The following is a 144,179-nucleotide window of genomic DNA, read 5'->3' as shown; positions in this document are numbered from 1 at the left end:
GACAGTTCCTTCAAATAAGTAAAAGTATTGTAAAAATCCACAGAAAACAGATATAGAAGCTAAACAGGACAACCCCATTTCATCCCTTTTTAGGTCCCTGCACCCAGTACTAATTCTATATGTTTCTACAGAATAAAAATAGGCTATGGGAAGAGCTTAATTCCCTTCCAAAACCAGCAGAAACAGAGTAATTCAAGAAATATATTTGTCATTTTCTAGGGCTGAGATAAGATTGGTCCTGAGTACTTAATTCAAGAAACATCAAATTAACTCCTATTCAAATTTTTATAATTTCATTAATTTTCTCTTACAGCAATTTTGGTATCTTTTGGAATGGACAGATTTTTGTCTCCATAAGATTAATTTATTTCTATGATAACACTAATTAAAATATTAATTAATATTGGAGTTCTGCACTTCATATTAGAGACTCCTTTACTTTTGATGGCAAGCTGTTTGTGACTACTTGGGTATCTGACAGAGTTTGCACTTTCAGAAGTTTGAAATTCATTCTTTGACATGAGTCTTATACATATTTTTTTCAACTCAGTCTTACTCATCTCTTATCTGGTTTATGGTGATGATAGAAATTGGAAAGACATACCATAAACAGTAAAAAATTACATCCCATGGTTAAGATTCAGGAACAATAAGTAAATTGTGGTCGAATAATTAAGAAGTAAGAAAAAAATGTAGCCTCTACACCAAAATTTCTATCCTTCCAGTATTGCTTTTAGCATTGATTCTGCACATAGTACCTCAGAAGATGGAGATAGGTTTTCCTTCTAATTTACCTCAGAATATATTCCCATATTAAAGAAAAATGTGCAAAGGAAGATTTGGGGCTTCATTGGCTTTACAGTGGTGCAAAACTTTCTAAACCTGCAGCAGAAGTTCCCAGCACCAGTTAATGTTAGTCAGGGTGGCCTCCTGGCAAGTAAAATGCCAGATGGACTCCTTTTGCAACTGCACAGCAAACAAATCCTGACCTTTGGTTCACTCACACATTCCGTATAAGCTTTTTCCTTCAAAATACCATGTAGCTTTTCCCCCTGTTCTTGATCAATGTTATGGCTTAAAGTATAAAGATACTAAAATAAGCTGGTGATCCCATTATACCAATATTTAAATGCTGCTCTTTGAATCACAGTCTGAACTCCTCTGGTTGATTTCCACACCTTTGGTCCCAAGAGGCATTGTTGTAACAAAACCTTTTCAACTTCTCTCTCAGTGGGGGCTGCTGGAAACAGATTTCTTTTTGTAAGGAATCACCTCCTTTGTGCTGCAGCTGAAGAACAGTGCTGAACTAGGGACAGACAGGAAAACAGATAACAAAGAGCAGCACACCTGAAGAAGCTAAAAACCATCTCCTCCCTTACCAGGGCAGAGAATTGCACTCAGTCAAGAGGGAATGGACACAGTTCCACGGTAGTCTAACTCTCACTTTGACACAGGGTTGTTTCTGTATGCGAAGTTAACAGCCCTTAAGTAACACCTGATCAATATTGAGAAGGTCAGCAGTGTCTGAGGAATGCTTTCTAGATCGTAGACCAAAGACTCAGAATCTCTATCCATAGGAAGTCAAGACTGCTTTGTTCTTCACTACTTCATCACATTATGTTTTTAATGGTCCAAAAATCTAGCTCCTATCTGCTCCTTCAGAAAATTATTCCAAGGATATCATTCCCAGGAATGATGTCCACCAGGCTGAAGGGCTTCTGTGATCTCTCTATCATTTTTGTCCTTGCTGACATTTTTCTTTCAGTTTAAAGATGAAGAGCAATGGCTGAATTACTTTACCATCCCATGTATGCATTCATTTGTAGCTCATTTCTACTGCCATGAAGAAGGGTTTTGACCCCCTTAAGCAGTAGGAAAGAAAATATTTGCAGCCATTAACAAATGCAGCATTTAATGATATTATAAGCCTGCCTGATCAGAGACCTTTACTGGATATTGGATTGCTTGTAGTAAGTCGATTTTACAACAAAATAAACACCGGCATGACATAAATTTCACCAGTTTAGTTTTCAGATGTAGTTATATGCCATATTACTCCTCAGGGGTGAAAAACATTATGTGTGCAAATGAATTTAGATACACAGCAACTGATTTTCCAGTGACGATATAATTAAGGCCATAAAAGACAGCCTATATGTAACAGCTACTGTGGGAGCCCCTCTCGTGCTCATATATACAAAACAACTGTATGTTTTTTTCTTATTTTGCTATAACACTTGTCTTTTTGTAAGACAAGAAAATTACACAGTGTCTAAAAAATTCTAAAAGACTGAGAAGCACAATAATTAGACCACTGACTAAAATTTTTCATTAGAGAAAAATAAACATTGCTAAATCAAAATACATCCTCTTTGTTTAGTACTTATATCCAAATACTTGTTTTCAATACAGAGACATGTACGTCATGGGAACAAAGTGAGTAGTTTTAGCACTTTAGTTTTCAGGTTTTCTTCAAGATGATCACCTGTTTTCCTAAACAAGTGACTATTAGAGTCCCTCTGGTTCCTGAACAAAATGTTCATCCACTGTGGCTTCACTTGGGATTAAGACAGTATCAAGGCAGCAAAATGCATTATTTTCTTTTGTATCAAGGGAGGCCTCACTGAGTTGCTTTTTTTTACTGCAACCAGAGGAATTGACTAAATCTTGCAATTACAGGCACCACTCAACTTTTTGTTCTCCTTGTTCACCTGAGAAAGTAGAAGAAAAGTGATGGTGGCTTTATATCAGGCCAGAGCTAGAGGAGTGCTGAGGAGTTATAAGCATGAAAGTGGAAGGGAAGGGGATAGAGACACCCAAGCACCAGGAGCTAAGCTCCATCACTGAAAAAAAAGCTGAGCTATTTTAAAACACATTTTGGAATCCATGAATAAGAATGTTTAAACCAGTAATTTAAACAGGAACAGTAGATAAATATTAATAAATTGAGCTTTCCTCTGCAGTGTTAAGTGGAGAACTATTCAAGAAGATATTTGGAGCTGCTTTTTAATCCAGTTTTATGTGTAAAATTTTATAGATTTCTCTGAGAATTTTGATTCTTAAAAAACAAGGACAAAAAGTTCTTGAACAAAATGAGCATAATGAGAATGTGACACAATGGTGAATAATCATTTTCCAGAAATTAAACCCAGGAACAGGAATGAACAGAGAATGCAGGTTAGACTTAAAGTCAAAAAAAAAAAGGCACAATTCTGAATATATTTTCTCTCTTTGCTTCCATGAGAAAACCAAATAGAAAATTCTTTACACTAGAAGAAGTTTAGAATGATAAATATAAGGTTATCACTTACCTAGTGACAAGCGACCCCCCTTTGTCTTCATTATTGCTTTCATATACATCTAAAAGTTATTTACTATATAGCATAATATAAAATAAAAACATCATGATGAAGGCTAAACCTGCAAAGGCTAGATTCATTTAACTATTCTCCCTAAAAGAAGCAACATACTTGGACCACCAGTTTATTTTCTACCTGAAATTTTTCTTCAAGCTATTACATTGTGGTATTGTATTTGGGTATTTGGGGGTTTCTTCTGTTTATTTGTTTCTTTGGAAGACAAATTGCTGCTATTCCGTGAGGGTTAGGCCTTGACTGCTCACATGGCTCAGCACTGACTGATTATTCTGGGTTTAGATGATACAGCTGTCCACAGAAAAAGTGAACTGCTCAGCTGCCCAGGAAGGCAAAGGCTGTAGCCCTGTTTTTAACTTACAGAATAGACTCTGTTTATTATATTTTGACAAAAATAGATATATTAAATACTCTTGGCTAGTCATAGTGCTGATCATTGGCTCCTAAATATAATGACACAAACAATTACTACACAGTTATATATAAGGTTACTAAGCAATACAACCATAGTAGAGAGCAAATCAAAGACCTCAAACAATGAGCAAATATAATATTAAATAATGACAATAGAGGTCAGAAAGTGCACTCCATCTGTTCAAACACATCTTCATTGATTCATTATCACAATGGTGTGATCATACATAGTACCTCAGATTGATCAATACCAGAAGTTACAGATGAAGTCCTGAAGTGCTATTGGTTGCATCTAATATGTTGCTTTACCAGACAGACACCAGATTCACAGCTGCAGTGAGTTCTTTACTTGCAGTTAACAAGATGCTTTCCTGTCCTGTTATATCCTCCCTCCCTATTTTTAGAAGTGTTTCACACTTACTCATGCAGTGCTCATCAATGTGTAAAATTAAATTATGAACTGATCAGTATGTGAAAGTGAGGTTCATAGAGTTAATTTATGAATAAATTATGCCAGGGATCCTGAATATATTTAACGAAGGCTGTGCCACCTGCTAAAATGAGCTGTTACTACTACACAGATGTCTGAAATCAGAATGGTTGCAAGCAAACCCAGTCTGGAATCTACTGTGGTGGGACAAATATCCTCAAGTATTAAATATAGAAAGTTGCTTGTGTTTTGCTGGGATGCCAAATATAAAATCATGTCTTAAACATGATAGGCAGAATTGCAAAAACTCAGCTTCTCTTCTGTAAGATATACTACTTAAAGCTAATGTTTCAAGCTATAGATATGGTTTGCAAATAAACTGTATTTTTCTGCTTAAGTTATTGAAATGAAAAGTTCCATGTGTATTTCTGATGCCTGTGTGTAAGCAATGAAAGTGCTTTACCTGTTCAAAAGAAGCTATTTTGGAATACATAAAAAGTAGATATTACCTGGTAAATTAGTTTCATGCTCCAAAATAAAGTGGGTCAATTTCTTGCTGTTTGGGCTCAAAGAGACTGTGAACAACACACAGAGTTAGGAGTTAAATCAAATTAAGAATAATAATAGCATGGAAGAATGTACTAAAGATAAATGCTCTGTCAGACCTGCAATTCCCTGGAAACTCAAAGCATCCAAGAAAGATTTAATCCATATACAGGGCACTCATAGGAAAGCAAATGGAAGTTAGCCTTATTTCTGATAATGGAAGGTTCTGGTAACATTCAATGCATCTAGACAGATAATTGTGTATGTCAAACCAATTTTGCAGGCGATGGGATATGCAGCATACTAATGTCTGATGTGACTGATAGTATATCTACTCTCTACTTTCAAACAGAGTGGTGGTGGGTTTTGATAGCATATTTTACAGCACCACTCTGTTTGAAAGTATTATGTGTACACACTGATGAAAAAAATAAGATGAGCTTGGTCTTTTCATCCTCAAAATTCTTCTAAAATGTGCTCTTGCTTTCTCTTCTGAGCTGTTCCATGAGTATTTCATAAGCAGAGCATGTTAAGGAGTAAAAATGTGAGAAAAGGGAAAATTTATATGTAGATATTTTCCTAGAAAATTATACTCTAAAATTATGATATATTTAAAACCATAACAATTTTTTAAATGGTCCCAAAACTTTGGAACTGTGGTTCTAAGCCTACAATAAACAATATGAAGATGGAGCTATGTGCCTCCATAAAAACTGCCAGGAAGCTGGGAGACACACTCAAGCTCAGTACCTTCTGAAAATGATGGAAACTATTTCAGAGGTTTAGGACTATTGAATAGAAACATTACCCCACAGTTTTGTAGGCCACAACAGTTGTGTTACTCCACTAAGACTGATTTGGGATTAATTCATCTAACAGAAAAATAAAGCAGTTATTTCTCAAGTTAGACTAAGGAAGTTCATTTAATCTCATTATGAGTTTCAAATATTTTTCATTCTCAAAAAAAATGCAGATTTTCTCAAACATTTGAATAACTGTAAGAATAAACTACATTTCCTTATTCAACTGTAAAAATTTCTTAGCTTTTTCATATTTTTTCAGGGTAATGTTTTAAAGATTAAATTAAATTCAAATAGTTTCCACAGCTCCCTTTCAGCAATTTTTTTTCCAAATAATACTACATGGTATTATTCTGAGTTTTTTGAATATAAGATTTATTTTTGTTCTTTCTAAATGAAGCAAAATATTTGTCTCCAAGTACATAAATGATGGAAATTATAATGTTAAGTATAAATACACAGTTGTTTATTTGTCACCATTTTAATTGATTAGACAATGATTTAATGTTCCAATGTCGAATGGAAATTTTTATTAAATGTGTGAAGTTATGTGCAAAAAAAAAGTTTTTATTTCAACAAGGTAGTAATTTATTATTAACTTATTATTAACTTAGTAACTTATTTATTACCTTTCCACATGGTGGAGAGGTAATAAATAAGTTTCAAACCTCTTCAAAAATGCTGGCATTTTTCAGGGGTGAAAAATATATGGAATATGGTTCCAAGAAGTGCAACTAGAAAAGGATGAAATTAAAGAAATCTTGTGAAAAAAAAATGGAGGGTGGGAAAGAAAAGAAGCATGAGATGGTGCTTTGTAGCAGAGCTGCAAATTGTGATTAATGAAGCTTGGTACATTAGTGCACTAAAAAAAGACTTCCACTTTATGTCAGCTTGTCTGATCTGGTAAATTTGGAGACTGATTTTTAACATGTCTGATAGTTCTCTTTAATTTTTCTAATCCAGTGGTTAGCTGTGCTTTGGCTGGAAGCAGGCGTGTCAGTTGAAAGGACACAGACACATTTGCCTCTGCTGAGATTACATTTACAATACCTTGTACCATTGAAAGGAAATTAAATGCTTTAAGTTTATTTAAAAGCAGGCAGGTGTCTATAAATAGAAATGGAAATGTGATCAGCTCTATTTGCATAAGTTGTACATATTTTACATTTAAAAACCATTGTAATCCTCTGTGTACTATTGTTGTTCCATGTATAAAGGTACAACCTAGTGCACAATTAAATCATACAAAAATGCATTAAAAGGTCTAATGCTGCCTTGTGTGGCTTGTGAAATAATGAACATTTTCAGCTCACAGTCTCAGTCATTATAATGTTATTACACAGTCATTAAATTGAAGTTGTTATTCCACTGCTAGAACAACTGATCAATATCCATTACCATTCAGTGATGGTGGGAGCCAAAATGAGATTATATTGCAAATGAGCCACAGACAAGGTAATGATCCCTCCATTTTGATATATTTAAAGGCACTCCCTAAAGCAGATAATTTCCTTAAGGGAGAGTACAACTTTTCCATCAAGTCACCAATCTAGGAAAATAAAAATGTTCTTTAATTACAAAAAGTCTTACATATTATGATTTATAATGAAACAATAGTGTTCTCAGCAAAGATAACGACTGTTGGATCAATGAAATTGTTTCTAGTTTCTGCCCACTGCGTTTTACTTGTTATAAGTACTGTGTTGTACAGACTCTGTGCCTTACCAAAGAAAAAAACCAAATTATGTTTCTTTAAAGTCAGGACTTATCTCAGTGTAGTATGTTTTGAAGCTTGTCAAAAAAATAAATAAATAAAGATGGTAAATACTTCCTTAGAGGGATTTTAGTGTCTTATTCCCATAAGACCCACAATAGTTTTGCCCTTTCTTATCACTTACAAAGTCTGGCCAATTTTCCAGTCTGGACTTGAGTGGTTCCTTCAAGGCCCTGTCAGTCACTAACTTGAGGGATCCATCTTTAGTTATCATCTCTGTTATCTCTGGATCATTAGTATACCTGGTTGTTTATAAGTTATTATTCTTAATTATTTCTATGTATTCATATATCTAAATTATAATTATAATTATGTACAATATGTAATTATTCTTAATATGTATATTAATATGTATTATTAATGTGTATATTAATATAATTAATATGTGTTATAATTATAATTACGTATAATATACAATATTATTTTAATGTGGAGTTTTTCCTTTTATGTCAACAGTTTATTCTCACAAGACACGTCCTTACATCCAGCTATCCATACCTCCTTTACATTGCACATATCATTACAATATGCAGAACAGAGGAGGTGTTCCAGTCTCTCCATCTTGCACCTCGATTTTCAGCTGGTCCTGAAGTTTCCCCACTGAAGCAAAAGACTTCTCAAGTTGTTAAACAGATTTGAACAATTTACTAATATTTAGTACAATATAGTAACAAAACATATCATATTACTTTACCTAAAGATCTTCTTCCCTTTCCTGCTCAGTTTTTGGCTTTTTTTCTGTATTAGACAGATTTCCTTCATTTTGGTTTTCAAAGTGGATATCCATGGATACATGGACAAAACGCTCAGTTTGTTTCAAATAGACCTTTTAGAACTAGATGTTCTGTCTCTATTTAATTCGGTCTTCTGCTATTTTGAATATATTTATAGAATATTAAAAGCACTTTAGTCCTCTTCAAGGAAAATCAGCTCAAAAATAAAGCTTTACTTTTGCTACTACAATGATACTTGGAAGGAAAAACTACCAGTAACTATGATAGGTTTACGTATGTATTTATGTACTAAATATAAATACTTCCTATGGCAGAAATAATTTTCCCAATATGAAGATAAAAATATTGGAAGTCAAATACTTCATTTTTACTTGCCTATATATATTTGATATTCCTGTGAATATTACTGTCTGCAGCAAGGCTCTGAGGGAATTCTGGCTTGTCCAAAGGTTAGTGTCTCTGCAAATGTACAGAATGATAGAGGCAGATAAGTTTAGCTCTTTCATGGATAAAAATTAGTCTATCCTCTTTACAGTCCTTCATAACCCTAAAACAAAGGCTGTGACTTAATTTTCCATAAACCAGACACATTATCCACTTAAAATATTCAGTAGAAAAAAAACATTTTAAAAATAGGCTGAGTTCCAATGGTCACTTTTGTCATTGCTCTCTTCTTTCTTATGTAAAATTACTGCGGTTTTTGTAAAACTCATATTCCTGGCCCATTTCTTTGGATACATCATTTATAGCTTCTCACCTCACTGGATTTTCTTCCAGTCTTCTCAAAAACTTTTCCCTCTTACTGTCCAACTTGGTATCTACATTTAGTGAGTACAATTTGATTTTCTTGACTGCAACTCTGCAAGCATAATTACTATGCAAGATCTCCTCATTTTCCCATGAAAGCTCAAATGAAAGCATAACTAGATAGTCAGCTGGTGTCCTGTGACCACTGTGCATGTCACACTGGGACTCACTGCTTTCTCCTGCCTGCCTGCCCATCTCACTTTCACTTTGTCCTGTACCTCTGTCATTTTGCTGTGCAATCATCAAGCTGCCTGTCTTGGCCCCCACTTTTATCACTCTTGTACCACGGCTTGCAGTGGGAGCAGCATAAGACCAGAAAGGAATAAGATGCTACATTCCCACAGGGAATGGACTGAGGCAGGCACAGAGCACACTGTGGAGGTTTCACTGCTCCTGGCACCCACTAGAGAGTGAGTGAAGCTTGCTGCTGTCCCACCTCTGATGGCTCTCTAAACATCCTCTCAGTGCTAAGTTCCTTGGCAGAACAGTGTGTGGCAGAAAGAACAACTGGATCACAGTCCATGGCTACTCCAAGGCATGATGGCAATACCAGCAATAAATAATAATAACCAGCAGTAACTTTGCATCATCTGACAACACAAATGCATATGTAAAGAAAAAATAAATAAATAATTGTTGTGAAGAGACCCTTACAGAGCCTTCTATACTACTATATTCTACTTCATTTAGTGTAAAGTACATAACCCAGCCTGACAGCTCTGACAGCAGACCTGTCAGAAGATTTAGTGGAATCATATGATTTTCTCTCTCTGATCAAACTGAGAACTGACTTATTTTTGCAAAATTGTAACAAGGTTTTGAATATTGACAGAAGGAGGGCATGTGGGGAGAAGCACATAGGTAATGAAAACTGTCTAATCTAATAAGTACTATAATTGTTAATGGGTTTTATCTTGGTGATTTTTATTTTCTCCTTACACTGTTGTTTCCTGGCAGTTTCCTACTCTCACTTTATGTTTTCTATATGAATACATTAATTGCATCTCAGCTTTCAGAGATCTGAGGGCTGGTGCTGGTAGCAGAACTCGCTGCTCCTATTTATACCAAGTGTTTGATCAATAATGTATTTATTGCAGATGTGCAGCCCCCAGTACGTTGCTGCAAACACCCAGATGGAATGCCTTTCTCCTACACACACTCCACAGCAGCTCAGCTGAGCAGTGCCCAGCACTGCTCCACTCAGAAGCCAATTAAAACCTCAAGGTTTAATTTCAAATCCATTATAACCCTGCAAAGGTTAAGTTATTGCAGTTACTGACATTTAAGTTGTAAGTAAACAAGGCCTGAAGAGAAGAAAAGAAGTGGATGCTATTTTTATTGCATGAAAAGAATAATTTTGCTGGAGTTGTAAAGACAATTCTGTTGGTTTCTTCAGAGCTGCTGAAGAAAATTCTCATTGGCTGTGGCTCATTGTAACGAAAACACATTGGAAAAAGTATTTTAAAAGAGTGAAGTGAAAGACCTTAATTTCCTTTTACTTACACCTGCCTCTGAAGGACTAATGTAGGTAAACTGGTTCTGGTGGGTTGATTCCCTTTTATGATAATGAATGCAAACTGAACAGAATGAAATTCTGTCCATATTACCTTATCGAGTTCATTGGGCACAAACGGAATAATTTCCAGAGCAATGCAAGGTAACATAGAATGCAGACCTATTTAGACTTGATGTTATAAGAGAAAATGAAAATTATTACATTCTGTTCAACAAGTTCAACAATAATGATCATCTCTAGTCTTTAAATGCCTCAGCTTATGAGAATGGCTTAACTAGCCCTAAGCTGCATACATATTAATAAGATTTTTTTCTCTTTCATAAAAAAAAAAAGAAAGAAAAATGCTTTTACCTTCCCTAACTAATGAAATTGTTGCAAGGAATAATATGACTTTATCATTATTTGAGTTCTTAAATCAGTATTAAGTCTTTCTGTAGATAATAATATGCAACTTCTTGAGTTCTATGCAAGAACTACTTGATGAAATTCTACAGCACTGGTTACAAAACAAGATGTGTCCATCTCTTCTAGCTTTAATAGCTAATAATATTATGTTTCATGACATTACATTAATAAACAGCACAGTCAACACACTATGTCAAGATAAATAATGTGAAAATAAAAGTGATATGATTTTAATTATTTCAGAACTTAGGCAGAAAACAATTAACACAATGAAGTGAACTTTGCTGTTATTTTTAATTTCTTAAGTGTTATTTTAATTCAGTAAATTTTGTTATGTTTATTATTATACACGATCTTACACGATTTCAATTTTCAGCTTTCTTCAGAACTTCACATAATCTGTACTACTTGACATATGGTGACTGAATGGCCAATGACCATTCTGGTTGCTGAGAATAATTCAGAAAATAATGGTTTTCCAGTGATTTTCAGATATTTTAAAGATGGTTCTTGATTTTAGATATGTCTTATGAATTCAGAAAAATTAGATAACCAAGGCTACTCGCCCTTCTCAAGAAAGTCAATATATTAAGAGGCATTATTAATTATATTCCCTTTAGCATGTTTCTTTTAGACTCTTGAGTCACTCAATTTCTGTTACTAAAAATCCCAAATTATGCAATTAGGTAAATAGAGTTCTTTCAATTTTATATAAGCAAAATTTTATTACTAACATCAGTACATAGTCGGAATATATAAATTAAATTTTAATGCCTGGCTATTAATCATAAGTCTATCATGCTAATTTTTTTTTCTTGTAAGTCTGGTTTCATACATTTTCCTGTACAAATATGTAAATTTTTCCTTTGTTGTTTAGTCTTGCTGTTTTCCTTAAAGGTCATTTTATATGCCTGAGTTTAACAGTAGAGATGATAGCTACATAGTGTTTTATAACGCTGCAGCACTTTAGTTTATAAAGTGAAAAAACCTGACAATCTAACAATTCATCTGGGTCTTCTTGCCTCCTGAGCACTTCATTGATGCATGTAGTGTTGTCTGTGGGATAACACCAAGTGATTGATGGCACTTCTTTTCTACCTAAATGCTGTGTTATAAGTGTTTAAATAAAATTAGTTCTACTAATGGAGTTTACTGGAGTATGAACATCATTGGGGAGTGTACTAACACAGTTTTTTTCATGGTCCAATCCTGATCCAATGAAAGTAATTTGAAAACATACATTAATTTTCAGAGGCAAGTTTTGGCCACAAGAAATTCAGAGAGAAAGTCATGCAGCATAAAGATAAATAGTTCAGAATCCAGTATATTTTATGCAACCTTTTTAAAGATGTAACTGTCAACATCATTGGAGCTGCTCACAATTACACTGATATATAAAAACAGATTGGGCCCACCAAGACTAGGTTAATACTAGGATGTAAAACAGTCACATGGAGCATGATCTGATTCAGAAATTCTCAGTCATCAAAATGAACATTCTAATTTCTGCAGAATTAGTTAGATAGACTAATGGACACAAAACTTAATCCAAAGCAGTAGGAATCTACAAGGGTTTTTTTCTGCATCACTGGTTTAATTGTAGTGGAAGATCACACTATGGTTTTATGCATCCATAGGTACGTTTGACATGTGTCTGAGAAGTTGGATTTTCATTACTTTGACCTTAAGTAAAATGGAAAATATGCCTCCTTTTTTTTAGGAACTTGATCCTCTGTAGCATTGAGCACATTATAGAAATGTCAAGGGCTTTGAATTGCCATTAAAGCTAGAAGTTTGAAAGGTTGAGTCATATAGATATTTATTTTATAGCAATTAATAACCTGAGAAATTAAGTCACTAATATACTATGCATCTTAATTAGAAGCCACATCTTCAATTTAATTACTTTTCTTAAACCTATCTTAAATGAAATTACTTTCCTTTGCAGCTTGCTTAACCAAGGTGCAGATTCTATACAAGATTTACAATGGATTCAATTTCTTGTTTGTTTATGTGAAACTTGCTGAGAAGAAAGACGAACACTAAGTATTTTTACTCTCTAGTTGAGATGCAGAATTGTCACTGATACTGGAAGACTCATTACAGTGAATACACCCCAGTGCTTTTAGAGAAGATTTGAAGCTACCCTTATCTTCTGTGTATTTTGGATGGCTAACTTGTTTTAGTTTATCCCTTTGCACATTTTGCAATAATTTATGTTGTATTTTATATTATTATATGTCCAGTTAAAATTACAGACTAAAAAAAGAAAAAATAAATACATCAAAAAAACCCCAAAAAACCTGAATGGAAAAGGCTTGTTATAAATACAAATTTCAAAGCAAGTAATGAACTAAAACAGACATCTCAACACTTGAAAAAAAAGAAAAAAAAGCAGCCAACCCCCTATTACTGAAGCACCCCTTCCCCCAGTGTACTCTAATGGATTTACAAAATTAATTTACCTTTCTATGCCTTCCATAGATTTGTTTTCTTTTTTCACTAACTCAATGCAGCACATCTAACACTCTCAGTTTAGCACACTTTCATCCATACCTTATATCACCTACCTAATTGTGCCTTTATCTATCTCCTGGGCAGATTACATAAACTGGTTTGCACACAGACATTTTGAGTACAATACTGTAGCAGCTGTGCAAGTGGTCCACCAGAATATATGACCATATTCCTCATGAACCCAATTCTTTGAATTTATTAGAAGTAAGAGACACTGAATCAATCTTTCTCAGATTTTAGACAGAGAAAGATGTGTGCACAGACCTCAGTTCTGCTGTCAAAGAATTCCAGCCCCTCTAGTGCATGTGAATTTTTCCCCAGACTCAGTAAGCCTCTTTCCTGCCCTGCTATTTTGCCTAAATAAAAGCCTTAATCCCCTTAGTGTTGATAATGTCCTCCAATTGCATGTTGTCTCCAATAGTCAAATCTCTGCTTCACAGAATCATAGAATGGTTTGGCCTGGAAGGACTTGAATATCCAACCAACCTTTGATAAGCTGGGACACCTTTCACTAGACCAGGCAGCTCAGAGCGCCTTCCAGCCTGGCCTTGAACATTTCCAGGGATGGGGCATCCACAACTTCTATGGGCAACCTGTTCTGGTGCCTTACTGCACTCACAGTAAAGATTTTTTTCCTAACACCTAATCTAAATCCATTGTTTTTCAGTTTGAACCCATTCTCCCTTGTCCGGTCACTACATGCCCCTGTAAATAGTTCTGTCCATCTTTTGTGTAGGCAAGGCTACAACAGAGTCATCTGTTGGGAGATAGAATATAAAAAAATAAATATAGTGGACAAAGGAATCTCACCCCAAAGGAGTTGCAGCTGGGCCAATTACTAAAGATTAGGAGCAGGCCTGACTTTAACAGGCCCCAGCTGTGACTGATGAGAAGAAGAGTGCTATAAAGGAGTGGGTTGGCTGGTTGAGAAGGGAATTGGAGTTTGTTGGCTACTTTGTGGGGAAGAGTCAGTGCTCTGAAGAGCTGTCCATGAGAAAACACCAAGAAGGTATCAAGCTTTTGTGATAAGGAGAAGGAGTTTGTTGGCTACTTTGTGAGGAAGAAAGAATCAGTGCTCTGAAGAGCCGTCCATGAGAAAACACCAAGAAAGTATCAAGCTTTTGTGATAAGGAGACAACAGTATGGAACTTTTGCAATATGATGACAACGGTCATCCTTGATGCTCCTGTTCTCCAGGCAGAACCATCCCAATTCTGTCAAACTTTCCTGATATGAGAGGAACTCCATCTCTCTAATCATCTTGGTAGCCCTTCTCTGGACTTGTTTCACAGCTTGGGTCTTTCCACACAGCATGGTCTTACTGGATTTTTTTATGATCACAGCATGCCCCCTTTTTTTATAGGCATCTTTCTCCCTCTCCTCATTCCAGATGCCACTGATTTGGTATTAGGCCCCTTCTTGTCTGTTGTAACAGACCTGTCAAGAGACCTCTCATAAACCTGAGAGGATCTTGGCTACCTCCTAACCTAAGGTGTTAGGTGCCTCTCCCTTCCTGTTATACAAAGTCCTCAGGTCTCAGGAGAGGAATTGCAACCTTCCCATTTGACAGAAGGCAAAGACATGCATAGAAATCCTGGATGCAAAAGAGGGCCTATCCTTTAAAATTTTTTTGCATTTTGCAAAAGAGCCAAAGTGCCTAAATCAGGGCCATGGATTCAGCCTCTACATGACAAGTTAAATTATCAGTGTTTGCAAGTGTGGTGCTATTGGATGTTGCAACACCATATATATATATAATATAAATTGTTTAATGGGCCATCTTGGAGAATAGATGTATGAGTGCCTATTAAACATAATAATTCTTCGCTTAGGCCAGGGAATCCCAGAGCTGCCAAGACTCAGTTGTGGGAGGAGGTGTGAGGATGAGGATGAGGATGCTCTGTTTCCTACACTGTTTCCTGAGGCACCTGTTCCTAACCATTTTCCAGCACAGGGCATCAGACTGGATGTGTTCAGTTGTGATACTGTTCAGCTGCTCGTACATAGTTTAGACTAAGATACATCTTGATTTAAGATACTCAAGATGCCAGAATATATTAAAATGAAGTTATAATAATATACTTCTAAAAGGAGAATAGTCAACACTATTTATTGTCATAAATACCTATCCTGAAGTAAAGGGCACAATTAATACCAATTTATTTTTTTTTTTAATAATCAAGTTTCTTCAGGACCTAATATAATCTTTTCCATCTCAGTGAACTGTAAAAGAGCTTAAATTAGTTAGCTTAACAACTAATATAGTTTAGCTTAGATTAGTTGTATCAGAAATCTACAATAAAGGTCATTGAAGTTAAACACATGCATGTTCAACATATACATGTATGTGTTTGTATTTCTGCACATTTCAACTAAAAATATTAAGCCATGTACTGTAAACAGTAAGGATTTACAAAATTTACCAAAAATACTCTGCAAAGGATGGCTTAAATTTTTTTGATAATATTAGGAATTCTGCAAGTACTCTGAGCCATATTTGTCCCATGAATCTTGTTAGAGCTGCTGAATTTTTGTTTCTTCTGATCTGTTGTGTGGAAAACTGATAAAATAAATCTACCCTCACAGCCCTCCAAAGACAGTTAGTTCCTTGACATTTTAATGGTTCTGGTTCACACCAGATTACTGTTGTTATAATGTCAGAGCCATTCCAAAACCGAGGGCATTCCCAGTAGCCATGTATCTCATTGCTCACAAATGCTAGGCTGCTGTTTTTCAAATAACTCTGTTATAGGATAGTGATCAGGAAGTGTTCTTTTGTTTGTTCACCTCTTGAGTCCCAGATTTCTAGATTTGTTCAAGCTAGTAACAGAAATGAAGAAAAAAGCTCCCAGATTCACAAAAGCATGTGTTTCACCTTTCAAAAATCTATGTAGTGGTGAGTCTTCCCCGGGAGGAAATTTTCAAAATTTCAGAACTCTAGGCATAATGAATATTTACTGAAAAATGCAGATTGAAAAAAATTTATTTAATGACCTTGACATGACACCAATCCTAAGGAAAAATAGTAAGTATACAGATAAGACTAGCAAAGGTGTTTATATGCATTTTTTAAATGCCAGATGTAACTGAAAATTGCTAGCTTTGCACTGATTCATGTTAAACTTTCAATAACTTTCTTCCAATATAGCCACTTTTATAGATAATGTAAGAGGTGAGTTCTGTGGTATGTTCTTAACAGGTTTCTGGAATAGAAATTTAAGCTTGCATTTTTATAATCTTTTGGGTTTATTATTTTTTATTTTATTTTTTTATTATTTTTTTACCTTATACTTTTCTACACCCAGAAGTGTCAAGTGAATTGATTGCATAAGAAAGACAAGTTTTTTTCCACAAACCATCTCTATTTTCTTCCAATATTATTGTTGCATTTCTTGATTTCTTTCCTCTTCTTTGGGTAAGAGTTAGGTACTGTATTAGATAGACCAAAGAATTAAATAAAGAAAAATATGCAACTAAATGCTTCACAGAAGATATTTCACAAATAAATCCTTTTATGCTATGATAAAATGTCCATATTAGAAAAATTATACCTGAATAAAAAATATTTTCTAGAATTCACCAGCTATTTAGACTGAGAGCTCTCTACAGGAAAATTAAAGAATAATAATAAAATAATGCAACAGAGTATTATAGACAAGAAAATCTAGAATAAGATCAGGCTTTAAGCAAAGAAGTTGCATCTTGTTTTATATACTTTCATTTTGTCTTCACATTATTTTTCTGTTCCTTAACAGCATTATCTAAAATATGCTATTTTGAAATTTTTTTTCTCTGGATTTAAACTTGAATAGATGAAATTTTTCTTCCGCTGACAGATCATGAAACTGAATTTTTTGCTGTTGGCTTATGATCAGCTCATTTTGCTCACAGATCTGTGCTGAAACCATTATAAACTGGCTTCATAAAACCAGGAACACAGGCAGTTTTTAGCTTTGGCACAAAAACATGCAAGTTTACATCAGAAAAAGTTCAAAGCATTAAGAATGACACATCTAACATCTTTTTTTCCTTTTCCTCCTTTTTTTTTTTTTTTTTGTAATGCTCTCTTAACTCTCTTTCATGTTAAGAGTGGCTTTTACCTGCAGTACTTTCTAAAGATGAATTTTCCTAATGCACTGTAGGCTCCAGATGAGTAAGTATTTTATTGTAGTCTTATATAAGGTGGCTCCCTAGGAAAAAAATAAAACAACTAAAAAAAAAAAAAGAATAGAAAGAACACATGCGGTTTTCAAGCCTTGCAGAAATACTTGAGTTTTAATTGTTCAGTAATGCAATCTAAGCAACTTCCTGACATCCCAGGCAAATGGTTTATGAAAGGCTGGGGAAGGAACTCTTTGGCAAAACACACAACACCCAGGTCTGTAATTATTTTTTCTACAGAATTCCTGCTTGTTTGAGCTGCATTGTTTAGTCAGTAGAATTTATTTTATTGCATCTTAAGATCATTATATTTTTTACTTTCAGTTTAATTATTTTCCAATATTAAAAAACCCTCTTCAGAGCTTTTGCCAGTATTTACCACAAAAAATTACGGTTTTGAATATAAATGTATTTGACTACCTGATGTAGGAAATAGCTGACAATAGAGCAGATGTTCATCATGTGCAGTAGGACACTTGATGTCAAGTTTTTTGTATATCATGGCAGGTAAACATTTTTAGATAAAATTGAGAAGAGCCAGCTGAGGTGAAGTATGTATATTATTGTGCATCTCTCAGAAATAACAGATTCCAATAGGATGCTTCTAATGGAATAACACCGGTCTTAGGACAGGAAAAGAAGGCTTGGACAGAAGATGAAGCATTTCAGAGTTGAAAACAAAGAGACCTCCATTCTTGAATGTGCCCAGTTTCAGCACCTGACTTCTCGAACCCTGAGTAAATGGAGATCAGTAGAGCTAAGGGGACCTTGGGTGCAGTCGTAGCTCTGAAGACCCAGCTCATTTTCCAGCTAATTAGAGCTACCAATAGCAAGCAGACCCACTGATTCCTAATCATTGGAATCTAATCATTAGATTATTTTGATTAATTTTGATTTCAGAGTATTCTGACTCCTGCAGAAAAATGAGTTCAAATACTGTCATATCAAGTCAGGATGCCAGTTTGTATCAGCCTTAGTACAAAGAGATGTAATAGCAAACTCAGCTTTGTGTTGCAAGTTATTTTCAAGGAAGAAGATAGGTCAGTCCCATCTAAAGCTATTTGTTGTTTCACCATTACTTGTTATTTAAGTTGGCAAAGTCTTATTAGAAGGCAAAGATCTGACATAAAACATACTAAGATTACTCTGCTTGTCCCCACTAACTAAAAAAAAAAAAAAAAAAAAAAAAACAAAAAAAAAAACAAAAAAAAACCAAGAAATACTTAGAAAGTATTTGGCTAAATTTGTAATTTGAAAGGAAAGGGACAGATCATTAATCTCGGGATCTCTGAGTCACATGATACCTTAAGGTCAGATTTCTTTCCTAAAAGTCTTAGTTTGAAATTGGTAAACAGCCTTTTTGGGTAAATTGTCTTTACAAAGACTTTTTATATCTCTTGTTCATTTGTTCTATTGGAAGTGACATAGAGTTTGCCTAGTCTCATTACTGAAGCTTGTGCTGTCTTAATAACCTTTCTCCCAGTTCTTCCTCAGTCTTTTCTTTAAAGGACAGAAAACAAATTTGCAAAGACAATGCCTCATTAATCAGATTGATTCTATGTTATTAATGACTGTTAATCACAAAGCAAGAAAAGAGAAATAAATTCCCTCAACCATTTTGCTTCCTTACAGAGACCTTTTGAAAGTTATTTTTAACATAAATATGTTCAAGCTCATAAGAAATATAATTTAATTCTAATTTAATATCATTTTAGATCAAAATTCCTACAAGAAAATAACATTATTTTGCTACAGTAAATGGCTTGTGTTTCTACTACATTCATATTCCATTTATTTTCTTTTTCATTTTTTTAATATGGCACAAGCTAGCTGATTGTTCATTGAAACACAAATTGCTATTCCAGTCAGAGCCTACTTGCCCTATGTATGAAAAAATTGAAACCTTTTAAATACTCTGTGAAAATCGGCATCTTCCTTTCCTCACCACTTCCTGAATGCAATAACAAAAAATCTTTACATCATAGCCGTATTTCATATCACATTATTAGAAACCTGCCAAAGAAATTAGGACATGGAATTCTGATAATGTTAAAGCTGGAAAGTAAGAGCATCACCAAATTCAGATATTATTGCTAAAGAAGGGGAACACAATAACTTTCACACAAATATATTAGATATCTGTCTGCTAGCTATAGTCCCCATGGTATTTAAAACTCAAGAAGACTCACTGCTAAAAGACTTGCTAACTTCAGTGTGTCAGGATGCACTCATAGGAAACTCTTAATCCCCCTTTAAGAAATGAAGGACACAATTTGCATTGGTAGGCTCTTTATAATCCTTCATTCCTATGTCCTCTTATCAAAGATTAGAGCTTTATCATATGGGTATTATTGGAAATGGCCCCCAATCCTCATCAGAACTTTTTGGTTGCATAGTGTTCAATCTTTCCCCATATAGGAATAAGCAAGAAAAAGCAGAAAACTTCTGCCTGCAGGTTACTGCTGTTAATGGAAAAAATATTACCTAACACTATGAAATATGCACGTTTTTAATATTATAGATGTCAAAGAAGTGGATTTTTAATGAGAGAGATGAAGTTTTCTGAAAAGTAAAATAAAAAATGCCACAGGGTTTTGCATCAACAAATATGAAAAATCGTGCATGGATTTAAAAAAGAAGTCTGCCTTTTCATTTAAAATCATAGGAAAGAAAGCTGACAGGACATATGATGTGGGAGTGAAAGCGTTATTGACTGTGAGATGTCACAGAGGGAGAGGGGTAAAAGAGAAAATAAATGGAAGTTTTCCCCTGATAGATTGGCTAGTTGTCTGTATTCTATATATGAATAAGTAAACAGTGTGAAAAGAAGTGTTAGTCTGCATATCCATGTTAGAGCAAAAGTTATCTTAAGCTTTTTCTTTTATGGCTTACCCTTCAGGATATATTTTTAGGATTATTCAATAAAAGTTTAGTTAAAGCATGATGGCAACTGCAAATAGAGGGAAAAAAAAAAAGGAACAGAGAATTATAATTAAAACACTCAGAAAAAAAGGCAAAGTTCCAAGTAAATAATGATAGCCTTAGAGGAGTTGCTTGGGAAATGGAGTGTGTGTGGTGTTTATTTAGCAGAACATAATTGTTGTAAGGACTGATGTGAGCACTAGACAGGAGAGAACTCCAACATTTTGGGGTCAGACAAAGAAGACTCTGCAGGCAACAGGAACTGAATTTAATGGCATGCAGGTAACTGAGATCACACTGATCAACGGCATGTGACAGGAGAGTGGGAAATGGCTCCATAAAAGATGATACCTGCGTATATTGGGCTTTAAAGGGTGAGCCCTACATTTTTCCATGTATTCACATCCCAGTGTAAACTAAAAAGAAGTCAGTATGAAAGAATAGACCACAATTGGCACCAACAAACATTTACAGAGAAAATTATATATATTTGTGTTAAAGCAATCCCCAAGATATATCCTTTCTGGGCAGCATGAAAGAAAACATCTGTTGCAGAGAGCATGAAAGCGCTGCTCTCAGATGGTGTTCAATCTTTTATGCACAGTTTGGTCTTTTATGCATATTACGGGACATCTTTAGTGGTACCTCACATAAACTGTGTCTCCCTTGTGGAATCTCACATTGGGGTAGGTTATTGGAAGCCAACAGCCATTACAGTGGTAATTTCAGTTGGGACAGAGTAATGGCACAACATTATGAACCAATAACGGGATGCTAATGTTTGTAGTATGCTCTTGCAGTGCATAATAATGAAGGGGAAGTAAAAGTTTAGAATCAATCCTTAATTAGGCAGATGACTTTCTGATTCTGACAAACACTGCAACTTGCCCTGAACTTGAGCACAGACTCACAGTGTTTGCAGCATTTCTACCCTAGGATGCCCAGGTCCCTACCAAGCAGTATGGCAGGATCTGTTTGCTTTGGCTTTTACTAAATAAAGCCACCTGAGCCTCTAAGCAGCTTTTCCAATCCCTTAGATTTTCATACAGTTTTATTCCTGTAGTGCCAGTGATCTTATGCCATTTGGCAGCACTCACGGCTGTGGTGAACACGTGTCATGATTTCAGCAGAGTGAGAATGGCAATGAAGAATAAAAATGTTAGCATTTGGGGAGCAGCCCGTTTGCTTTTGATCAGTGTGAGGCAACGGACACTTATGAAGTTTCAGGCGCTACTGAAAATTATTTCAGCATATCATCTAAAGTTTCAGATATCCTCTAAATTGTCACATAGAAAAGGTTGAGCACCATCCTAGAATAGTTCATGACTAGCTACAGGACACCTTGTGTTTGTGGGGCAGGGGAGAGATGGTGACAGGGGAGGCAGTGTTTAAATCAACCTCCTGCATTATATCCAGGGTGAATGTCAGCCACAAGGATGCTATGAATACAGCTCTTCTTGCCTCCTGTAAAGCCTCAGTATTGTGCTTTAGCCATATGTAGGTGAGGAAATGATAAAATAAACAAACATATGGAATGATTAAGCCTGCCACAGTACTTACAGACTGGCCCAAATTCCCTTCTGCTGCCCAGTGGTCTCCATCAGCATTTGTAGCAATGAATGGGGAGTGAAGTTGGGCTCCTCAAAGCTGAGCTGCAGAACACTTTTAAAAAAAATTTCTGTTTGTGGTTCTGTTTTAATAAGCTTTTTTTTTTAATTTGTAAAATTGTTTTTGTTATTAATCTTGCATAAGACTTCTGTCTGTGCTCTCAGGTTCAGCTATACCAGCTTCATAGTCCATTAAACTTAATGTCCCTGCTTTTATAGATATGGTGTAAGGTTAGGGAACTCTAAAAAATATCTAGAAAACATATTAAAATCTGAAGATCAGAAACACTCTACATGGAGCATGTTCATCAGTCCATGTCTTCAAGCACCCATGACAGCTGACTGCCTGCATGCCAGGCCAGCATGCACAGCACAAAAGAGACAGGAGTTAAGTGAAGCAGGAAAGCAGAGCAGCCAAAAGAAAGCTGCCCATTTGGCATTTCCTGACTTGTATGGCTATATTGGGAACTCCTTCATTTAAAATCTTATTTGAAGCTCCCCTGCTGAAGCCCCTGTGTCTTCCTAGAAATTAATGGAAACTGATTTAAAACGGTAATCTTCATTGGCTAGGAATTATTAAATAAATTATTTGTATTTTCTCTAGATAGGCATATTTGTTCAGAACACACATCTATTATCAGTCCTTCTAATTTGTTATTTACTGCCTGCTCACAGGTCAGGTCAACAAATTCAATTTTTTAATGACCAATCCTGATTTTAGGTCATTTAATTTAGGGCGATTAGGAAGTTGCCAGAAATTTCAGCACATTCCAGGTCAATTCATTAAGTTTTATAATTCTTCTGAAGTTTAAATTAACACTTTTCTGCTGAATTACAACTCTAATTAATTATCTTCTATGCTACTCATCAAAAGGACTCCTCCGATCTTAACCTGCTAATAAATGTCAGTGTTTATGAAGAGAAAGGTGCCAGATTCTCATTTGCACTAAGGCTCTTCACAAGGAATGACAGTAGAAGAGGCAAAATAAGTATGTAAGATGCTTTGTCTCCCATTTTAAAAACCTCTCTCTATTGATAGAATGGAAAGCTGTTCTGACAGTGTCCAAAGGTGCAAAGATATAAGATTTTGTGAGTAGAAAAGCAAACAGGCAGTGAATGACAAATGCTGGTTCTAGGATTTGGAACTCATTACTTCTACATACACTATATCTTGTTTGCTAAACTGTTCAGTTATTACAGTAAGAATAAGGTTTTTTTGTCAATAACCCTAGGGACATGCCTAATGCTCTCCCCGTTGATAAGACTTTTTAAGGCCTCTATTTTTTCTTCTACCAGCTCCACTGCTTTTAAAAGTCAGTCTCAGCAGTTACATAAATTGAAGGGGAGATGGGCAGAGAAGTGGTTTTGGGGGTTTTTTGTTTCTCTGACAAACAGGTATTTCCAGGAGCATGCTGACATTTTATCATCCTCTGGACTATTGTATCCTGGAAGAAGGGCTATAATTTGTGGGTGATTGCTTGCAATACGCAGAGTTAGAGCTTCATTGCTGTCCTGTATTAGTTGAAGCACATAACCTATTTGTCCCAAACAAAATTATTATGAGCTGTTTCAAATGCAAGGAAGTAGAAATAAGCAGTAAGCAGAACTGTCTGAGGCAGATATTTGCACAGCTTCTCTTCCTTGTCCTGAAAAATATAGAAAACTTGCAGGAATGAGATTACTTTTAATCTACCACAACTGTAATGACAGAGGCATTGTTGTTGCTGCTGCCTTTTTGTGAATATTTCTTTATCTTTTTTTACTACTTTAGTATTCCAATCTTATTTCTCTCCCTAAGAACATATCTAGTTGAACAGCTGCTGTATGTGTATCCACTTTAGGAATCATGGTGGCTCCCTGGGGAAGAGCAGTGCAGGAACGGGCAGCCAGGACTTGTCCCCCACCTCAGAAGGGCAACCAGGGCACAGGGACAGCCCCAGCCCTGAGCAGTGTGCACCTCCCTGGGGATGGAGATGGACAGAGGCAACTAAGGGGGATTTGTAAAGAGGCAGACTGGCAGCTTTGCTTACAATCCACACATCCTAAATGTCTGTCAAACTGTAACTCACCTGCTGCCCAAACCTTCAGGTATCTGTCCACCCATCATCACTTACCTACCCAAATGCTGCAACCTAAGTACACAACAAACAGCCACACCCCAGATCTTGTAGACAGGAACCATCCACAGGTCATCCAGCAGAACATCTGGACAGTCACATCTGTCACATCCTGGAACTGCTCTGCTGCTCTGGATTTCCCTGAAAGGCTACTTTTTTATTTTTCTTTTTAATGAGGTGAATGACACAGCTATTATGCTGCCAGGGGTGGCTCAGTTAGTGATGCTAGAGCTGAGAAGCTGTTTTCCATCATTAATCTGTGTCCAATTGCAATGCAATTGGTCAAAAGATAGCTGGTGAAGAAAGCACTATGAGCCTCTGGGAAAGGAGGGGAAAGGCAAGGTTTGTGCTGGGATGCAGTTATCAGCTCTGTGAAAAGCTGGATTAATAAGAGAGAAAGTTTTCTGGCCAGGACAAGGCTAGCAGAACTCAGAAATGCCTCTTTTTCTTTCCTTACTATTCAACTTTATTTCCTTTGGAAGGCATATTTATATCCTCCACAGCTTGTAAGGGATGACATCACTGCTTCCCATTCCATCCTCATCATTGCCTTACTGAGCAGCCACTGCTTTTTCTCATGGCCTTGACTCCAGCCTAAGCTCCTTTTTGCAGCCTCTCACAAATGGCACAGAGGTGATTCTGGCCTCCCCACAGTGAATATGCTGATGATCCCTCGCCTCAGCCTAGGAAAATCATGACCTCTGAGCACACTGTTCCTGCTTCTGCTCCCTCCAGGATCCTCCTCAGCCTGTCTCACGCTGGCATTGTGGCAGGCAGGGAGAGCCTGGCCCCAGCTGGTGCAGGGGCTGTAAGCCCTCTCATCCTGCAGCTCTCTTCCTGCAAGTTCAGAAAAAGCCAAGATCAGTTTATTGCCATCACCACCTGGCCTCTGCTTGGCAAGGGGCCACACATCTGCAGGCTCCTGTGTCTGCTTGGATGTTGTTTAAGGCTCCTCCTCTGGGGCAGCATTGCTGCAGCTTGGGGTTTCATTGCATGGTTGACATAAGTTGCTGTGTGATCTTCCGCTGTCCTCTCCACACTTCCCAACAGCTCTGTCTTATTTTTATTCAAGGAGAGACAAAGTTGGCTTCCAGCCCAGATTTGCAGCTGGTGTCTCTAGAAGAAAGCTTACAGAAGGGAAAAAAACTACAAACCAGTAAACAAATAACCCAAATTCCATGCTGAATCTGCAGTCTATGCAGTTGGATTCATTCAGCCTTATAAGAGGTAAAGAGAGAGACTGAGAGGAGGTAAAGGCTATAAGTGCTTTCTCCCACGATGGGAAGAGCAGCAGTAGCTGCTTTCTCTCCTCCAGTGGTGTCCAATACACTGAGGATGCCAGGTGGGATTTTAGCAATGCTGTTCAGTGCACGAAATAGAGTCTGTCAAAGGAGAAAGAAAATAGGAATTTGCTGTGATGGCTTAGAGAAAATACACTCTGCCACTGACAGAAAATATCTCTACTACCAGAAATGGTTCTCTCTTTCAAAAAACTTTCAAAAAAATGTAGCTCAGGTGGGGACCTGACTTGCATACAGAGCAGAACAGCACAGAAGGTACAGATAGGATAATTCTCCAAAGAGGAGAATGCACCTTTTCTACCATGCAGAACTGCACTTTGGTAACATAAATGGACTCACAATGTTAAAAGTTGAAACAATTAATGGCAGTGATGGATCATCAAATTGTTTCAGACAAATGCCTTCTGCACAGTCTGGGCAGCATCTTTTCAGGTTTTCCTTTGAGAAACTTTGGGTGGAACATCTGTTACAAAGAACAGAAAATTGCACCTCCAGCTACCTACCCCAGTACTTCCGCCTGATGAATGGATTTGGAGAATTTCGCTGTGTGGCTTTAAGATGGAGACACTGCCTTGAACCTCTGGAAATGTCTGGATCTCCATTCTTACAGGTAGATGAGCTTTTATGATCCTTTTTACAATAGTTTAACCAGTCCGTCTGAGGAACATGGTGCTCTTCCACCTACCCTTCTTCCACGAGATAAGGTTCCCTCGCTACCAGCTGCATCAGAATATTGCTCTGCACTGCTAGGACTTGAACAGACGGTAAACTCAAGGGCTCAATTTTAAGGCATTAATCTTACAGTTGGATATCCATGGAGAAGAACCCAACTCATATGAACAGAACTTTGACAAATCACATGATCTTACTTAAACATTAGACTGCAGGGCCAAAGCCTGTGAGGAAACACCCTCAGCCATTCAGGAGCTTTCCTGTCTAGTGGCACAAGATAAAATTTCTCAGCTACCACACACCAACCAGAGTCTTCTGAAGGGGAATTGGCTGTACATGAGAACCCTTTTTTCTATTTTGTATTCTCATTATATGATTTCTAAGTTAGTTGATCACACAGTTGATGAGCAAACAATAGAGCAAAATAATTTGATAAATCTTACAAATATGAAGGTGTCAAAAAGGAAGATGGGTAATCAGGAAGATTTGGTGCAAAAACAGCATGCTCCAGACATTACTTGATTTAATTCACAGGGGATTTAATGATTTAATTGATGTAAAAGCAAAAGAATATGAAGAGATTGTGAAATACTCTAATAAATTTAGACAGAAATATTCTAAGGAATACCAGTAGGAATTACCATCTCTTTGCATTTACGGTACATTCATTTCAGTGGTCCCAGATCTTGTTTTGCCATTTTCAATTGTCTTGGGAGAGGAGACAAGTCTTTATGCTTAACTCTACAGCATTAAACATGCAGCTCACGCAAAATAAATATAAGAGTAAATCATGACAGGCATTCTGGGATATTAAGTAAATCAGCACACACCTACTGCATAGTCATTCTTATTGAATGTTCGTGGATGACTGAGGAGCCTGAAGAAAATGACACATCTTCAGACCTGTGAGAAAGCATCAACTGGATAATCCTGTAAGCATGGAACAGCTTAACACCCTGGTATCTTACCAGCTGAAAAGAATCCTTTGATCATTTAATGGTTACAGTAAATACAAGATCTAATTCTGGAAACGAGCCCCACATAATATTGCAGTTTTGCTGAAATTTTCTGCCATCAAGATCATGATAGGATGTAGCACACATCCAAAAAATATATTTTTGGGAGTAATATGGTCCATGAATTTGCAGCTATGCTTCCTAAGGTGGGGCATTGATGCAGTTCTGGAGATGAGGCCCTTGATGGCTGCTATGAATTCAAGCAGGATCTCGGCTCCTGAGCATCAGCTGGGAACAACTCATTGATCTGGGAGCCTCAGTTCCCAGGATGGCCATCAGCAGATCATCAAGGTAATCATGTGGGGATGATGAATTTAAAGCACATAAAGATCACATTGATCCCCAGGTACTTGAAGGTGGGAGGAAACCACTCAAATCGCTTTCAAAGCCATGGAGAACATTTTTTAAAATTCTGTTCTTGACTTAATTTCCCTCTCTTTCCTTCATGACAGTTTCACTTTGTGTGAAGACTTACAGAGGGACACAGAAGACTTTGGAAAACTTCTGTAGCTTTTCAGAAACACTGATGTACAGCTAATTTATCGAAAGCTTGTATGTGTAAGAGTTCTTCTTGCTTCTGTAGCTGACAGAGCAGCATCATTACTTGCCACCTGCTGAGATGCCTATCACAGATTGGCTCAGACAATTGCTGTTTACCACTGTCTGGGATTAAGACAGACTCACAATGAGTATTAAAACATAGCTCTTGTCAGGCAAACTTGATTCATTATTCCTTTCAAATGCACTAAAGAATTAGTGGAAGAAAGGAATGGGACAGCATAATAATTCCTGATTTCAGTGTCAACAAAGCTTACTTGTAAAATTAATTCAAATTGATTTGGAGTAGAAGTAGGAAGCTGTGGTAAAGATGATGATCAGTCTTACTGAGATGAGGGGAAGGGCATAGGGATCACTGCAGAGATAACATGAGTTTTTCAGAAATAAAAGAAGAAAAGAGTTACATGTTCAAGTCTCAGTAAATGCCACAGAGAATTTAAGATTTCTTTGTGCCTTTGAAGATCTATTTCATATGTTTTGCTTGCCATCTTCTCAAAGTTAATGTTCATGAAATTTGATTTTAAAAAAAAAGACTCAAAAATAATTAGAACCTGAGAGAAAAGTAAAATATGACTGAACATTTGAATAAAGCAGCCTGGTTAGAAATAATTGAAAATCTGGGCTGTATATTTTCAGGAAAAAGTGTTGGGGGAAAATAAGTGAAAGAAAAAGGGTAACATGGTTTGGAATATAAAAGCAATTAATAATTCTATATATGGAAACATATTGTAGGAAGGGAATAATCTTTTTTCCTACCTCTGTCCTTCCATTACCGACCAAAACTAGAATATGTGCACCCTCTTTCCCAAAACACTATTGAACAGTTGGAAGAAGATCAAGAAGAGTCATGAGACCCATTTGAAACAACAGTCCTTAATTTGCCACAGAAGCTTCAGGTAACTGTTCACATTAATGTAGTGACTTCAGTGACAAAAATAGAAGTCAAGCCTACATTTTCATCAGAGAGCAAGAAGGTGCTCTTTAATTTTTCCACAGGGACATTCAGGACTGGCATCATAAAACCTGTGGAAGAGCAACTTTTTTCCTGAAAACTGGTCTTGATTCTGCAAGATGGTGAAAACAAGCTTGCCCTTGGCAAAGGAGGCACAAGGGTCCCTCATCCCTCCCACTACAAAGATAAAAGTATCACTTGACATGTCCTGGAGGGGCTGGGGCTTTCAATCCTTTGGGATGCCTCCAAATCCACAGTGGCATGGAGGACTACTCTTACCCCTCTCTTCTTTAAGCTCATTTTCCAACTGTGTGGCAGGTGTTCAATCACTCAGCAGTCACCTAAACTGCAAGTGTCAGAAGCTTACTAATGTAATTTAAATCAGGGGTAGGTATAAATCAGAACAATTCAGGGCCACACTGTCAGTGACTATTTTGTGCTGCATTGAAACAAATGCTACCTTCAACAGAAAAATGACACCACATGAAACACACAATTCACCTAAATAGGAAGAGAAACAGGGAATAAAGCTTTTAAGGGTCATTGATTGATAGTTTTCACAATTCCTCCTAGGACAAACTAGCAATCCAGTAGGGATGAAAAATATTCTATCAGGTGTTTCCTGCTCTCAAAACTTTACATTTACTATGTACAGTAGATATTTATTAAGAAAACAATCTTTCAGCAATATATCAGGAGGAATCTAAGTTTGGAGCACATTATCAATTGATTGGTGTTAAAATAATGAATTGCATGCATGCTAAGCAGATAAGAGGTAAGCGACAGTGTTTCAGAATTAAATGTTGCTTTGGAATCTGGAAAGATTATTTATTGCATATTTATGATTTCCATTCCTTTTATGTAAATTTAATTTACTTCTTGTTACTGGTACTCATCTGTTCTGGGGTGACTGCTTGCTAAAAATTACACTGCAGTATAATTGAAACACTTAACATGCTCACTGCTAGAACTTCATCTAATATGTCTATGAAGGATTATATGAACTAGGGTCCTAGAACAAATTCCATCAAGCTATTTCTACATTTCCTTTTTATGTATATAAAAGAACATAAAGTAACATTAACGTGGTGAAGAAACAGAAATTTTAATAGGCAGTACAACATAGAGACATGGATATTCCCACTATATCCATCTGGTCAATTATTGTTTTTTGTCATTCCTTTTTCTTATTATCTGAGGCAAAGACATGGCCCAGTAAGAACAGGAAGAGTCCCTAGGGGAGGAGAAAACTCTCAAAGACTTTTTCTGTTATATTCATCACTAGCTGTATTGAGTCCAATTGTGCTTTTCCCCGATGTGCCTTACACAACTTAATGCCTGCAGCTGAGGATTGCCAGGGTGCCAGGCTCCAAACAGATGGGAACACAGTCGGTGCTGTTTCTCTTCTGGGCACTATTTGTACTCTCTTTTCTCAGCACCCCATTTCATGCTGTCACAAGCCCAATTTCAAAGAAAGAAGAGTTTGCTAAAGCAGGAGAGATTGCCATCTTCTTCTATGGTTCTACACATAAGAATTCTGGGATTTGGTCCACTGAATGGCTGTTTTCTGTGCTAACAGTAATGATCCACCCAAATTAAACAAGAATCCCACTTCAGAGAGCGATACAAGGTGTTCTAGTATGAAGGCAAGTACCTGCTACAGCAGCCTGCAACAAGCTGTATATCCCCATGAATGGGGGTGTATGGTGTGAGGAAAAGCTCTCCCAGCTTGTGCCTGCACCAGCCTTGTGCAGCCCAGCAGCACCATCTCTGAACTGGGATGTCCAATTTAGCTGCAGTACCAACACACATCAGGTGTAGGTGGCCAACAGGACACTGACAGCAGCAGTGGTTAATTTATCAGTGAATAATGACTTTGTGGCTTGTTTCACTGGAGGACTGGTCTTTGCTAAAGGAATATGGCACCTGACAGTCAGAAACAGAGCACAAGCTGTAGGGCAATGTGACTTTGCCTTCCAGCTTGTACTTTACGCCAGCAGTGCTGAAGTTATTCAAACCAGTAACACTGCCAGTGTGTTCAGCTTTCCCCACCAGTTTCCAGTGTAGTCTAATCTCTTCTGAATTGAATATGTGTCTTCAGGCAAGGAAAAGATAAGCTCTTAAATAAAAGTGTATGGATGTCCATGGTAACAATGAAAAAGAGAGGGGCAGAGTGGAAAACAGGAAGCAGGGTGGAAGCCTCTTCTTGATAACAGATCTTGGAAAATGAGAAACTACTTGCTGGCCTGTAATATATAAGCTGAATAATGTGTGAATGTTATTTTTATGATGAGCCACACCAGTGGTGCAATCCTGCAGAAAACTGAAGATTTCTTGATAATTTCTGAGCATCCTAAAGAGCCTGGTTCAGGACATGAGTCACTTGTAAACATTGCCCTTTCGTTACTAATTTGGGTTTTCCACCTCCAGTAGGAAGTATATTTTTAAATATCATTATTTGAACAAAGACAGCATTAACAAGTCAAACTATATTGCGTAAGCACTATTTTTTTTACAGGAGGCCATAAAATTATGCATCTTATGCAATTTATCATATTGTATTCATTTAAAGGAAATCAAAGTGAATTCTGAAATTCTATTTTAGAATTAATTTCAATTATTCTAACACTTAAACATTTTTGTTAATGCACTAATCCTTCAGTAACAGACTGCTTGAGCATGTCATTCTGAGCTTTGTTCACACATTTTCAAGGGTAAACATCACTGTATGGCAAAACTATCTCTAGTCCCCATCGTTCAGTTAGAAAAATGAAAACTGCTGCATGTAACATCTATGATGAGGGCTGAAAACTGACTTGTCTAGTGAATAAATATGAGCAATATTAACAACATTACTTTAGCATCAGATTCTAATTCATTACTCTCATGAAATATTAGCTTAACTGGGAGATTACTTATAAAGGAAGATTTTATTTTTATCAGTTTCAAATGTTTAATCTAGACTATACTAGATTAGTATATTTAACATGTTAAATATTAATAATTAAACTAATTGGAAAAACATAATGGGATATTATTCCATGCTGAATTCTCAATAAGACCATAATGTAAGGAATTGTGTTGATTTAGAAAGAAAATCTGCAGAAGCAAGAATTCTATTGCTTTCCTTCCAGAAATGTGCTTGCTTAATTTACATGTTAAATTACTTTGTATTTTTTTCTTATTTAAATTTAATAAATTTTATCAAAGCAATTATCACTTAAACCTATCACTAAATTGTTCACTAAAACCTTCCTAGTCTTTAATTACACTGAACCAAATTTGCACCCATCTTTGAAAAGGAAAGAAAGGAGGTCCCTGGGAACTACTGACCTGTCAGCCTCATCTGTGTGTCTGGGAAGAGCATGGAACAGATCTGCTTAGAAGCTGTGCTATGGTAGACAGCCAGCACAGCTTCAACAAGGGGCTACATCTCTATCTACACTCACGTAAGGCCTTTGACACAGTCCCCACAACATCCTCCCCTCTGACCTGGAGAGACACAGATATGACAAGAAGAAAATACAAGATTATACGAAAGATGCGGACAAATGTTTAGTAGGGCCTGTTGTGAAAGGAAAAGGCTTAATGGTTTTAAACTAAGAAGGTAGATTCAGACTAGTTATGAGTAAGGTATTTTTTATGATGAGGGTGGTGAGACTCTGGAAGACATTTCTGAGCAACCTGATTTAGTTGATGATGTCTGTGATCATTGCAGGAGGGTTGGACTAGATGACCTTGGAAGGGTCCCTTCTAACCCAAACTATTCGATGATTATAATTGAGGATTGGGCAATATCAGTATTTGGATTTGTTTTGGGTTCTCTTTTTCAGAAAAACATTATCTTCATGAGCTTCAAATGGAGTGGATATTTAGAGGCTGACTGCCTCTGCTGAAACCCAAGAAAAGGCACAGAGTACCACGGTAGACTATTCCAGTGCATAACAAAGTGAATAGCTGAAAAGAAGAGAAAAAGAAGACTAAAATGAAAGAAGAAAAAAACAGCTATCATGGGAAAATAAGAAGCATGTAAGATAATAGGAAGCAATCAACTCTCCAAGTGCTTCTAATATACAATTGTCTTGTAATACCTGGGAGCTTTCAACCAACCATAGCCATCTCAACACCCACAAGCTCCCCTGTTCCACTGAATGTCTCAGCTTGTGTTCTCCCAAATTTCTGAAAACGGTAGAATAATAACCCACTGAATGTCTCAGCTTGTGTTCTCCCAAATTGTCTGAAAAACTGTAGAATAATAATTACATAGACAGGGTTGGAGCTCTAACTGGGTGAACTGGATGAAAAGTGTGATGGGAATTAGAGAATACAACCAAGGGATTCTCATGACCTGTGGTTCCTCCCCCCTCTCTCTGCCTACAAAACATTGGAATTTTTCACTCTGAAAGAAGGCCAGTATACACTGTCTAATTCCAAAACCAAATCACTTCATCTTAAGATGCTACAGTGGTTACCAAGTATCAGTAATGTCATTCATCCGCCACATCACTCACATGCCTCATGAACACAAGGAAAGTGATTAAGGTTATCAAAAATCTTACAGTACTTATGCATTAAAAACACATATCAACATATCTGTTCGCCTCAAGAATGAATCAATATGTTTTGAGAAATTTTAGGAAGTATAATAAAAGAAAAAAACCAGCTCATAAAAATATTTATATACTGACATACCAAAATCAATAGACAGGTTAAAAAATCACCTAAGGATTCCTCAGGCAGTTACTTCCTGGAATACTGAGAATAACTAGGAAGGCAAAGCAAACCTCCAAATTCAACAACAAGGTTTACTATGAATGCTCAAGATGCTGTCTACATCTAAAATGTATAATACCAGGTGGAAACAAAGCTCTCAGTATTAGTCTTACTTTGGAGTAAGTAAAACTAGAACTGTATCCACCGGAGGATAAATGATGATTAAACAGTTGGAAGTTTCATCAGGTAAAGAAAAGGAATCCAAAGATTAGAAAAGATAGAAAGTAAATTACAACCTTGTCTAAGAAACATTAAACTTTCAAAAGAAAGAATGGAACTTTTGGCCCAGGAAGAAGCAAGCAAGAAACATAAAGGCAAACCTGAGATGCCAAATGGTCTCATACTGGTCTGTATCAGTTCAGACAAGACCCAGATATGGTCCTTCAAGTTATTAAAATGTTGTCAAAATATATTGAAGCCAACTAATTGTCTGAATAGGAGAACAACTAGTTCTATATGGGCTAAGAAAAGAATTGGTGAATGAAGTTGCTTCTAAAAAACTATTAGAAGTTTTTTTTTTAAGTGGCCTTTTAGAGGACTAAAAACTAACACAGGTATCAGGAATAACCCTGGAAATTATAATTCAAGAAGTCCTCTTTACTTTAGCTAAAACCATTTAAAAAACATAAACCATTTTAGCCAAATGATTTAAAATTACCATAAGATGTAAAACATCTATTCTGACACAACTGTGCAGTTAGTGCTATAGAACATGTATGGAGATTAACCCTTCTGAATGGGGATGTGTACATTTGTGTGCTCATAGTAATAATTTGAAATCTGTAAGAACTCAGCAGCTCTTTTGTGAACTTCAGCAGTCCTTACCCATTTCAGCTGTGGCTGTCTGAACCACAGCTGTCTTCTTGGTGTTCCTGTAATGAGAAAGGAATTTATTTTCCCATATCTGGGCTGAGATAACAGGTTTGCCATACAGAGCTGACTATTCACAGAAACTTTTCATTTGTAAATGTAGCACACTCTGCTGTGGTATTCTAAATTTTCTATTTCTAAGCTGATTTTTGTGAACTTGTCAAATTGGAACTGCTTTCCGCTCTGCTAGTAAAACCACTCAGTTTTTTAGTTTATCCTCTTCTGCTTCTTAGCGTAACTCTCTTTCTCTTAGGGTCTGTATGGCAGTTCCAATTAAACTGCCCTACCCTAAATATTTTCTCCCACTCTTGAAATATATTTTTGTTTTGGTTTGGTTTTTTTTTATTTTTTTATTTCCAGCAGAGTAGTTACGAAAATACTGAACAGAAAGTAAAAACTTGCTTGATTCTATTTAAAAAGGAGAGGCAATAACAACAGCCAAGAAAATCTACTAGATGGTTCTTTTAATAAATACATTAAAGTCTCTTTTATTTTTCTCCATTTTTAGTGACTAACATAACAAAAACTTTCAGACCATCAAACCAGTTTTCACAATCTGCCATAAATTCGCATTTCACAGAAATAATCCTGACAAGCACTAATAGATGAACGTTGTTGGTGCAATAATAAAACAATATAAGGCATATTTACACCATCCTTACATACAGAAAGAACACTATACACACAAAAAAATCACAGATCCAGAACAAAGTAAGTTCAATCCCTTAGACATTTTACGTTTATAGGCTTGGTATCAAACAAGTAATTCTCCAAGCAACAGACAACCTCTTGCTCTTGTGTGATTTATTTGTAATATTGTGCTCATGCAAAATAGGTATTTGATTTATTGCATTAACATTGAGAGAATGTTGGGAATTAGTTCCAAAACCAGTTCAATTGAATTTTAAACCCTGTTTGTCTTCATCCTTAGCAAGTCTGAGTCATTTTTAATGGTGACATAAAATGAGGTGTTAACTGATGATTGAGATTTTTATTTGTTATGTTCCAAAATAATAATGAAACTCAACTGACTGTGGTTCAAAAACCATCTTTCTTGACCATGCAATTTTTTTCTTTGCTATTATGAAGTGGTTTAGATGAGACACCTTTTGCATTTTTAAAGTTTCTATCTTTATATATATATATATATGTATATATATTTAAAGAAAAACATGTACTATCCAACATCACTGTTCACAGAAAGAAATAAGCAGCAGGAATAGCTCTGGTGGCAGAGTTGGCCAGGAGGAGGACATCAGTAGGAGGCAATGTAACAAACATCAAATGCCTCAGAGATACGTCAGGAAACAGTTGATTACTATAACCCATATTTCTGTAAGAGTTCAGACTGCCAGGGACGTTTGCGCTCTGGAAAGTAATCTGGAATGTGGATTTTTTTAAAATCTTGAATACATTTTCTCATTTCTTCCTCCACACTCAGCTTCTCACACACCTTCTTTTTGGAAAGGTTTGTTTCTCTGGACTTGCTAATGAGAGTTTGAAAGAGTTCACTGTTCCTGCGTTTGTCTGGTGCTGGCATCCACTGCACCGGGGCCTTCTTAGATGGACGATCCAATGTCAGAGTATTTGGCTGGTGGGCTGTGGATGGCTGAGTGCTGGTGGCATTTTCTTGAGGGGTGCTCGCTTCTGAGTGGCTGTCACAGCTTGAGGTGGACAACTCGTTACAGGAAGTCCCACTTTCACTGCCCTTGTCCAAAACTTTGTCGTGCTTCCTATCTTCATGGTCTTGTTTGGGGGAAACGGTTCGCTGGGGGGGCCCTAATAAAAAGTAGGAGAAAAAAGTATTAAGCAAGTAATGCTTTACCCATAAAACTGATCAGATACCATTTAAAAAAAAACCACGATTTAGGATCTCAGCTGGCAAAAGTTGGTCTCATTTCCTTGTAGGCAACAAAACTATACCCAACTGGTAAACAAATTGAAGGTCTGGTCCTCAAAATTCTCACTCCTAAAAATGTTTACAGCAAGAATAATTTCACTGCCTGCCTCAGGATCCAGGTAACAAAGCATGCATGATGCTCACAAATTAGCTGCACTGGAAATCCTTGCACGCAAGTTTAAATGAACTAGTTTCCTATTACACTGCAAGAAGTTTATTGTGATAAATTACATTTGGTTGTATAAGGGAAATACTACTGTACAATTTGCAAGCTCTTCACTTGAAGAAAAATATTCCAAGGACTTAGATTTTAATTTTTTTGGAAGCTCTTAATTCACCTTCCCTGAACAGTCTACTGAGACTGTGCTCTGCAGATGTCAAGTCTGCAGATGCTCTAGACAGAAAAAGGAGCATTAGACCTAGGATAACAGAGATCGCTCACTGCTGACAGACTGACAGAGTCTTTAGGGTTTGGGTTTTTTAATCCAATAATGATTTCACTGCACTTCTTACTGTCAGTTGTTACCCAGACTTGGTGCAAGCTCAGAATTCAGCTGTACACCTCCTATAGCACAGGTTGGCAGGGAAAAGGAGGTTATGAATTTATGAGAGAGGCACTCTGCCATGGAAGGGGGAGCAGCCAACCAGCCTCTTGGCAGGCACTGCTCAGCAATTCACATGCATGAAAATCAGATCTAGGCTCTTATTCCCTCCATATATCATTTCTGCTTTGAAGTCTTATGCAGAATACGAATGTGAAAAATAAGTGGTAGCCACTAAATCTGTACAAGCATTTTCAGTTTTGAAGACTTATTTGAAAACTCCAGCTGTGAAGTGAAATGATGCTATGCTGACATCATATAAACGTCACAATCTTAATTTAGGACACTATCTAAAGATGACTGAAATATCTATGGAGTTTAAGGAGTGTTGAACTGGACTGAAGGGAAAAATTTCAAAGATGTTTAGGGATCTGAATGAAAACAGTGGGGATTTAGTGGCAATTTTGTGTTTGTTACAAATCCTAAAAGCGTCCAAACATAAACATCTTATGAAAACTAGATTATCCCTACAGTTTATCCAGACACTACCAGCATCAATTTAGTGCCATTGCCAGTACCAAAACTCAGAGTATGACAGTTCTACCTTGGGTCACTGGGACAGAATTGCAAGATTTTTGATTCACTTAGCATTTTGCCATTCAGAATTACAAATAAGAAATGCAATTACAATTACAAAAACTGCAGAAGCAATATGAACACCCAGTGGTCTTTTTGACAGTGCAGTTTTGTGACTCAAAGGAACCTAAGAAGATTGCACTATTTTATATGAGACGGGGAAAAACAAAACAAAGCAACACACAAAGGAAAGGAAAGGAAAAATTAGTCTAAAAGAAAGATTAGTCTAGAAGAAAGATTAGTCTAACAACAGCAGCATTCAACAACCTGCTTTTCTTTTGTTTTAGCCAGCATCCCAGGATGCTGTGTCCCATTTCTGTAGTCCATCTAGAGAAACCCATGAATAATCAAGAGCCAACGAGAGACAAAAATTCTACAGGGCTTGTACTTACATTATGTGGAGTGAAAAACAGAAGCAATTTTCTACTTCATTATATTCAACCCAAATATTTAACACATGGCTGCAGCAATTTCCCTCCTCCTTCTCTTTCAGAAGTTTGATCACCTTCTTAAATAGATTTACATGCCTTCCTTCTATTGTTGTACCTAGCATTTCATTTCATACCTCAAATGATTATATGAATATGCTAAATTGAGAGTCAAGCTGGCATTATGGAACTACTCTGGCTTTGCAGCATGCAATTATCAAACTGAGTCATTAATCAGACAGTGATTTCAGTATTGTTACTCTGATTTTCAGTAACATGATTAACATCAATATCTAATCTAGTTTACAATCTTGGTTTCTTCAAATATAACAACACACTCTATGACTAAGAAACTAAGGCCTTTTGTTTGCAAGACTCAGTAGTCTTCAAATCTCTTTCCTGCCCTTTTCTTTTGCTGCAACTTCATATATCAAGATGTTATTTCTTGTTGGTTGCTTTGTATTTAGTTCTTTATTGGTACTCCCTGCTTCTCATGGGCTCAAACCCGCAATGTACTAAGGATCTATTTCAGAAAAGCACATTGAAATACACCTTCAAGAATATAAAAAGATCCATGTCCTGCTATAAGATTATTCAGGAGCATGACAACAGGCAGGTATTTAAATGCTTTTTTGGATCACAGCCCTGAGGTTCAGTATCTTACAGCACTGAGCTCTGTATGCTCCACTGAATCGCCTAAATTCACAATGACTTGAATCGAAACACAAGTTTCTCCCACATCTCTCCTTTTAAAAATTAACAAATCCTCCCTCACAAAGAATTCTTTATATACCTATGCACTGCTTTCTCAGTAGTGTGTTATTAACAGAAGCAACAGTTCTGCTAGAGGGGAGGTTTTCCTCACAGTACTCACAGTATTTTCTGTCAGCTGAAACCCAATAGAATTTTAAAATATGTACAGAAGGATGTACAAAAGAATGGTTGAATTTTCAACATCAGGGATTATTGGATAATTTTAGCTACATTTCTAATTCAAAAAACATCTCCTTATTGCCCTTTGTGCTGCCACACTATTCACTGTACCTCCTCAGCCATTCCAGGATAACACCAAAGATATTCAAGTAGTTCAGTCTATCTGAAACTACTTATTTTCCAGGAGAGCAGAATAGTTCTTAAAAACTCAGAGAATGTATATCTGCTCCACTGTACACACAGAATCCTAGGATCATTTAGATTGGAAAAAAACTTTAAGATCATCTTATATGGCTGCATCTCTCATAGAAAGTCAGAAAGCGAGCTAGCCCTTTACCTGGGCTTACCCATCACCTCTACTACGGTGGTGTCATGATTTTACCCCAGCCAGCAACCAAGTAGCACACAGCCACTTGTTCACTATCCCACAAGCAGGATCCAGGAGAGAATTAGAAAGGTAAAAGCCAGAGAACTCATGGTATGAGATCCAGACAGTTCAATAGGGAAAGCAAAAGCTGTGCACACAAGAGAAGCAAAACAAGGAATTAATTCTTGCTTCCCATGGGCAAACCCATGTTCAGCCACCTCCAGGAGAGCAGGGCTCCATCACATGTAATGGTGACTTGGGAAGAAAAAAGCCATTGTTTCCAATGCCCCTTGCTTCCTCCTCCTTTCCTCCACTTTATGCAGTGAGCACCATCTCACATGGTCTGGGATATCCCTTTGGTCAGTTTGGGTCACCTGTCCTGGCTGTGTCTCCTCCCAGCCTCCCACACATCCCCAGTCCCCTCAACAGTGTGGCAGGATGAAAAATAGAAAAGGCCTTGGCTCTGTGTAAGCCCTGCTCAGCAATAACAAAAACATCTCTAGGTTGTCAACCGTGTTCAGCACAAATCCAAAACACAGTTCAAGCCACTGAGCGGAAAATTAACTCTACCCCAGCCAAAACCAGCACAGGGGTCCACTAGACTCCAAAGTCTAACAGACTTGAAAAAATATCTCAAAGACATTTCTATGATCAGAAAGACATATTACATTTACTTCGACTGTATTTACTCCTCATCTGTGTTGCTCTCTGCGCAGATTTTAGGATTTTAGCCAACATTTCCTGATAACCAACTAATAAAAGAATCACTCTCAATCACTAGAAAATATGCATGGAAAACATATCTAGAAACTTATAAACTTAATTCTCTGAAGTGAAAACCTGCTTCTATCAGTTATGACAACCAAAACAGAAACCAGAAGAAATTCTCTCAGACTTGGTCAAACAGTAACTGAGCAACAGAGCTCCAGTCAGAGACAGAACAGGCCAAAAACCACAGCAAATCAGCATGGGCAGCGGGGCCAGGGAGGGAATTGTGCTCCTCTGCCCTGCTGAGACCCCACCTGCAGTGCAATGCCCAGCTCTGGGCCCCCAGCACAGGAAGAACATGGACCTACTGGAGCAAGTCTGGAGGAGGTCTCAAGGAAGATCAGAGGGATGAAGCACCTCTCCCAGGCAGTCAGGCTGAGAGAGTTAGGGTCATTCAGCCTAGAGAACTGAAGGCTCTGGGGAGACCTTTTGCAGCCTTCCAGTCCTAAAGGGAAGGACTGGATAAGACTGGACAAGATAGATGAGGAGAGGCTTTTTAGCAAGGCCTGATGCAATTTAACAAGGAATAATGATTTTGAACTAAAGAGGGTAAATTTAGACTAGATATAACAAAGGAAGTTTTTGCAGTGAGGGTGATGAGACACTGGAACAGGCTGCCCAGAGGGATGGTGGATATCCCATCCCTGGAAACATTTAAGGTCAGGCTGGATGGGACTCTGAGCAATTCAATGTAGTTGAAGATGTCCAGCCTTCATTGCAGGGTGGGGTTGGAGTAGATGGCCTTTAAAGGTCCCTTTCAACCCAAATAATTCTTTAAGATTTTCCTTTCTTTGGTCAAATGCCTGGTTTCCTGTAGGCACAGTGTCAGGTGCATGAATTAATTTCCTCACTCAGCTACTTTATTCCTACAGTGTCTCAAAGATAATTTTTGTTTGTTCATAATTCAGTTTATTTTTACTGCAAAATGTAAAAAAGTTGTGAACATATGCACAGACTGCTGCAGTTAGCTATTTTAGTACCTACTGTGTTGAAATGAATAATGGAAAATCTTAGCTCTGGAGTACAATGGTTATAGCTGGATGCAAGACATGCAGATGAGTTGAAGCTGATGTACAAATGGTCATTTGGGAAGAAAACATAACCAACACTTCATATGTGTTCAACATGCACCACCTCAATCAAGAAGGATAAAATCTGCTGAAAATATGCTATCTTCCACTGTTTCGGAAAATATGCATAAAAGAAGTAAACTGATTTGAGTTTTATGAATTTCCTAGCTAGCACTATAAAATAAAGCCTGTTTGCTGATTTAAGTAAAAACCTAAACCAATTTAAAAAATCAAACCAACAAAACCAAAATCTTGAGTCTTTCTGTGATGTAGTTTTAGTAGAAAAAAGTTGTTGAGGGTTTTTTATTTTCATATTTTCCTGTTTCTTCAAATGTACTTAAAAACCCACACTCAGCTCTACTTGATACAGTCTATTGAATTAATTAAATAATCCAATTAATTAAATAAGTTCATTTGAAATGATATAGCCATAAACAAAACTAACTCCTGCATAAGCAATATGTTATTATTTATTTATATTTATTGAGAATTTCAATAAACATCTTTAAGAATATTCTTTCTTTCAAGAATATCTTTAAAAAATTGCAGCAAAATTGTTATCAAAATTCAAAATAACGTAAAATACTGAAACACTAAATAAATTTCAAGTTTCTAGTAGATTTAATAAAGAATTAAAATAGGGGGGCAACAGGGTTTTAGACTAATATTATATTGGATGGTTCAGAAACATAATAGCAATAAGAACAAAAGTTATTTTTATTTATATCTAGAAGAAATTATATCTAATTCAAAAATATTATTTGCAGTTTGATTCATAATTTTTGCAATATGTGAGTTGCATATGACTTTGTTTAAAATCCAATTTTTTCCACATTGTTTCGCATAGTGAAAAGTCCTTATTTTTAGAGGCTACATAGGACCTTTAGTCTGGAGCACAGATATGTTAAACTCCTGAATAAATTTCTGCTCCAACCCTTCTCTCAAAATTACCTTACAGACAGAGCAAATGTAAGATAAAACCTATTGTTTTATTATTTAATCTTTAGAATTTAAATAAAATTAACTATAATTAATACACAATTACAGAAAATAATACTTGTCTACTCTCACACTGATGACTTACTCATCTGATATATCTAGGTTTTTTATTACCTTTCAACATGACTGGAAGTATTACACTAAACTGAAAGCTTAGAGAAGTCACCTGTGAAATCTGATGACAGATTATGGCTACTGTGGGAACACTTTCATTTCCATAAGTTTGAGTACTTAATATCACACTTCAATGGTAAATGATTATCTTTTATGTCTAATTTCACTTTATTTATAAAAAAGATTACTTTTAAGAGCTCTGAAAGGATAGCTCTAAACCCCTGACATTTTCAGTGGCATATTAACAGTATTTCCAGTTTTAGAAGAAAATCCTGTTCTTAAGAGTTCAGTTCAACACATGAATTCACTCTGAGACCTGCACAGGACTCTGCTGGTCTCTTACCACTAGATCTGTAGGTTAAAAGTGTACCTTTATGGCTGGCAAATTTACAAGGTTCTTCCTGACTACTGCACTCTGTCCTATTTATCAAAAATCAAAGCCAAATCCACTCCTTGGACCTGGCAGTAAGAGTTTATGTGGGTTGGTCAAGAAAACTTCACTACTAAGTTTAGTTATCACAATTTACATCTCAGTTCTGGGGGACAAGGGATGAGGGGAGAAGGAAGGCCATGTCCCATTGAATGTCTATTTTAAAGCTAATATGCAGGCCTACACATGAATTAAGTGGTGTGCAGTCCTCGGCTGTCCCTCTGGCCATGGATGAACTTCATCCATTATGAACATACCAAACAAACAATACAAATAACTAACACTACTAATATATAGTTTGAGAAATATCTAATATTTTACCTTGACAAGCTCTGCTCTAGACAGCTTATGGGAAAAATTGAAGAGCTCAGCATAGAAATTTCCATGGACTAAAACTCTGTGTAGGAGTCCTTATGCTGTGTGGCACCAAATTGCTTCAAGTAAAAAAGCATTCCATTTCCAAACTGGGTTTCATCTGGTACAAAATTCCAAACCACTTCTTCAATTAAAGGCTTGATCCAAAGAGTGCGTAGTACATAATAGCAAAATATTTTTGAGAAACGAGGATTGAAATTCAGCCTTTCTTATTTTCTTCCTCCTTTGGGATGAGTGACACATTGCTATGGATAGCCAAATGCTCACCCTTTCATGTTTTTTGAAACAACTGGGTCTTGGCAATAGTCAATGCAAAGTAGAATAGCTTCAAAAAAACTGAAAATAATGTCCCTTTCACCTTCAATTACTTCAGGGTGAACTATTCATTTTGAAGAAGTAAGTTAACTTCCCTCAGGCATAAGGGAGAATTGGTATCTGTGAGGCTCTGACTTATTATGTGCTAAGTTCTGAACTCTTGGGTAAAAGGCCAGTGCTGTTGACGTATCAACTTCAGGACTTTGAGCAGAACCTGAATTTTATGTGATTTAAGAAAGCCAAGTATGTTGACCTGAAAATGAGACTGCCACAGAGAGGCTTGTGAATCTCAGCAGGGCTTCTCTGACATGAAGAATAGCACTTAGGTTACTCATACTTAATCAAAACAGTTTTGTAAACATGCCCTATGTTCTCGCAAAACTTCAAATTCATATCTACAGGACATGTAAATTGGTTTGTCTTCACTAATAAAATGATTCTGAGCTATGAGTCCAAAACTAAAAAAATTTTAAAGAAATTTTTAGACATAACTGTTGATCCCATTTAAAGACAACATAATCTGTGACCTTAAGTTAAACAAAATTTATTGTAAAAAAAAAGGCCTGTTCATTCTACTGTGAATGAAAAAAGACCTTATCAGAAAAACAATTTAATGGAGAAAATAAGGTGAAAAAATACTGCCTCTTCTTGAAGAAAAAAAAAAAGAATGATTTGTATAACTTTTCTGTACTTTGCTCAGAAAGCATATTTTTATTGGCCTCCCTAGACAATTCATCTTTAGATGAAACAATGCAGAATTACTGCAGATAAAACTTTAGTCCAAATGTTTGAGCAAAACCGTATGAATATAATGTTCTAAAGAAAACTTCACCACTGACTTAATTATCAATTTTGATAGAATATAGAACCCATAATAATAAAGTAAAGAAATTATGAGAAAATTACAAATAAATCATGATGACTATAAGAGATGAAGGTAAAATATACTCCTTGATTACTTGAAACTGCTTTACTACATTCAGAATTCAGAATAGGACATGCAAATTATCCCACAATATTTTCTGTCCTCTCCAAGCCCATGATGCATCTCACATGCTTTGATTTCAAAACAGAATTTCAAAGTGTGAACTGTGCACCGAAGTCTTCTTGGTAATGTTTCGGAGTACTAAGATTTTTAGGAGTGTTTATTTTCTATTTCATGGATATTTCAATAGGAAGAATATGTCTGTGATTGCACTCTTGATGAAGCCTCTTATTTAAATCTCCTTACCTGCCATGGAAAGATAAAAAGACACTGTGTAGCGACAGCATCTGTACTGGGCATAGCTCCCACAGGGGAAATTACCCTTTAATAGTGTTAAGCTTGATGGTGTGTGAATGGTTATGTGGTACTTGAAGTGAATGAACCAATTCATCTTTCAGATTAGGGCCACATGCCTGTAAGTGATAAGTGCTTTGTCTCAAAAGAAAAAAAAAAAGAACACAACAACATAAAAATATTTTACTGTCACATTTACTACCACCTGATGTTAAACTAACTTCTAGAAAGGGTGCAGTAGAATAAGTGAAATAAATCAATGAGGAAAATTTCTTTGCTTCTTTCCAGTCAAGCTGTATTTTAAATATTATCATTATTCATGACACAGAAAGACTAATTAATATATAGAGAGGGAACTATTTTTGTTATATGGAATGACAGAATAATAAATAATAAATCCTCTGTGCCCAGCTTGAATTCATTGGATATTTCACCTGAATCTTATTTTGAACAAATAACCAACCCACATTCTTCCATTTGTTACTTTTCCAGCTCGGTTTTGTGCTAGGCCAAGCACTACTTAAATAGGAGAGAGACAGGGAAATTCTGATATAGGCAATTTTTTGCATTCCAGTAAAACCAATGAAGATACCACAGTTTTTATTAAATACATTAATCTGAAAATTCTGAAGTCATTCTGCAAAGTGTCTTTTCTAGACAGATAAGCTAAAGATGACAGGAACGACCACTGGTTTTCATATCCAGCTGCAAACGTTGAAGACAGCATTTTTACTTGTGAAGTTGGCGATGGCTATAACATTAATGCACTGCTGGATATACAAGAAGAATATGAAAAGTTTGGAACAGGAAAGTTTGGAATAGATAAGGCAAGCTGAATCAGTAGCAAATGATTCAAAGTCAGGAAACCCCCAATACTGCCAACTGTATTATTGGCACCCACCCACCAAATATTATGTGTGACAGATTTAGCCATTTCTAGATTCTATCACTAGGTCAATATTTTGCAGCCAAAGATGTCAAACCTTCTGTTTACCCTTGAAGAAAGCACTGTTTAGCAAACATATTGCACAATCTTCTGCAAAATACTAGAAACAAAATTAAAAAGTCTATCCCAGCTAAAGGAATATTGCAAAGTCACCTGCCAATTTCCTAGCAGGCAACACAAACTTCCAGAGCCAAGCAGATGGTTCACATTTTCCATGTTATGTTTTGGGTAAATCATCACATTCTTCAGTGGTGGTCATGTGCTATATCACTCTCCATTAACAGCAGACTAATACCAATAAAATACAAATATTATACTAGCAGCAGTATGACTGAGTGATTTGGCTATTTTAGAATGAAAGTAATTTGATATAAAAGTATTTGACATGTAGAATGGTTGATTTTTTTTTTCTCTCTCCACCTATAAAAAATATTTTTCTTTGCCAAAAATCTGAAAATGTAGGTACTTAAAATAATTTTGATGCTTGAAGGAGAATCTCAGAAATGAATGCATTGGTATACACAACAAATGAGTACAGCTTTTATAAAAAGCATGCTTCTTTCATATCTTTACTTGTTAACAATGAATAGGCCCAATTGCTTTATTTCAGTAACATCTTGGCAACATCTGGCAGATGTGCTTGTCATTCATTTATAAACTGTAGTCGGTTAATGTTCAGCTCTGATCTTGTATTTTTTTGACTTATTGTTTTTGACTGATTTTCAGTTAAGAACTAAAATATTTTGTTCTGACCATGAGCAATGCTTATCAGTTACCTTTTAGATGCAGTATTTTCCCTAAACTAAATAGCTAATTGATATTAAATGCCACCAAATTATAAATTTGGCCTCTGAAAGTCAGTAAGACTTATCTAGTGATACTCTCAATACACCACAAAAAGGAGTTAGGGGAATGATCAAAGGCAGGATATTTGATCATGTTGGTCTTGTAAATTCCCTTAAGATTTTGGTGCTTCTTTCCTTAATGAGTGCTGGGAGTAAGTTTACTTTGCTAATGCTGATCACTGGGAGAGTTCTGTGACACAGACCTGTCTTCCAGCTTCTACTTTAGCCCTTGTAGCTACAAGCAGAGGTACCTTCTTTTATCTTTCAACACCTAGGATGCTGGACAGTACCAGAGAATCTCAGGGGCAAGAATGTTCAGTGTTTTTAAGCTGCTGTTTCTTAACCATTTCCTTCACCTCAGATGCAGGCCTGAGTTACAAAAAGAAAAAAAAATTGATTAAAAGCCTTCAGCATACTTGCAAAAGCTCTAAAAGGGCAGAAGTGACAAAAAGACAATCACTCCACATTACAGAAACACATCCCAAATGCATCTCCCTCCCATGACTCACAGGACAAACTATAAATGACTGCTTAACCTGTGGGTTTAGATTCTCAGTTCTATTTCCTATTCTATTTGGTACACTCAGATAACATTCAGAGAAAGTAGCTGTTGAGCTGGGGAGGGATACTGACTTCTATATCCCTGTTTATCCCTGATGTAGGCCCCCATTCCCTGGAGGTCCCTCTGAGGTTGCCCGCTATTATCATTCCCCTTTCTCACCTTCCCCTTTCTTCTACGAACATATTTATCTGCTGGTCAATCAGGCATTTCAGTCTGTAGTCAACCACATTACTGGCTGCTGCATTCTGCTTTGTAAATATTAATATTGGTTGGGCATCTGCTCAAGTGTGAAATAGTCTTTTAGCCACCAGGTCTGTGTTTGGCAAAGCCCTTATCAGACTTCTAAGCAATGTGAAGCTGAATCTCTTTCCACTCAGATAAGCAACACTCTTCTTTGAGCCACTCACATTTCTTTTTTCCTAAATTCATTTTAAATTCTCAGCTGTCAGATGTGGCTCCCTATGTGGCCATATAAATGTTTGTGCCAGAACAACAGGCACCGGAGGGAGGATGGGAAAGCGCATTGATGGGAAGGACTGTACCTCCCAGTGATGGCTTACAGCAATTTGAAACATGCATGAAGCAATTACTTGCCTTCTTCTCACACACACACACATTAAATACATCGACTTTATAATGCCCCCAACAAATACAGTCTACTTTCAATAAAAGTATACATGGAATGTAAAAAATGCCATCTCAAATAAGGTCTACCAGTCAGAAACATATTTCAGTGGAACTTCAGGGATTCAGTCATGTTCAAAATCACTGCTTCTCTTAAAGGCTACGGCAGGAGTTAAAGCAGAGGGAGAGTGACCAACACAAAGTTTCAGGTATATTTCCTTTGAGAGTTTCTTTGAAGGAAAGTTTATTCGTAACTTATTGGTACAAACTGTCCTCTTTGGGGATTGTCAGTGGCCTCAAATACTTTGTTCTAGCAGTATGAGCAAGAGATTAAAAAACAATAAAAAAGACAGGATCAACCATCATATTTGTGATATGTTTTCCCATTCAATTTCAGATACTACACTAGCCGTTTTCCCTGATAATTTTTATTTCTATTTTTCTGAGTATCATCTCACGTAACTTTTCTGTGTCAATTATACCGTCAGTTGCTTTAAAAAATAGGAAATCTTCATTTCTTCCTTCCAGCTCTTTCAATTTTCTTTTTTTTGTGTTTCCTACCAGCATGCAAAATAAATTAATGTGACTGTAGAGAATGTGTATAAGACACGACAGTAGGAAGTTGTCAAAACACCATGCACTGGCTTTGGCCTTAGAAAAAGTCTTATGTTAGAGAAATATTTCAGACATCAGCCACCTTGGTGGCTGATATAGAATGATAACAGGCAATAAGCCAGTGCAAAACAATGGGAAATGCACACTCAGTAAAGTTTGGTTACCAAGCTCTAGCAGTGAATATATGAACTGGGCACGAGTCCATAGTAAATTACCATAAGGGTTGAAGCAGTAAGACCAAAGCAATGCATAATATGCTCAAGATCATATTTGTATAGTTTGTGCCCTTCCTTGCTGGTCCCTGGGATAACAGAGAGTTCTCAACCTGCAAGAATTCTGTGAAAAGACCAGAAATGTTTGCTGAAAGCTTTCCTTATGCAACAGTGCTGGTTATCAGTGAGATCCTTCTCACTTCAGTGTATGCAGCATGAAGCATACATGACTTACATTTCAACTATAGCAGTGCCATTCACCTATTTTATTGTTCAGGTCTGGTACATGAAAAATAAAATAACACAAAAGTATATGTGTGGGGCATTCCATCCTAAACCATGTAAACACATCCCAGTAATAACAACTCACTATTTTAGATCCAAATTCCTAGATCACCCTAATGGAATAATTCAAAGCATTTGTTCAAAGCTACAGAAAATATGAATATACATGCAGAAAACAAAAATTATTTATATGGTATATATTTAAGTTAAAAAAATACACAATAGGTAAGGGATAATGAATTCACTTAGCACAGAACACCACATTTTTCCTCTATAAAAAGCAAAAGAGTTTGTAAATAATTTGTATGTTAAAGTATTATATATGCATATGAACAAAGTATTATGACTATATAACATAAGCCTAGAAACAGATAAAAAGCCCTAGAGGCTGAATTCTTCTTGGGAAGTAGTGAAACAACACAGCCAAGCAAACTGAAATCTGTTTGTGATGACAGCTGAGGTGGTACTCCTTTCCTGTCACCAGCCAGAGGTGACAAAAAAAGACCAGTGTATGTGCCTTAGGACTGGCAGGGGAGAACAACTTCAGTGTAACTGAGATTTCCAAGTGCAATCTGTACAGTGATATATCAGAGAAAGGGATATATGTGCCCTGCTCATTTTTAGTATTCCCCAGAAAGGAACCCAAGATAAAAATACTCCTCTCTTGCTATATTCACTGGCCTCAGTCTTCCAATAGTGTAATATTTTGCTTCCTACAGACTTGTTTTTCCTCTATTTTGGTTCCCTTATAAGCTAAAACAATTTAACCAAGCTTCACCAAAGGTAGTGTATCTTTTCTATTCAGCTGTACATTGAGCTTTCAAATTCAATGTAGTTACCCTGAACAAATTGGTTTTCTTGCCTGAAATTGTAATTTTCTTTTGCTTTTCAATGTCAATATTAAAGTCAGGGTTCTTCTGTCTCACTTTCCAAGTTTCTCCACCTGTAAAATGTAAGTCATCCTTTCTGTAAAAAGCTTCAAGACTTGCTGCTGAAAATATTAAATGACAACTGGATACTAATAATTTATTAGATTAAATTGTGCTGCTTTCTTACAAAATGAATTCCAAATTTATTTTGGGGTTATAACCTACAGCTGGACCAAGAGAAATTAAAATCCAAACCATAAACTAGGTAACAGTTTTATCTCATGTGACTGTAGAAGATGTCCCCTTTTTATATTCATACTACTATTTCTGGTCTGCTAATGTGTGTGGTATGTCACAGTACTACTCTGTATTGAAAAATCTAGGAGACCAAAGGAAGTCAAAATCCTTAGTAGAAAAGATTAATGGAAGGCCAGGGAGTTTGGCTCTCCAGGATGTTTCTGATTGACTTTGTCTAATTTTCACTCTATAGTCAAAAGTTGATTAAATTCTTCCAATTTTTTTTAATTAGACTTAAGAAGTGTAAACAAATGTTGATAAAAGGAAGAAAAATATGCTGATATAGAGTCCTTCATTCTTCTCACAAGATACTGTAACTTGCACATTTCAGATCTACCTTTTGTGTCATGCTTAGTGTGCACAAGGGGCAGAGCTTTAGAGCTGCCTGTATTCCAGGCAAGGTCACAGATGGGAGATTTGCACTGGCAGGGACTTTTAGTGATGGAAGAAAAACTTTGATATGTCCTTTTATCTCCCCACAACCAAGCTTCAGAGATCCACAAGTGGGAATGGTGCCTGCACTATGGTGGTATTCCATTGCTCTAGCTGGGTATGGTTCTGCTAATTACACTAACATGAATTAAGAGGCACAATCTTGGCTGCAAGTTCTATTTCTTTAGTGAAAGACTTTAAACTGGATTTTATGAACCAGTCGTGAAGTGCTTTCTGACACAAATACCACCAACTGTTCCTTGGATCAGAACATAGACCATTCTTCACAGAAAATACATTTTTGACTGTACTTTTTAACCTACTGCCAGTGATGGTTTATATTTTCCACTTCTCTGTAGAAGTTCATAATAAGAAAACAGAAAACACAGGGGTTTTTTTATTTATCCAATCATAGTTGATATACTGAATTTTTAAAAATATATTAGGGTCTAGAGGACAATTGTTTCTTCTCTTGCTCAGGGTGGGGTTTGACTTCTGTATTTTGTTTTAAGGTATGTTTTTTTCTTTCCAGTGAGTGAAATGCTTGTATTTTTTAAAAATAATGTAAAATAAATGGGAAAATCCATGTAAGTTAAAAGAAAAAAAAAGAACTGAAGTTATTAAATAACTTTCAACACTTTTGGAAATCACCTGTTTTTCTTCTTAAACCTACCTTTCTTTTTCTAGGAAAGAAATTAATTTAAATCTATGTACTTAATGTACTTTAACTTTTGATGAAACATATTTTTCACCAAAAAAATATTACAGTGGCTTTTTGGTTTTTTAACTACATTTTCCACATCTTACATCACTTTACAGTGGTCTGTGACACAACTGAAACAATAACTCCACAGATCACTTTTATGATATTTGTCTGAAGCTCTCTCAATGGCTTTATATGAAAGAATAGAAGACAGAAAGGGACAAAAATTGCAGCAATTTTAATGTGTATGATAAGGTAGTTAGAATAAGGGTATCTCTTGTTTATGCAGCATCTATGGTTAATACAGATGCAGTACTACAAGTATAGATGCAGAAATACATTTGTACTAATGGCAAAATATTATCTAATATATCCATATAATAAAAAATGACACTTATTTCCTCAGCAGGTAGAGGCAGCCAATATTTCACAATCATCACCTCCTTTGCTTCCCACTGCTATTGGTGCACTCAGTAATGAGATTTTCAGTTCATATGGTTACCTTTCTTATAGAATGGCTGGGATCCTGAACACAGTTACACTTCTGTGAATCCAGCTTCACTCCAGCAGTGCTGATGAAGGTGCTCTGGTCCTCACCATGCTCACACATAAGAAGACAAGTTAGGTTCTGCTGTCTCTTTTATTCCTAAACATTAACCTGAATATGTGCAAGACAGATATGCTCCTATATTCAGCAATGCTACAGCTGGAGCTAATGGTTCTCAGCTCCTTTTAGCATCTGCTAAAACCTCTTGGTTTCCAAAAACTTGGAAATGTTTTCACGGTCATCATCAAAAAACTCTGTTAGCATTATATTCTGTACTGGAACTATTGTGATGCCCTTGCAGTTTATTTTTTATAGTTTGTTGGTTTTTTTTTTTAATTTAGATATGTTTTTTAAAACATAGCTGTTAGAAAAGGATTCATCATTTTTAGATTATGAATTATTTTCTGTCTTTTGGAACAAACTCAGTAGGCAGTCCAGGCACATACATATGGACAGCTAAAAGCCTTGAAACAGGGAAAATCTGCTAGAGATTGCAAGCGTTTCCAGAGTGAAGTGATAGCTGAGTTGAGTTTCTTAGGATGACATGCTGCACTTAGCTATCTAAGTTCAACCACATATGCCTAAATCTTCTCTTTTTGATGTGGATTTCAGTTTTACCTTAGCTGGAATACAGCTTAGAGATATTTGCCACTCTCCTGTCATGTAAGCAATGAAAAATTTCAAGCTTTATCCTCCTCATGTTTCTTTGATAAAGACTTTACTAAGCACATCAAGCATTTCAGTTTAATGATAAAGCACAGGCGAAAGCTTACAGCTGGAAGTGAATGGGTGAAAGATGTTTGGAAATGGTATATGCAGTACCTGATCAGAGACAAAGCTAACAAAAATAGCACTGGATGAAATCCACACAAAAATCCTTCTTTAAGCAGTACATAAGTATCCACAAGAGTGTGCCATGCTCCTTTTCTGCCCTGCCTGTCACTGGGGGGTGCCTGTCCAACCCTGCTTTGATGAACATCCATGTAGGAGAACGGGCACCTGCGTCCTGCAGAGAGGTCCACTGCAGTGCTGACCTTGAGGGTGGTGGGGCCAGACATCCTGCTCACGTTTCACACATGGCTCAGTGTGTCAGCACACAGCATCACCCAAGGCAAGAGCCCTCAGGGAAGGGATGGGAGGTAACGCTCTCTAAGGAGAAGCATCCATGCTGACCTTCAAGACATGCTGCAAACCTGCTTCCCACTCCCTTCTGCTCAGGGACACAGGCCAGACAACCATGTCAGTTATACTTATTGTTTTTACTTGAGTGTTTTTTCAGAAATAAATGAAATTCTTGCTCGTATCAAGGACACCCTGAGAATGGGCTCAATTTATAGAGAAGCAAGTATTGTCTGATGTGCACGACTTCAAATGAAAGAAACAGTGATAGTCACTGAATGGCAGTCTGCAGCATTAAACTTACCCCCTCTGTGAGCAGCATGTCTTTTCAGGATTAACAATTTATGAAGTTAATGCACATGTAAGTATGCAGCTGTCCTTTTCTATTTTTAATAACCAAAAAGAAAATGTCACCAAGTAAAGGAGAAAAAAGCTGTTTCTCAGTTGGGACTGTACAGAAAACAGTGGCAGTTATTCTCTGTGCTGTAAAATGGTACTAACCAATTTTGTCATGGAGCTTAAAAATAGCAGATAGACCAAAAAAATTTAAACACTCTTCATTTTGCTTTTATGTTATTGTTGAAGTGTTCTTTGAAAGAACTTATTTTAACTTCCATTGTAGGATGATTCCTTCTCTATGTGCATAGCTTTGTATAAACAAGCATTAAACAAAGCTACCTGAGATATTTCACTGTTTAGTTGCATTTTCTTTCTGTTTTACACAAGACAATACAAACAATCCCTTACTTTTCTGGCATTTATATATGAAGAATCTGGAAGTGCTTTGGAAAACTACATACATGAAGGAAAAACTGTCAGCGTTTAAATGCAGTAGCCCTCTGAGGAGGTTTATATGTAAATGAGTATTTTTCTGCTTGCCACCAGTTTCTGGATGTGCTATAAATGCTTTGATAGGAATAGAATCTGCAGCTGCATGAAAAGATGAATTTTGAGTAATAAATATTTTGCTAGGAAATCAGTACAATTTCTCACTCATTTGAAAAGTATTGTGAAGCTTGTGCAGTAATGATCTGCAGAAAACCAGACAAGAAGAGGACTTATACAGGAATACAAGGGTGGCCACAGACTTGACTACATGGGAAGTGAAGATGAAAATTGAATCATTGAACTAGAGAGAAGTGGGTTATTTTATTCAGAATCATACTTGAGAGGACTCTCATTTTATATCTGTAGTAATAACCTTAACAAAGAAGCATGCTGCAGAAATATGGTGACACAAAGTTGTAAAATATTACAGAGGAAAAATCATACTGAAAATGAGGTGATGCTGAAGACCTAAATAATAGAAACAGGATGAAAGGTAATGGAACAAAAATGCATCTTGGAAATTATCAACAAGAATTTCTTTAAGCATCTGAGTGGAAAGAAGAGGACAGAAAAGAACTGGTTGTGCTAATTGATCATAGTTCCCCTGAACAAAGTAATACATTAATAAAGAAGTTGTATGCAATTCCAGAACATAACAAGTGAGGAATACCCAGAAGGAAAAACTGTACTGCTCTGCAAGGTACAGGTAAGACCTGACCCAGAATACTGTGTTTAATTATGGCTTCTCACACTTATGAAAGACAATTCAAATTACAGAAAGTGCTTCTGGCTTTTTTCCTCTTTTTTTAATACTTTTTTTTTTTTGAAAGCCCAAAAGAAGAAAAAGCAATGCAAACAGAAATGACAGTGTTTGTATAAAAATAGGTTGATTTTAACCAATTATGAGTTCAGAAGCTTTCTAACAAGCCAGACCAACAAGGTTTTGTAGTTTGATAAGTTTATACACATGTGGTTGCTTGAGATAGTTCAAATTCAGTAAATTGGGAATTGCCTTCCAGCCACATCTATGATGAGATTCCCAAATTAGCTACAGCTTTGGGCTAGATCTGCATAGATAATTTTCTTATAGGTACTTCTCAAAATCTTTTGATAAATTAAGGCAAACGAGAAGAACAAAATCAAAACCAGGTTTTCCTTGAATTGCTTGTGCTGTGGGCTGACAGATTTTCTTTCTGGGAGTTGCACAGTTAGAGATTTGCAGCTCACATCCACTCAGTACACCCAGGGAAGGCACCAGACAGAAGCAATCTCACCTCCTTTTGCCCAGCCTACACTGCCTACAGTGCAATGCACCAGCTTACAGAAAAATGAATGCAATCTGCTTTCTGTCATGACTCACAATGAAGCTGGTCAGTTATAAAAAACCCAAAATTTTATAAATCCTGCATTCTGCCCACAAAAACAAACAAAAACCCCCTACCTAGCAGGTCTTCCCAGGAATGTGCTCTACAGCTGGAAGCAGCACATGCATTGTACACATGGTGTTACAAAGACGGTGATTAACAGCCAAGCTCTCAGCAGAGCATGTGGAGTCAAGACAGTGTGCCACTGACAAGACAGGGCTGCAAATTTTGGATGCAGATGAGAATAATAATCCAAACCAAAGAAATACTGCACAAACTTTGTACTGGTAGGAGACAAGATAAGACTCTTAGAAAATCTGCTAGATTCAAACAACTTTTATCATCTATTTAAAACTATGCATGCTGCTCTTGATCTTTTGGAAACTGTCTTAACAACTCTTTCATGTGTAATGATAGCAGGTCCACCTTTCAGTGAAACCCTGTCATCATAATTGGAGAGTATGTACCCAACATGCTGTTGATTTCATAAGACTTCATCACTTCCTTGGCTGTCAGTCTCAGCAATTGCAATGTTATGTTCCTTCCTCCCACACTGTAATTGCTTTAGCACAGGGCAGGCAGCAGAGCATGATGTTTATGCTGCTATCTCCACTGCTGTTGCTACTTCATCGAATGCATCTGTGACACAAGTTGCTCAACCATTATGAGAATAATAATGTATTATGAAGCAGGCTACTTATTATGCTAGAATTATTCAGTAATGGTATTTTTAATGAATATTTAATTTCCATCATTGCTACAATTTGCATAGAGCTGCCTATACGTCTCAAACCAAAACAAATAATTGTAATCCAGAGTCATTAGTGCTACAGTTATGAAGTCAATTCATACACATATGAAAACATTTATTGTTTCAGAAAGGTAAGACTTTTGGGGTTATGTTAATAACCTGCTTCCTGAGCTTATCTGCATTAAGGATTAATTACTGTGTTTAGAAAAAATAGTGTACTGTGTTTACTTTTGGGACAAGATGTAACATACTTTTCTCCTTTGAAGGTCTCAGCAGCAACTGAAGAGAATATTCACTGCCACCAGACCCTAAACATCTGTCCATTGAAGAAGTACCTTTAAGGCTTCTTCCATATTCCCTTTTCATTTCTCTTGAAAAACATACATTTATATTTATATACCTATACTATGGTTCCAGGAGGGAAACTTAAGACTTAAAATCCCTCTGGAAGCCAAAGCAATGTACCTTTTTGTAATATATTTATAAGGCAGATGCCTGGCACACACCAACACAAGTGGTCATTAAGAGGAGCAGAATTCCAGGGACATATATAAGCAGCAAGGGCAGACACCGTCTGATAGACTTTGCTGAAGGGGACAAAAGATCTAAAGTTTAAACTCTCTGCTGTTCTCTTTGCACCTCTGGAAGAGGTTATTGCTCCCTGAAACAATAAAGAAAATAATGTGCTGGCACCTCTGCTGCCTCAATTCACAGCCCTATAACCAAATCTGTTAATAAAACAACACTTCAGTGTTGCATTAATAGATATCACTTTTGTTTGGTTCTGACATTGTAGATCAGACACGTTCCTTTTATCACTGAGATACCATGTATTTCTAATGTAAACAACAGTGCAGCCTTTTCATTTATATTTTAGAAGCTGTTTTGCTCAATAATCCTGTAGTCCATAGATAATATTCTTGGGGAGCAGGTTTCCTGATATGTAGCAAATACTCTACCCATAACAGAACATATTTAATATGATGAGTTTATATTCTCTATTATTTCATCATTAACACTTACTGAAAATTAAGAGAAAATGTAGATAGGTATAGTGTGGCAGCAGCTCTCTGGCCACAGAGAGCAACACATAACTTTCCCAGGCCTTTCTGGGAAAGGCTGTGAGAAAATTGGAGAAAAGAATGAGAAACAATTCTTATCTTCACTTACTACACCTGTTGTTGTGAATATGTGGAATGTGTTATGGAGATTTGTTTACCAAAGGATAGTTTCTTAATTAGCCAAGAGTGATAGTGTTTAGATTAGAGGACCAATAAATTCAACCTGTATCATAACTGTCTAAAAAAGCAATAAATTAATATAATATAATATAATATAATATAATATAATATAATATCATATCATATCATATCATATCATATCATATCATATCATATAATATAATATAATATAATATTTAATCAACCTTCTGTGAATCATAGAGTCAATACTAATTATTACCCAGCTGGGGGCCCACTACAACAACAGTGTGTGTGTGTATATATATATATATGCACACAATAGTATAATTAATTAGCATCACAGTGTGTGCAGAAAACACAACATAAGTGCAACATATCACATACTATGGAAAGCTATTGTGCAGATTATCTATTATGACTTCTATTGGTACACTAGATACAGTATACAAGATGGTGGCCATGTAAAGTAGTTTTCATTGATTTCACTGATATCAGTGCTGTTATAGCTGCTGAAAATATCCAGTTTGACTTATTTTTCTTTTATCTTTTTCAAAATTTCATGTAGACCAGTCCCACATTCAGTACTCTGCACAGAGTTAATTTTCTTCAACCTACAACCTAAATTAATGGAATACAGTGAAATCTGTGAATTGTAGCATAAGCATTCAGTACTCTGCACAGAGTTAATTTTCTTCAGCCTACAACATAAATTAATGGAATACAGAATTGTAGCATAAAGCTGAACTGTGCAAAGAAAACCTCTACAGAAAAAAACACATTAATAAATACAAGCAAACTCATGGAAAAATCTACTGGTCAAGGATTGGCCAGATGCTGTTAATTTTGGCAGTGTTCCCTGAACAATGATATACAATGCCAACGAGCACTTTTTCAGTGTTCAGTATTCAGTTTTCAGTGTTCAGGCACAGCTTTAACAAGAGTGAGTCAGGGTCTGTTCTAACCTTCTCACAAGGTCAGTTGCACATGGCCACAGTGGTTTTGGGTGAAGAGATGTTTAGTGTATAAATGGGGACCTTTTATCTCAGAAACAGCTTGGGTTTTTTCAAGTTGGTACAAAGAACACAGTAGAGATGGCCAAAATGGACTCAGCACTCACTTCTGATTAGCTTTCTTCTATTTTTTTGCTGAGAAGCCTAAGAAATAGTTCATGTGGGATCAAAACCATTCAATCTAACTGGGGTTGGACAAGCACTTCTGCCAGTATCTGCTTTGCTGCTGTCCTTCACTAGTGACCAGCTGCAGAGACAGGGAGCTGACAGGCATTACATAGCCCTACAGTAGCCCTGACACTGAGTTAAGCTTTCCACGACAGCCCCCCATGCCTTCAGGGCTGCAGTGTGCTGCAGAGTCACTCTTCTGAAGACTAAAGACACCTACTGGTACAAGACACTCGGGACAAGAAGTGAGGGAACAGTCATTTCTTCAGTGGTATCTCCAAATGCAACACATGTGCATTACAGTTTAGCAAGACATTACAGCTGAAATCATTAGGAGCTTCTTGTTGCAAAATGGTTTGGAAATCTGCTTGAAAGCAGACTTGCATACAGGAACTTAATTTATCAAACTGTGGGATGTATTTTTGGAAAAAGAGAGAACACAAACAAAGAATAGGAGAAGCAAATTTAAGATGATTATGCCTTGCAATTACATACATCTTTATGCCCTGTACTTATCTTCTGACATGTAGAGCTTCTATTTTCCAAATAAAACACCTCAATACCTTAATTGAAAACAAATATGTTGAAAAATAGAGGAAGAAGCATTTCCTAATCCTGTAAAGTGAAGTGATATAAAGCCTAAGAGCACAATAAGATAAGGAATACGGACTAATTGGTGATAAAATGTCAATATTCCAATAGATGTATACCCGCAGTCCATTAGATTTAATTAGGCTCTCTCAGCAAGCAATAAATCATGTAAAAGACAAATTGAGAAAGAAGTCAACTGACTGCTGGGAAACACTCATAGGTTGGTGTATCAAGGCTTATCTTTAGAGTAAATTAAGAACTAGCCCACACATGTTAAGTAGAGAATTTGAAAAAAAAAGAGCAATGTCTAATATTAGTACAGGATTAAGAGATTACACAAGGGTACTGTTGATCTACTCAGGTTTTAATTATGATATCACTTATTGATATAATAAAAACGTATTAAGAAAGACTCAAATGAAAGGAAGAACTGGACTGGAAAGCCGGGCTGGTTACACACAGCCCTGTTCTGAAAACCAGTAACAATTATTGTGCAGCATGTGGGCACTCCAGCTTCACCCTGTGCTCAGCAGGGCTCCATGGAGCCCCTCTGCACTCCATCAACTGGATTAAAACCCACAGTTTACAGGGTGTGCATGGAAAATGAAACACTAATGAACTGGTGACCACATCTGCAGGATCAGGGCAGAAGAGCAGCAAGTGCAACGCACGCTGGCTGAGCACACAAAACCAAACAGAAAAAGGGAAGATGACAATGAGAAAATAAATGCAGTAGTTCTTGCAGCACTGAAGACTGAAAATGCAACATAATTTAATGCATCTGTTGGAATAAAAACATTTTTTGCAGAGATCAATGATGGGATTTTATTTTTTCCATGGCTCTTCTCAGTTCTTCATTAAAAAGATGTCTGAAAAAGCATGTAACCTTTTAAAAAAAGTTTAAAAGCACCTGAAATACAGAGCACATGAAGGAAAAGTAGGGGAGGTTTTGGGTTAATTTTTGATGGAGGCCAAGGCACAATAGAAATAAGATGACACAAAGAAACAAATTTTTAAATTTCCTCAGAAACTAACAACTAATTTTTAAAATTGTTTTGTTTTGTTTCTGCAATCTAATCGCAATGTCAATTCTACTTATTTAAAATTGATCCAATGAAACTTGGATAGAACTGACACAAAGTGCCATTTTCCACAGGACAGACCTTCTTTTGTCACGTGTAAAAAGCAATAAAAAACTCTCCTTTTACTCAAAAGTAATGCTATGACAGTTTGCATTATGCCTTGAGACAGGCATTTAGTTGCACATTACAAACAGAATGGGACTCATGAGAGGAGAAAGTTGAAGACCAAATTTCTATGATTTTTGGCTTTCAGGAAAAAAAAAATCTGTAGTTTCTTAAACTTCTGCTTTTCATCTGCCCTTGTAAGAATTTATAGTGGAAAGGAAGAGAGAGCAGAAAAGTTCTCCAAGTGTGTGTAGATTCAACCATTATTTTGCATTTGCCATTTTAAACTGTATATTATTACTCCATGAGATTAACTCAGTAGGTAGGTAGCCAGGAGCAGGGATTTATTTTCTTAACTTAGGTACAAAACCCTGGCTTGTTCCGTGCTACTCTTCAGTTTGAGACCATCCAAGTTACTGACAGCTAACACATTACATCAAAAATTATCCATGGCATATTCTCAGAGCTGCACCTGAGCACCAGGGCAGTAGTAACAGGCATCAAGTGTATCACTTCTGGCATCGGACAAGCTCCATCAGCACTTGCTGGAGATGTGCTCCACTGCCCTGTGTAGACCTGTCCTGTGGGAGGTATAGAGTGTCCAGGATCCACTATGCCTTCAGCAGCTCATTCGTCTTCATTTTGTTTTTTATTAATTTGGAGATGTCCTTTTTATTTTCAATTTTTAGAAATGGCAGCATATCCACGCAACCTCTGCATGTTTGCTGTGTTTAAATGCACTATTACTGTGACAACATCCAATGAGTCCACACAGCAAGGGAAAATTTGCTCAATGATTTCTTTTGTATTGTGCAGGTTTTGGAAGACTGAAGCCTTTCCCTGGCATATTCTGATAAATAAGAGCTGCTAAATGTCTATTTTGCAATAGATTTCCTGTTAAAAATTGGCAGGGTTTCCCCTATTGGATAAATATTTGATAAAGGCTTAAATCTCCATGTAAATTTATTTGTTGGATTTTTTTAAAATTATTATTACCCTTTAGAATACAATTTAGATGTTAGATAATGGCCTTCTGGCAGTACTAAAGCACTTACTGTTCAAATTCTTTAGTGAAAGAACCCTCAAAATCGTTTAGTTAGTATCTGCAACCCAGACATGCAGCCATATCCTCATACTCAAGTAGAATGTATATAGAGATAGGATATTTTTGGTAATAACCTGAAGATTTGTTTGATTAGCAAATTCTAGTTCAGAAGAGTTGACCTTGCTGTGACAGAGTGCTTGACATTTGCTCAGTTCAAAATTATGTACAGTAGCCGAGGTGTGCTGATGTGTTTTTGTGTTTTATTAATGCCTACTAATACTGTCACATTTTGTAAAATAAATAATTTGCTTTACAAATTTTGAGAAAAGGACATCAAACTCTCACCCAAATTAGTCTTTGTTTCCTGCAATAACCTTGCACTGAAATTTTCTTGACAAACCTACAGAACAAGAATTAAGTATAATTCGATTCTTGCAAACCATCCTGTAGATTAATTAAAGAAAATTAGTCATTACAAATCATATGTCCAGTGGAAATTGGTTATTTCAGGGAGAATTTGGCATTTAATTTTTGTTTCAAGCTGTTCATGTAGGAGAAAAAAATAAAAACAAACAGCCCCACACCAGATCAATACATAATAAAGTAACCCAGCTGGGGAAGAACTTTGGTGATGGTTACCCAAAACTCCTTATCTTTTAACAATCACAGAAAAATAAAGTTCACTTGGTGCTTTCTGACACTGAGTGTGTATTTGGACAATGAACAGCACCTACCTCCTACATCACCTGTGTTGGTACCTTTAAAGCATTTGCTGGTAATGGAAGAAAAGCTGTTTCTGCTACAAAAAGCTCAACACTGAATAAAAAGTGTGCCTGTATGACCCAGAGCTATTTGGCTAACCCTTAGGTCTTACCTTCATAATCCCTGGCAAGGCTAAAGTAAACACACAGGATTGCTGAGGTCAGAATGGATCTCTGGGGATCACCCAATCCAAACTCCCACTCAAACCAAGATCAACTACAGCAGGTTGCCTGGGACTATGCCCAGTAAAGTTCTGAGTATCTCCCAGGATGGAGACTCCACAACCTCTCAGGGCAACCTATTTCAGTTCAAACATGCCCACAATAATAGGGGGTTTTGTTTGTTTAAATAGAATTCCTTCTCTTACAAACTGTGCTCATTGTCCTTATCCTGTCACTGGGCACCTCTTGGAAGGATCTGGTTCCATCTTCTTTACTTTTCCCCAAAGATATTTATACACATTTATAAGTCCCCTCCTGAGTTTTTTACTCTCCAGACTAAACAGTCCCAGCTCTCTCTGAGTCTTCCTATGTGACACATGCTCTAAGCCTTTAATAATTTTTGGGTCTCCAGTATGTCCATGTCTTTCCAGTACTGGGGAGCCCACCACAAAACACAGCACTCCAGATGTGTCTCACAGGGCTGTGTGGCTGAGCAGTGCTCAGTATGTATCCTGGGCATTCACACATGGAAGAAGCCTGCTATTTCCTTTTTTCAAAACAACACCTTTGAAACTCTCATGATGTTACAGGACACAATAGCTGGTTCATTAGGGACTATGAAACAATGCTTAACAAGAAAGTGTGAAGATGCTAATAGATTTTATTCTAATTCCCGCTCTTTCATTAGTTTTGCAGTTTAATTTAATTAATTTCAAACTAAATGACTGAAAGCATATTACACTTCTTTTACCCATGTTGCCAAAATGCTGTATCACTCTGGCAAGAAATTTTAGATTCTCTGAGCTAAGCAGTAAAGGTACAGGGGGAGGCACTACTTTTCTTATATTGAATGGGAATCATCTAAAAGTATCACACAAACAACTTCCCAAAATTGATAATAACTTGTTATTACATTTTCTCTATCAAGAGCTTTGCACAGGATCCTTCTACAGGGAACCATGTGAACAGCCAGCAATGACTCAAGGAAGAGTCAGAGCTCCCCAGGTAACACCTGAATCACACAACCACAGTTAATGCTTCCCAGAAGGTGATTACCTTCTGGGTTAGAATGTGACTTACTGAAATTCATTTTAGAACAAGCTTTGTTGTGGGAGGAGGGTGGGTGCACACTGCCCCTGTGTCCAGCCTGGTCTGACCCCAGGTGAGGATGAGTGCCCGGCTGTAGCCTTGCTGCAGCATGCAGAGAAAACCAGTGGCACAGACACGGAGCCTTGGCATTCCCAGTGCAGAAGATGCACCCAGAGCTGCCATCAGTGCAAGAGCTTGGACAGGGGAGAGAAATGAGAGCTTCATTGACTCCTTTCTCATGGAAATTCACAACATAGTTGGCCAACAAAACATCAGCTTCTTACTGTTTTTTGGGCTGCTGGAAAATTCATCAAACTTTACAATTAATGCATGCTACTTTTGGGGAGACCAGGGTGAAGCAGGTTATTTTAGTCTCCATTTCCAGTACAGAACACAGGAAAAGGTAGAAGATATAGGATGGTTGTAATAAGTACATTTTTGTACCTCAAGAACTTTACAACTTCATACATAGGGTCAGAGTTACTGCATCTACTTCAAAGATTTCCGTACCTCAATTAGTATACTCCGCCTCACCTGTGCTTTCCTTACTTTCCTTCAGATACAGAAGTAAAATGCATTGATTCTTATAGTAACTAACAGTTATAAAGCAGAAAAACTTCTTTCAAATTGCCATTTTGGTCAAAATATTAAGCTATTTCTAACATCCATGCCTGCTAAATACAAAGATGAGGAAGATTATGTATTTTTCTACCCATACATTTCTGTGTTTCATCAGAAATTTGTTCTTCAGAAAATAATTCTAAGTATCTCTGATTTGTTTTGATTTTGTTGTTTTTTTTTTTTTTTTGCTATCTATCATACCATGTGTCACTGCACCATGGCCTATATAGCATCACTACTATACTGTGAAGAAAAGTGATTTATTTACTAACAGAGGAACATAGGCAATAAACATCTATTTAGAAAATGGAAAATAAGTGACTCTGAATTCAGTGCCTATTGGAAACATTTTGAATGATACACACAGCAGTTCATTTCTTTTATTCATTGACTGTTCATCCAGATAATATGAGTATGTTCTAATGAAGCTAAATTTAACACCTATAAGTGTTGAGAAGGAAAGTGCTTTTCCTTTGGGATGCATATTCATTCATTTTTTCTACCTAACTAGTATCAGCATCCAGACAAATTCCATGATGAGAAATTGATACTAACCATGTGTGGCATAAAGTTGGTGATTTGTGACTGAATACTGAATTGAGTTTTGCAGATATGAGACATCAATTTCCCAGCACTGGTCCTTCTATAAGAAGCTAAAGAATTCTGAAAGTCAGTACTTTCTAAAGTTCAGAAGATTTTAAAGCTAATATAATTTTTTTTTTTAATTGTAGAGTACAGGAAACCTGAAGGAGGTTTTTTAGGCTGGATGACATGAATCAGGCTGTGGACCATGACTTCAAAGTTCTATATGTACTGTAAGCACCTAAAGATCACAGTTGCCTTAATTTTTTTTTTTAATTGTAGAGTACAGGAAACCTGAAGGAGGTTTTTTAGGCTGGATGACACGAATCAGGCTGTGGACCATGACTTCAAAGTTCTATATACAGGACTGTAAGCACCTAAAGATCACAGTTGCCCGTCTCAAAACACTGCCAAGGCAACAAGAAGAATTTGCATAAGATAAGCTCTGAGAGCAGGAATTTGAGATAAGCACAGATAGGAGAAATTTTCAACAGGAAGGCACTAGCTCCAGGTCTTGTGGATGTGAGGTCTGGTTAGCAATCCTGGTTAATGCATTGAGGCAAAAAGTTCCCACTGTGGCAAACTGTGGGAAAGAAAGCAACAGTCTTTGCTTTAAAAACTGCTAAGTTGAGGAAGTAAGAAATCTCTGTCCCTCACAGCACAAACCAAGAAAAAAAATAATATTTAATAACAGCAACAAATAAATCTCATCTAAGGGGCTGATAAACTGTCTGATAATAGAAAGTTATAGAATGAATCCTAGTGAGCTTAAATTACTGAATTTTACAGTGAATACTATTTATGAACAAAAATCTAGTGTCCAGTAATAATAACTTGGTCTTCTCCTCAGAAATTTTACAGTTACTGTGGTTATATTCTGGATGCTGAAAACAGCAAAATAATAAAACCTAATTGGACTGAAAGGTAAAAATGCTAAGTCCTTTATTATAACAGCTGAACTCAGTAGCATGAAAAGCACCAACTGATCCTAAAGGCTTACTCTGGAAATAATTATTTCACTTTTATATAAAACAAAGCAATTACAAATTATTTTGAAATTATCTCACTTATACACACTTATCCATTTCATTCCTGCCACTATATTGTGCCAGTAATGGGCAGTGGCAATCATATGTTTTCTGTTTCCATTTAGATGCAGAAGTATTTTCAGTCTCTTTGATGAAATTGTGTGAAATACAACCTTTTCCTCACCTGACAACCATGTCATCCCAACAAAGAGGCTTTATCACCCTCTCAAGATAAAGAAATATGCTTGTCCATATGATTGTCTTTTATAGCATTTGGTCACAATAGGATTTTTTAATGAAGAGTCAGAGAATATCAGATGCCTTCTAGACCACAGCAGTGATGTGGAAATTAAGCTCAATAATCTTATGCTTTTTGGAGTCACCAAAATGCTTAATTCCATTTCTTCCCACTATTCTACTGGTTGCCAGAATTCACTCACAGCAAGAAAGCCGTCAGGAAATAAGAACATAAATGGGGAAACAAGTACTGAATCTCTTCCTGAAGAGTGGCTACAAGTGAAAGTAAAAGGTACTTTGCCTTCTTCAAAATCAGGTTATTAATGCAGTACCTAAAAAAGATTTTGAATTTTCTGCACATAGCTTCAAATTCTAAATTCCCTGTTCTTTGAATCCCATCAGCTCCAGTCATGGAACAATCTCTCCAGAACAGGAGAATACGTTTCTTCAGCTATATTTGAAATATACATCCATGTGAACAAAAGAACCAACCAACCAAAAATAACCCCACCTCTTCTACCTGATGGAACCTAATAGCAAACGTGACCCACAGACTGAGCTGTCAGGCTGACTCAAGCAACTTTGCCTAAGACACAGGTGATGCTCAACACTGCAAGGTGATGGGGAAGCCATCATTAGAGATCAATACCAAACACAGCAATGACTGCACTGAGGGGTAGAAGCACAATTTAGCTGTAGTTAACTTAAAGCTACCAAGATCCTATTCCACTAGACATTTACTTACACGTAGAGCTGAGCCCAGGCTCACACCTAAGTGCTCCTTGAACAATGCTGTGAACCTCACAGCTACAAACTCTGTCTTGCAGCCAGGGCAAGCAACAGCAAAGACTGCAAAAGAAATAAATCCTGTTCCTGGAAGAAGGCACTGAAGGTGTGAAGCAATTATTAAAGCAATGAAGAGTGATACAAGGCTGTGAACCTCACACCTACAAACTCTGTCTTGCAGCCAGGGCAAGCAACAGCAAAGACTGCAAAAGAAATAAATCCTGTTCCTGGAAGAAGGCACTGAAGGTGTGAAGTTTATTAAAGCAATGAAGAGTGATACAAATCTTGCAGCATCATCTCAACATCTTCAGTTTAAGAGGCAGGGAAAAAAGAAATTAATTTATTCTGAATTTCCTCTTGCTCTTCTTTCTGCTGTGGAAGAGACAACTGTTGACTCCAGAGTGCTGATAAATGAAGGACTAGTTAGGTTGAAGTCTCTGAAATTACACTTTCTGAAGTAAATTCCAACTTGTATTGCAGTCAGAAGCGAAAGAGCTGTCAGAGAGATTTACCTCTCAAGAAGCAGTGCTTGGTAGGATGGTAGATCAAGTTTTATGTTCTTATCAAAACACATGAATTCAAAACTGATTTACACTTTAGGGATGAAAAATTATAGAAAAAGAATGTTTAAATTATCATAAGTAAATAAAAACCATAAAAGATGAATAATTCACTTTCATTAATGCTTTAGTCTGTCTTTCTCTTGAGAATTCATTCAGGAAGAACAGCTATTTGTCCACTCCAAACCAGGACTACTGAGTTGGTTCTTACTATTCAAGCAGCAAGGAAGCATCCTCTCAAATCAGGCAGTACAATCAACTGTCTTTTGAAAAAAAATCGTTAGTTCCAGTTTGTATGGGCAGGTTTTGAAGAGCAGACGACAAATTTATTTTTTTTTCTAATTAATATTCTAAATAAGGAAAATGCCATGTATAATTTATAGCCCAAATGGTCAAATACTTAGTCGACAGCTCTGAAACAGTGTTTTTAGGGGTCTCTCTCAAATTTTGTCCTGATACCCATTGTACCTCAACCCCAAGCACAGAACAGTCCCTCAGGTCACCAATACATTTTCTCTCCTAAGTCAGACTCATCATGAATGCCCACTGCTGCTACGTCCCCTTAAGGAATACAGTCAATACTCAAATTATATTTAAAAATTGAATTCTAAGCCAGTATTCACATAATCAAGCAGTTACGTCATTTTACCAGCTCAAGAAATGTATTTCACTTCTTTCTATAAATTAATATAATTGCTATTATTATTATTATTATCATCTTTAAAGAAGGCATAGAAAAAGCCACTAAGTGGCAAACTTCAGAGAGCTTTGCCATTTTTTATTTAAAGCCCCTGATGGTTACAGGTACTGTAATCATAGAGTCTAATTAATAAAAGATCTTTTTATCTCTTGACAAATAATATTACGGCAATTTTTAGCAACTTCATTCTAAAGAGGAAGATTAACAGAGTGCATGATTTTGTTAGAACTGGTGGATCTGTGAATTCTGTCTAAAAAGGATTTTATTGCAAGTGGAATGAGAAATATTTCACATCCTCAGCTGTAACATGAGAGGAAAAACATTTTAAAGGAATAATATATACACACAAGGAAAGAATGTCCTGAAGAGAAAGAGCAAAAATCAATCAGAAGTCTCAAACCATTAAAATAAAACAGGTATTAAGTGAAATTTAGACAGGATTATATTCATAACTCTTGAATGGATGATTCTGGAGTTCATTGACTGTAAAGAAGGCAAAAAAAAACCAAACTCAACTATTGGTACCTGCAGGCCTCCAGCAAAGCCAAAGCACTATCAATTTGATAATCTAGAAATACACCATTAGATACTGATTTTCAATACACTATATGACTTGCCTATTTTCTCATGTGAAGCCTCCCTGTAAGAGATCAAGAACCACTAATGATAGACTAGGTAATTTCCTACTGATGCACAGTTGTGCACACACACACACATTTTCTCTCCTAAGGCAGACTCCTCATGAATGCCTACTGCTGCTACGTCCTCTTAAGGAATACAGTCAATACTCAAATTATATTTAAAAAACTGAATTCTAAGCCAGTGTTTTGAGACAAAACCAGGCAGAAAACTGTGGCATGAGAGGAGCACATGTCCCAGGTAAAGAGTTTTGCTGAGAGTGTGCATTCCTTGAAAACCAGGCTCAGCACATGTTGCAATGCCCAACTCTGAGCAAGGTTTGGATCAGAGCTTGCTCAAAACTTGGGCTGGTTTCATCTGCATCAGCCTGAGATGCAGCACCTCTGGCCTCAAGGGGAAATTACCCTGGTGCAGAGACCACCTGCAATAGGGTGTGCAGACTAGAGGCTCTTTAATGCATCTTGCAGGGGCCTCAAGCTTCTTGAGTACCTGAGTCACCACCAGCTGCCTTTGAACAGCTTCTGAAAATCAGCACCTGTACAAACGTCCAGTACCAAAATATACAGTAGTAAAGATTTTTCTGTCAGAGCAGTTATGTATTTCTTCACGGAAGATTAAGAAGTCCCAACTGAACAGCAGCAAAAGCTATAAATGGAGACCAAGATGTTAACCCTAAAGCCTTCATATGCTTTATTTCACTAAAGTCTTAGTATTTTTCTCTTCATTTTATAAGAAGATTTATGTGCACCCCTGAAAAAATATAATTTTCAGAAAAATTCTATCTTTATCTACTGGAACCAGAAGACAAATATATTTTAAAATCCTAATTACAGGAAGAGAGATACTAGTCTAGATGCCAAATCAAACCCAAAAAAGCAATAGGGGCAGATGGCCTGAAATAAGAATTCTTTCAAGCAATGAAAAATCTCTTTAATCCTTAAAATGGAAAAACCCCCAGGGTTTCTAGAAGTTTTTGGCCTAAAGAGTTATATTTTTAATGTGTTAACTACTTCTGATGTTTTTCTTTATACAGTGTTCAGTGTAGGTTGTAATGCATTTTCAAATATCTGCATGCTAAAGTGGGAGAATACCTTACTTAAAACATCTTCTCTGCAATAAGAGGTTTAATACTACTTCATTGTATTAAAAAAGCTCCACCTCTGATAGCCTTTGTTAAAACTGCATTTCCTTTTTGGCAAGATTTCCTATATAACTTCTTTTTAACCTCTTCCATTTGGTGACATCCTATTAAAATTGCAAAATATTTCATGAAGACAAGGCAAGATGCATTCTTGAAAATTTGGGATTTTCCCTAAGAAATGTACACAGTGGATGGAGGCAAAACATAAAAGAGGACCACTGTTTTCTGTGTCCAGCTTGGGATAAGCTTGGGAGAGTTAATTGATCCTTAATACAATGGTACAGAACTGTGTAATTTTTTTTTAAAAGCTACACATTGCTTGAAAATTATGGCCTAAAGATTTTCAAGCTTTTAGATCCACACCATATGGCTCTGGATTCCCAAAAATCTTCCAAGGAAGTTTTAGGTGAATGAAGTTCTTATCAGGGTCTAAAGTTTATGACAGTAAAATCCCCATAAATAAACCACAATTTACAAGTCCTGTTACATTAACTAAATAATGTGAATAGTAATTACAACTGCTTGCTTAGCTGGGAACTGCTCTATTGAGTCCTTCCATCTCTTGAAACAAATGGCTGTGATGAGCTAAACATGAATCAAAAAGGTACATGACTGTTTCAGATAATGAGAGGGCTTAAATGCTTAGAAAACCCCAAATGATCCTCTGACCTCAGGTATTTGTCTTTTCAGAACTGAATCCAGCATGTCTGGAAAAGCTGATTCAACTCCTACCACCATCAACTGGCAGGATGAATACCTGGCAGAGATGTTTCATTTGTTTTATATAATTTCCTTAAACATATATACATAAACAAATCACCACAGCTCTTTAGAAAATAGGAGGTTTCAATAGTGGACTCAGAAGCTGACTTCTTTGACCTTATTTTGTAAGGAACAATCCAGACAGTGTAACCTTGCTGTTGGCAGCATTAGAGATGAAGCTGATCTTAATTCCAGTTAAAGTCTTGCTTGCTCTTTGATCACATGAAACAAGGTCAAACTTATTTTACCTGAAGGTGTACCCTGTAAAACTCAGAAAAGTGCTACAAAGAAGCAATAGAATCATTCATAATTTAAATGACAGCATGTTTTATACAAAGGACTTTCAAGGAATATGATAAGGCTATGAAGTAAATTGAATAGAATTCAAGAAATCAGTTGCAGGTGGTAGAGCTAAATGAGAAGGATTAAAATCATAGTTAAAAGAAAGGGCACTGGAAATGAAAGCAGTTAGAGACAGATGTAAAACCACTTTGGTGATTGCCTGGCATATTTCAAGTATTTTACAAAAAAAAATAATTGCCTATTAGGAGAAAATAGTTATTAACAGCATAATAAAAAAAAAGAATGGAAAGACAGAAACTTGAAGAACAAAAACACTCAATAAAGAAGAGGGGCAGCCTGCAAACATATTTCAGTTGTAAGTTGAGGTGCTTTTAGTGATTGAAGTTTTCTTACTAATGAAAACATTTAGAGCCTCTTACACAGCTCGCATTGTCTTGTGTAAATGTCAGCAAAAAGATGCTGTATAAATATATTATGCAAGTAAAAATGGAGTAGCTAAAATTCTGATTTTCCCACTAATTTATTCAGGATATTTTGTGCAATACTGAGGAATATTGTATCAGGTGTTTTATTTGACTTTTTAATGATAAATAAATAAAATTAGCCTGTCTTCAATGCATGCACATACATACAGCAGTGTTATAAAACATTAAAACAGCAGAAGAAATAATGTAATGTTGCCCAACTGTTTATCTCAATAAAAAGCTTTATGCTCTAATTACCAGCGAGCTTCGTAAGACATGAAACTAAAGCAGGGAAAATGAGAAGACCCACTGAGATGAAGCCCTGAGACATGCCAAGTTTCTATCAGTATCCACGTCCCTGAAATGTTCTTATTGCCTGGCAGAATCTCATTAAGATGAATGGGTCACTTCACAAGTCTTTGGAGACTTTCTGAAAGGGCATAGAGACATGAAAGGGAGAAATAATAGCATTTACTTTCTGCATCATTTAATAGATATTTACTGCCATGGCAATCAGGTGCTTTATATTTAAAAAAATGACAGAGCACCACTCAAGTTTTTTGAGATTTTCCACTTTTTCTGCACAAGCTTTCACAATTGAAACACACACACACTTTTTTTTTTGTTCTGTTTCTTCTAATTAACTAGCTTAAAGTTTCATATTCTTGGCAGTTAAAAGCTTCTATTCGTATTGGTACCTCTCAAATATAGCTTCATGACAGCTAAGTGCTAACATACCTTCAGTGTGTATAGGTTTCTTTGAAAGCCTGTTAATGCAGCCCTCTTCCTTTTTAGCACAGGTGTACCTGATGTACCTTCTCCAGCTGCTCTGAAAGTTGTTAGTTTGTCTTCAGAGTTCACACTGACTGAAATAAAAGTAACCCTAAAAGCAGCAGGATAAGCCTGCTATTAGCCTAGCTTAACAGAAATTTCAGCCTCCTGATCAAAGAAATGGGAGTAGGTACAAAGACATGGTGCTAACTGAAGATCTGGTATACCTCTAATTAGGACTATCTAATTTCCCAGTAAAGGCTTAGACAATTTCATGTCAATCTCCCATTCAAAATTTGCTAAGATGGTACACTTTATCCACTGCATGGTGGGGATCTAGCCAAGCTCCTTCCCCCTTGAACCAAACTGCCTCTTGGTAAGGTAAAGATTCCCTTGGTGCCCTAGAGAAGTGAAACAGAGTCACTACTGCATTTGCTCCTCATCCTGTGTGGATTCTTTCTCTGCGTTCCTTCAAGGAATTATAGAAGTCAGTCATGCTGCTATGCCTCCATTGCTAGTTAGTGGAGATAAAGGATTTTAGCAACACCTGCCAACATCTTATCCAACACCTGTATAGGAGAAGAGATTGGTTAAACCCACAGTTAGTTGATGGGTAGGTATCCATGTGGTGGAACAAAACCCTTCCCTATAGAGACAGACAATGTAATAACATGGTGTAATCTTGTAGCAACATTTTGAGAGATTCAGGATGGACACTGGGAAAAACTTTGGCACAGCACAAGCTGCTCAGAGAAGCTGTGGAACCCCTTCCTTTGCAGCTTTCAAGACTCAGCTAAGCAAAGCTGGCTGACCTGTGAGGTGGGTGACTGTCCTGCTTCAGGCAGCAGGTTGGACTCGATGACCTTGGGGGGTTCCTGCCGACCAATATTCACAACATTCAGTGAGCTCTGTACACTTACAAAGGCCAAGCTGGATGCCTTGAGGCAACAAAAGGAACTGAGTCTGTAGAAGTGCCAGATGGCACAGAGGTATTTGAACCTGCTGCTTATGTGTGGGACCTTTGGGATTATGAATTTATCTCTAGCTAGGTCCTTTAAGCATATCCTGATATTCTTCAAAGAGTCAAAATGGTCTATTAACTTTGTTAGCATAATAAAGCTTTAGCTTTAAGGAATCTGTAGCTTCGTTAGTGGCTTTGAGAACATGAGATCTATATTCCTTTCTCACATCTTTAAAATCATTGCCAATACCAAAGTGTGTTAAAATGCTAAAAAGTACCAGAGAGTCTTCATTATCCTGAACTGGAATTTTTCATATCCATATTTTAAAAATTACTTGATGTAACATAGCAGCCAAAGCCTCAGCTGCCATTTGATGGCATATTTATCACTATATTAAATTTGCATAAAGGCAAAGGCAATCATTTAAACAGCTATATAAAAAAATGGTTAGCGGAAATTTATCTATATTACTGGACATAAGAACTTCTCAGCATTTTTAGACTTGCTCTGGAGGATCCAGTCTTCAATAATGTAAGATTTTGTGACATACACTGCAAACAAAACTAAGGAAAATGCAGAAAACATTCCATATTTTATAATGATTTCAGGAAGTATTTAAAAGATTCAGGGTTTTTTTAAGCATTTTCAGTCAATTGGTAGTAATTTTTAAATAATTTGAAGTAGCTAATATGTTGTGACTTTAAGTGCTTCATAGAGTACCATTTCATAAAGAAAAATATTCCACAAAATCACTTGTCTTATGCTAGCATTTTTCTTTACTGATTTATATTTTGCTTTGGAAATCTAGTTACATTTTTTCTTAAAAGAAAGTGAAATTCAAAAATATATTTTAGTTTATTCTTTTGACTAAATAATTTTAAACTGAGCTTAAGTGAAAGGCTGTTCATGCAAACAATTTCCCAAATAAATTTATTGAAAATATCACTTGTTTTTATGAAAAAAATGTTGCTTCCAAGGCCTACATTCCAACAGTTTTATAAATAAAAAATTCACCTTACATAGACATACATTCAAAAAATATTTTAAGAGATACTTTTAAATTATATTTTACATAGAACTTTTCAACAAATGGGATTTTTTATCATCTCCCAAGTCTGATACAATATTTGTAATACCTGAGTATCATTTTTCTATTGAAAATATTGATTACATAAAGACTGCTTATCAGATCTGTTATTTTTTAATCAGTGCTTCTAATATATCAGTGTTTTCTGTTAAAGAACTGAAATAAAAAAGAAAAATATGCACATTAAGCCAGTTGGGTTTAAGGCACCTTTGCCTGATTAACTGTTATGCTAGAGAAATTAGCATGTCTTAAGCAACTGAAAAAACGTTCCATTTTAATGACCCAAAGCCATATCTGTGGGCATTAATTCTGTAATTTAAAAAAGTGACAATAACATTGTAGAGCCAAAGGACACTGTTCACTTAAAAGGGTGGTTTTAGTAACTCACAGATAAAGGAAGCAAAGTTGGCATTATCTTTTCTTCCTGTCTTTCAAAACTTCTAGTGAAAAGAACAGCTCATATGGAGCCATTTAACTTTTCTTTTCCTATGTTGATGTCAGCTTTGCAGTTATACTTGGCATAACAGCTTTGATTAAACATTTTATATAATTGTAAGCTTCCTGAGGGGACTCAGAATGGAACTATCAGGTGCTTGGGTTACATTCCAGATGGCAAGAGATTTGCTCAGCTTCACACTGCTCTTCCCACTGATGATACTAAACCACAGTGGAATTCATTTGCAAGTAATTCCAGGAACCATCAGGCTGAATTTCAAAGAATTAAAAAAAAATCAGCAGCTCTGCTCTTAAAACAAAGCAGATGATTTGCAGTATCTGTTTTATAAACAATTCCAAGGCTTTCCCTTGAGTAATTTTTAAACCTGTGTCTGCAAGGGTTAGGTTCCAAAAGTGCTGCTGTTGCACTAAGGTTACACGTGAACTGAAATGGCTTTCCAGAGTTAATCCTTTCCCACTCCTCATCTGTTGTGCAGATAAATTGATACTTGAGTCAACAACCTCTAGAAGCAGACAGGTTTGGCAAGGGCATGCTGAGAAGTCAGCCTACATTCAGATTCATTTGGGCGACCATCACAAATGGCCACTACCTAGACAAACTTCATTTACCACAGCAAGTTAGCTTCTGCAAGCAGTTGGGAGGGATCCAATCTCACCTGCAGAAACAGCAATACCAAGGCACACCTACAGCACATTCAGGAACAGACCTGAGGCCAGCTGCCCTATATTCTAGAAAGCATCAGATGTGGAGGGCTTGGAGCACAATCTCAATGACCACTCTCAGAAATCCAAATGTGCCTGGACCTGCTGTTTGCCATTTCCCGTTTCCAGTGAGCTGTCAGTTGTTCATACTTGTTTCTCACCTGCAGATAGAATGTTTTAAAGTGTGCTTATACATGCATAATGATTGAGCTGGATTGGCTTCAGGAGTTTTTCTATCCCATTAAAGTGGACATCTAGAATGGGACTTGAGCACAGTGGAAGTATTTCCACCCAAATCTCCATCCCAAAAATTCTCTCTAGCTACTGAATACTCCTAAGGTCACTATTCTGAGTTCAGACCCAAAACCAAAGCAAGGCTGCTTCTTGTCATGCACAAAACTGAACCAGGCTTAACTAAATACTGAATTGGACTTTGTCTCATTTTAGCATCCCAGAAGACTTTATCTGCTGGATTTTAGGCTCAACACCCAGCAGCAGATTGGCTTTCTGCTTCCCATTCTCAGTAACACAAAGCTGTGACAGCTTGAGGATGCCTGAGGAAGAACAAGCAGCCATGGGGAAATGAGTTCTGGTTTTGCATTTCATCAAAAGACAATAACAATAATGATATGATTGTCCTGCTAGAATACAACTGGAAGAGTGGTTACAGATACAAAGTCAGAGGAGAGGAATGTAAAAAGATACTTTTTTTCTAACCTGTAACCAAAGTTGTGTTCTGTGTGCAGAGCACAATTGTAATGCAGAATGAGAACTGAAGAACTACAAGGAGTTATTGGCTAAAAATAAAGGTTCATCAGAGAGTATGTGCAGATTCACTCAAAGGTAGTACAACAAACAGCAGAAGTGGTAACTGCAGTGAAATTAATGCCCGATTTGTTGATCCCAATTCCTTTTACTCACTCTGTATTATCCACTTTTTTACTGCTAACAAGGAAAGGTAGAAGAGCAAATACACAAAATTGTATAACTTGATTCTTGTCAGAAGCTACAGAGGAAATGGAATACCTTGGAATGGGCTTACGTATTATGCAGTAAATCATAGTTTCCAAATGAAGATTCATCAAAATACTGTCAGAATTCATCATCCCCTAAAAACAATCTAGGAATTTAACTGTGGGTAGTAATTTGAAAAATTAACATCAGTAATCTAATGTTGGACTGTTGTAGGAATGTAAGGTATGATTAAGTAACTCTTGAATGTCAGGTTATTTCAGGACACAGTTATTGCAAACCCCACTTCATTCTGAGTAAGCAGAATACAGAAACACTGCACTGGTGCATCTTAACATAATAACAATATGAACATGAACAAATTAATTTTGTGAAATGACCTCTGCTTTCTTATCAATATAGTCTGCAGATATTCCTTTGACTGATGGGATGTAAAAGTCAAAGCAGTATCTCACTATAAGGGATTCTTTAATCAAAGAATTTAAAGTAATGTTAAAGAGAATAAAGGTCAGATATATCTGACCTTGAAAGATAAGAATGAACTGCAACTCTTTAAAGCTTCTGAAATCATAAAAATATATTTAAAAGGAAGGTCATAATGGATTTAGTTAATTTGCTTATGAATAACACTTTAATGAAAACTAAAACTTCTGTTTTATCACATGAGTAAAATGTCAATTTACAGATCTAGCAACATAAATGAGAATTAAAAGAACATTATTTCATCTCATACATATAGGAAAACTATTAAAGATGTAAACAATAATATTCACATTTAAACATTTTATTTCATTAAAATAATGCTTAGGAAATAACATTGTAATAACAGAAAAAGTAATATAAAGTTAATTTAGAAATTAATATATAGCCTAAAGATGTAACTTCAATTACATTTTAAGTTTTAACTGTGTTTTGAAATTATCATGACATGCATTTAGAAGTGTTTGTTTACAGTACTGGAATTTTTGTTGTAGTTATATTTAAAGTTTAGTTCTGAAATTTGATCAATCAGTTTGTTGGAGAGTTTTTTTAAATATTAAAATACCAGTCCTGAGTTTGAATACAGTGAAGTCTTCAGGACATAAGCATCAATTATAAACCACTGTTCTGACTGTCCTATTGATTTAAAAATAAAAGTGGAAAAATGTTGAAATCATAGCATAGTCTTATAGGACAGTAAGAAACCCAACAGCAGAGCTACAAAAATTACTATTTTATGCCACTTCAGAGACCTGAACTTGTAAAAAATTCAGAATCCATTCAAGCAACAACTACTTGAATTTAAATAACAAAGGATTATATCTTCTGTAGCTCTTACAGAAATCTTTGTGCAAGAGAAGAATCAAAAATGGACAGCACAACATTAGTCAGGAAGGAAATCTTCAGAAACACAATCCCACATCACTTCTGAAAGGGATGATTTTGCTTACAGTTTACTTGATTTAAATCTACTCATTTCCTTTTCTGTCCTCTACTTAGAAAATTCTTTATAAGACAAGTACTTTCACAAGAATCTCTGGAATCATTCTCTTTCCATAAATAAAACTGGCAATAAATATCTCATACCTGCTAGAAATTGACATGTAATTATGTAACATCCCAAATTTTGGAAAGTTACATTTCAATGTCATAATGTCTGAGATTACTTGGAGATTCATGGACATCTAGTCTGCCCATGATATAACAGAAAAAAGTAGCTATTACTACTCTGTTTATGCAAAATATTAATCTCAATTCTTAATAGGGTAGAAGTACTCACAATGTAGAGACAAAAGAAGTAGGTTTAAGCTATAGTAATTCTTCACATAAAGCTAATCTTGGAATCTGTGAACCACAGAGCTCTTCATAGTCACATTTTGTCCCTGCCAATACTTGACACAAAAGTATTCTAGGAAAGCTCACCTCAGAGCAATCTTCATAATTTTTATGAATTTATGGTTTTTTTCAGTCCTTCTAAAATGCTGTAAAGTAACAAAGTTTCTCTATTCTTCTTGAATGGATTAACAAATGGGGATTTGGCGAGGTTTGAAAGCAGGTGGAATGACAGGAAGTTAGGATGACAGGATAAAGTTATTTGCAGCTATCGTGATGTTACCATACTGATGTCTACTTAAGAAACACCTTTGTCATGCTGTTTACAGTACTTATTTAAAAAATAAACACCTAAAATCCAAAAATTTTTAAAAACTTAGCTATCTATTGAATGTATTCTACATTTTTAATCCAGCAAGGTCTCCTCTGTTGAGTTTTACAACCTTCTCCCTACTCCTGAAGCAGAAAATAGAGAGATAAGATGGAAAGTTCCATCAAGAAATTATTTATCACGTGAATAATTTTATACATAGGTAAAAAAGACTCCTCCTTTTTCAAGAACTGTGAGTAAACAGAGGCCAAGATTCCTTGACTGACATTCTAGTCATTACAAATAATGTGAAAATTTGTGAGGAAAGATTTATTGATAATGACACCATTTTAATGCTCCCAGGTTTTTCGTTTCTTTTAGTGCAGACTTGTATTGCCTGTTGCTTTTAGGTATTTCAGGAGACACATGTGAATATTTCAAATAAAAATGTAGCAGCTTAGAAATCTGTATGACATGTATGTTTCAAAAAGCATTTATGGGTGAGATGGCAGCTAGCTGCATAGAGCTGCAGAGGGAATAAATCCTCCTCTTGTGCACCCCTCTGGGAAGAACAGCAGCTCTGACTTAATAACACACCTGTTCTTTCCACATTTTTGCCCTGAGAGAAGTTTCTGGACTGATTGAAACACACTTGGGAAGGCAGAAAGAAGTGAATGTTCTGGTCTCTTTCAGCACATGTTCCTTAAGGTGCATATTATCTGCACACTGTTCCTTTCTGAGGTCACTGAAAGGACATGGATTTTTCCAAAGGAATCTAAAGGAAAAAGGGAAGTAAACCAGCACGCTTGGTTTGTTAAAATACTGTTCCTTGTAACAGTCAAGTGTACATATGCCCAACCTTCCCCTTTAGCTTGTTCCTCTGTAAAGGAATCAGAAAGAAAAGTAAATTTCCAGGTACACTAAAACAGGGAAATTTGGAAGATGAGGAAAGAAGCAATTTCTTGGTTTCTGACTAAATGAAATAAGGGGAAACTCATCACTTCTAAATATTAGCATAGTACTTACCCTCAAGGCAAATGAGACAGCTCAGATCGACAAAAAAACCCTCCCACGGCAAGCAGTAAAAACAGGCTTGGCATTTTTAGGACAGAGGTTCTGGGACTGCCTACACAAAAGATTCATCAAAAATTTACTGAAGCTGGTAACAGGGCAGCTTTTTTTCTCATACGGGACTGGAGTGAAAACCCACAAATATTCAAACCTTTCTAAGAAGAGCAACAACATATGCTTGTTCCTCAATGGACTCTTGCATCTGTATCATCTTCATATGTCAAAAATAATTTGATTATATGAATTGTTACAACAAATAAAAAGACGTAAAAGACAAGGAGAAAATACAGGGAAGTGTAATACAGCCCGGAAAGGGAGAGCAAGGCACTTTGGGATTCTATTTTAGGGCAATGTTTTTATTAATTAATCTCACAATCACATAGCATCTGTCAGCTATGGAAAAACATTAGGGAAGAATGAATGAAAATTGTACTAGAGAGAAAAAAATAATGCATAATAAGCTGATTACAAAATTATCTCCTGTAGACCCTCAGAAGAATAGTAGGTTGAAACAGAGCCACATCTGGCTGAGGCAAAGAAAAAATGCTACCTCGTGCTTTTATTCTCATGGGCAGAGCAGATGGACACTTTGGGTGGCTGAAACCACAGAGCTAAATATTCATTAGAAAAGACATGCATTGCAAATTCAGGTAAGCCTCTTTTGACACAATGAACCATTTGCAGGTGTATGTTTCCCAAATGTGTCCGTTCTTTTCATGATTCAGACAATTTAGCTGGATATACTTTTACTGGGGAAAAAAAAAAGAACAGACTGCCTGGACTATTTTTGCTCCTCATTTTTGGCATAATTCTTGGAATCAATAAAATGAAATAAAGGATCAGAAAACACCAGAATGGTTTTCAAGAGGTACCTACCAAAATGTATTCTGAAATTAAGGTTTAAGATGTGCATATTCCCCTGTATAGACCTCCCCTGTATAGTGAATAACAGACACAACTAATGTGATTTTGATACAAATTTTAAAAAACAAACATTCTAAAAAATATTCTCAAGTCCCAAGAATTTTCACACGTAAATAGATATTTTCTGTGTAATTATATATAATGAATATTTTGACACAAAAATCACAACAGTAAAGCTTTAATTTCTGGAGGTGTTTTAAATTTTACTTGGATCGCTAACCACATAAGTATTCCCTGTGCATCCCAGAGGTCTCTATGAATCACCTTTTAATTACTTCTCATTTACTAAGAACTACAAAGAAAGCTAATGTTGCCCTTTCATATTCTGTGCACTTCTTTTTCAATAACAGAGAGTGATTTTAGTGATTTCCTTCAGCTGAGTCCCTGGCTATCTTGCTGTGGTGTGTTGGTATTCACAGTGCAGTGCCAGAAAGATTCCCACTGTCACTTATATCACAGTTGATCCTATACCATTAAAAATATAGAGTTACATTGTCAGCTGAAGGAGATAATTAACTGAAAAGCTCCAATTCATTCCTAAAGGAGTGTTCTAGTAAAGGACCCCTACATCTCAGTAACTGCTACGTGGCTATGACCAGGAAAAAACACTTCCATGGACCAAAGCCATGGTGACACAGTGGTGAATGGGACTGCCCAACTGGCTTCTCTTTTCCTTCCTGCCTATTAGGAACAGCTGGTTTATTTTTGTATTTCTATTCTCCTTATTCTCTAATGCACTGGATATCAAAACACGGGGGAAAACGTTTCCTAACAATACCAAATCAATTATTAAAACTGAAGTTGTTTTATTTGTCTTGGCCTCAAATACAAAGCAGATGAATTTCCCTTAACTGCACCTGAGGAATTAGAACTGTGCTGCTAATATGCAATTCCGCTTTTAACATACTTCATCTAATTAGATTTAAATTATATTTGGTGTGCACTTTGTCCCTAAAAGTCATGCTTCTTTTTTATTTTCCAAGATGTACTAGTTTTACATTCCATTAAAGGCAATCATTGTAGCAGACAGTTTCCAGCTGAATACTTCCCTCTCTGCTCAGGTGTTTACATGTTCCTTCGTGTGTGTCTGCTTTCTTGTAGCAGCACAACATTTCTCCAGTCCATGGTATATGTCACAGCAGGTTATCAAATACTGTGACTTGGAGCCATGAAGGCAAAAAAGTAAAAGATAAGGAAGTTCTCATCTGTATTTATATTTCTTCTTATTGCATTTTTTCTGTATTTCCTCCTTCCCTTCTCACAAAATCATAATAAACTCATCATCCACCCTGGGCCCACAGGTGCTGGGAAGCAGATACAAGCAAACCAAGGAGTCTCAGGAGAGGCTGTCCCCAGACACACCATCAGTGTGTCTGTCCAACAGGCCAACACTGCTCGGTACAAAATGCTTCTGAGCCACTCCTGCCAAAGGAGAGCTCTGTACTCAAAAAGGCTCCCATGAGTTCTCATGCAGAACTCACTGAGATGTGGAACAAAACATAAAGGAGTCTGACTTAAAAATTACTCATGCAAGCAACTTGTGACTATGTACAATGTTCTCCCAGCCAATCAAGCTTTCTCTACAATCTTTTTTCCATATAGATGAAACATCTTCCATTCCTAGCATGATTTGTTTTGAACACCTTATTATATATGATTAAAAGTTTAACAATGTTTTGATACAAAAGAGCTTTTGCATAATTACAAGAGAATGACATGAAGCTAATACTAAATATAAAATTTTGTCTCTCATTCTATACATGAAACTTAGTTAAGCTTATACAGAGCATCTGCAAAGGTTTCCATTAATTCTCACAGAGTTTGCTTTGGTGTGAACAGGGTTCATCCCTCTAAATTGTGACAGCTGCCAGTAACTTTAAATAATTCACAGCTAATGACGTAGAGGAAAGCCCTCAGCACTCTTGAGGTTAGAAGGACAGATGTGGAGTTAAACTGGTATTCTGTCAGCTGTGAAGGCATGATGCCTGTACAGCCACTACCACAGCCTTAAACTGCTAATATGCCACTACAGCACTGAAAAATAATGGCTCTGAAGGCCTGGGTTTAGGCCATGGTGTTCTGAGAATCCTGTAAACAGTGAAGTGGATACAGTTCCTGCTACAAAGACAACACTCCAGTACTGTAATAAACTATTATATGTTTATTATATGCAATCTTTTAAAAAATGATCACTTTCTGGCCTCAGGTGTACTGCTACTGAGCACCTGTAACTTCTCTGTAATTCATTTATCAGTCGTTTAGGATTTTTTACAAGGTTACAGAGTAGGAATGAAATACATATTTTAAAGTATCTTATATAACAAGCAAATATCATCAATTTCCCATTAATTCCCACAAATTTCAAATACAACTATTTGGTTCCCTACCAAAATTGATTTAGAAAGCATAATTATTTGTATATTTTGACTGACCTATCCACTTTTAAATCAGTCAGTTCAATCTTCTGGATTTCACAAAGAAATCCAGAACAAGACATCTAGATATCCACAGTAGAAAGTGCTCATTGCTAGACATGAGTTCATGCTAGACATGAGTGCTCTGGTAACAAACACCTTACGTGTCACATCATCTACTGGTGACAGTGTCCAGCCATAGCTCCGGGCTGCAGATTTAGTGATCCCAATAATGTACAAGCTTTGTACTGGAATACAAGACCACGAAGATGCTATGATAATTATTTGTTTGGTGTGTGCAACCTTCAGTGAACAGTGTCTCAGTCATCCACTGTCTCCAGCATCTGAGAATTGTTGTAGGACTTTTCCCACCTTTCCCCTTCTCCCCGTCCCAAGATGTGCATTTTGTACAATAGTTCTTCTCCCCTGAAATTGTGAAATTGTACAGTAAAGTATTTTGAATACAAGACATTACAAATGCACTACAACCTTAAAAAGACAAATGGACTCACTATAGGAAGAAAGATGAAATGATTGTGGGCCATATTGAGGAGGAAACTGCAAAATCAGCTTTTTCTTGGTTCACCATTGTCTCCACACCCATGTGGAAACACCTGCTGAAATAAATGGACATAAAAGTACGTGCACATAGGATTGCTTGCAGGTTTCTTGTAAAAAACCATTTGCAATACATTCTAAAAAAGTGATGACCAAGGAATGAAGTACATGATTTTACAGGTGACTCTTTTTTACAGTAATAGAGATTTAATTTTTTAATTTAATTTTAACCTGTACTGCAACTTGCAGTAAGATTGAGAATTTTTATTAAGGAGAATCCTTAGCTTACCATGTAGGATACCTTAACTATCTAAAATGGCCACAAAAATCACCCTTTTCCAACTAGGGTTGTCACAAGTTCTTTGCAATATTTTCATAGATCTTGAAATTACAAGTATGCATTAGAGAAAGACTGTAAAAAAGAACGTACATTTTCCTATACATGAATCATTTGATTGAAACAGATTTTTTGTTCCATTCATAGATGCAAAGTTCAGCAGCAACCAGCAGGCTGAAAACTTATACATCAAGAAGAAATTAAAAAATGTAACAGTACCAGCCAGCAATGCCTATTTAATCATGTCCTAATGACAGCAACCTTGCTGTAGCATTCCTCAACACAAGCCAAACATTTTATTAGTAAAAATTAAAAATCTCATATCCAATTTAATCTTAATACTCTTATTTACACTCTTTTATAATAAAGCCATTTCCTTGTGCTAGAATTTTTCTAAAGAAGTGAATGATGCTTCTTTATGATACATTAGATACATGCACTGTATTTTTGTTGTCCTTTATGTTCATATTTTATTCTGAAACAATTCCTAAAGGCCTGCTATCAGGGGACAGCAGATAGAACTTTATTCTTTTTAGTGCAAAACTTTCCAAAGTAATATATGTCTTGTTCAGGTATTCATCACTCAGCTCTGATGTATGCTGACTAGTTCTCAAGTTAGAAACATACCTACACAGAAATGGAACTGAATATACATTCTCTTTCTAGTAAATATTTACTCTTCTGAGAGGTTCAAGGGAAGCCCTGAGACCACTCCTCCAGCACTGCTGAACACTGCTGGTGAGGATGTGAACTCGGTGTCTATGAAGATGCTCTAGACTTTGAAGCTAAAATAGACCTTTATAATTAGTCAGAAGAAGAAAAAAAGAGCAATCTATTACATGCATGAATAACCTAATATTAATTGCCAGCAAATGAAACCAGCTTTTTCTTTTAATGCCTCAGTCTTCTACATGTTCACCACAAAATGCTGAATTTGTGGCACTTGCAGGCAACTGAAGGTCAAAGAAACCAATTAAGAGCAGTAGAACCAAATGGACACATTTTTACTCAGGCAAGGACAAACAGTGAAACAGCAAATGCTTTGAAGGGAACCTCAGCTGGAGTAAGAGGATACACATTATGACAGGTCATTACAGAGCACTGTGAATATGGCACTAAGGTTGCCAAGAGAAGGAGGCTGGGTTCTGTTCGCCTTGGTAAAAATGGGATGATCAGCATTGTGACAGTTGGAGATTTTGGTTTATTTTCACATTTGTCTCTAGAATGAAATTCTGTGACATTAACTGAACATTCAAATAATTTTTAATTAATTTGGAAAAGTCCTATTTTGACTTCAGAACCCGCTGCTTTTTCTGCATTTTTCACTTGTCACAGGAGTCTGTGACAAGTCGAGTTCCTGTGTGCTCTTTTATAGGATTGTGTATAATGGCCTTGATTTTGAGTAGGTTTTCTGGAATGCCATTTATTAAGTCTTAGATTTCCTTTCCAAGAACTCTTCTTAATACCATTGTCTTCTCTCTATAGATCCAGTTCTGTTTCCATGTGCATGCACACCTTCCTGAAACCCCTCTGTTTCAGAAACCATATGAATATGGTTACTTTTCAAGTAACTTTCAGTTTAGTAAGAATTAAAAAAAATCACAGCAGGGTTTACTGTTTCAGCTTGAGGCAGGCTGCTTAAACTTTCCCACAACTCCCTCCTGGATAAATACTAAACTACAAGTAGGTTCTCCATCCCTTTAGTGAGGACAGCCAGAAGCAAAAAGAGAAGGAAGCGACATAAAAGGGAAAAAGGTGCCTGCAGCTAAATTTTACCTCTTGTTCCTTTCAAGCAACCAGCATAATTTCACTAAGGTTTTCAGTGGGTGACAGGTAGCTAGTATCACTCACAGCTCACTACAGTGTCAAACAAGCAGGGGGGAGGTTGAAAGCCATAGAACTGTAGCACTAAGAAAGGTTAACAGCATGACCATTTTCAAAAAAAAAAAAAAAAGAAAGAAAAAAAAGCAGCCCTAAATTTTTACTACCTCTGTTGCAACTTAAGACAGAGTTTGCCAACTCTACAGAATGACAGACATCACTGAACACACACCTCGTCACCTGTTTTAGTAAACTTGAGTTTCTCCTTAAAGGTGTATCTACTCCCTAATAACTAATGTTCTTCCATGGTGATTTAGATTATGAAAACATTATGGAATATTTCAGTTCTCCATACAGTGTCCAGAAATGATTTAGCTATTCTAATCTATTTTAACAGATGGACTTAGTCAATAGCTGAACTTTTAGGTTTCATCCCCTTTATGAAACATAAGAGGACATAAGTCCACAAAGGTGAACTATACTTAATGGCTAGTCTAGGGAGACAAAGAATTTTTATACAAATAATACTAATTCCAAGCATTGAAATTCAAAAGACAAGCCCACAATCATAACATTGGCTTTAAAATCTTGAAAGGAAGAAGGGAAAAGGATTTGTTGTTTTTGTTTCATCCTACTGAGATGAATTTGTCAATAATTTCTTTCTAACTTACAAAAGCCAGTAACCACTTTAAAATAAAATAATAATAATAACAACAGTAAAATAACAACAACAAACAAAGCTTAAATTCTGAATTATAAGATGAACCCAGGAGTTTGTTGTAATTTTTTGAGAAAGAATACCAAAATTGAATGGAGTATGAAGATTCTTGGTAAATCAAGGAAACTGTCATAGAATTTAGAGCAGGTAAAATGTTACATTACTTGATTTTTTTTAATAAGGAGATATATCCATGTATGTTATACCATACTAACTCTATGTGGCTTTTAAAGACATCATCTCATAAATAGATAACAAAACACTTTTTGACAATAATCAGAATCAGTACAGCTACTTCACAGATGGAAAAACTGGGACAGATAGAAAAACTGGAACACAAAGGACTGAAACTGCCAAAGGGTGTAGCCAGCAAAACCCCTGCCTTGACCTTAAAGCTCAAAAATCCATCAGAAGTATTCTTTACCCAACAATATCCCAAAAGAGGTATTTCTACATTTACACATTTCATCTGTAGACAATAAAATGTCCAAGATGAACAAAATGCAGCTTATTGTGATGTGTAGTGTTGTGCAATTATTTAATCTACTTTTTTCTAAAATCCTATTTCTATGCTTAGCATCACCACCTGGTAAGAGCCATTTCCTGCAAGCTTCAGATCTGATCTAAATATAAATACCTGCTCATTTTGTCTTTCTGAATATGTAAAGCTATCCAGTTGTGAAAACATAATAAAATCAAATTGCTTTGACTCAGTTTTGACACCCAAAAAATTAAGCAAAAGCAAAGTATAAAAAGAGAACAGAAGAAAGGACAATTTTAAGGTAATATCAATGTCTTTACCCTAAGCATGGAAAAAAATCAAGTCATGGCATATGATTAAATACAGTTTACAAAGTACAACATTTTTGTCACTATTTAGTGTAACTATTTGGCAATCAGCTCCTAAATTTTATTATTTAATCCTGGGAAGACTTATGTGCAAACTTAAATATACTCCAGTGATTAAATTTTATTGTGTGCATAAATCTTCAGGATCACACCTGAGTCATCAATTTAACCCTTGTGATATAAAAAAGTGTGTCACCATATAAAGTAATGTATCACTCATCATTTTTGGAATAGGAACTTTGGGAAGATCACTCTGACTACATGGGATAACAAGGCGTCATTTCCAAAACTGCACAAGAACACTTCACATGGGAAAAACTGGACATGCAAATAATCAGATATTCAGAATTACAGCTCATGTTTACAAATTTCAAGAGATTTGAAAATACAAGGTCATGTGGCTGATTATTCACAGATTACAACTCTTGCCTCATTTTCACCTCTCACATATGACAAGCTATTATGTTCTGAAAATGAAAAAAAAAAATTGAAAGGAAGCATGGCCCTATAAAATAAAACATAAAAATCAACTTATACTTGCAAACGCTCTGAACTGGAAAAAGGCTGTACTCACAAACAGCTTCCGTTCATTATGGAGCATGTTTCTAATTTCCTACTGCTGACTCACAGCAAATAAGCCAGAAAACATAGTCAAGATAGAAAGACAGGCAATTCACTATTGGCAGATAAGCTTATTCATAGCGTGAATTTGGCTCCCAGGACAAGAAATGAGGTGTCACAAAATCCTAGAAAAGCAAAGTTTCTGTGAATTTTAATTTAAAATTACAGCAAATGGAAAGAGGTATAAGGAATAATTAGACTGACAACATTATGGTTTTAGTTACAGCAGGCATAGCAAAAACAGACAGCCAAAACCAGAAGGAATATAAAGCACTGAATATTATTTTAGTGATGGAATAATCTGTCACCAACATCAAAGAAATTGTTTGGATAAAAAATGCATTGCTCTGACAATATTAAGCACCACATGTAAACAAAGAAATAAACAAATGAAATGTAAAGTTGCAGTGGGCCAAAGAACAAAAGAATCAGAGTCATAAATGAGGCTTTTGCATGCAATCTCATGAGCTAAGTATTCAGAGACAACAAGTTTTCAATAGCAGGGCAAATACACATGCACAGAGGCTTGGTTAATACTCTACTATAGTAATAGCAGGCATATTTCAAGCATGTAAACTTTTATTCATTTAAACCAGCTGTGAAGCTAACTGTGCTCAGCACCAAATAAGACTTCAGAGAAGTTTCTGACAGTCAATTGCAGCCACTCATACCAGTGTTTGCATGATGCCACTTCACACCTGGCTGTAGCACAACAGAGACCTCCACGATCCCAAAGAAATGCTGGTAACCAGAGAGCTGGAATAAAACACTGGTACCACTTTCATCACAGTCTCATAAGCACAACTATGGGGAGAGTAAATAGTGACCATGGCAAGAGTAAATAGCAGGAAGAGCTACTTCAACCTTTTTAGCTATCTACCCAAAAGTAACTTGTTAACTTCTTTACCTGTATCTGGAAAGGGAGGAGGAGAGTGGATGATTTTTAAGGTTCATTCCAACCCCTCAACATTCTACGATTCTGCATTTTAATATGTTCTCATTTGAATCCAGTTGCCAAGGTATGCATTTTTCACAGGAAAAGGTCTTTTAAACTGTGAGAGGGGACACCTTGCTTAATTTGCTTCATACAGCTAATTCTTCAAAAGTCACTTTGTCTTCTATTTCCAGAGCTGGCTTTTTCAAAATAGGTTTAGTTTTCAATGAAGGGCATTTCACAAAGGAGCAAATGTCCTGCACATTCCTGTTATTTCAGATCACCTGCAGTAGAGTGTATTTGATGTTTTAAGATCAACATGTTGAAGAACACTAAGGTTAGAATATGTTACAATGGTCCTTGCAAGAGCTGCTGCTGCATTCATCATTAAAGCATAAAGTGCAAACTACTGGTCTGGGCAAGCCTTCCAGCACAGATGGGCTGCCCCAGAAGGCAGGGATTTTCAGCTAGCTGAAACAAGATAAAATTATTTTCCACTTTGCCCCTGAGCATTTAGAACCAAACAAATAAAAATCAATCTTTGATTGGTAGTTAAGTGAAGAAAGAAATACTCGTTGCTAGTGGAAACACAGGACAGGAGCAAACACTATGCCTACTTTTCTAAGTAAAAGTAGGTGTCTGAAAAAAGAGACATAAAATTTACATAACTACATATATAAGACTAGAGTTTTAAAATATTTTTACAGTCAAATGCAGAGAGCGTTATAATTTTTTTTCTTAGACAGATGCTGTTAATATCCTTCACCATCTCCGTGCCATTTAAAACCTGAAGTACATAGCAACATTGTTTAGAACTTGGCAACTATTTCTCATTCTCAAGGTCAGATGCTTATCAACAACCACAAGACTTCAATCAGCATCATTTCTCTTTAAGAATAAATATCTTAGGCCATGGATTATCTTTCATAAAATGAAAAAACCTGAGGGTGGGAAATTCCATCTCCTGCATTCTATAAAAGCACTTCTATCTCCATCCTTTCAGCATTATTTTTTCTCTTCTACTTTTTATGCTGTCATTGACCAATAAGAAACTTAGAATAAGTTCATAAACATGTACATTTAACACTCCTTTTCATTGTCACAAACCTTATAGTATTTCATTCTTAGGAGAAATTATAGAATATTTTACATGAGCATGCTCCAATGAAAGAATTTCAGTATCGGGGCTCTCAGAACTCCAGACAGGAAATTACAGAGACAACTGAAGACTGATATACTAATGTGTACATTTAACACTCCTTTTCATTGTCACAAACCTTATAGTATTTCATTTTTATGGGAAATTATAGAATATTTTACATGAGCATTCTCCAATGAAAGAATTTCAGTATCAGGGGCTCTCAGAACTCCAGACAGGAAATTTACAGAGACAACTGAAGACTGATACACTAATGCTCACAAAAAGAAATTGTTATTTATTCTTAATTCTTCTAGAAGAGGGGTGTATAGAATCCCAGCTAAGGGTCAAAAATATCCTACCAATCCAAACATGTTAAGCATTTGCAAATTTAATAATGGTTAACAAAAACAAGGCATACCAGCTCAAAATCATTAGCTCAAACCTAGCTCAATTATCAACATCTGAATTTTGATACTGGGAAAGTGTTTGATGTGAAGTATTCATGAAGGAGAGAAAAAAAATCTTGCAGATAAATTATGAATTATTTTCTCAGCTCTTTTTCAGGACGCCAAGTGACGTTCTTTGGTGTCTCCGAGTTTCCTCTGCGTGAAACATAAAACGTTATCATATTTTAAAATTTCATGATCAAGTCATAATGATATTACAAAGGAACAGTGAATAATAGATACTTCAAGAGTATTTTAGATAGCTAAAGTTTAATGTTGACTTTAAAATGAATAGTTTTATCATTTGCCAACAAAATTGTCTACCTTTTCCTGGTCAAGTTTCTTTTGGACAAGATATATTAAATTCTAGGGAAAATACATAGTTTGCAAAACTATTTCCCAAAGTGTATCCAGACATCTATTTTTAGGCCTCATGCTTCGGTGTACCAGCATCTACACTTCAAATATTAACAGACAAATATTTTTGCACATTTATATAAAAGTAGAGGAAGTGCCGCTATAGGATCATCACAATTCATACACCTTTCTGGGCATTCGCTATTTGACATTGATCTTACCCATTCTTCATGACTCTCTCTTTTGCAGCATAAGCTTTACGGACATGTGTACTTCATTTTACTACATGACACCTTCTGCCAGAAGATCTTAATTTTGATACTTTCAAACTCTGTTTCTTATAAATGGTTAAAGAGTTCATTTTGTATTGCAACATTATTCAGATGAAGTTTTAATTTTAAGAACATTAACTTAGCCCCAGCTGAAATCAAGATAACACTAAAATACAGATTGTGCTGGTTTTGGCTGGGGTAGAGTTAATTTTCCTCTCAGTGGCTGGTATGGGGCTGTGTTTTGGATTTGTGCTGAACACAGGGTTAACAACCTAGAGATGTTTTTGTTATTGCTGAGCTGGGCTTACAGAGCCAAGGCCTTTTCTGTTTTTCATCCTGCCACACTGGTGAGGGGACTGGGGGTATGTGGGAGGCTGGGAGGAGACACAGCCAGGACAGGTGACCAAAGGGATATCCCAGACCGTGTGAGATGGTGCTCACTGCATAAAGTGGAGGGAAGGAAGAGGAAGAAGGAATGTTTGAAGTGACAGCATTTGTCTTCCCAAGTCACCATTGTGTGTGAGGAAGCCCTTCTCTCCTGGAGATGGCTTGAAATTACAAGTGAAGAAGGTCTTATGTGAAATGTGATCTAAATGCAATAATATCGTAGCTCCAAAGACATTGATTTGCACTTGGAAATATTTATTTCAATTCATTAAAATTGTGTCTCTATACCTAAAAAACAAATTATTGGGATGTGGTTGAAAAATTGCTTCTGGATAAATAGTTTAGATATTAATAATATATTATGACTTTTGTTTAGATTTTGTATATTGTGTTACGCATTATTATTTCTTAATTATGTTTTGTCACCAGCAAGTAATTAATTTTCTTCATATTTTTTACTTAAAAGACTTCAAGAACCTTAAGGCATTCTGTGCAAGCTTTGAACTTTAGATTTCCTTTGTACTTTCCATTTCTCTCCCTGTTCTGCTGGTTCATACTTAAATTCTGAAAAACATTGCAAAAAAAAGTCAAAAGTGAAAAAGAGAGTTGTTGCAGTACTAAAACAATACAGCATTTGAGTAAATAGAACGAAAAGTAAATCTTTAAAGGACATAGTTTATGAAAGCAACAGAAACTTGTTGAAACAATTCAGTAAATTGGTTTTTAGTCACACTGTTATCACTAGAACTTACATCTCAAATCTGAAGCTACTATAGAATTGAACAACCTTGGTATTCAAGATTTCTAAACCATGAGTTAAATTAATTTTGAGTCATCTAAGCCCTGATGTTTTTCAAATTTCCCCAGGTATCTCATACTTTCCACATAAGAAACTTTTTATTTATTATAGACCTCTTAGAAACAGAAATCATTAGTTATTCCCAACTAGGACTGTCATTTCATATATAAACTAGTAAAATCAGCCATATACTTTGAGTCTAGTCTTCTAAAAGAAAAAGGCAACTGAGTATTTCAGAGCATTTCCAAACAGTCATAGGTACATGAATCCCACGTGGAATGATCAGCTTTCTGTAGCAACAATTCAACAAAGCACGTGCAATGTCTTTCCAAAATATTGTTATTTAGGAGCAGGGTGTAGTTTTGAAAACCAATGGCAAGACTTGACATCTGCCTAATTTATTGTAAGGATATCAGGATATTGTAAGTGTATCACTGTTTGTGATACACTTAAGGGTACATTTATACTACCTTAGTTGCATTTTGTATCTTGTTTAATTCTGTAGTGTCATTTTTCATGCAGAGAATGTGTCCAGCTATAGCAATATACTGGTGTTGTTAGCTAAGCATCTAAAAAATACAATGTCACTAATATCAACAACATTAAATAGTTTTCATTAATTTATTAAAATACTGTAAAGTTTCAAGAATTACAAAAGGCAATTAGTAACCAGCAAATTTATCTATTGCAAACAATCTCTCTATTCAGTGCCAGAAATGCCATAAGTGCAATGAAATGACATATGGTCATAAAACCAGACAGGCTGATAGCTGGCAACCGGGTAAGTGAACAGTAAAAAGGACAAAGTATAACAACCTAAGCCAGCACTTACCATGACAGGCTGTCAGTTTGGTTTCTAAAGAGATGCAATAACTAAAGAAAGAAAGCTTAAGAAAAATCTCAGTATTGACAAATGCAAAGAAAGAGGTAATAGCAGTAGTGGTCATGTTGGACTTGTTGATGTTCTCTCTGAAAAAGACACCAGATTCCTACATAGTCATAGAAATGAAAGCAGAAGGCAGAAAACTGTATGCATGAATGGCCACCTAAATTATATTGGGTATAAATATCCAGGTAAGATGCCATTACTGCATATGAAAAATATTGTTTCTGGCCCATTAAGAAATTCTATCACACACAGCTCCTCCCTGTGAAGGTGATTTTGTGCATACTACTAACCACCAGAAGTCACGCTTGTTTGCTGCTGGCTTCTTTAGTAAGATATGTCCCACTCCACAAATACAGCCCTGGGGCTCTGGCAGGAAGGGTGTAATCCTGCAGAAGAATGAGCAGAATCAGCAGGAATGTGCTCCTTCAAGAAGGAAGCAGCAGGCCTGAGAACATGCAGCAAGCACTCATAGTTTGAAGAGTTGCTCCAATCACTGAAAAAGAGTGCTTGGAAATTGGATAAGTGTACCTGAGATGCACTGAGCAACTCAATATAAGTGCTTCTGTATTTCAAATTTGATTTCTGAATTCAAGAATAATTTTGAAACAAGAGAGAATCTTCCCAAAATAAACATGCTGTTCTTTCAACTGGCACTTATTGCACCTGATGTATGGAAGAACAAGATATAAGATGAAATCATAGCCTGTCTAGACATTTCTATTTACATCCTCTGTCATTGACTGGATATTTCAGTTCCACAAATTCAGCAAACTGATAAGGGTACTGTTCCTTCCACTGCTGAGCTCTGAGGAATCTATGAATGCTGCAACATTGGCCATTCCTTCAACCACGTGTTGAGGGTCTGCACTTCATCTGTGCAGTACTTCAATCACATCCTTGTGATGTGCCATGGCAAAATGCTGCTGGATTGTGCCATTCCCCCTGCAGCAAGTCTGGATATTCATTTCTCTCCTTGGCCAATCCAGTCCTAGAAACCACCACCACATAGCCACCACCAGAACATGTTCTTCCTGAATATTAAGAGAAAAAAACTGTTGGAAAAATTATTCAGAAGAAAAAATCATGTCACTACATTCTTGAAGAGATGGTTGTTTTAACATTAGCCATGTTACACCATACCCCAAAAATTCTGCGTTTCAAAGCATATCCAGAAGAAAGTGTTAAATGAGTGACTCACTCGACTGATTACTCTGTGTGAGACGTGAGATGCTATCCAAGAAGCTGTTGTCTCGAATTTGTATTGATGCCTCTGTGTTTTTCAAAAAAGAACACCCAGACTGTGGCAGATTCTTACTTGAAATGAGTCAAGATCACAAATAACTACTGCAGCAGTTTCTGCTCTATGTCTGGTGTGACTAATGAGTTACCAAGTTCTGTCATATCCAGCAACAGACCGTCATTTCTAATGAATTTGAGGACTTTGCTAGGAATCTCACTCATTTAAGCTTCAAATGATCAGGCTGAATAAATGATGTGGACAGTTAAAAGTGCCTTACACAGAACTGCCAAGGGAGACCGGCCAACAAAGCTTGTCAGATCCCTCATCTCTAGCAGGTCACATCCACAGCTGGGAAAAGACAACCTCTGAGCAGCAGTACTACAACACAGACTGCACCTATGTCTCTGTTGAATGTGTGGGATTTTATTCCACCATATCAAGAAAGACAGTGCTGCTGTGCTTGCAGTACAGGAGGGCTTGCACTCTCCCAGAAAACTTGCCCAGTTCAGAGAGGTAGATACATTGCAGATACACCTATACTGCTACATGTGCATGTTGTAGAGATGGGTATTTCATATAAGGAGAAGGAATGTGTACATACAGGAGACACTACAATTTAGGTTAATAGAATGAAAGTATACACAGCTTGTAGGGACAAAATACAAACAGAAATGAAAGAGTAAAATCTGGATTTAAAGATTGTCCCAGAAACCTCATAGACAGATCAGGCAGTAGAGGCAGAAAATGGGAAGTTATACATACCTGGTATGTATATTTTTTCAAGCTGTAATTGTACAGTTGCTAACCATCTCAGTGGTGGCGCAGAACATGGAATAATCCTGTATTTGAGCCTCATTGCATGTGGGTTAATCATCAAGTTGCTCTGGTGAGACATCTCTATGTATCTGCTGCAGAGACATTTGTCATTAGGGGACAAAGTCCTGGCTAAGAGGGAACAGGTGGGAGATGGGAAGGTTTTATTCTCACTACTGTAGGAAACCTGTCAGCATGTGCACTGCAAGTTTCAAAGAATCTAGGAGTGCAGGGAAAGAATTTTAGGAAACTTAATTTCTTCAAATAATTTGGTTTAGAGGAATGAAAGACTGTCTAGATTATTTGTATCCTTCTTCTGTACTTCTGTTGAGTGTGGGAATATTCAGGGCAAAGATGGTGAGAATATTGTTCTTCTTAGTCCCACATTCTTTTCTTTCAGTAAGGGGCCTCTGACAAATGTGCACTGGTGAGAGACACAGTTTTCAACCCTAAACAGTTTCAGAGCCAGGAGGGATGAGCAGAGTTGAATGCATCCCTCTTCACCAGCTGTTGGCAGGCAGAGGATTATTGCACGCCCAAGCAGACAGAAACAGCAGACAATCACAAATCAAGTCATCTGTGCAGAACCCTGTAGCAGGCTTGAGAAGTTGCAACTAAAAGTGAAGATATGAGTACAGAGAGCAAGTGCATGAAATAAGGAACAAAAGTCACTGTTTGGAAGGCTTGCTATGGATGGTAGCTTTGATTAAATTTATATCTTCATTAATTTTATCTGTGCTTCTTCTAAAGACTGGGAAAATGGTTCAGGGTCCTTAGAGCTCTTATCCAACCCTGTCTTGTCCCTCTTCTTTCTGTTCTGTTTCTCTTATTCCTATCAGCTTGGCCATGTTCTGTACACTTCTGGCAACATCTTCAAGGTGTGGAGCTCACCAGTCTGCTAGGGCAATATCCAAAAAGTGAAGATGATCAGTAAGAGCACAGTCCAACCCTCACTACATAATTGCTGAGACAGAGAACTGCACCCTTGCTTTCTATGTGCTTTGTGCAAACTTTACAGGCTTGTAGCTGCTTCTGTATTTCGGTGCTCCTAAAGGATGAGGTATCACTCGAGATAGATGCCCAGGTCTCTCAAGTACATCTTGTCATCTTGTGCACTGTAAAATTAACCTGTCTGGGCTTGTCTGCTCAGACAGACAAGCATGTGCACTGCAGCTGCATAATGATCAAATGTAGCACTTGACTTGTGTGGATTTTAATTGCATCTTAGACATCTAATTTCCCATCTTACAACACAGAGGCATATACAGGCCACAATAAGTTGCAAATACTCATGCTGGATAGGTACTGTTGAGGACAGTGTTTGAAAATTGACTTTAATGGGAGGGAAGGGCACAGGAAGGTCCAAAACATTATAAACAACGCATAATGGAAGGAATGGAAAGGCTGAAGCTAGAAGAGATGTCACTAATGCTGACAGACTGTAAATAGGGATGGAAGAGAAAAGGCAGATTAAACTAATGGGCATAGATGAAAAGCAGCTGGTTGTGCCTGGGAAGGATGATGATTCAACAGCTCAGTGCTACTCAGCAAGAGACAATCTTTGTGAACACACAGCTAAAGTGAACTTATTATTTATACTAAAGCTGCTTGAAACAAGTGTGAAAATAGGTCACAACTGCAACAGCCTAAAGTACCATGGGAAAAATGAGCAGAGCATGTTCTGCTGTGAAGCAACGAGTCAGAAGTCTGAAATCTGAGCAGTTGTATGTGTGAGAATTACCAGGAAGTGCTCTCAGAACAGAACAGAAGATATCTTCACTCAATTCTCCTTTTTACATACAGTAATTTGCTAAAGATCATGACGGATGCATCTAGGAAGTTGAAGACAAATAGATCATTATAAGGGCAGAAACTTTACTTGTGCTTGTGTGCTGCTAATGAGAAATCCTGAAAACTGAAGATTTAAATATGAAACACCTACTTATCTTTATTGCCATATGTTTCAAAAACAAATCCAACCTATGGTGCTATTAGCAACATCAAAGCTTTTGAAATTTTTCTGGAAGAATTACATTTTCCATTTGGCTCAAAGACACAGAGGAAGGCTTTTCAAAGCCTTTGGGAATATATCACAAGAACAGTTACATATATTAATAAGAAAATGCCCTGGCCTTGTAACAAAAAGACCAGCTTGCACATTATAGCCAAGTCCAGAGGGACATATGCAGGTGGGCTGAAATACAGGTGGACTAATAAGCAAAAATACTGATACCAGCTCATTTCCATTTCAACAGGAGCCTGATATTACATATTAATGAAAAAGTTGGAAATCTTTCAAAGAAAAATATGCTTGGTATTTCAAAAGCAGCTATCATTTTAGCATATTGTGTGGAACTAAAGGCCAGAGGAAAAGATTACTTTTTGAAATGCTCGCTCTTCTTTTTTCTTTTTCATTTTTTTCTTCCTTAGCTACTCCCCAGCAGAAATAGTGGAAATGTAGATTTTAACCTTTCAGATATGTACTTCACATGATTTCATTGATTGTAATATTACACTTTCATATTTCTCTGTGAGGCATTTGATGATATTGATGAAACAAACAGTATCGTATGATTACAGACATCACTCCTTTGACTGACGAAGGATTCAATTATAGACATTTCACAGAAAGAGTATGAAAGATTGCAAAGTTTTAACTGGTAGGTAAAGTCATGTGCAGTGCAGTGTTTTGACACACTTTCCATCATGAAAGTAATAAAAAAAATGTAAAGCTTTTTACATGGACTTGGTGAGATCTTCGATGCTGGACTATAACTCAAACATAAATAGCCATGCTAAGCACTTTAAATGTTGCCCTTAGAAAAAAAATAGTTAAAAACCTGTGTATTATTAGTAAAATATACAATTTCATTTAATAGCAACATAAGTACTTCTCATAAGTAGATTTCCATTAGACTACTCCCAAATGACTCTGTCTATGATAGTCTATAAATAGAATGCCAACTCACAAGACACAGACTGGATTTTGTGCTTTAGAATCAACTGGTCTGACAGTGCCAATGATGCCTTCTGTTATTATTAAATATAGTTCACAGCCAAAAATTACATATGTGAACATATGTGTACAACTGGCACTCCAAAATTCACCACGTTATGGTGAAGAATTAGAAACAACTGATGACAAAGTTTTAAATTCCGAATGTACATGTGCAAATATAAAAAAAGGGACTTCTTGTGAAAAAGAGGTGAATAAAACCACAGAAAATTTAAATCTAGCACTACTTCATATTTATTGCAGAGTGCATCTACTCCATGCAAAGTTCTGAAGTGGAGAGTCCCGATTTTTGTGCAGAAGAACTATATTGCATGAATGCTTTAAATTCACCATGTACCAAAAGCCCAAGGCAAACAAAACATCTAAGTAAATAGTAGTAGGAATAGTCTTTTTGACTAGAAGAGATAACGAATCCTATCACTAAAACACAGCAGTAAGCCTAATTTTAAAGTCACATGTAAATTATAACTTGGAAATTAGCATTTTTTATTTCATTCCTACTTTTAATATAGTTTTCCTAGTAAATTGGTACATAAAAAATGTCAAGAAAAAACAGCAGGCAATCATCAGGTCTTCCTTCTACACTCTCAGACTCTAAAGGGGTTAGATAACCTGGATAACTCAAACTCAAGTACGATGCCAGACAAATGTAAAACCTGGTCATAAGAACACACTGCAAGGGTGCAGTGGGAGGAGGGCAGTGTTGCTGATGAGTGTGGAGTGGGGAAATCCCCCAGCTGGCACCTAGCAAGCAGTCAAGAACGCACTGTGCACCCAGCCTGGGCATGCCTGCACTCCTCCTGGAATGAAACCAGCTCCTGCAGAGCCAGCTCCGGTGTCTCCACATCAACAGCACACTGAACCCTGAGTCTGGAAGATTTTTCCTTGGATAACAAGAGCTGAGCTCATCTGGATGAGCTCAGCCCATTTATTAAACACACCACCTCTAACAGTGGCTACAACAAGCAAAGAGAAGCTTTCCCTTGCCATATGCTGTTTACTGAATGAGGTTCAAGTGCTCGAAATCTCCAGTGTGTTAGCTGCTTGTTCAGCTAAGATAACACTTCTCATAATGACTTTTCCCAGAATTATGGATGTTGCTTTGGCCTGTCATTTTGCTACTGTTAGTTTTCGATTTTTTTTCCAAAAGCTCAGCATGGAGAACTAGCTTGCACTGAAAAGACTGAAAGTATTTTTCTTCTTTCCTTTTTTTCTATTTCAAGCACTTAAGTTTATTCACATAATTCCTCACCTGTGATTTGATTCTGCAAAGCACTACAATCTCCAGTTTCTCACATGCTTCATGTAGCACTTAAAAGTGCTTTGCAGATTTGTATTTTATTCTCTGATCGCATTACACTTTATTTAAAGGAAAAGGTAATCTCACAGGTTCTAGAGATTATATGAGCACTATATATTCAAAGTACATTAAAATCTCAACTGTGATGGACTAAACAAGTCTTAAAATAGTATTACTAATATTCACCAAGAGAAATAAAACTAATTGCTGGTTCTTACCTCTCATACCATTGCACTTTCATTGTCTCTGATGACAGACATTGCTGCCAGCCTATCTGTTTAGCTTCAGTCATAGGTTCTAGAAACATTTTTACTACAAACTTTGGGAACCACTATGAAACACACAATATGACTGAAGACTGCTGCTGAAGTTTTAGCTAATTTGACTAAATAAAAACATTAAAAGATTATTTACTCCTGAGAAGAGTAGAATTCTGACAAATATCACTCTAACACATGCAAAAATTATAACTTCCCCTTCAAACTATTAATGTTTAAAAAAATAATGCAATTAGTACCATTCTTTAACCCACCAAGAAAGCATACTTTGCTTTTAAAGCAGTCTAATGTTCAAGAATTCTTTGCAGCTAGTTTTCTTGAATCCCTACAATAAAGTTCAGTAACAACAATATCCAAATCCAAGGAAAGAGGCTACTATGTAAAAATTTAAAAATATCTTTGAATCCAGAACACTTTAGAGCCAAATATATAATGTAAAATCATTTTAACCCTAATGTATGTATTCGTATGGCTACCATAGTTAAAACACAGTTAAAAACTTAATTAGACCAATCATTTTCTACAAAGAAATATGCTACTATTATCTCAGTGGGAGATAACCCTGGCCTTTAACTTGAAATAACCCTGCAAGTTACCTTCCTGATAAACAATGCAATATTAATAGCACAGCTGGGAGCAGTTTTCTGAACACTCACAGCAGGTATCAAATTTGTTGCTTAATTTTTGTCGGAATTGTGGCATCCCTTTCTAATGGATATCTTTAGCATCAGGTAAGAGGAAAAAGTAGAGTTCAAGATATAATTAAAGTAATTTCATATTAAGCTAAGAGAGAAAATTATCCACAGAGCAGCAAGTATTAAATCATGAAAAGCATGAAAGTAACAAATTATTCAAGCCACATTTTAATGATATGATTAAAGATTCTTAGTTACCAGTAACAGAAACATAAGTCCCTAAAAATTTAAAAAACCCAAACACCTGGGGAAAACCTTGTGTCTGTGTTCAGCTTATATTGAGATTCCATGTCAAACTGCACAATTTATTATAGTGTCACAGATAAATTTTAGGAGGGCCGGTTGTGATAGGACAAGGGTAATTGTTTTACACTGAAGAAGGATCAAATTAGATTGGAGATTTTTTTTTACCATGAGGGTGGTGAAACACTGAAACAGGTGGTGGATCTCACAACACCCAGAGAGGTGGTGGATGCCCAGTCTCCTGCAACCATTCCAGGTCAGGCTGGACAGGCTTTGAGCAACCTGATTTGGTTGAAGGTGTCCCTGCTCATTGCTTGTGGGTTGGAGTAGATGTCCTTTAAAAGATCATCTCCAACCCAAACCATTCTATGATTCTATAAAACAGAAATCTCTATTTTAAAAAAAAGTATCATTAACAATAACAATAGATTCTTAGAACACAAGAACAGATTTTCAGTAACAATAAATTCTTAGAACAGAAGAAACACTGCTTTGACTAGAAAAGGGCAAAAGCCTGACAGCTATTTCTACCACTCTGAACACCACTAAACCCAACCAAACCATTCCACACCTTTTAGTATGCACCAAGGTGAGAGGCTCTCTTTTTGACAAAAAACACATTAATTGTTAACAGAGTAAAAATCAAATGTAACACATGACATGGTAAGCACAGTAGGCCATTGTGCTCAGTTATGAGATTATTCCAGATTGTATAACCAAGGAATTACCTTGAAAAAAAACAAAAACAAAACAAAAATCCAAACAAACAAAAAAACCCTGTAAGATTTCCATAACTAACATAATTGTCAATTGTAATAGTTGTATTGAAAGTTGTAATAAATGACAGTGAGTGTTCTGCTGTTGTTTACTCTCAGCTTAATCTTACCCACAGTTCATTCTGGCATTCATTATGGCTTCTCTTACCTTCTGCTAACACTTGAGATACAAGATCAGGGCTTTGGTCTAATGAAAAAAAAAATCAAAACAGAAAATTATGTTTCCCAAGGAAAAACAATACTGCACTCAGAATTTTAAAAATATTTGTTTTGTGTTTGATGTTTATGACAATCACATTGTAAGGAATTTTCCTTTACAGTATTTAGTTGTTTGGAGTTTTGGGGTTTTTTAAGTATCTTTTCCGTTGTTCCTATAGTAGCTCTAGCAATTTCAATGAGCAAGGAGATTTTATAGCTACAGAGTGCTCAGCAGTTTATGCACCAGAACAGTCTAAAAGAAACTTCTGAAATCCCATAGTCAGCAGCTCTTATCTACATTTCCTTCTAATTCTACATAAAATAAAGTGAGATTAATGAGAATGTCAGCTGTCACACCTGTCAGTGTTAAATGCTGATGGAATAAACACATTGAAAGCAGAGCCTGTGTGTTATAACATATTGATGTTTTGCTGCACAACCAAAAAATGCCAGTCAGTGATTTTCCATTGCTTTTCACAGAATCATTCCTCCTTTATTTCTTTTGTAATCTTTGGTGTTGAGATAAGATATATATATGTTTTTACACACACACACACGTCTCTTGTTGCAAAGGTTTCATACCTTCTCGATAATTTTCATGAGCAGCTCCTCACAGCACTGACTCTTTCTTCTTCTCAGCACAGCCAACAAACTCCATCTCAACCAGCCAACCAGCCCTTTTATAATACCCCTCTTAACTGGATCCAGCTGTGGCCTATTAAGGGCAGGCTTGTTCTTAATGCTTGATAATTGGCACAGCTGCACCTCCTTAGGGGTGAGACTACCTACCTTCACCACTATCTCTATTCTCCTACATTTTATCTATCCACACACATGTATATATATGATGTCCATAACTTATTCATAAATGTATTCCCCAACACTAAACCTATATATTTTTAACAAATATAGGTTTACATTCTTATAAAAAGAATGCAACAAATCCCCAGGGAAGACTGGCGGTCAAAACATCTGCACAGTACCACAAACAACAGTGGATCTAAAGCTATATGAAAAAGTATCTGGACTACCCCACTCAAGCAGCCACTAAAACCACATGTTAAAACATAGTTTATAGAAAGGGAAGTACTAGGTCCTGCACCTGAGGCCACACCTCAAATCCTGTGTCCAGTTTGGGCCCCTCACTACAAGAAGCACATTGAGGAGCTGTAGTGTGTCTAGAGAAAGGCAACAGAGCTGGGGAAGAGGCTGGAGCACAAGGCTTGTGAGGACCAGCTGAGGAAGCTGGGATTTTTTGGCCTGGAGAAAAGGAGGGTTTTTTATCACTTTCTACAGCTACCTGAAAGGATGCTTTAGTCAGGTGGGGATCAGTCTCTTCTCCCAGGCAGCCAGCAATAGCTTGAGAGGACACGGCCCCAGGTAGAGCCAGGCAAGGTTCAGGTTAGACATGAAAAGAAATTTCTTCACAAAAAGGGTTTTTAAGGATTGGAATGGACTGCCCAAGGATGTGGTGGAGTCACCATCCCTGCAGGTGTTCAAGAAATAACTGCATGTGGCATTTAGTGCCGTGGTGTAGTTGACAAAGTGGTGGTCAGTCAAAGGTTGGATTCAATGATCTTGGAGGTCTTTTACAACTTAAATGATACTGTGATTCTGTGAATTTTATATTAAAAAAATGAGCAGCTTTGCATTTACCTGGCCACACTGTTCTGTATCAGTAAGTTGTGAGGGCTGCAGCATGGTTGCAACATTGGGATAAAAAGACACAGCAGCCTATAGACAAGAAAAAACACCCAGAAACAGAAGAAAAACCTTCCCAACAATAGAGAGTTCAGACAAGTTAATAAGCTAGGACCAAAAGATCATCAAAGAATCAAAGCAGTGTGAAATGTAATGAGGTGAAATGTAATAATACTACCAAGTGAACTGATTGCTGCACCAATGACAAGAAATTTGTCATCTGAAGAAAACAAGGCATGTGAAAGACATGACTATCTTAATCAGATAAAATAATGTCTGCATGATTTGGCTTTGTGAAAATAATGAATATTATCCCAAAACGTGTAAAAGCCACAGCAACAATAAAAACTCATTAAATGTAATCTATATACAATTCTCTCCTTCTTCAGAAAATGAACAGTTAAACAGAATCAGATGCAGAAAATAATCTACTAGAGATTAGAGAAATCAAATAACAGCACATGACAAAATCATATCTTGTGCATCCTAGCAAACCAAAACACATAAAACATCTGATTGTTCCTTTAGTGGAAGAAGACCTACGTGAACTGTAGCAGTAGCAGCACTTAAAAAGAATAAATTGTCTAAAGAGAAGGCAGGACATTTAAAGTGTTTTCTAACCAACAAAAGTAGTGCTAGTGAACAAAGTGATAGTTCTTAAATTCATGCAGATGTACATTTAAATTGATAGAGGATGATGTACATTTACTTACTAATGCAAAAGATCAGCTCTTTAGAATTCGGAACATCACTCCCACACTTGCATCCATCCTACTTTCCTACAAGCCAACTAGTAAAGCTGGAAGTTGCACAGAGAGAACAGTAAAAGAAAAAGCAATACGTGTCTCTCTCTCTCAATACTCTCTCAAATCTGCTATTTTATCTTTAACCTTGGTCTTAAGATACAGAATGTATTCCTAAATGAGGATTGAGAGAGGAAATAATCTACCTTACTCAATTCTGTATTATAATTAATTGCTTTCCTATAAAAGGAGATGCAGTATTATATATAAAATTAAGATTCACTACCAACCTGCAGAAAGGAAGATCTAACCTGTGATAAGAGGAATATCTATCACTCCACTCCCACACAACCATACTAGAAAGACCTAAGAATCTCTAATCTTTGCAGACCACATTATGATATGATCAATTATGTTTTAGCTCCCAGAAATAAAATTATTATTGTATCCCATTAATTTAAATACTCTTTAAAGCAAAAAATGAAGCAGACTGAGACTGATTTGTGGCAGACCTCAGTAAGAGCTAATCCTTCATAGCCCTCCTCAGCAGAACTACTTAAGCAACCATGCATGTGTGGGTTTGTGACTCACTGCTGTATTTGCAGGAATTGTACCAGACCCAGAGTAATTACTTTACAGGGATTGCACTTCCAGAGAACAGAAAAAAGGAGCTTCCTTACATCACCAACTGGGCAACAAATATTAGTAATTTTGAAACACAAAGACATACACCATCAATAGTTAAGGAAAATAAACAGGTTTTCAAACCTTACATATTATGCTACATTTTTCATAAGAGAACTGTAACAACATGAAGCTAAAGGTTGCAGCTCTCTTCACTAGGCTCTTCCATTAAATACAGGAGATGAATAAAACTTCTGTGACAACACAAAGCTAAACTTCCTTAATCTGCATGTCACACTGATTACTGCCTGTATGGCCATGACCAGTCAGAACCCAGTAAAACATGAAGCAAAACTCATTATGCCAGACTGTTCTATTCATACCAGATAATAGAAGCATGTAATAAAATCAAACTTCAGCAAATATTCTATACATGTTACTATGGAAACTTAATAGGCAGGTGGGTTTTTTTTCCTTTTTCTTTTCACACATTTTCATTTACTAGAAAATCAAACAATGTCATAAAATCACTTAATCATTTTTGTTGGTAAAGACCTTTAAGATCATGAAGTTAACCTGACACTGCCAAATCCACCACTGAGCCAAGTCTTTCAGGAAGATTCAAAATCTTTTGTAAGCAAAGAGGAGGTGTGAGGTAGCATTCATTATTTATTTTCCTCAAAACCATCACACTCAGAAACAAGTTCCATCCTCCAGTCAGGGAAAGGAGAATTACACACAAATTCAGCAACCCTTGCATAAGAATTTTTGGCAAATGCTTCAAATAAAAATTAGCATCACCCCCAACTTAAACTGATTTTAAAAATGCAAATGAAAAGGAGGAAAAATATATGATATGTGTTCAAGAATGGAGGAAAATCTATAATGTGATTTGGGAAGAACACAAGGAATTGGGGTTTTGTCTCTTCATTGTATTGAACAAATTTTCTCTAGCTGTTTTGAAAGATTTTTAATTGGTCTCTCTGATACAGTAAATAAATAGTGACTGGTACTAAAAGGTGTAGATTAAAGCTAATGGAAGAGCATGTTTTAGGGTGGATGTTTCATTTTACAAGATTCAATTCCACTGATACTTTAAATGTCAAAGAGGGAAGTGAGTACACTAAGACCCAAAATGATAAATATCAGGCACGTCCATCAAAGTCCAACAGGAATGTACTTATGACTCCACCGTGTTCTGGGTTTTGTATTAGCAGTTGGTCAATTAAGTCATTCTCAGCCATTTAGAACATGAAAATGCTTTCTCTCACCTTGCCTTACTCTTGTTTCCAGCCTTCTGTGTCTGCCCTGTCTTGCTGTCTCTAAGAAGAATCTCGCAGCCCCTCCTCGGACAGCAGCCTGCTTTGCCCATGCCTGCCCCATGAGAAACAGCACCCCCAAAGGGTACCCACTGTACCCCAATGTCAGAAATAGAGATGTGGGGAGCAGCACAGCCAATGCCAACATGCAGCACCCCAAACTGTAACAAGCTTCCAAAGGAAGAAAAGGAATCATTTTAACAGTGGTAAACAAGTTCAACACGACCAGCCATTTTGAATATTTAAATTAAAATGCCAGATCTGTTTTTGCCTTCTGTCTGTATACACTGCTGTGATCATTTCAGATAAATATCCTGTGTCTTTTGTTGTTGACTTCTTAAGAAATAGCATGATTGAATATGATGTTCCCTTCCCCCTCAGACAACTCCTCTTGAATTTTAATGCTTCAAGATTCTCTTGTCATCTTTGTAGAGAACAGTATTTTCTATAAACACTCGCTTCAATATAAAATTTCACAAAGCTAAAATGACAATGAAGCAATGCTAAAATTACATACCTAAACTAGAAAATCAAGTCCACAGGACACAATATAAGTAATAGAAATAGCCGATAGATATTTAAGCTTTTAAAATTCTTTTAATAGGAAAACTTTCAATTTGAGTAAAATTGGCCATTTTCCCTTTTACTTCTTAGAAACTTTTTTAAAGATAAAAAATTCACTACATAAGGATGTAGCAATATTAGCACAAATATTATTACATTTCAGTTTTGTAAATTATTGCCTCTAACAGTGGGAAGGACATCTACCTCAGTACCTTTGCTCCAGCCATTAGACAGAACACTTAAATTCTGGTGACTTTCTGAAATGAGGCAGAAAGTTTAAAAACTGCAAATAAAAAACAAAAAATAGAAAAAAAATTAGAGTTCAATATCTTATTAGCTGCTATTTAATAATTTGCCTACTTTTTGTATGTGTGTTTGCCTTAAGAAGTAAAAAGGCAAAGAACTTTATTACTTGTGCACTGCAAGGCCAGCCACAACTTACCACATGCACCAACTTTTGAGTAGTATGCCATGTCAATCCTCAGGTCTCCACACCAAAGAAGTGACATAACTGCTCCATATCTGAAGGAAATAGGCATTTGCTAAATAAACAAAAAAGACCCCTACACAGATTTCAATAGTAGCCACAGCCTGCATGAGAAACTAGAGGGCCAAACTTGCCTTGACTTAGCTGGTGCAGACATCTGCCTGTACAGCAGGAAAACATTCACCAGAGAGCTGAGTTGGTGGGAACTTGGACATCTCAGGGTATCTTGCTGCCCATAATCTCCCTTTTGAATTTTCTAGAGAAGTGGCTGCATCTGATGAGAAGGATCCTTATGCATCAGCGAGGGACCTGCAGAGGCTGCTGACCAAGGTACTGACTATGAACAACCCAGAGCAGCTGAAATGACAGCGTGAAAAATGCTAATCTGGCTACTGTTGTAGAGCCCGCTGCAGAATGTAGTCACAGAGCTCTGCAGACTAAGGAAGTTTATCACTTCTCCAGTTGAATCTGAACCTTCTCTCTAGCAAACAACTCAGTTTTTCTAGATGGACTGAGGATTTGTATCTACAGCAGCAAACAAAAGTAGTAAATAATTCTGAGTATGCTGTAGAATTTTATTCATAAATGCAATAAATTAAGACAGCATAAACAGTGAAATTATGTAATTCAGCCCCTACTAAAAAATATGAATTGAGAGAAAAAGAATGAAGCATAACATTTTATAAAGAAAATACCAATCACTTGTTTCTATTGTGCCACCCAAAGAACTTGCATTTATTTAAACCAGCATGTGACTGTAGGAAGTAACAGTTAAGGAATGCTAACAAGAGAACCAGCTGTTTTCCATATGTGGGGCATGATGGAAATGAGAAAACAAAGGCCATTAAGAAACAACCAAAGCTGATGTCTTCTAAAGGTTTTAATTTTTCTACAAATGAAATAAAATGTGTAGAGTGGACTAAATGCAAAAATCCCACAGTCTTCAACTGCTGGTAGAACAATGTATTCCAGTCAGAAGAAATTGTATAAAGAAACAGAAATTTTTTAATTAACAGTAACAAAAACACCAAAATGCACACAAAAATCCCCAAAACAGAAATGTAAAAGAAAAACAGTTTCACAATCGAAAGAATAATGAATTAATTTATAAGCCTCTGAAGAGGAGTATGACCAACATGACACAGCAGTGCACATTTACAACTCAGAAAGCCAACCTCATCCTGTACATCTTGATCCTCCCTCCTCTTGGAATTTCTATCAATTGAACACAACTGGAATCATAAGTGGTAGTTAATGTTTGTTCTTTTCTGTACCTTTTCTGTCTTTTGCTTTTTTCTAACTACCTCTTCTCAGAATTTTGAGTAACATTTTGAGAAATCTAAAGTCAGATGGGCTTGAAGTTTGCTAAGCTTAATGGGCTAATCTAATGTTCTGTGGAATGTTTTAAGTTGATTGAACATTGCTCAAAAGCTTTTGCCAAAGTTCTCTGATTTTCTAAGTTGCCATTAAAAGCTTTTTTTGTTGTTTTGACCTCTTGAGAGTATCTCGTTGGTGTTTCTCCCATGCATCTAAGTCAGAATACGTAAAGCCCTTTTAAGTGTCTCATCAAATGAGATATTAGTGGCTTTATTGCCTGTTGGAACAAGTCCAGAACCAAGCTGATCACAGGACTGGTGCATCTCTTGTAGAAGGACAGGCTGAGAAAGTTTGGGCTGTACAGCCTGGAGAAGAGAAGGCTCCAGGGAGAACTCCCCTTCTAGTACCTCAAGGTAACCTGCAGGAAAGCTGGAGAGGAACTTTCTACAAGAACATGTAATGAGAGTACTTGGGAAATGGCTTTAAAGTAAAATAAGGTAGATTTAGAAAAGAATGAGATATTGAGGAGAACGTTTTCACTGTGTGGATGGTGAGGCATTGGAACAGGCTGTCCAGAGAAGTTGTGGATTCCCCACCCCTGGAAGTGTTCAAGACCAGACTGGATGGGACTTGGAGCAATCTGGTCTAATGAAAGGTATCCCTGCTCATTAAGGTCACTTCCAATGCAAATCCTTTGGTAATGGCAAGAGAAGAAAAGAAGCTGTATATGTCCAAGTAAGAGAGAGGAGGCAAAAATCAGGAAGACAGCAGGAGTACTTAATGAGTATTTTGCAAGAGTGTCTGACAAGCAAAGCCATTCAAAATTGATTAAGATTATGATTAAGATGCTTCTCCAAAGTCCAGTGAGTCAGAAGGATATCTTCCAGGCAATGGATGGAGTAATTCAAGTGCAATCTACAAAGCCTGATCACGGGGATGGCATAAAAGCTGCAATGAGAAGTGCTAACATTAATTTGGCAGGGGTTGCAAAGCTCTTGTTCCTGCGGTGAAGGTAGATTTTTAGATTCAGAAGGAGGCCAACGAAAGAGTGGGAAGCGGAAGCAGCAGTATAAACCCCTAAGCAGCACTAGCTAAAGAGAACATCTTGAATGTTTTCTTTGTGAATGCCTGATTATCAGCACTGGACAAAGTTGGCATTCTGTATGGGTTTATTTTACAGGAACACAGCCAGAGTAAACCCAAGAAAACAATCTAGAAGAGCACAATGATTTTTTACGAAATTAAGTTTTAATCAGAAGTGTTTACATTTAACAAACAAGGGTAATCCTTATGCTTACAAAATCCAGTTCTTGAAGACAAACCTCCTGCTTTCAATTAAATCATGAATATGAATAAAGACAAATCATTTGGGTGGTTTGAAGTATCCTGGCATTCATGTGCTCTTCAGATTCAATCAGAACACATGAGCAAGATAAAAATCTTCTGTTGGAGTGAACTTCTCTCAGCTTGCAGGAACAGAAAAAACAAACAAAACAAAACAAAACAAAAAACAAAAAAGGTTCCTTCTGTTTTGCAAAGTGCTGGGCATGGATGATTAAAAATGAAGGGAAAAATGGCTACAAAATGGCTACAGGAATCCAGTGGGCCTCCCTGCCTCTGAATACTCTCTATAATCCAGTCTTGAAAACTGAGTACTTTGGAAGAGTGAAATTCCTTGTACCAAGGGGGAGTCCCAGTTTTACCATCCACCACAAGGTGGAAGAGAACCAACCATGACAGAACACAAAAACATTGAACAAGTAACATCCCCAAGTTCAAATTTCTGCATAATACTGTCCATGTAAGTATTTTTTTCTCAAACTCTGTATCATTCTTTCTACTGATCTGAAGAGGCCTAATTGGAGGGCAAGTTTCTGTTATATGAAAATCTCTGAGAGAAGATATTGATATTCAAATTTAGAAAGAAAAAAAATCCCTGTTGCAAAAAAATAATAGGTACATCCTTTGACAATCTAACCTGGCAGTTAGAAAACTCATCTGGGAGGTGGGAAGTCTATATTCAATAATTTGTTCTCTCTGATTTAAAGAACTGGAAACTTCCACCTCCCACATAACTGCCCCAAGACTATAGCTCATTTTTCTGCACCAAATTCCAACTTAGAACCATTTGTTTCTTCCCCTAACTAGCAAGCAATCATCTAAGCAGTACTATCAAATATAATTTGAATTGCATTTTTATAGTAAGCCATCTGCATCTTTTTGCTCTGGCAGAGTTACGTAATAAATTATAGACAGGACTATCACTTTCTGTGATATGCAAAAAATGCCAGAAAATAGGACCATATTTTGAAAAAAATATTCAGTTTCTGTGAATGCTGCAGTAGAAGACAGAAAAACATCTATTTGGCCTGCCTTCCTTCCAGCAATATTAATGAAATTTCAGCTATGGCAGATCCAGTAAAAAAGTAAGAGAAAATTTGTTTTCCTGTATTTCAATTTGGCTTTATCCAGCTCATTCAGGAGGGATGTAGCAAAAAAAAAACCAACTGAATAAATAAGGCAGAAAATGAATGCAGTGAGGTCCCAGAAGCCACCAAGTTAAGCTAAATTTTCTTTAAGAAAATGTATTCATGGCAGTATGCTTCCCAGCCTCAGGCAAGAGCCTTCCAGATTTTTAAATGTTTAACTCCAATGAAAAAGGTGAAGGTATTGCATCAAATTTTCCTTTGCGAAGTACAAATTGGACAGAAACTTGAAGCCATCTTATTTTTGAATTTTTGAACAAACCATACAATGAGAATAGTCTTCATAAATTTTACAAAAGGAAAATGTAAACAACTCTTGACTTTCTAATTTTTTGGGATTTTTTCAAGTGCTTTTATACCTTCTTTCTTTCTCTCATCTATTCCTCATAGAGTCAGTCAATCTTATGTCAGGTGTCTTTTTTTTTCCTACACTTGTATTGTAAAGTATTTAATTTCTCCTGATATGTCTATTTCTCTTGTCTTCACTGCAGAATCTCTTGGTATTTATTGTTTTAAAAACTTCTGTCCCCTCTTTTCAGGGCATTAACTGGAGGTTTTCTTTCAAGAAGGTTGAAAATACAAACAATAGAGACAGCTGCTTGCTTTAATAACCCTCTGTTTTCATGGACCCCATCCATAAATTTTGAACATTATTTACTAATTTGAAATTGAACTACAACTACTAACTTCCAGCTTTTAGCCTTCACATTTCTGCCACATTTACTCTTCCAGAGCCCATTTGTTTCTAAATATGGTGTCCCTCAATCCTCATTCCAACAACCTTTCAGTTAAAATACTACAAGTCAGCAAACTTCCAGTCTTTCAACTAACACACAATCCAGGAATGCATCCCAGTTCATAGGTAGAATTATGAGCCCCAGCAGTTTTCCAGCACTAAAACAGCAGTATCTAGGTGCACCCTAGCACCTCCCAGCTTTCCACCACCACCCCTCCAGCACTTGGTTTTCTTGGAAAGAGAAAGAAGCTGTGTTTTCTCTCACTGATTTCTCAGTATAGACAACATATGGCTTAAAACTGTGAGGCAATCTGCTCAGAGTCTGGCTGCACTCTCAGCTCTAACTCAATACAGCTTTTCACTTGAAGTTTCTATGAATGCAATTCCTTGGGGATGGCATTGAAAGACAGCCCCAGTTCATCTCACATCCAGCCAAGGCAAGCCTGGTTCGATCAGCTTGAATAGACTTCCATTTGTACAAAGAAAAAGGAAAAAAAAAATTGCATTATTCTTTGCCCATCCATATGTGGCTCATCAAAATCCAGTCTCCCACCTGCAATTCTTTAAGCTATGTATGTAGAAGGAAACATGAAACAGAAGGATTTCTTCCCCCCTGGATAAATTAAATCAATTCCCCTGTCATGCACTAGTGCTAAGGCACTGCCATCTAGTGTGGAAAATCAATATAACAAAGAAAGAGGAAAAATAGGGAAAAAATATAAAGAGTGTTTACAAAAAGGCAGATGAAATTCTATTGACTTCCATGAATTTTGAATATCAATTCATGATATTCATAACATTCATCATTCCACTTTATGGTAAAGCACAGAAGCCCTCCCTTTTAAGGAAAATTCCTGACCTGAGAGGCTGCAATGGATTTCATCAGACAGTACTGCATCATGTCAGACAAACTCAGCAGAGCCCTTACTCCCTGCAGCCTCATTTGGTGTAACTCTGTGAAACTGAAATGCTACAGTATTTAACGGTGGGAATCTCTTGGTAGAAAAGAGCCTTTTCTTAATTGACACATATTTTGCTGCAAACTTACAGTTCAAGACTCGATTCTCTAGATCATGTCACATGGAAAGCATTGCAACATAGCAATCTGCAAGACCAGAAAATCAGAAATTTTTGGATTTTGCCACTTTGTGTACTAGCTGAAGATATTCTCTTGTCTTCCAAACACTTCTTTCCATGCAGCCCCAGTTTCCTTAGTTTTATGTCCCGTGAAATTACCTACAATTGTTCAATGAACAGGATTTGCAATGCAATGCAAAGGATTTGACCTGTTTCACTTGGACCATCTTTGCACAGATGAAGTTAAGTACACATGACATGAGCCAATGGAGCATAGACAGGATAAATTTACACAAGTTGCAAAGCCTTCATAAAGACCAGTGATTATAAACACCTTTATATTATTTAGTATTTCTACATCTTGTTGTAATCTCTAATAATGCTGTTATGATCAAGAATTTTAAACACTTGATTAACACTGTTGCTGACTTCTTTCCAGAACTGCAGCAAGAGAGTTTTACATATTGCTGGTGCAGATATTCCATATCATCCTGAATAAAACCCTCTTTAGAATACAAGCTATATCAATGACTGAAAGTTAACACAGCCCTAAGGATTTTGAATACCATGTCACTTAAGTTTGGATTCATATTTAATGAAGACACAGAGGGACAGACTAGCTGTCACCATCAAGACATCCAGATGTTCTCTAAGTGGATGTAGGTGAGCTCATAACAGGAGTATCTGTACCAACCTCCCCAATACCTCCATTGCAATAAATAGTGATAGAAATACACTGTACCTTAAAAACATACGCCCCACCTAGAAGAATAACTTTGGAGAAGAAAACATATTACTAAGCATAACTGACACAATTTCACTAATATTGAGTGTTTTGACAACCTACAACTGACACAAGAACTTACTTAAGATCTTTTTATTATGCTGCTCTTCTATTATCATGTATCTATATTTAACTATTGGGTGTCAGTCAAAGCAAACAATATTTTTTTTTAGTTTGTTGTCATAAGGGAATTTTTAACAGCACAAAGAACCTTCAGCTACATCACTTCAGCAATCTTTTCAGTAATGTGGGAAAAGCAAGAGGAATATTCAACTTTTTTTATAATCCTAGTTATTAGTGCCTCATGTTCCATTCTTACATTAAAATTTCAAGAAGGAAAAAATGTAAACTGTTGAAATATCCTAATAATTAATTACCTTGTATTTACATTATGCATCCATTATGCAGTGTACTGCTAAAAAGTAACTCTATATAGTTCATATTTCCTTTACTATTATTTTTAATAGTAAAAAAGGCTACCAAAATAATTCTCTTCAGCATTTTTGCAGTTGCTACATAAATTGATTCAAGCTATACTAGGGGAAAAATACAGAAGCCGAAAATCAGCAGCAAAAAATATAACACAATAAAGGAACTCAGCACTGGCTAAAACCATCAAAATGGAGAGAAACCCAAAGAAATCCAAGGCAGTCTGTCACCTTTATGAGAGATAGCACCAGAATCTCTCCAAAAAATGACAATAAATATTATTTGAAACAGTGGTGATTTTCTGAATTTGTGATAGTTCTTTCTTCAAGCAACATATGATCAATAACGACAGTGTTATCCAATAAGTAGTTTGATTACTTTTGCAGATACTTTCTTAACTGTAGCATATTTAAAATTCTATGGCTTTGAATTTGGGCCAGAAAGTCCTACAAGAAACTTTATCCTGAAGCAATTATTTCCATTCTGATAGGACACACTGATATAAGTAAAAAGACAACATAAACCTAAAGCTTTGAAGTTTATGACTTTGAGAATAATCAGAATTTATAGCTTTCTAGCATCTACCTAATTTACCTGCAGCAGTTCACTTGCCCTTTTCTGAGAAGTGTTTTCAAATAGCCAATGTCAATGTAAATCACATCAGAGAAGAGAAGAGAACCAGAAGATAACTTAGGAGCAGTCCAACCTCCTGCTCAAAAGCACAGTCAGTTATGAGGTTGGATCAGGCTAGCAGGGCTTGATCCAGACAAATCCTAAAAGCTTCAAAGGACAGACAACATGCACAGCATCACTGCACAGGCTGTCCAACACCTCCTTAATGGAGGAAATGCTTTGCCTTTTGTCAAGGAACTTTTAAGTCCATTAGGAAGCTTGAAGGCTGAGTTTTATGTGCCTGCCATATGTAACGTTTAACACTTGATCCTGATCCACAGTCTAAAACCATATACCTTTTTGAATTCAAATTATGGCAACATGCTCTGGACCAGCAGTAATTGTCTAGTAATTTGCAACAGTCTTGCTACATGACTGCTTGATAATAAATAGCTTTTACTAGCATTGCTTTCCCTGTTACAAACTGACCCAATTGAGCAAATTAATGAGTAAGAGCTAACCACTGTTAGAAAGCCAGGTGAATTTCAATAAAATGCCAATTTCTGGATTGCTAAACCTACGCTGTAACTGCAGGATATGGAAGGAAAGAAATAAGTGTGGTTTATTGCCAGTCACGGAGGTGATAAGAAAAACTAAATTTTCCAAACCAGCAGTCTAAATTCAAATTTTTCTATCCCTGCTGCTTGCCTGGTATTCAAAGTGCAGATGGAAATTTTCACTGAACTTGACTGGATTTTCTGAAAATACATTCAAGATTGAAAGCATTGATTTGGAGGTCAATTTTAGTCTTGCAATATTCTCAAATGTGATTCATTACATGGTTCATTAAAATGGTTAACTATTTTTGCTAGTAATCTATGATGACAGAGGATAATCCTGACTTCAAAATCATGTATTAAAATATTTTTTAAAAACAAAGGATGTCTTCTCAATGTTCAGAATATTTTTTCTGTGTTCAGAAAATGCAGCCACTCTACCACTCCAGGTTTCTTTGTACTTTTATGCATCATGTGTGATAATATAAAAAGTCTTGCATACATCATTAATATTAATTATAAATGAAAAAAATTGCCATAGTCTAAAAAGCAAATAATTTTTTTCCATTTTTTAAATTTCAGATTACTTATTGCTTAAAACAACTGCTTTTGTCCCTCCATACTTCACAGACAAATAAAGAATATTCAGATTAACTGTATTAAGTTTGAGGTTACTACTGAATTTAAGCTGCTTCAGCAGCATGGTTGCAGGAACACAAACGGTGTGCCATAACACTGCATAAATATTAGTTAGATGCAACTCTAGTCTTACTGGTGCCTTTGACCAAGAACCCTTTGGTTTTCATGCATAAAAATAACTCAAGGAGTTATTTCTCATGTATTTTGAGGTATAACAAGTTTTTAATTGTGGAATGCCCCACCCTGACTCAGTGCTCTGGCACTGAATCACATCAGTGACTGTCACTGATGTGTCACTGGCCAGAGGTCATTGGAGGATGCAGCTCTTGACTTATTTGCTGATATTCACAGAGGGCAGACATGGGAAACATATATAAATTATATATATACACCCATGGGACACCCCCAGGGCTGTACTAGCCCCACTGGGTTTCCCCAGCCTGTCCAGGACCTATTCCAGCTGTCTCCCCTGGGGATGGCAGAGCCCAAGGCAGCAGCACAGACACCCTCCAGCTCCCCATGGCCTTACACCCACCTTGCCAAGACCACCCAAAAGCACCACGAGCCCCACACATGCTTTTGGCAAGGGTGACCAGCGTTCAGCCTAGCTCCTAAGCCCATGTCAGATCCCTCAAACCAGAAAAGCAAAACCATCTTCTGGAACATGGACTTGCACAGCCATGCGGTTTTTATTCATGGCATCCCTAGAAATGGGATTTAGGAAGGAAGCACTGCCAGGAGACAGTAGCTGGGGAACTGATTAGAGAGAGAGCATTTAACCTAATCTCCTCTGCCACGAGCACATTCTGCTTCCTGTAATTAAATGTGATCACAGATGCAATTATTTAGGGGTATAATTCCACAAATTTAGACACCAAACTACCTTAACTACAGGTGGGAAAAATAAATACTGAAAGCAGAGGAATAAAAATGTAAGTGCTGTTATGACTGCAGGCTGAACTACTAGACAGCTAGAAGTCACATGAAGATATAAACTTAGCAGGTTATGAGGTAAAACTTCAAAAATTCCAATAATCCTCAAGCATCTAAATAACAAACACTTCTGAGAAGTTTTTCCCTTCTACCCTGAAGAATTATAGGGTTATTTTGAAGCCAAAGGATGTAATTATCTGCTACTTCATATGTTTTAGGGGGAACAAAACCACATAGACTGTGTCTCTCTCTCTCTCTAAGATTTAGAGAGGTTATCTTCACTTCCTGTATCCCCAGAAACAAACTGACAATGTGAAGATGAGAAATTTATATTTGCAAGCTATGACAACATTAAGATAGGTAAACAAGCACAGCTTTCTAAGAGATTGGTAACAGAAAACTGAAATCTGTGGGTCCTGGGAAAGTAAAAATTCCAAGCAGGATTGCTAATTACAATATACTTAGCTCCATTCCTTACAGAGTTTTGTTTTACTCTTTAAATATGAGAAGGTTTAACTACACATAGTTCTTCTCCAGAGAAGGGGTACTTCAATAGTAAGTCAAGCAGAAAGGCAGGTGTGAGATTTGATGCCAAAATTTTGAAATTAAAAAAGGACAGAAACAACCTTGCTTGAACAACAGTCCCATTCTATCGTGCATCATAAATAGCTAAATTACTTTGTTCTTTCTTTTTTCCCTCTGAAGTCCAAGTAGCTTCAGCAATATTGATCAGCATTTGTATAAAGCTCTATAATGGTATTTTTAGAAGGACAGAATGAGTGATATTTATATTAGCCAACACTGGAAAGAGACAAAAATAGATGGAAAGGCAAGAGTAGCCATGCCTCTGCTTTGTTTCAGAACTGCTCAAAAGCCACAGTAGGCATTAACAACAGAAATAGTAACAGCTGTCTGAAAAGAACAATACTGGCAAGTGACTGCCTATAAAAGGGTGACTGTGAGAAGAAAGGGAAAGAAAATGTGTTTACTAAGAAAATCTAGCAAAAAGTGTTGTTTAGTTTTAATCTTTCTCCACTGTATTATCTACACATTACACTAATTAAATTGTTGGCACTCAATTTTACTGATTTATTTTATCTGCCTTCCAGCCCTTCTGTAGTTGATTTTCATATTATTTTGTATTCATGAGTTTCAATGAGAATGAAAAAGCTAGGATTAAGAACCAAAGTGTTAGAGAGTACTTCTGTATACACAAACTGGACATTTGTCATTACTCTCATAGTTTTGCAAGTATGGTGGTTTAAATGATGATTTGAGTAACAAAAAAGAGGGGGAATCTCAATTAAACTGTTAGTAAGAGGTTATGAAAGTAACCCTTTTGGAGAAAAATTATTTATATAATCATGAATATGCAATACTGGGCCTTTTTGCTCCTATCATTAAATAAAGAGTTTCACAGATCTCCCTGTGACATATATAAAATACTCACTGATACAAAGTTTTTGGAATGATAGTACACTTCCATTAACTTCTGTGGAATACACTGACATAGTTGTAATCCTTGAAAGAACCTCTACATTCATTAAAATACAAAAGAATTTCACTACTAACTTAAGTTGCAGGAGAGTGCTTATAACAGAATGTGACAAGAGTCCCTGAGCACTAGTACTTCTCTCTTTGGGAATATTTGTTAATCTTACCAAAGGGTAAAACCCAGCAGGCATGAAAGAGAGAAGACACAAATGCATCTGAAGGTTATTGTTTGCTTATACAAAAAATAGAATATACTGACTTAGTTTCCACATAATATCTTTCTGCTAATGCAAAGAGAACATCTCTATAATTATTAAATACAACTGAATGTATGCTAAGCAAAAACTTGGAATCTTTACTTTCATATATAAAAGTCAATGATGATGTTGATTTTTCCCCTCAGTTTCCCAGCCCACACCTTCTATCCCTGAAGAGGTGTGCAGAATACCTATTTCAGTGCACAAGGTGCCATGAGCACCTGTACTTGTAACTGAATTGCTGTCTCTGCATTGAGTTATACACAGTATTTTTTTAAAAGTGTTGTAGGATTCTCTTCAAAAGAAAGTACTATTGTTTTTTATTCAATAAGCTACTCTAGGTTTATTTTTTTGCTAAGTGCATGTCATTGGGACAGAAAGCAGGTCAGGCACAGGTTACGTGACTGGAGCAGTGCAAAGCCAACCCAGAGGCAGTGGCATTCCCCAGAGGCTGCAGCCCCCGTCTCTGCACCTCCTGCTCAGAGCCTCTGCCACAGCGTTCAGGCATGTTAGGAACAATGAGAAAGGGCACAACTACATTTTGACCCAGCTGCTCTCAGCTGCAAGATATTGATGAAGGAATCATTGCACCAGCTGTAACTCAGCTTAAGGCCAGGCAGACCCCACTGCACAAGGAACAGGCAAACACACTGTTCCACATCCCAGAAGGCACAGCTCCTCTTCTGAGCAACCCTGGGAAAGACAACATACAAGAAAACTCACAAAGACATAGTATTTGCATAAAAGTTTTTAAAGCATTGAATTCATCTTGCTGCTAGAGTCATGAAGCTCATTAACACCACTGTGATTTTTACTGGTGAAGTCCCCAAAATATTTAGAGCTGTGATGATACAAATGCAATTGCACCTTGCAGCAAGATGCACTCTTTAGTTTGTCTTCCGTACACTGACAAAATGCAACATGCTTTGTAAGTGTAGCCACCACAATCTTATAAAATGCAACCAAAATGGAATGGCATCAGTTTCTAAAGTTGCCTAAAAATTACAAACCATCACTGCTTAATTCCTGGCACGATTTTGTATATTAGAAACAGATACAAAACCAAAGTACCACTCGTGTAATTTGAATTTCACCTTGAATTTCATGTGAGGGACTAGGACAAGGCTATTTGTTGCTTCAGTCCCAGTGAAGTCGCAATTTTGAATGGAACTTGATTATTCTCAGTTTCACACACTGCTGGTCTTTATATATATGATTAGTTCTATTTAGGTCAAAGAAAAAAAAACAAAAAGGAATTAATTCTCTTAATATTCTTGAATTTATATGAGGTAAAAGCTAAATGTGCAATTACTGGCTTAAAAATAAAAAAAAATTAAAAATACTAAACATTTAAATGAAAGTACTCAAATTCTGCTGAGAATGATATTTTACACATAGGATTTTTTTCTTCTAACATTTATTCAATATATGAATTTTAAGTAGAGTATAAATTACTTCTTCTGAAAAAGAACATGCAGTTTGATCAAGCTGGAGTGAACAACCTCCACAGGAAATCCATCATGAAGCATTTGATTTGCTAAAGCAAAATGGAATTTGCCTAGTAATTTTTTTTAAGGATTTTCCACTGGCCTTCCAGTGGCTTGGTTTATAAAAGAGCTGTGATTTGAGTGGCATTAGTACTCCACATGCTTTAGGAAAAAAAAAACATGTCTTGTAAGGAGAAGTGAAACAAAATCATTCTTGGATATAAAAATAACATCAGTTTGTTAGGTTAGAATCTTAGCTGGTATAGAGCCTCCCAACTTTTTTCAGTCATAGTCAAATAACCACCAACCAAATAAGCAGTGTGTAGTGTGAAAAAGCCCTGCAAATGCACCACAGGCAGCTTAACTCTGTAACAAACTTCTTACAGTAAAGTACTCCAAAACTGGAGGAAGAAAATCTGAAGAAAAATCTGGGAGCAAATGCAGAGCAGGGCTGCAGCGTTCACCTCTCCTGCAGCGTGCGACAGCCAGGACCTGCTGAGTTGCTGAGACAATGCAGGACAATGCTGAGCTGGCTGCAAGCTCCACTAAGCACCACAGCAGTCTCGAGCTGCTCAGGACCCCAGCAGGGTGAGATGGATGCTCACCACCCTGTGCTCTTTCCTTCTTGACCCAGCTGGGTATTCCGAGCTCGTCCTTAAACTGGTGACACACCAGAACACGAGCAATTCCTTCTGGCCGCTTTGTGCAGGCCATGCTGCTGTGCAGCTGGACCAAGAAGAGGACCTTTCCTCACACTCTTCCCTCCTCACACTCACAGGATCTTACTTCTGACCTCTGAGACAGCTATCTGAGCAGTTCTTAATTTCTGGACACCTGTGTGTGGAACTATGGCAAGAAAGGGGATAATGTGACAATCAATGAACAAATTCATGGTACAAATCTCAGAGAATTTTTGTTTGCCACACAAATTCTCACCACAGTGTAACAAATGTGGTATTTGCTACAAAGAAGGCCAGCCATAGTGAAATACCAGTCATATCATACTGAGAAGACAAACATTGCAAAATATATTTTATTAGCAGTAATGTTTTAATTTTAAATCATCTGCCTGGAACAATATTAAAATAAAGCTTTTGTATGTATAACTTCTGTGCTTGAACAGTAGATAACTTGAATTTTGTGTTGACACTAAAGAAAAAATAAAATATGATTTGCTCATCTTACTGTGAAAAAATAAACATTTCCCAGCAACTACTGTCATAAATCCTTGAAAATCTATAAAATGATCTGACACCAAGAAGTGGCTCTCTTGCAAAATATTACTGATCCAGCAAAGTCAGCTTTTCTAACACTGCCACTTTTTCCCCCAAGTAATCCACAAGAAATACCAGTCTGGGATAATATCAAAACCCATGTGTTTCCATTTCCTGACATCAGAAATAACAGCTGCTTCCATCAATTCTTGCTTATTCTTTATCTAGCATTGATCCTGGTATATAATATTCAGGATAGTTGATTTTCTTAGTTAATCCCTAGTTCTGTTTTTAAAATACCACACAACATTTTCAACACTCAGCTCTGAATATTTAAAGGCTCCACAGTACTTAAAATATGATTTTACTGTAGTAAGACCAGAAACTGGAGACAATAGATAAAACGTGATCACAAATCATTGTATTGAGTTATGCATATTTTGAAGGAAGTGTAAAAAAACATCAAGAGGTTCCTGGCATAGTTTTTCACTGCAGCAGTGTCTTTTTATCAGCTGTAGAGGAATTCAGATTATTTTCATTTCTTATTAGAAAGTCAAATCTGTTCAAAGTTCTTTATAATCTCATATTTTAAAATACTTCTGAGATAAAATCTATTGGTTGAAATTATGACAAACATCAGAACACCAGTTTCAGACTAGATTATCACATATTATATGAAGTGGAAGCATAAGAGTAATATTCTTATATTATTAATTATGACTGAACACTTTGATTCATCCCTTTGCATTCAGGAACCCATATTTCGGAAGAATGACAAGATAAGAAGCAGTCTATTATTTACTTAATTTTAAGCTCTATTAAGAGTTGAGCTGAAATTATAAAACAGAACATCATAAAGTTCTGCACCAGTTTTCCAAAGTCAAAGGACTGCCTACAAAATTGCTCTTTAAAGGGCTTTGCTGTCAGAAACAACACTGTAAATCTTTAAACTGTTAGAAATCTGAAGCTTTTCTACACTGTGCCTGTGATACTGATTTAATCCTTCACATCACCCCACCCCACTCAAAATTTGTACTCTAATCTTTGATGCTCTGGCTCAGGTTCAAAGTAAATTGTCCCAATTTATCTCCATGTGTCACAGAGATGTAACTTCCTTGGTCTCCTTTTTCTCCTCAATGTCTTACATATATTTATTCCAGATTAAAAAAACTCCACCAAAGGTGCAGTGATGGATGAAGAAGAGCTTGCCATGGTCACAGCAACCATCTGCAGGATGGCTCTCACACCACTCTGCCCTCAAAAGAGCAGTTTAGGGTTACCTGCCAACCCACCAACCCCTCGCTACTCCAGTGGGATGCTGAACTGGATCTGGCACTTACAACCCCTCCAAGTATTTTACATGCAATGACACAATCAATGTTGGTTAGGTTTCACAGTTGCTGTTGGACGGAGGGGTTTTTTTGGGGGGGGGGATTTCTGCTATAATTTTGTTTGAGTTTGGCTGGTTTTTTTTTTTCAAAACACCATATTGCCTCCTAAAAATTCATTTCTTCCAACTGCTTATTCCCCATCTGATTACAAAATTATTATCACTTGTTTACGACAATTTCCACAGCAGCCAATGTAATCTCAAAGTGCTGTGACTTCAAGTGGAAAATAAGCATCATAAATCCATGCTAATGTCACCTGTTATAAAACAAAAACAAGAGAAAAGGAAAACAGAAACTGTCATATGTGAAACAGGAGTACCAACATAGAAAGCATGTCAACATTTTCAGGAAATAGTACTGTAGTCTTCTTATAATAAAGATGTCAGTTCAGCACAGTAAGCTTTCAGCTGAGCACAATACTCTCAACACCCCTAAGTCACATTGCATAGCAGATGTTAAAAGCAAAATCCATTAGGACTAATTAGATTCTGCAGAAGAAAAAAAACTAGTAATAGCATGCACAGGCAATCTTGCATTACACAACAGCACTGAGAGATACCATGAACCACCAAAAAAAAAATGCCCTCAAAAAACATTAAACATGTAAATTTCACCCTTTTCTCACAAAGATGTACACTAACTGAAGACATGTTGCAGTGTTTGCAGCCACGGGAAGAAGCAAGGTCTCCTGTCTCCAGTTAGAAGCAACTTTTGTGATGGCCATAACCTACTGTATATTAACAGGTAATTAATTAATCTGTCATCCTCTATGGCAGTGTGGAACTAAGCAGCAGAAGAGTTTGAGCATCCCTCCCAAATGCATATGCACTTCATGTTACACTAACCTGACCCAAGTCATCCTCATGTGTACTAAGGTGAGTATTAATAGCATGGAGCCAAAAAAAACTCAGTTTGTGGTACTCTCTGATGGAGCCTTTTCACTACCATATAGGAGTTTACTCCTTTAAATGACCATTAAGAGACAGAGACAGAATTTGTAATGGACATGTGGAACAGATCTACAAGCGCTTTCCAAAACTGAGCCACCAATGCAAGGTACAGGCTAAATTCTGGCCATGTACTAACTGTGTAGACAAATTAATCTGTCATTGCATACATGATAGCTCAAACACCACTAGGGGCAAAGAACTTAATTTTTTTAATAGGATTTATACATACTAAGAAGGAAATCTGGTTTTGCATTTGTCATGACACATGGCCAAAGGCTGAAGTGTTATTTCCTGGCAAGCAGTGTCAAATAACTCTGGTTCCTCAATCAGAATTAGTCTGCATCTATCCCTAGATATTAAACAGTTCATAAATGAGTTAAATGCATATGCAGTATCCCAGATGAATTTAATCTTCCAGAGTATTTAAGAATATAAAGCAATTTCCATTTTTTTAGAAAAGTGATAGATGATCATTTCAACTCAAAAAACCTACCAAAGTTTGAAAGATCCTAGAAACAGACCTGAAGTATGTTTCACAAACCACAGATAAAACCATTGTCTTTCTTCAGTAGCTCTTGGGGAGAAATTCATTCAGCTACTTATGGCCTCAGAAAATGAATGTCCTCATGTATGTTTCCAATCACTTTACTATCTACCATTACTAGGAAACAGAATTGTCCACAGTCCTCAGGAGAAATGGTGAAAAATAAGTTTACGTGACTGCTATGGACTTACAGACCAACAAATAATACAGTTGCTGTCGGTTGCAGACGCTCATGCTGTGAATAACAAATGCAAATGCAGGCACAGCTTTTTCCAGTGGGATATAAAACAGGGTTTCTTCTTCACTAGCACCAAATTAAGTCTCAGACAATGTCCAAAACTGGAATAGGCTCCCTAAAGTCTTTTGTCTTGGTATTTTTTTGCCTCTAAAACACAGTCCAGGGCTGGACATGAGAGCACTTGAAATTGAAATCAGCAACTTCCCACCTCAAACTGCTTCTTCTTCAGGGTTCATGGGCACATTTGGTAAGGGATGAATTGAAAAGCAAGTGCTCTTCTTGTGTACGAAGCTCTCTCTGCTCATGAGCAAGAACATGGCCCTAGCCAAGGCTGTTGGAGAGCTGAGAGCCAGTAGCCCTGATCCCTCTTGCCACTCTTGGTGCAGAGCACAAGGCTTCCAAGGCTCGCTCTCCCTTTGCTGGATTCTTGTGCAGCTGTCAGGCAAGGCAGCAGCACACACACAATCCATCCAGAGCATGTTATTATTATTATTATTATTATTATAAAATGCTGTTTTATCAACAGCCACCATCAACTGGACATCTAGTCAGACTAAAAAAAAAAGACAACAAAAAAATTCAGGCAAGGCAGCAGCACACACACAATCCATCCAGAGCATGTTATAATTATTATTATTATTATAAAGTGCTGTTTTATCAACAGCCACCATCAATTGGACATCTAGTCAGACTAAAAAAAAAGACAACAAAAAAATAAAAAAAGCATTACTTCAGGCACTGTTTCACATGTTTCTCTTCCCATTTTGGTGATATTCTTAGGTGTTCTGTCCATCTTGCTATATTTCAGAGAAATGTATCTGAGCATAAAATAATGTATAAAGTCATTATACAAAAAAAGATTCTAAATGCATAACAAGCAACCAAAATTAAAATATGCCCAACATCTTTTCAGCCTATTTCTGTCTTAGCCATTTTTTTTGCATTCAGAAGTAAAACAAAGAATAACTCCCAACTGAAAAATTAAGTAAAACCATAAATTTTCAGTTAACTGTATCAATTTAAGTAATTAACTATTTTAGTTTTCACATCAGAAGCTTGAAGACTAAAAACCAAAACAAAAATCATGACACACAACATCCAGTTCATCCCTGGCATTATTCCAAATAAATCAGTGGTATTACACTGGGGATTAATTTGGAACACTGATGTGAACTGGAGGACTGTTCTATACAGCAACCTCATTGTAACATACACACAAAAAAATAACCAAGACATTATGAGCATCACAAATGCACATGAAAAAAATTATGCACCTACAAATCTATTTATAAGCAAACAGTACATACTATTTCAAGGAAATTTTATTATTTAGCAGATAATTAAGTCAAATTTTCTGAGAAAGAAGGTTTAATAATCATGTAAAATACTTGACAGAATTCCACCCAGGAGAATGTGAAGCTCCTCTAGAGCTCAGTTTTCACATATCCCATTGAAATATGACCAGTGGTAAGTTATGCAATTAATCTTCAAAAACTGTTTCAATCCAGTTTCAAAGATTGACCTGAGTACTCAAGTCTGCTCAGCAAATGGAAGTCACCACCTATACAACACAGAGCAATATAAACTAATGGATCTCTTCTCCCAGCAGAAAACCATTCACATTTCCCTCCTCTGTCAAACACCGTCCCTAAGTCCAGTTTTGCAGCGCACACAAGTTGCTTCTGTTCAGCTGCCTAACCAGTGAAGTTAGTGAGAGGCTGCATCTCCCACCTCACCAGGGAGGCAGGCAGATGCTCTGCCAATTCATCCCTTCTTTGCTCAGGGAGCGAGAGACCGCACAGAGGCAGGAGAAGAAAGAAGTGAATGCAGAACACATCTCTCTCCTGCCGGCTCGCTCGACTCTCAAACACATCTGTAATGTTTAAGGCTGCCTCTGCCTTTCGAAGACAAATCTCTGCCAGGGGATGGTGTTGTCGATCCAGCTGCAGTTTCATGACCCGAACCCGCTGCTCAGCCAGTGCCCTACATAGCACTACATACTTTGTCAGACTGAAACTCATTCGTCATCGCGCGGTTTTCCTATCTGCGACTGACCCGAAACCTCTAAGGCTACCCACAGCCAACCAGCGAAGTTGCTTAGGAGCTGTGTAATGGCTGTGGAGTGGTTAATTCCTATTTTCCAATTTTCGTCCACCTTGGAGCCAGACTTTCTTGCTCCTTGGGAACTTGGCTGTGCCCTCGCTGCCCCTTCCCTCACGGGGACCGTGCCCAGGCGCAGTGCGCTCACTTGAAGGAAACGCAGCGATAAAATATTAAAGCCCTTCCTTGCTCGGGGATGTCCGCGTCGCCTCGCCGGCGGGAGCACCGCAGCGCTCCGCGCCGGAGCCGCGCCCGCACCGCGCCCGCCCGGACGGGCAGGGACACCCCCGAGGTCGCAGCCCCCCGATCCCTAACCAGTGACCCTTCCCCCGGGACACCCCGACACTGCCTCTCGGCACTGAAAGGCGGGATCAGCCCAGGCTGCCCCAAGGAGTGCGCGTGGGGAAATGCTCCCACGCCGTGCTCCGGACGGGGCAATTTAGGCAGTCGTGTCCCGCCCCGACAAAGCACAAAATGAAATCTGAGCTACGGCGGTGACAGAGCGGAGTGAGGGGAAACGGGGCAGCCCCCATTTCTCTGCAGCTACGTGTTGCTCTGGGACAGCGACTGCCCTGAGGGTGCAGCTGTACTTGAGGGGCACCCGCTGGGACGAGGGCGAGGGGCACGACACCGGGGCGCGGGCAGCACTTACTGAAGAAGATGTACTCTGTGTAGCTGCTCCAGATCTTGTCGTCCCTGTACTGGTTGATGAAGGCGGCGGTGCCCGTGGAGTTGCAAGCCACCATGTGGAAGCCCGCCTCGGAGAGCCGGTCGAAGGCTTGCTCCAGGTAGGTGAATTTGAGGTAGAAGCGGGAGGTGTACTTCTCGGGGGGCCGGTCGGGGTCACGGCTCTCGTTGAGGGTCTCTCCGAAGACCTCCTTGGCCAGGGCGATCCTACCGCACACCATGATGCGGGCGACGCGGCGGAACTTGGCGTCCGCCTGGTTGTCCCGCACCGTGGTGTAGGAGCCGCGGTAGCCCACGGTGAGGAAGCCCGAGCGCTTGTCCAGCGCCGCCCGCTGAAGCCGGTCGCTGCTGCCCTGCGAGTTGCTGTCCTCCAGGTCGCTCTGGCAGCCCTCGTCGTTGAGCGAGCTCTGCTTGGTGACCTTGGGCGACAGCAGCTTCACCAGGTCGCCCAGCTGGAAGTACTCGGCCTCCCGCAGGAGCCGTTCCTTCTCGGGGAAGTGCTCGGGCAGCGCCAGCTGCTTGTCCCGCAGGTAATCCAGCACGTACCTGAAGAGGAAGCCGTCGCGGTCGATGAAGAAGCGCGCCCGGCTGTCCCTGGGCAGCTGGCGGGCCGCCGCCGGGCCGCCCCGGCACGGGGAGAACATGGTGGCCAGCGTGCTGTCCGGGACGCTGAGCAGCGTGGAGTGCCTCGTCACGTACACCTGGCCCCCCACGTTCAGCTCCACCACCTCGGGGAACGGCGAGCCCGACGGCCCCGATACCATGTCGCTGATGGGCAGGATGCTGCCGCCCGCCTCCTTCAAAGCCATGGCTGCGAGCGGGCGGCCGCGAAGGAGGGTCTCCCTCCTAAAAAAGCCGGCCTCCCTCCACCCCTCCTTCCCTCCCCTCCCCTCCACCCACACCTCCCTTCCTCCTCCTCCTCCTCCTCCTCCTCCTCCTTCTCCTCCTTCCCCCGCCGCCCGGCGCGCCCGGAAGCGCCTGGACGGAGCCGCTGCTCCGCCGCCCTCCGGCGCGGCAGCGGGCGGCAGGAGCCCGGCCCGGGCGTCCCCTCTCTGCCCCGGCGGTGGGACAGCCTGGGCTGGGCTCTGGGCTGGCCCGGCCCGCCGAGAGCCGACCCGAGCGCCCCCCGGCCCCCGGGGCCCGCAGCCGCGCTGGCCTCGGGGCCGAGCGGCCGCCGGAGCCGGCTGCCACTTTGCCAAGCGCTGCCGCGCTGCCAGGCTCGGCCCAGGCAGGAGCCAAGCCCATACCGGGCTCCTCCCCTCGCTTCGGCTGGCTGGCTGGCTTCGGTTTGAAATTAATTTTTTTTCCCCCCGTTGAAAATCTCCCAGCCTCCCCCAAATGTCTCTGCCACTGTCGCTCCGGTCGGCACTTGCAGTGCTAGAATGATGGTTGTCCTTCCATGAGTAGCATCCAGCAGGATGCATAGGACAGCATTTTTGCCCATCTTTCCTCTATCAGCATGCCTTTAATATGAGTGAAGAGGGTATTTAATAGAGGGCACAAAAGAAACCAGCGTTCTGCTGTGCTCGTGGCACAAATCTAATGGGTCCTGATGGGACACAAAGGCTGGTTTTGATGTTGTGAGGATTCACTATGTCAAGGCACGCTGGGATCTTGATTTTCAGAGAATCTAAGCATGCTCTTTAGATAGACGATGGAATTGGGGTGATTCAAAGCAGAAAAAAAAGTCAGCTGCCTTTAAGATCCAGATGACAGACACTGATTTGGAACACATTAGTGTCTGGATTCTTGGCTGTGAAACATCTCCATTTATACTATATTTAAGCAGTATAGAGTTTTTAATTTTTACCTGTTTCTAGTGAGAGCCACAGCTCATCTGCATCCAGCTTTCTGATGCATGTATTTCCAGGCTGTGCTGCTGGAATATATTAGAGCCCAGATTTGCACTCATGCATTGGCTGAGAGATGTACAATTGTGTTTGCCAGTAAAAACCAAAGCCTAAACCTGACTGGGTTTCTCTGACTACCAGTGCTGGGGCTGAGTGTGACTGTTAAGCTGGGTGTTTCCATACATGGGAACATTTTAGCTTTTTTTGGGTTTTTTTTGTTTGTTTTTTTTTTTTGTGGGGTTTTTTTTTTTGGTGGTTGTTGTTTTTTTTGTGTGTGTGTGGTTTTTTTTTGTTTTGTTGTGTTTTGTTTTTGTTTTTTGTATGGTGAGGGTTCAACTATTAATTGTGCCACATAGACAGGAGCCCAACTTGTTCTTCATTTAAACAAGAGTGACTTCAGACTGGGGTGCGTAAAAATCCTCAGCAAGTAGATAGCTGCAGTCTATTACGTCCTCACTAGTGTGCTGTGATCAAGATGACCAGTCATCCAAAGCTTGGCCAGGGTCTTTAAACCACTAGTACACACTTGTCTGCTTTAAAGCAGTAACTTGCACGTCTACAGCACTTCATCTGACCTGTCTTAGATATCTCTTTCAGGGTGGAAGGAATCTGTCCATGGTGATACTCTCCTCACTTCACTTGCTATAGACTAGCCCTCAAGCTGTGTTTAGAGAGAGCTCCTTTAGCTTTTACATGGCTAAATTGATAAAAGACTCCTAGAAAACTAGATATGTTGTGCTTCGGACAGAAGAATTTTATGGAAGTTAAGGGGCATGCAAACAAATGTGCAGGAAAGATTTCATGAAACATTTCTGCAGTGTTCCTTTTTAAACATTTAACCACTTACTGAAACCAATTAATAGCTTTGAAAAAAGAAATAACTGTAAGAAACAAAGTAAAATTTTGTCCCTTTACTTGTTTATTTTGTTTGACATGGTCTTAAAGTCTAGAAGAAACATTCAAACTGCTGGGCAAGAAAGAAGGGCATCTTTGTTTATTGACAATTTTGCTGTATGTTTCTGTAGGTTTAATTCCTTGGGATATGAGAGGAGTCAGTTTTCATTGTCTTGTTCATTTCTGCAGGGGATGTTGTTTCTCTTGAGGATTCAGATGACATGTTTTTGCTGATTTCTAAGAGGACAGATTTCCTTTCCACTGTATTTTGTGTAATATAGAATAATAGTTTGTCCACGTCTAAGACAACTCACTCCAGAGTATTGCATGGCTGTGACACTGCAGCACCACACTTATGGACAGCACTGAAGTGTTCCTATGGTCAAAGTGGTGCCACCAGCAAGAGGATAATTGCGTTTGTTTTTCCCCTTCTGCTGCAGCAGAACTGTATCTTAAACACTCTCTCTGGTGACTTGTGTTTGCAAGGATGTGTAATCTAAGAATAGATAGTTCAACAGGTTAGAGTGACATCACTCGCCACACAAAATTTACCAGCGTTTGTCGGTTTGCATAGAAGTCATGCATAAAACAAATATTAATGTATTACTTATGGAAGTAAGAAGTTTCTGAGGATTATCAGTGAAAGAAGGGACAAACTGTGCTAGGTTCTTACTAGGCTCAACAGCCACTGTGACACTTGAAAAATCCGTACACCAAATGTTACTGTCACTTCCATACTAAGCTCCTTTATGCTGCCTATTATTTGGTCAGCTCATGGTTCCCTCTGTGAATAAGCATATGCTAGGCCCATCAATGTCTTTCTTTGAGTTGATGAAAATAGCCCATATAAACTCCAAAGGTAATGGACAGCGAGAACTTGTTTGTACTCTATGGAGTAGGAGTCACTTTCTTACAAGTTTACATTATGTATTGTAGCAGCATCCTGCAGTGCTATTTGAATGAAGAAGTCTAAGGGCAGTACAGTGGAGAAAAGTAAATCTTTAAGTACAAAGGTAAATATCCTTAAGCTTCAGACGTGATGGTTTCTGATGCTTAAAGCAAAGAAGAAAAATGCCGGTGAAAATCTGTCATGATTCGTTTCTTTATCTGTCAGGACTGTTTTGAGATTGGGCTGAGGAATTCATGTTAGTTGGAGATTCCCTTAGGTAGGCACACTGGTGCAAGCAGCAGACAGCAGCAACAACAATCCTTTTGGAAGTAGCCTGGAGGCGCACAGTCAGGATAAGTTCCTCAGATAAAAAGTTCTTTTCACTGTAGCCCTTCCTGCCCTGGAGTCAGTTGGTGTGCTGGTTTGACCAGTCTGCATGATAAATCTCAACTAACCTGAGAGGTTCATGCTGAGAGAGGGGGAAAACAGAAAAGAGGGTCAGGAAGATCATCTGGACCACATCATGTCGATCAACCAGGTCATTCTAATGAAACATTCATGTAGATAAAAGTATGCATTTACTGCTGCTCAGACAGTTCTAAAATGGAAATTAGGATTTCAGGAATTAATGCATTTACTTGGCTTACTGCTCAAACAGGTTTTGAACTGATTTACCCAGGTAAAGATAACTTTTTTACATATAAAAATGCTACACTAATCTCATGTGAAACTGTATTTGGTAAATTGTTAAATAGCATTTCTGAGAAGGAGAGAGGTGATAGAGTTTTGTTCATGAGAGACTTGTTTTAAAGACATTCTTGAATATGATAGAAAAAAGAAAAATCATTCACTAATACAATACAAGGTAATTGGATAACATGAAATAAAGGATACATAACCACTTTTCAAGTTAAATTGTAAAAAAAAAAATCTTATTTCTCTATGAAAATGAACAACCAATAAAGGATAATGCGTAGTAAAAGAACAGATACTCTCTTAGAGTGAGAGAAATATAAAAAATTCTTTATTCCCAGCAAGAGAATTAATTAAGTGGACTTTTTTAGTAAGGAGAAAATTCTTCTGGTGGGCCCCTGGTGAAGTCAAAGGGACTGGGTCCTTTGTTCTGAGTTTCAGGATCAGGAAGGAAGAGTTCCTGCAAAAGAAGCTACAGATCATTTCTATGAGCAGGTCTGCAGTAATCACAGAAATCAGCTAATAAGCATTTAAGATCATTATGTTGTCTTTCAAACAGTCATCAGCACAAAAAAAATATATTAAAATTGTAGACAAGAATGTGACAAACTGCCAGCAGAATCATGTTTCCAACACTGTTGTACTCTGGCCCAGTAAGCCTACAAGTCTTGGCCATTTTCACAATTCCTTCTTTCCTTTCAGTTGTCATTTCTGTCATTTTTACAGCTATTAATATTTTCCTGTTAAGAATTCTTCCTGTTAAGGTCTTGTTTCTCTGTTAGCAACAAAACATCATTCCAATGTACTGATTTTTCTAAAGCCTTTGAGCTTGTCTGTTTTCCATCCACCTACCAGTCAACACTTCAATACATATGTTCTGTTTGTTCCTTATTAGCTCATTCAGCACATTTTCCTTCCAGTCCTAAGATTCATCCTTTTTAAACCTTAGATGTATTTATATGCATCATTTCATTATTCTGAAATGATTGGAATTCTGTCCTACAAGAATTTAGAAATGTTTGTATTTATATAGCTAATTATCAGAGTTAAAGAGAAACACTCATACATGTAGATGTGCTGTGGGAATTTGTACATTCAGGACCTAAACAACATTGTATACATTTGGTTAGGACTATAGATTATTTATTTGCAGTACTGGGACTTAAATTGGAAGAAATTAGCCTGCAGCCTGATTCTGGGAATCTGGGAACTTTCTTTACAGTCCGTAGTTATTCATAGCTCTAATATAAGTTGCATTTGAAACATAGCAAGCAATTAAGGTTTTAAAAATGATGCATTCTCAGGGGAAAAAAGAAGGCCTGGTGAGAAGTTTTGTAAGCCAGGTTAATCAAGAAAGAATTTAGCAACTTTTGCTTCCCAAGGACTGGAAGTTTTACTCACTTATAGTTAATTTATCTGTTTTCTGACAGTATTTACAGAGGTTACCACTGTGAAGTCAGCTCTGTCATACTGTGGCTGGAGTGATTTGTTTGAATTATTCATTACAACAGCTGCATTAGCTTTACCTGACGAGTTGTTCAGGTTGAGAGCCACTTTTCACTTACGAAAGTTAAAATGATGCCTGTGTTTTCATACTGTAGCAGTTTGGAGTATTCCCTACTAACAAACTAGTATTCCCTGCTAACAATTCCAAAGTGAAACTAAAAGAAAAACAACCCCAGGAATTATAAACCTTTGTTAGAATATTTCAACTGTATTTTTTTACCCAGACATATATGAGAATGATTTGAAATTTTTTATCATTGGATTTATTCCATGAAAAGTGCACAATTTCTTTTCATCATTAAGATTAGCACTCAGAATTAGCATTCCAAAAATATTTTGTTCATAGTTCCTTTTCAGAGCAGAAATGTGTCTTCTATGTAAATTTACACTAGCATAAATCTGACTAAATTCTAACTTCAATGTGTCAAACTCTGCATTTAACATATTCTGCCTATAAACACCCCCATAGCAAGAATCTGTTCACTAGCAGTTAATTAGGCCTAATAGCCTGAACAGTTATGCAAGTGTATTCCAAGTATGACAATGACATTTTTCTCACTTTTCTCAGTGTAGGCTGTATTTAGCATTTGAATGTACTATTTTTTTTTCCTTCTTCATTCATTTATCTTTTTGAAAAAACATCTTTTAAATGTTGATCAGTGTGAAGTCATTTCCACAGTACTGCTTATTGATGTTCTGCTCAGCTGCTCATTTCTTTCTTATTCTCCAGCAGCAATTTACCAGAGCCTGCTGAAATGAACAGCTTGACAGAACATGTGTATATATATATATAATCATATGGTTTCCTTATAGTGAAGTTACACTGTATTTCATTAATACTTCCTCAATATTAAGACATTTAATATGGTCACTTACTATAGCAACAGTTTTTATGCAATTACACACATTTTTGCTGTCATCGGAACAGGGAATCTCATATTCTCTTGCTGCCACTTTGTTATGAACCTAAATTGAATGAAATACAGAAATCTCAGGTAGTGAGGACATAGGTGTAGTGGTACACACTTGTGCCGGAGCAGTTACAGTCTGAGTCTAACTGTTTTGTGAATAAAGATTTTGATTTTTCTGTGTTTTGATAGAGTTGACACAATCACAGCTCCTTTTGGTTTCAGCTTGTGTTTGCAGTGTTCAGGACTTCTGACAAGTAGGCACTTAGTGTCTGAGTGGGTATGTATCTACAGTCTAGCACACAGAAATGAATGCAGAGTGTTTATTTCAGGAACTCCCTACAGTAGTGCAAATTATGGCTTCTCTAAATTCAGTACAGGTTTTTCCTGTTTGCTCTAGGTTATCTAATTTTGGAATAGATGATCATAACAATCTTTTCCTTCTTCATTAAGGGGGAAAATTTCAAAGAAAATATAATGCACAATGCTTTTCCAGTTTAAAATTGTGCTCGAGTTTCTACATGCACAAAACCAAGAAAAGTCATTCTGTTAATATCCTAATTTGCCATGTTAATGTCAACGTTTCTGTTAGTTAAATGAAAAAGGAAGAAGACATGTCAGTCAAGGCTCTGATTATGCAAAAAAATTAAGGCCACATCTATAACAGAATATTCAAAAAACCTTTCCCAATTCACAAAATTTATTATGACTGAGGTGCCTAAACAGGAGGTACTATTTTGGCACTGGACATACAAACATTTTTGCAGTATCTGAAGAGCCCTATTGCTTATGATGAGAGTACTAATTAATGTAAAAAGTATGCACATGCAATGCAGGATCAGAGATTATGCTAAATCTTTGCTTCTGTGTTAGTTATGTTGCTGTTTTGTTAGTATAAAATAGTATTTCTATAAAGCTTAAAACAATAATTCATAATGTTTTAGAGCTTACTGTCTACTTATGCCATTCACAAGAGGAAAAATAGCAAATTGAAATATGATAATTTGTTTGTAATTTCCATATATTTTTATTCTTTCTTTGTGTACTTGTTATTTTCTTCCTGATGTTCCATTGTAAAACCAAATCAGAATAGAAAGATAGAATTTCTTTGTCACACAGGGGGCTGCGTTCACAAAAGAAAGCAGCAGAAGGTGTTATAATGATAAATTAATGATAGCTTTAAAAGAAAAAAGTATGGAAGTGACACAACTCCAAAGAATAGCGCAGTAAATTAACACATGAGACTGAAAAAAGTCAGTAGTACTAATAATAATGTGCATTTTATTTTACAGCCAACCAAATTGTTATCACTATCAAAATAGTATTAGACCATAAGGAAAAAATAAGAAAGTAAAATTCATGGAGGTGTCAGCCTCCCACTTTTATTTAGAAGACAAAAAAAAAAGTCAGGAAAATAGACAAAAAATAGGCACATACACAGTTAAAGACATTATGCTGCACCACATTATTTTCCCTTACTGTCATGTTGATAGTTTGAAACTGTTCCATGTTGCAATTGGCAGACTTTTTTAAGGATATAACTATATCTTAAAAGAAGTCAAAACTACAGAAGCTTGTCATACTTGGTTGCACAAAATGAAAGCTGAGAGGAGTACAATTACTGTACATGACTACGGTATGAGTTCTGAAATCCTGAATGGCCAGGTTGGCCCAAGGCCAAATAAGTTGAAACTGATCCTAAATACATTTATGCTGAAGACAGGAAGGAGGTCAGTTTCACAAGAGGGGGTTTCTGACCCTCATACTTTATTGCTAGAATCAAAAGGACAAAAAAAAAAAAAAAAAAAAAAAAACCTGAACCAAACAGCCTCAACAAAGCAAAGCAGCCTTAATTTGTTTCAAGATGTTTCTAGGAAATAAAATAATATATTTGATTTGCTATCCCAGTCTCATATTCCTGGTTTCTCTGAATTAGAGCACCATGTGTGGATACAGAATACAATGTTCCTGGCACAGTCAAATTTCTGGTCATTGGTTCTCCTGGCACCTGCTGCAAAGGAAAGGGCATCGGGGAGTTTTCCAAAGGGTGTCAGGGATGATGCAGGTACTGGAAGGACCAGCCTGGGGGTGATGCTGTCTTGGATGTAAGAACAAGGAGGAACTGTCAGAGCTGAAACAGTGACTAAGAGTCATCATTGTAGTGATGGTTCTCTAGTCTTACTTCTACTGCTGACATAAGTCTAGAAACTTTTCTTGTTGCCCTTGATGCCCTGGTCACATTTAATTCTGTCAGGGCATTACCTTTCCTAACCTCATTTCTGGCTGGTAGGAAAGTCTGTCTGTATCCCTCCAAGGCTACCTGTCCTTGCTTCCACCCTTTGCCTGAGCAGCAATCTTGGCCCAGGTGCCTGTAGCAGACTGGGAGTACGAAGTCACTTGTCCCTGCCCTGTATTTCATCCTGGATCCCTATATCCAATCCATAAGCTTTTGCCTGGCTCCTCTTCCACTTCCAGGGGGAGCTCTGTGCACTCCAGCTAGTTGTTGATAAAGAGTGTGACACTCTGTCTTGCCCTGCAAGATCCTCCTGGAAACTGTGCTAAGGCACTTGGAAAATAATGAGGAGATTGGTCACAGCCAACATGGCTTCAGTAAGGGCAAATTGTTCCTTACAAATGTGATGGCCTCCTACGGCAGGGTGACAGTGTTGGTGTATAAGGAAAGAACAACTGGCATCATCTGCCTGGACTTGTGCAAAGCATTTTCCTGCACAACGTTCCTGTCTTTAAACTGGAGATATGTGGATTTGGTGGATGGACCACTTGACTGATTAGGAATGGGTTGGATGGTCACGCTCAAGGAGTTGCAGTGAAAAGCTCAAAGTCCAAGTGGAAGCCAGTGATGTGCCATGTTCCTCAGGAGTCAGTCTTGGGACTAGCGCTGCTCAACACCTTTGTTGGTTACACACACAGTGGGATTGAGTGCACCCTCAGCAAGGTTGCTGACAGCACCAAGCTGAGCATGCAGTCAACACACTGGAGGGAAGGAACCTTGACAGACTTATCAGGAAATAGATGATCTTTGAGGTCTCTTGCAGCCCAAACTATTCCATGTGATTCAACCTCCCTGTCTCTTGTGAGACTCTTTCAATAGCTGCTAACCCCTTCTCATTTAATATATCAAATAGGGAGGAAAGACTTCTAGAAATTATCTGAGTGCATCAGTAACTCAGTTTCTTAGGTATTGTAATATTAGAAGAATGTCTTATAGTCAGCTGACCCTATTCAAGCAAATTGTAGTCTTACCTTAATGTGACCTCTCTAACAAATTCATACATAGAGAGGATGAAAACAAAAAGAGTAAATGTAAGCAAGGATTTGCGTGGAATTTTTGGGGTGGTAATGTGCTATATGACAGATTAATGGGACGTTTATAGACATTAATATACAATAATGTAAGCTCAGTAATAAAATGAATATATAAAAATGGAAATATGTTTAACCAAGTAGATGGGAGGGTGAAAGAGCTAGTCATATGAGGAGAAGTAGGCTATTATGGGCACAACTTAAATCTGGCTTGAAGATTACATTATCTGGGCTATTAAAAATAACAGTCACAGATTAGATGAAATCAGCAGAAATGTGAAATGAAAAGTTTGTGAAATGGGAAACCTTTGCCTTCCTTATGAGCAGCAGCCATCAGGAATGAGACCACTTAATTCCTTTTCACTTTGGGGCAAAGGAGAAGGTAAAAAATGTTGTAATACCAACTTAAATGAGCCAGAAAATGCAATGTGAAGAGGAAAAGTTTGTGTTTTCCTTCCAGCTGGTCTAACACGTGCTATGAGAAAAGGCAGAGAGGAGTCAAAACATTCCCTTATGCATTCTCTCCATGGCTGGCTTTCACATAGTCATTGACTTCCTTGTTACTTGAGTGAAAAACAATTGTGACCTGGTCATTCCTAAGGCTGCAGTGTCATTCAGTGTTGAATCTGAATTGGTCTCAGAGAATAAACTGGTTATACCATTATGCTATATTTTACCTTCTCCCAAAACAAGAGCTCAAGTGTGAAATGACTGAGTAAATTAAAAGGCATATGGAAAGGTCAAGAGAGCTGTAGGAGTAATGAGAGATTTTCTTAACCTAGTCATAGATTTGAGAGACTCAAGTGGAAGAAATGAAACTTGTAGTATATATATAGCAATAAAACACAGCCACTATTTTTCCTACATCATAAGATTCAAAATAGTTTTAGCACAAATACTGCTGAGAATTACAAATCCCACAGATATGAAGAAAGAAAGCATGGAAGATGTCAAGCATAAAGATGAAATGAAAAGAAAAAATTGAGGTGAAACAAAGCTGAGTCCTATTAAGCATCAAACCAATGTGTTTCAGGAACTAATAATTAAAATCCAATGGCTTGAGGTACTAGGGAATACAAAAATATTTCAATTATTGAACATACTAAAGGTACTTAGTGCTTCAAGTAGGTAATAAGTGTAATATAAATACCAGCACTAATAAAGCATTAACCCAAAATTAAGAACATGGCCAACTAATTTTACTTAAAAATGTTGTCGTAACATTGGTTCCAGTTTTATAAAGCGCACTTCATATTATAAACCATGAAATATTATAGGTGTTGCTCATTTTTCCATCTGCTGGAAATTGGGATTTGAAAGATCATATTTCTGAAGTCTTACCTTTTTGTTTAATACCTAATTTATTTATTCTTTGTGTATGTTGCAAATGCATCTTAGACCTGTCATTGGCAGCCTGTGTTCTCTCAGCTCCTGGGGTCAACACAGCAAAATTACTGCTGTGGGGTTGGAGTTTACTTAAGATTAGGACATAACTCCTTGCAGGCAATGCTGATCAAAAAAGGTTGAAATCATCACTTTAGCTGAATATAAGATCTATCTTCCTCACAACAGTCACCTGCTTTTACAATCTCAGAGCTTTTTATAATGAAAAATTATCAAGTAAGGCCCTCAGTTCTGTGCAGTAACTGAATTGGGGATGGAGGCAGAAAAAATAATTCAGTACAATTTTTATTTTTTCAGACTGTGACCTACATGAATAATGACCTACATGAATACTTACATGCTTTTTCTTGGTTTCATTTGTATCTGCCTGGCTGGTGACAGGTTTTGTTGGCATGCACAAGAGCAACGTCACTGTCCCAAAGTGAAATACAACTTATTTCTAAGATGTATTATAGAAAAAGGGAATTTTTCAAAGGCACGATAGGGTAAAGGAGCACATTCTAATTAAGTAGCCCAGGGAGTCTGCATTGCATGTAAATCATAGAAGAATTTGGCCTATGGAGCTATGTCAATCTCTGGGAGAAAAAGCACATCTACATCAATAATGTCAAACAAGCAGTGAGCAGGACCAAACTTTGCATGTGTGGAGGGTGTGTTCTCAGCCAATTTACTCATCTTGTAGGCACTATGTTGTAACATATTATTAGGTTTCTACTACATAGGTAATCGTAGAGGTTGGTCTTTTATGAGGTAAAGAGGCTGGCTGCCATCCAAGAATTTTTACTGCATTAAAAGAAAATTTGATGATAGTGCTAAATTCATATTATCTGTATTGAGAGCATCCAACCTAGGAGCACACAACACTGCATTTTAACAATTATATCCAAAAGATCAATACCTTTAAACTCTTCTACTTGGAAAGAGGTAGAAACAAAATACCTTCTTTTTTTTTTTCTTGAAAGCTTTTCAGTTTAGTTTTCTTAAGCACTATGTTTAGTGTTACCTATATTAGCTCAGTGATGATAATGGGCTCAGAAGATACAATTTAATGGGCACTAGCCAGAGCTGACTCTTGAGGAGTGGTAATAAATTATGTGTTGGACCAGATATATTCCTAACAGAGCAGTACACCAATATATTTTCATACTGATGAGTAGGAAAACTTCCTAAATAATTGATTGAGACTACCTGATCTTTTGGGGGGTGTATTTGTAGGGAAGAAAGTGATTGCTTTCAATAGCATGGAAGCCACCTTGAAGAAAGCACCTTTGTATTCCACTGATCTATATGACTGACTGTGTAGAAACTGAAAAGGAAAATGCAGCAAATTAGATCAAGAAAACAGAAATTTAAATCTTAGAAACTTAAAAAGCAAAACAATCAAGTAAAAACCTAGTTTCCCAGAAATCAGCTGCAAAATTCTCATTTACCCTGATGGGATTTTGTCTGAGAAATCTAGAGTTTATCTCAACTAGAACTCTAATTTAAAAGAAAATAAATCTAAATAGACAAGTTCAATGTTATTATAATGCAGAACAATAATCTAAAGTCTCTAACCTGATATGAAATGACTTGCTTTCCCATCCTCAGCCTTTTCTAGACCAATGCTGGCTTGAGGGGATTTGTTACACTTGGATGAAATATGTGAGACAAAAAGCTAAATGAATCATGCAAAAAAAAAAAACCAGTGAAAGTGCTAGAAGGTGCAGAGGGAAAGATTGCCTGTTAGAGGATTAAACAGAAAGGAGAGTGGAAAGGACTCATTTTTTTTGTACATGTAAAAATATCACCTGAAACAAAAACCTCCAGTTCTATAAAAACATACTCCAGAGACTTTAGGAAAAACTAGTTTTAAATGTAGGGTTTTTTAACAACCTTTTTAAAAATAGAGGTCTATATATGATCTATAGCTATTAATGATGAAATTCTCATGTTAAGAAGCAGTACTGGGCCTGTGTATTCCTTAAATCTCACTTAAACCTTCCAAATTAGGTGTGAGACAATAAAATGCTGTGCATTTTGTGAATAATGCCATAGAGCACATTTTCCAGTTTTTATAATGAGATTGAAATAAAAGCAATTATTTTCTTCAAATGAACAGTGAAATGCTTTCTCCATGGGTCAACCATATCCCATTGTTTTGTTATCACCTGCATGCTTTAGACAGATACTGAATTTCATATTCAGTTGCTATACTGCATAGACTTTTTATACAGAGACTTGTCTGAGTAAGGTTACATTTATATTCCAATGACAAGTTATGATTCATGTTTTAAAATTTTGTTTGATAATGCTAAATAGCCTGATTAGAAATATATTATTATGGTACATTATGTCAACCAAATCTTTATGAGGCAACAATGAAATTGCCTTTAATGTTTATCTTCAGTGACGTCCAGAAACAGAGACTGAAGCCAAGCATGATCATGCTGAGAATGAAAATTCGAGGAGTTGTCCTCATTTATAATAAACACACCCAGCTGGGTGCACAGCTGCTAACTAAGGAGCCAAAGCACAGGCTTCCTGCTGCCTTGGAGGGTCTAATTACAAAACCCAACTGGACTGGCTTTGAAAACTACAAACATGGGGTCAGGATTAGTTTAAGCATAGTCTGGAATACTGTGAAGGTAAGACATCTAAAACAACATCATGTCACTAAGTGGGGATATTTTATACAGATCCAAAGGGCTATTAAGTGAAAATAAAGTACTGTACTTCCTGGGGAATTTAACTTCAAAGTTCTAACTGACGCAATTTGCCTGATCTCCTTTTACAATACCATTTGGAAAAAGAAAACAAAAATAAAAAAAGAAGAAAAAGCACACCATGCCAATCCACGGGTTCTTCTTTAAAATGGAAGTCCAATATATAAACAGAAAAATTGTCCTTTTCAGTCCAACTTATTTAGCATATCTCATTAAATGAAGATCTAGAAAATCAGATAAAAATATAATGTATGGGTCCATCTTCCTTATTGTTGTATAATCCAGTGTTACAGTGAATTAGGAAGCAAAACTGTCTTCCCTGTATTTAGATATTATTGTAATTTCACCATAGTTTTCTACATTTTAGAATATTTTAAGATAGTACAGGAAAAGGATTTCATAAAAATTAAAAACTGAATTTAATTAGTGTCTAGTAACTTAACAACAATTGTGGACCAGCCATTCTAATGGGAGGACACCAACTGTAAAGTCTGCAAAAAGTTTCATTTGGTTTGTGTGCATCATAATATTTTAACATGGGGCTTAATATCTGTCAATAAATCTGTATTTTAGACAAAATTTGTCTCCCAGACTTGGTGATTAAATTACTTCATTTTACATTTTCTCTTTCTGATATTTTTTCTTTTTTTTTCATTTTTCCCAGTTTAGAATACTGTTTCTCATAAACACTTAAAAATGTTATTGTACTTATGTTGTACTGTACAAAAGAGTGAGCAAACCAATTAAAATCCGAATATGTCCCTTAAAGATAATAATATGAACTGAATATATTTTGTCCAAAGAACAGACTGTATGCATTCTTAATATATTGGTAAATATCAATTTATCAGTCAAGTTGAATTATAAAATTCATCAATCAAGTGATGAATGAATGGTGTAAGATGGTAATACAACAGGAGGATATGTGAAATAATATGCAAGATTCTCTCTGCATTTCCTCTGATATCTGCCTATCTGTTCTCTAATTCTGCAACTTTATCTGCTGTCACTCCTTGCCTTACCCCCTTACTGTCTTCTCTTCCTTAAATTTCAGGGACCTCCCACTTATCTATGGAAGTGTCAGGAGGCATCCTTTAGAAGCAGCAGGTGAAAATTCTTTGTCCTGCTTCTTTGCTTAAAAAATTGGAGCAGGTTGTTGTAAGAAGGTCAAATCCTTGCTCTGTCTCCCCACTTCCTTTTGCACCTGCATGGAAAGCACAGTTGTCCCAGAGGAAGAATAAGTTTCTCTTTTCTTAGTACAGACTGATAACTTCATGACATATGAAGTCAGAAAAGCTAAAAGCCTTCTCAGATACCTTTTAATGCTCTTTGGGATTACTTTGTCTGGTATTTTACCAAACAGTGAGGCATGCAAAATTTCAAGGAAGGAGAGGGGAGTTTTCTACTTTCTTTGTCTCTTGGAGCATTTTGATCACTTCTGAGTTCTTTGACTTCAACAGTCAGATGGTTCACTAGTACAAGACAGAAATCTCGAAGGAATTCATGAAGTGCCATTGCCCACACTGTCAAAACTTTCACATGACTTGTAACTTGCTTTTCATGCATTCTGCTCTTGGGCAGCTACAGAAGAATATCACATTCAGACAAACTAAGGAAATGTTTGCATGCCAGAGTTCTGTTTAAATGAGATTTATATACGCCAATCACATCCAAAGGACAGCTTGATCCATGTGGATTTTTGGCATGGGGATTTACAGTCACCATGGCTTTGAAAAATGGACAGCACTAAGATAGTATCTTTAAAGTGCTTATGTTGTTTTCCTTCATGTTATATTGTAAGGTCATGGCAGACAACAACAAAAGTTCAGGTATCTGTCTTTCAGACAATTTAAACCCTTTGTTATAACTGTCAGTTTTAGCCTCTCCAAACACAATTTTGTTTTCATTCCAAATCAGAGTTAAAGTCCAGGTACTTGTTTTAATTGGTGCAGCTATCATTGGAGGATAATTTTTTTCTTGCAGTCTGCTTCCCAGTGTGTTCTTTCTGTGTTACAGTTACTAAGAAAATAATTTTTTTAAACACTGTTTTAACTTCATTTCTGCCCCGTCTTCCTATTCTTGCAGATGCTTCCTGCACATTCTGGAGTGCAATCCTGCAGGTGCCTCCACTGCTCAGCCTGGGACTACTGGAGGCTGAATGTGGCTGAAGAGCATTTGGGGAAGCACCTCCAGACTCGAGCAACTCTGATGAACAGTCTGGAAGTGAAAGGAAAACTGTTAAACGGAGGAGAGAACATTATTTACCCTTCTTCTTAGATTTTGCCACCATATTACATTACAAAAGGGTTCACGACTCAGGAGCAGATGCTGACCTGTGAGATTGCAAGGCACATATTTTATATGCATTTACAAGTGTTTTGCATAGGATGAGAGAATAAAAGCAAGTTTAATCTTCTTTATTAATTAATCAGCTGAAAATCTGTTTTTATGTGTGTGTAAAGATTCTATTATCTACTCTCTAGGCATCAGCTTCCTAGTGATATTAATGAGAATGATGTAAACTTAGTTGTGATGACATTAATTTAGTTATGGAAAAACATTGTTCCAAGTAATGTAATGGTAGTTTTCTAGTACATGTACAGTAGTAATTTTCTACACATGTACACTTTTTCATCAACAGATGTGCTTGTGGTTTACAGGAACGCTAGCTAAATACAACATAGTATTTATTTAACATACAACATGGACAATTGATTTTATTCCTTAGCATTTTAATGACATGGAACAACTTAATTCTGATTATCTGATACACCTGTACCTCATTGAAATGTTCTCATATTGAAAATTTCCTTCTACAGAAAGCAGAACTACAGATGCAAAGTGGTTGTTTTCAGTGACTCATCTATTGCTGCTGGTTTCTAAAACTATCTATTTGTTATTATCTGGAGTTATAATTCCTTAACCACACCTTATATCTGTGTTGTCCTAAAGTTCTGCTAATTTAGAATCTTCATTTCATGGATAACTGTGTAAATTGTGCAGCAGGCTCAGATACATTTCTACCTGTTTTTACCAGCACAGGAATGGTAAAGCGGAAAAAGAACTCGGGATTACACCAAATCCTGACCATTCAAGTGTTTCTTGCTTATTTAATGCAGGAAATAACATCCTCACAAAATCCATTTTGTACCTCTGCCAGATAATATTTCTCTGGTTCATGGAGGAAAGTCCACCTCTTTCTTCCCCACTTTCATACAGGCACATACATGTATGGCAATCTTTCATCTTGTTCTTAACCAGAGGAAAATTCAGGCAAAAAAAATGCAAGGCAGTGATTAAAAGCTGAAGTTAGAGGTAATGGTTCTTCGCTGATTCTAAGAAAGGTTGTTGCAGCAGCCGAAAGACACATGCCTATATATCACAGAGCTGTGCCACATCTAGCAAAAGAAGCTTGATGCTGCCAGCTTCCTGGTAAAAATCCCTTTTAAATCACAATAAAAGACTAAATCCCTAGCATAATACTTTCTGAAAAGAAAAATACAGCCTGCCAGTATCCTGCCTTAGCTGGGAGGTAAGGAAGATTTCATTCACTGTTTATCAGTGTTTATGCCCATGCCCTTTCTGTACAGATGGAAATGTAGTGAAGCAGAAGCTATTTGGGAAATAGAAGCAGGCTGGCAAAGACTTACAGCAAGATATGAAAATAAAAGGCTCAGTACTATTTGTTAGAAATGGCAATGCAAAGTAGCTCCATATCTGGAATGAAGGCTTCACTTTTTCAAGCGCTGTTAGCTTGTGTGCTGTTTGTGGGATTTTTTTCCACAGTTTCTAGTCTGGAATACTTATTAATAAGTGTTCTTAATCAAATGGCTGGTTTATATTTAAATTACATAGGAATGGGAAGCTACCAAGGAGGAAGAAAACTAAGGTGTCAAATTACTGTGTCTGAAGGTTTGTTGAACTATTTTCAAGACTGTTTAATGTGCCAGTGTCACTGCTGGTTCTAGCATGTATTCTTCTGGCTCCTGTACTAATAAATGAGCTTGA

The 144,179-nt window shown here is 37.1% G+C and overlaps 1 protein-coding gene across 3 annotated transcripts; it reads right to left on the bottom strand.

The window, feature by feature from the left end:
- Positions 1 to 34,713: 34,713 nt before the first annotated feature.
- On the bottom strand, positions 34,714 to 126,857 carry KCTD8 (potassium channel tetramerization domain containing 8). 3 transcript variants are annotated; one of them, XM_039699080.1, is made up of 2 exons: positions 125,964 to 126,857; positions 34,714 to 36,045 (listed from the first exon to the last, which is right to left on the bottom strand). In XM_039699080.1, exons 1-2 carry the CDS (start codon positions 126,805 to 126,807, stop codon positions 35,585 to 35,587), a joined length of 1,305 nt encoding a protein of 434 aa, XP_039555014.1. In that variant the 5' UTR covers positions 126,808 to 126,857; the 3' UTR covers positions 34,714 to 35,584. The 3 variants fall into 3 exon arrangements, with proteins under 3 accessions (XP_039555014.1, XP_039555015.1, XP_039555016.1); XM_039699081.1 differs by lacking the exon at positions 34,714 to 36,045 and adding an exon at positions 117,915 to 118,080; XM_039699082.1 differs by lacking the exon at positions 34,714 to 36,045 and adding an exon at positions 124,613 to 124,772.
- Between the last annotated feature and the right edge of the window lie 17,322 nt (positions 126,858 to 144,179).

The sequence above is a fragment of the Passer montanus genome, unplaced genomic scaffold, assembly GCF_014805655.1.
Source record: "Passer montanus isolate IOZ18808 unplaced genomic scaffold, ASM1480565v1 scaffold13, whole genome shotgun sequence".
Lineage (NCBI taxonomy): Eukaryota > Metazoa > Chordata > Aves > Passeriformes > Passeridae > Passer > Passer montanus.
Note: the sequence above shows the minus strand (reverse complement) of the source record. Positions and strands in the feature narration are given on the sequence as shown.

Bases quoted from the DNA above. Each gene is read 5' to 3' on its own strand.
- KCTD8 (XM_039699080.1), bottom strand. From the start codon at position 126,807: ATGGCTTTGAAGGAGGCGGGCGGCAGCATCCTGCCCATCAGCGACATG. The intron at 36,046-125,963 runs GTAAGTGCTGCC...ACTTTTTATTAG, and splicing joins CACAGAGTACATCTTCTTCA to GGCCCCCCCAGCGAACCGTT.